At 48.4% G+C, this 105,617-nt stretch overlaps 1 protein-coding gene across 1 annotated transcript; it reads right to left on the bottom strand.

Annotated features, from left to right (window-relative positions):
* Window positions 1-16,072: 16,072 nt before the first annotated feature.
* Window positions 16,073-89,648, bottom strand: LOXHD1 (lipoxygenase homology PLAT domains 1). The gene is made up of 22 exons (XM_075993764.1): window positions 89,515-89,648; window positions 77,790-77,956; window positions 76,866-76,970; window positions 75,122-75,250; window positions 74,166-74,330; window positions 73,119-73,300; window positions 68,296-68,412; window positions 67,427-67,589; window positions 64,840-64,994; window positions 60,535-60,744; window positions 60,242-60,377; window positions 58,037-58,245; window positions 57,097-57,282; window positions 54,214-54,341; window positions 48,554-48,671; window positions 46,502-46,676; window positions 44,728-44,913; window positions 29,307-29,477; window positions 23,743-23,878; window positions 22,377-22,535; window positions 16,806-17,104; window positions 16,073-16,331 (listed from the first exon to the last, which is right to left on the bottom strand). Exons 1-22 carry the CDS (start codon window positions 89,529-89,531, stop codon window positions 16,183-16,185), a joined length of 3,462 nt encoding a protein of 1,153 aa, XP_075849879.1. The 5' UTR covers window positions 89,532-89,648; the 3' UTR covers window positions 16,073-16,182.
* Between the last annotated feature and the right edge of the window lie 15,969 nt (window positions 89,649-105,617).

Below are 105,617 nucleotides of genomic sequence, written 5' to 3'. Positions count from 1 at the left end.
CAGGCCTGGCAGACACTTCCCCCTCGGCAGGGCTCCTGGACGGGCATGCCTTATGCTGCTCTGCAGGGTCAGAGTGGGAAGGGGCCCTTTCCCCTGGCTGGCCTGTGGTCCCCCCTTGAACCCCCTTAACACCCACCCCAACCGCCCCTTCTCCCATCCCCACCTCCCACCCCCACCCCTGGCCTCGGATGCGGCTCATTTCCCAGCTCTGGAGCCAGCCGCACCGGGCCCTCAAGGGGGTAATTTGGTTGCCCCTGGTAAGTGAAAGGATTATCCTCAGTGTTGATTGTCCTTTTTTGTAATCCTCCTGCTGTTCTGTTCTGTTGTGCTGTGCAACATTTTGCTACATAGACTATTTTATAGCAGAAAGCTAGAAGAATATTTATTATGAATATTAAAGCAATAGTGCATCAATGAAAGGCGGAGACATTAGGAATTGTGTAAATGCTTAGATTCACTTTTGGTGGATTTTTTGTACTTTATTTATAACTAATAAAAATGAACTGCATTGCTAACTACACCTTACTTGTGCAGGGTGTTTATTTCTATGCATATATTTATCCAAGATGCGAGGTAATGTCAGTTATGTAGTTCCCCACAACCTGTCTCATCCTCCGTCCCTTTTTCGCTTCTCTTCTTCTCCTACTTCTTTCTCCCTGACCCTTTCCCCACTCTCCTCCTCCTCCTCATCCAACTTGACTTTCAGCAGTCAACACAGTGGGATTTCTGCTCCCTTGGAAGAGCCCGAGCTCACATGTTCTTTGCCTTGTCTAGCATCCGTCCTCAGAAAAGTGTGGGATCATGAAAAACTGCAAACAGAACCCATATTAATGAACTTTAAAAAAAAGTAATAGATTTTATTTTTTTTAGAGCAGTTTTAGGTCAACAGAACAATGAGCGTAAAGTACAGAGATTTCCATCTACCCTCTCATCACCACCCCCAGTTTCCCCTTTAGTTAACATCTTGCATTGATGTGCTATATTTGTTATTTTAATACAATTGATGAGCCAATATTGATACATTATTATTAACTAAAGCCCATTGTTTACATGAAAGTAATGAATGTTTAAATTCCTGTTTTGTTCAAGTGAGAGGAACCGAAATACTGTCTGTAGCTTTCCGTACATTACATTTCTATCTACACATCTTTTTTTTTTTTTTTTTGAGACAGAGTCTTGCTTTGTTGCCCAGGCTAGAGTGAGTGCCTCGGCATCAGCCTAGCTCACAGCAACCTCAAACTCCTGGACTCAAGCAATCCTCCAGCCTCAGCCTCCCGAGTAGCTGGGACTACAGGCATGCACCACCATGCCCGGCTCATTTTTTCTGTATATATTAGTTGGCCAATTAGTTTCTTTCTATTTATGGTAGAGACGGGGTCTCGCTCTTGCTCAGGCTGGTCTCGAACTCTTGACCTCGAGCAATCCACCCTCCTCAGCCTCCCAGAGTGCTAGGATTACAGGCGTGAGCCACTGTGCCCGGCCTTACTCATCTTTTGATTCAAGAACCAGGGCTTCCCAGTCCTTGCCCTACCACCAGCCAGCCGTGTGCACGCAGCAACTTCCCTTCCTTGGTTTTGCCAGTGGGAATGGTAGCCCAGGCTCCTTCCTGCTCTAAAATTCCACAGGTCTCTGTTTATAGGCCCTGCCTCCCTGTGTTATGTTAGTCCATTGAATCTGGTTATTTCAGGGTTCAGTCTGAAAAGTCAGTTCTTGACACGCTCATGGCCGAAGAGTGACCAGAGATAACAAAGTAAGGCAAGCAGGAAAATGAGGTTTATTGAGGAGAGAAAAATAGGATTACAGGGCAAGAGCAAGATACAGGTTTGCAGAGCATGGCACATATGCCAGAAATGACCAGACCCATTGTCGCAGCAAGAAAAAAACTAAAGGAAGGGGCCAAAAAGGGGCCTGGTTATGGTCTGCATCTTGTTTTATAGTGTCCAGATTGGGACCTCCCTAGTGGCTTAGATGTCACATGGAACCACTTTGATCGGACAGTTGGGAGATGCATGACCTTAACTACACACGTGGGTTGTTCTAGTGCAATTTCCAGACTCTATGGTACCTGTACTGCTCGGCCCATGGGCTAGAGAGTCCTCTGCGTTCTTTTGCAGCTAGCATGCTGAGTTATGATTGGCTGATTCATAGGGTGTTCCCTCCTCCCCCAGGTATGGCCATCACTCGGGAGAAAATTAGGGCGGGGCAGGACCAAGATGGGGTCCTGGGCCCACCCTTGTCCTTCTTCCCAGGTGGGGCAGTTGCACCAAGGCAACAGCACCCTCTTTTGTCCCTAGGAGCCCCAGAATCCCTCGCTATCTACCTAACATTTACACTTACAATGGAGGAAAGTCCTCAGCTGCTTTCTGGGTGAGGAGAGAGGGACTCAGGGCAGCAGTTCTCTTTCCTTGGATTTTGTGTCCACTCAACACAAGAAAAAATATTCAGTCTTCCTAATATCTGCCCTCCCCTCCCTTCCCATTGCAGTGTCCAAGAGGAAAGAGGTTTCTCAGAAAACATCTAGGCACAAGTCGGGGACAGAATGTGTCCTCACCTCGCCCACCCGTAGGCCTCCTGGGTGCCTCCCAGCCCTGCTTCCTCTCACAGCCCCCAGCAACACCCAACCTGCCCTGCAACCTCACACCTGGCTTCTAGCTTGGGCTTCACCGCAGCACTCCAGCCCTGGAAGCCGCTCCCCACCCCCACCCCTGGGAAGTGGGACACAAGAGCATTCTCTTGCCAGGCATTTTTCCTGCCCCACTCCATTTGGTCTCAGTTACATGCCCTATTTAGTAGTATTAAACCCTGCAAGTAAGTGTCTTCACTCATACTTGCCCAGCACTGTCCAGTCTTCTGCCCTGGTATCTCCCCCCATCCCCCCACCTGTGAGAGCAGCTGCTCTTTGGTCTATTTTATATTTGGAGCTTCCATCGACATTTCATTTGACAAAAAGCAGAGCTCTTTGGCTTCCTACTTGCTGTGTGACTTTGGGAAAGTTACTTAAACTCTCTGTGCTTCAGGTTTTTTTAATCTATAATATGGGGATAATAATAGGATCTGCCTCATAGACCTTTATGGAGATTAAAGAGCTAACATGTGTTAAGCATTTAACACATATCTGGAACATGGTGAGCACTATAGAACTATTAGCTATTGTTAGGGTGGAAACTCATGGTGCAGGCTGAGAAAGAATTCTCAACACAAAGATTAGAATAGTTATTTTTTATTTCAGCATATTAATGGGGTACAAATGTTAAGGTTACGTATATTGCCCATGCCCCCCCTCCTCCTTTGAGTGAGAACCTCAAGCATGACCATCCCCCAAATGTTGCACATCTCACTCATTATGTTTGTATATACCCATCCTCTCCTCCCCCCTCCCACCTGCCCGACACCCTATAAATGTTATTCCTATATGTCCACTTAGGTGTTGATTCATTAGTACCAATTTGCTAGTGAGTACATGTGGTGCTTGTTTATCCATTCTTGAGATACTTCACTTAGTAGAATGGGTTCCAGCTCTATCCAGGAATATACAAGAGGTGCTATATCACCATTGTTTCTTAAAGTTGAATAGTACTCCATGGTATACATATACCACATTTTATTAATCCACTCATGTATTGATGAGCACTTGGGGTTGTTTCCACAACTTTGCAATTGCAAATTGTGCTGCTATAAACATTCAAGTGCAGGTGTCTTTTTTGTAGAGTGTTATTTGATCTTTTGGGTAGATGCCCAGTAGTGGGATTGCTGGATCAAATGGCAGATCTACTTGTATTGCTTTAAGATATCTCCATATTGCTTTCCATAGAGGTTGAACTAGTTTGCAGTCCCACCAGCAGTGTAGGAGTGTTCCTCTCTCTCCGCATCCATGCCAACATTTATTGTTTGGGAAGCAAAGATTAGAATAGTTTTAAAGAAAGAAAGTTTGTTTTATTTCCCAAAGGAAGGGAAGGAAATGGCACAAGAGAGAGAAAGGAGAAATGTTGGTGGAGAGGGTAAGGGGTTTGAGGTTTTTATTGAAGGTAAAGGGAGAAGAAAAAAAAGTGATTGTTGCCAGCTAATAGCAGAATGCAGCTTTGAAACGGCTGCATCTATTTTTCCTTTTCTTTCTCTCTTCTCTGTGAAGCTGACTTATCAGTCTCCTTGGAATGGTGTCTGGCAGGAACTGGGGGTCTGAGCTCCTTCTATCTCCTGGGTTCTTTTCAAGTGGTGGGAAAACAAACTCTCAGATAAAACAGAAAGTTAATCTTAAAAACAACAAGTTGAGCCACAAGTGGTTAATCAAACAAAGGGGCAGTTGTGCGCTGTGATCTTTCTCTTCAAAGTGGCAATTATGTGCTGTGAGCTTTCTCCTTTTTTTCCTTCCTGTATGATAATTTATTTTTCTCTGTTAGATAGTTTACTGACAAGGCCATCCTTTCAGCTATTATGATGATGACGACATTGTTTTGTTTTCTTTAAATCCTGATCCTCTTGTTTACTCCTTCCTCTCATTTTCTGTAGTGTTTCTCAGTCCCCATCAATGGCTCTTCATCCCTCTGGCCACCTCCTGCCATGGCCAGGCCTCTAGCAGTCACCTGTCCAGCAGGAGGGCTGGTGGCTGAGGAATCAGAATCAAGACTTTGGAAAAAGTGTTTGGTAACTATCTTTTCTGCATTCAGTTGGAAACTGTAGAAGAAAAGTCACACTGAGGCCACTAATCTGGAAGTATAGATCCATCTTCCCTCCAGTTCATAAGTACCTCCTTCCCATACCACTGTTCAGGTGCCCCTACAAAAATTGGCTCTTCTAAGGTTAAGGCTAAAATGTTCCTTCCTCTCCAAACCGCTATCCAAAACCTCCTTTTCTACTGGCTTTCTTTACTCGCTTTAGCTGAGCCTGAGATACCCCCATCTGTTCCCTGGAAAACCCAAATCTTGCCTTTGCTCAGAGCATTTGGGGGTGCCTATGGGCAGTTGATGCCTGGTGCCAGGCTCTGCAAAGAGGCTGGGAGTAATGGGGGTGCCTACTCAGGATGGACACACCAGGAGCCCACAGGAATGGGGCACCCACAGTCCTGTCTGACCTCATCCATTCATACTCCACAAATCAGAATTCAAAGAAGAGGTGTGCCTGGACTGAGCCGAGTTTACTGGTATCAAAATCTTGGCTGAAAAGGGTTGTTCAGCCAAAGAACTGAGAAAATAACATTAGAAGCTTTTGTTTAACCTACTTAAGAGCAAGAGTGTTTTTTAGATTTTGGTGCAACAGTTTGTATGTAAATAGCTTGTGCTAATTGCAAATGAGTCTTATCTTTTCTTTAAAGTAGACCCTCAGGGGTACTTGGAAATACTTTGTTAGCAGTTACTCCAAAGCAATATAATTACCGTTCTCTCCAATATTCTTTAATACAGACTTGTCTCTAAATCAGGCGGGGGAAAGATGGAGCTGATATAAAACCTTGTCACTCACAAAGCCATCCTTATAAGGAAGAGCTTTGGAGCCTTGTGAGCCATCAATACCCAAGGGGGCTTGGGGAGGGAGTGAGCTGCTCTTGCAAGGACTGCAGGGAAAGGAGGGGAGGTGCTGGGGGAAGAAGAGACCCTCCCCTTCTTTTGTCTTCTTCACCCAGAGCCCTAATGAGGGTGTTGGCCATAGGAGGGGTGGCATTCAAGCACCTCTTGCCCATCACGGACTGTGGGCTACGGAATTGGGGTGAGACTGGTTAAGGGGTTTTTACAAGAAAAGATCTGTTCACTCTCACCATGCTGGCTGTGGGGTCTCAGCCTTAGCATGAGAACTGTTGGGGTACAGAGCTCTATGAGGGCTACAGGTAAAAGAGTATCTTTCTGCTGGGTCCCTCATTCCTGCCTCAGGGTAGATGGCAGAGATGGGGCAGCAGCCAGGCCTGGGCATGGCAATCAGCTGAGAATAGAATGCAGTAGAAGGTCAACCTTTCCCACCCTTCTCCCCAGGACCTTGTAAGAGGTTCTCCCCTCTCCTTTGCCACAGCCTTGGCATGGACTGTATGACAGAAGGATGACTACAGGGCCTCAAACAATGTCACTTGCTCCGGCCCTGGGACCTCCTAAGGAAAGTCAGCACCCAGCCCCCAAACGCAGGCTCATCCTATAACATTGTGGAGATGGGACCCGACTGGTGGTCAGTTCTGCAACAGTGCTGTCACCCCTTCCCAGTCCCCTCCCTCACCATACACCTGCTCTCACCTCCTCCATCACTGCCCTCCCCCAAGTCCTGCTCCACGAGGGGTCCCATTCAGGCACTCCATGAAGAGGGCAGAGGGCATCCGTCAGGTGGCCTGGTTCAAGCCCAGCCTTGCCCCTGGGTGACCCTCAGTGAGTCAGAGGCCCTACCTGGTCCTTAGTTCCTGTGCCTATAGAGCAGGAAGGCTGGGCTAATGGGGGGCCTTGTCACACTGTCTGTGTCCACCCCGTGTGCCCATAAACAAGAGAGGGTGCCTTCTGGCTTCAGGAGGTTCCCCTCTAGTGAAGACTAGTCTCTGGTCTCTCACTGGCACCTGTAATTCTTATTAACAGATTCTAATTCTTTTGGATAAATGAATATTACCTGTAATTGTTAAACATGGAAGATGTATTGGAGGTGTGTTTTTATTTATGTTTCTGAACCTGTGGCTGTAAGAATTTGAGGTAGCTTATGATATTACATCAAGTGCTTTTATGCACATATTTATAGTTATTTACTTACCTAAAACCAGGATGTAGAAAATAAAAGTTGGAGATAGCTCCGTTCATATTTGAAGATTAAACTCATTTGTTTTGGAAGCTTCACTTAAAGGACCATGAAAGAATAAGAAACACATAAATCCACTGGGCCTAGGAGACAAGCGATGTCAACAAAATGTTTTAAGATGAAAGAGGATGGATGAGATGAAACTGATTAGCGGAGAGAAGAAAACTGACACCTCTTAGCCCCACGGCTCAAGGAGCTGACGAGAAAAAAGTGTCTGGAGCATCACAGGAATCAGAAATCTCTAAACAGGGGGGTTGTGAGGGTGGGGGACGAAGAAGCTCTTCTGATGAAGACAGGGGCATGGTCGAGAGTCTCAGGAGCAGTTAGATCCTTGGATCCCTTTCCCACCCCCAGTCAGGGCACTACCCACCTAATCCCACATCCCAGACAGTCGAGATGGCATGTACATGCCGTGTACACTGGCAGTCTCATTTGGGATCAAAACCCAGGGGCCCAGGGTGAGCTAGAATGTTCCTTTGCCTGAGCTTAGAGCGTGGCTACTCAGAGTTGTAAGGGCATCATCATGATGTCCTATAAATGTTAAACTATTGACACAGGGTTTTGCCAGAAGAGATGGGCGAAGGGATGCATTCAGCCTCACGGGTTACTAGAAAGAGTCTGCACCCAGGGCTGGAGAGCATCCTGGGGGCCTTGTGCCAAGGGCAGGCTGCATGGGCAGCAGCCCAGAGCTTTGGGAGGGCTGAGGGCATCAGGAAAGACAAGGTCAAGCTATGTTTGTGGGCGGGGAGCAGGGGTACAGCTGGGAATACCGGGGAACAGGAAGCTGGAGGATGCTGGAGTCCGTGTTCATCTCTGTGATTTAGCCCTGGGGCAGCCCTGTTTCATCTGATTACTTCCGAGGCTGAAGTCGTCCTGGCAACAGCCTGGCAAACTCTGCTTCCAGAGTGCTGGGGTGGTTACCAAAGACAGCAGGATCTCTCCAAGAAGAGAAAGTCTCAAGCTTCAGATTCTTGTTCTTGTTGGAGTCACAGTCGGCCAGAGCAAGAAAGAAACTAGGAGAGCATCCAGTCACTAGAGTCACAAGCCTGGGAAGTAGTAGGGCTGAAACTGAGGACAATGAGAGTTAAAATACGTGGTAAACCCTCGCTGCATGCCAGACACCATGCTCAGCTGCTTATGTGACCTGCTTCATTCATCTTTATAATGATCCCTGTGACATTGGGATCATCTTCAGTTTTCAGGGGAAAAGGAAAGTTTTCAGGGCAGTTCCATGACTTGACCAAGGTCACACAACTAAGAAGTAAGGGTGGGATTTGAACTCAGACTCGAGAACCCTCAACTCTTGCCTCCTACTGCTCCCCTATAACCCAGGTCTCTGAGTTACAGTTCTTGGCCCTTGGAATTATTCCAAAAATGTCCAGGGATGCTCAGGGGAAGTAGAAGACTCAGAGAGAGTCCCCTCCTCGGAGTATATCATCAAAGATGCCCCATCTGAAAGGGAAATCTCATACACTGTTGGTGGGAATGTAAATTAGTACAACCATTATGGAAAACAGTATGAAGCCTCCTCAAAATACTAAAAATAGAACTACCATATGACCCAGAAGTCCCACTGCTAGGTATATATCCAAAAGAAAAGAAATCGGTATAACAAAAAGATATCTGCACTCCCATGTTTATTGCAGCACTATTCACAATATCTAATATCTGCAATCAACTTAAGTGTTCACATGGATGGAACTGGAGAACATTATGTTAAGTGAAATAAGCCAAGCTACAAATCTCACAGAAAACAAATCTCGCATGTTCTTACTCATATGTGGGAGCTAAATATTAAAAACAATTGATCTGATGGAGGCAGAGAATAGAATGGTGGTTACCAAAGCCTGGGAAGGGTAGCAGGGAGGGGAGGATAAAGTGGCGATGGTTAATGGGTGCAAAAAATATTGTTATGTAGTTAGAATGAACAATATTTGGTAGCACAACAAAGTGACTATGGCCAAGAATAAGTTGTGGTATACTTTAAAATAACTAAAAGAGTGGAATTGGAATGTTCCTAACACAAAGAAAGGATAAATGCTTGAGGTGATGGGTAGCCCCGACTACCCTGATTTGAATGTGTATTGTTAATACACATTGTATGCCTGTAGCAAAACATCACATGTACCCTATAAATACATACAACTATTTTGGACCGATAATGATTAAAAATAAAACATTTTTTAAAAAGATGCTCTATCTCTCCCCTGGACGTGGGACTCCTATTCAACTGCCTGACCACATCTCTACCTAGATGTCTAAGAGACAGCTTACTATAAACTCCTAGTCTCTCCTCGCCATACAAAATAAAACAAAGCAGTTAAGCAAGACAAGAGCCTCTGCTTCTCCCATAGTCTTCTTTATCTCAAGAAATGACAATCCCATTCTTCCAGGTGCCCAGGTAGAAATATTTTTTGTCAATATTGACTCCTTTCTTGGTCTCACATCTCACATTCAGTCCATCAGCAAATCCTGTGGCTCCGCCTTCAAAATAGATCCAGAATCTGACCATGTTGAACTAAAGTTGACCCTCCATATAATAGGGGATTGGTTCCAGGACCCCTGCAGATACCAAAGTCTGTGGATGAGCAAGTCCTTTAGTCAGCCCTCTGAATCATGGGTTTTGCATACATGGATATAGAGGGCTGACTGCACTTTCACTGCTACCAGCTTAGTCTAAGCCACTGTCATCTCTTGCTTGGACCACTGCAGTAGCCTCTCAGCAGGCTTCCTGCTTCTATTCTTAATGTAGCAGCCCCAGTGGTCCAGTCAAAATGTAAGTTAGATGATGTCATTCTCTACTTACACCCTCCAATAGCTTCCCATTTCTTTCAGAGCACATGCCGGAGAGCTTCAAGTGCCTAGGAGGTCCTCCAGAGCCTATTACTGCTCTGACCTTATCTCCTACTGGTTTGATTTAGTTCATGCTGCTTTGCCACAATGGCCTCCATGAAGTTCCTCCAACATTTCAGGTTTACCCTTGCTTTCCTTTTGCTTAGAGTGCTTTCCTCTCAGATGCCTACATGGCATTGTCTTCTCTTATTTAGGAATTTATTTACTTAATTAACTCAATTTTTTTACCACATGATTTAGAGTTGCAACCACTTCCCAACCCCACCTGTCTCTTTTCCTTACTTTATTTTTCTTCATCATGTATTTCCATCTGACATACCATAAAGGTATTTACTTGTTTACATCTGTTTCTCCCAGTTAGAATGTAAGCTCCATGAGACCAGGATTTTTATCTCTTTTGCTTGCCACTGTACCTCCAGCATTTCCTGGCATACAGTAGATGCTCAGTACATATTTACTGAATGAAAGAATGACCAGGAGTGACCTCTAGTGAATGGCCCTAGGCTGGGCCAGAACTCCTGGTGTTGCCCTCCCCCAGCTCTGACAACATATAGAAGATCCCTGAGGCAAAGAGTTCAATGGGGTCCCCTAAATAATCTTCAAATAGATGCAACCAAAAATGATCTTTTTTTCAAGGCACATTGTAGTCAAACTGTCTAAAAGACAAAGAGTAAACTCTAAAAGCAATAAGAGAAAAGCATCAAGTCACATATAAGGGAATCTCCACCAGACTTACAACAAATTTCTCAGCAGCAACCTTATAGGCCAGGAAAGAATGGAATGATATATTCAAAGTACTTAAAGAAAAAAAAACCTGTCAACCAACACTGCTATAACCAGAAAATCTATCCTTCAAAAATGAGGGAGAAATAGTCTTTTCCACACAAGCAAAAACTGAGGGAATTCATCACCACTGGGCTGGCCCTAAAAGAAATGCTTAAGGGATGTCCACCTGTGAAAGCCAAAGGATAATATCTAACATGAAAACATACAATAGCCTAAAACTCGCTGGTAGAGCAGATACACAAATGAGAAAGAGAAAAAAGTCCAACATTACCACTACAAAAAACCCCACCAAATCCTAAAGGTAAACAACAAAAGAGGAAGAAAGGAACAAAGGATATACAAAACAATCAGAAAACATGTGACAAAATGACAGAAGTAAGCCCTCGTCTATCAATAACAACCTTGAATGTAGACAGGTTAAATTCCCCATACTGACTGAATGGGTTAAAAAAAAGACTCAACTGTATCTTGCCCATAAGAAACCTACTTCACATATAAAGACATACAGAGACAGAAAGTGAAGGGATGAAAAAAATTCCATGCAAATAGAAACTAAAAGCATGCAGGAGTAGCTATACTTATATCAAATAAAATAGAATTTAAGCCAAAACATATAAAAAAGACAAAGTCATTACCCAATGATAAAGGGATCAATTCAATAAGAGGATACGGCAATTCTAAATATATGTGCACTCAACACCAGAGCACCCAGACATATAAAGCAAATATTAGAACTCAAGAGGAAAATAGACCCCATTACAATAATAATTAGGAACTTCGAAAGCCGACTGCCAGCATTGGACAGATTCTCTAGACAGAAGATCAACAAATAAACACTGGACTGGTCACAATAAAATTTTAAAAAATCAAAATCATATCAACTATCTTCTCCATAGTAATGGAAGTTCTAGACAGAGTGGTCAGGCAAGAGGAAGAAAAAAAGAATCCAAATTGGAAAAGACATCAAATTGTCCCTCTTTGCAGAAAACGCAATCTTATATATAGAAAAAAATCTCTGGATCCCATCAAAAAACTTTTAGAATTGATAAATAAATTCAGTAAAGTTACAGAATACAAAATCAACATGCAAAAAGCAGTAGCATTTCTATATACCAATAATGAACTAGCTGAAAAGCAAATCAAGAAGGCAATCCTATTTACAACAGCTAAAAAAATATGTGTAGGAAGAAATTTAACCAAGGAGATGAAAGACCTGTATGAGGAAAACTTCAAAACACTGTGGAAAGAAATTGAAGAAGACATCAAAAAAACAAAAAAACAAACAAAAAAAAAAAGGAAAGACAATCCATGCTCATGTTTTGGAAGAATTAATATTAAAATGACCATACTGTCTAAAGAAATCTACAGATTCAATGAAATTCCTATTGAAATACTAATGACATTCTTCACAAAAATAGAAAATACAATCCTAAAATTCATATGGACTCACAACAGACCTTGAATAGCCAAAGCAATATTAAGCAAAAAGAGCAAAGCTGGAGGCATCACACTATCTGACTTGAAAATATATTACAAATGTATAGTAATATTACTAAATAGCTAATATTACTAATATTACTAAATATTACTAAATAATATTACTAAAACAGCATGGGATTGTTATAAATACAGACACATAGACCAATGGAACAGAATAGAGAACCAAGAAATAAATCCACATATTTACATCCAACTGACATTTGACAAAGGTTTCAAGAACATGCATTGAGGAAAGGATACCCTCTTCAATGAATGGTGCATGGAAAACTGGATATCCATATGCAGAAGAATGAAATGAGACCCCTATATCTCACCATACACAAAAATCAACTCAAAGTGGATTAAACACTTAAACATAAGACCCCAAATTGTAAACCTACTAGAAGAAAACATAACATAGGGGAAACACTTCAGGTCTAGGCAAAGATTTTATGGCTGAGATTTTGAAAGCACAGGCAACAAAAGCAAAATTAGAATAATGGGACTAAATTAAACTAAGGAGCTTCTACACAGCAAAAGAAAAATCAACAGAGTGAAGAGACAACCTGTCGAATGGGAGAAAGCATTTACAAACTGTTCATCCAAAAGGGGCTAATAGCCACCATATAGAGGGAACTCAAACAACTCAACAGCAAAAACCCAAATAATCCCATTAAAAAGTGGGCAAGGGAACTGAATAGACATTTGTCAAAACAAGACATACGAATGGCCAACAAGCTCAACATCACTAATCATCAGAAAAATGAAAGTCAAAACTACAATGAGATATCATCACACCCAGTTAGAATGGCTAGTATCAAAAAGACAAAAACCAAATGCTGGTGAGGATGTGAAGGAAAGGGAACTCTTATACACTGTTGGTGGAAACATAAATTAGTATAGCCATTATGAAAAAATAGTATGGATGTTTCTCAAAAATAAAAATAGAACTACTATATGATCTAGCAATACCACTACTGGGTATTTATTTATCCAAAGGAAAGGAAATCAGTATATCAAAAAGATACCTGTGCCTCCATGTTTATTGCAGCACTATTCACAATAGCCAAAATATGAAATCAAACTAAGTGCCCATAAACAGATGAATGGATAAAGAAAATGTGTTATATATACACAATTGAATACTATTCAGCCATAAAAGTGAATAAAATTCTGTCATTGGCAGCAATTGGCTGGAACTGGAGGCCATTATGTTAAGTGAAATAAGCCAGGCACCAAAAGACAAATATCGCATGTTCTCACTTATATGTGGGAGCCAAAAAAGTTGATCTCATGGAAGTGAAGAATAGAATGATCGATACCAGGGGCTGGGATATGTGTGTGGGTGGGCGGGGGGTATGAAGAGAGATTGGGTAATGGATTAAAAACATACCATTAGAAGGAATACTTTCAAGTGCTTGATAGCACAGTAGGATAACTATAGATAATAATTTATTCTATATTTCAAAATAGAAGACTGGAAGTGTTCCCAACACAAAGCAATGATAAATATTTGAGGTAATGGATATGCCCTGATTTGATCATTACACATTGTATGCCTGTGTCAAAATATCACATGTATCACATAAATATGTACAATTTTTATGTATCAATAAAACAATGTGAAGCACAGTGCCTAGAGAGATGGAGGGGTGGATGGGCGACAGGGAGACTCCGGGAAGAGAGGACAGCCCTACGGAAGCACAGCAGAGGGGACAGTGTGTATGGCATTGCTGGAGGGCACCATGTTGGACACAGAGCTATAGGCAACTTGCTGAGATGGACTTGGCCCAGGTCCCAGGGATTTGGAGAACTGGGTGAGCTTGGGGTCAGAGGCGCCCTGTAAGTAAGCAAGTGCACCTGAATGAGCCAAAGGTAGCAAGAGTTTTGTACGAAGCTTTCACAGCAACAGTCTCATGAGTTCCTGACAAGTCCTCTGGGGAAAGCTGTGCAGACAGTGCAGGAAGGGAGGCAGGAGCGCTGACCAAGTCCATGGGGACATGGCTGTGCCAGGTCTGCCCTGCCCCAACAATAGTGAGCCAACGTCTACAGAGCACATCAGCAACAGGGCAATAACGGGCTCTTCCTGTGCCAGTTCTGGCTGCACCAGCAAGACAACAGATGCCACATTCCACAGTGAGACTGCCATGCAGCACTTGCCAGAGAGACATGGCAGAGAACTGGTTGAGACTCTGGGCAGCACATCATCCTCCAGGTTATGAGGGAGACTGGGGTGGGGGACAGTGGGGATGAGCCCAGGACATTCAGAGAGAGATGAGTGCCTCCTTCCTCTTGGCTACCCTTTAACCCCCTTTAATCCAAGGCCGCCATTGGGGCTTCAACGGAGCTGTTTGCAGAGGGGGTGTATCCACCTCAGTTGAGGTCACACTGGCCTGCCCCTCTGGAGAAGTCGTAGGGGTGACAGACGGGCTGGCTGGCCAGCACAGAGAGATGAGTGGCCCGAATGTCCAGAGTTTCAGAGCAAAGGATGCCAGAGGGCCTCTTCTGGAGTGTTTTATGGCCTAAACAAAAGGCCAGTGTGGAGGGTGAACACAAGTGCTCATAAGAGAAAGCCGAGATACCCGCCAAGTCCAGAAAGAGACACCAACTACAACAGTAGACCTCAGACAGGAAGCTGCCTGCTCCCCTCCCCTCTCCTCCTGCCCTGGAGGAGTCAGAAAGCCAGGGGCACCAAGATGGGGGAGGAGGAGGAACAGGGCAAGGTAGGGGAAAAGAGGCATGGCTGACTCTCACACACACACACACACACACACACCACACACCCCCCACACACACTCATGCATGCTCTTATACACACACATCCACATGCACACACCACACATGCACAGCACATACACACACTCATGCACACAACATATATACACCCCACACATGCTTACACACATGCCCGCACATGCACTTGCACATGCGCACACACACACTCACCTCTCCCTCACTGCACAGCCACCCGCAATAGCACTGAGCTGGGGGATGGGAGGAAGCTGAGTTTTAAGTCTGATGTTTTGACCAATGTATTGGGACTGGACATTTAGATTATAGAATACAGATGGACATTCTGACTTAAAGGATTTGTTGGACTTTTTTATTATCTAATAGAGTTCAGAGGAGTTGTGGGCTTGTCTAAATTTTCATCCAGGTGCAGGGGAAGAAGCATCTCCATAGAAAGAGATGAAAATAAAGCTATTTAATGATTCCTCCTTCCTCCTCCTCCTCCTCCCTCATCAGTCCTGCTTGTTCAGCATGGTGGCTATATTCACCACTTCATGCGGGCGCTGTGCAAATTGACCAAGGCATTGAAAAAATAAAGAAAAAAATTTAATTAAAACCACATACCTATTAATTCATTTAGTACTCATAATAACCTATAATGTAGGCACTGTTGTCATTCTATCTATTTTACAGATGAGGAAACTGAGACCCAGAGAGACGAAATAACATGCCCAAAAACTCAGCTGCTAAGAGGCAGAACTGGGATTCGAACCCAGGCAGGCTGCCCCCGGAACTTGTGTGTTTAACCTCTCTCCAAGAGGTCTCTGAGAGTGCTCGGAACTTGCCGCCGAGTTCTGAAGCCCCACTAAGAGCTTAGACCTATCTGGGATTGAGGGTGTAGGTGACACAACAGGGCAGCAGAAACAGTGGCTCTGGGGTTTCCTCCTGCAGAAAGATTCCTTGGCCTGACTCTCCTTGCTGCCATCCTTCTCTCTGCAGGAAAATCAGAAGTTAGGTGCTGAGCTCTGCTAAGTCTTGTGTGTGTGTTGCCAGACTCCTTTGTGACAGTCAGTCGGGGAGTGTACATGCACTTGTGTGCATCTGTGTGCACACCCCAATGTGCGGTTCTTCTGTGGCCTCTCCATCAAGGCCACGTCCTCCTTGAAGGCAGAGACCATGTCTTCATTTTGCTCCCAATCCCCTCTCCGCTCTCAGTACAAACATTGCCCACAGAGAGTCCAGGCGCTACTCCCCAGATAACCCCACGGTCCCCGCTTTCCCTCCCAGCCTTCTCGTGCAGTGGCGACCAGGCTACCGCAGGAGCCGTCCCATCCTCTTTGGGCCAAGTCCCGACTGTGTCATCACAGGCTGGATAACCAGCAGGCACTTGCCGATGTGCTCTCTGTAAAGTGATGGGAAGAATGATCTACCCTTCACAGTCTCATAAATCCCCCACAAACGCACTTCCTCCTGATGTTTTTCTCCATTTGCCCCTGGATTTATTGAAGCCGGGGAAGAACATACATTTCTTAGCAAGCAGATGCTAAGAGGAGTTCTTTATGGGGTGTGGTTCGTAATAATTTAATTAGCCCAGCTTTTCCGGGGAAAAGTGTTAATTAGTTTTTGCCTAAAATACACCATCTTGCCGGTCTCTCCTTCCCCACTCCTGTCTCCTGGGTGAAGCCCCAATTTCCCAACCACCCTCTGTAGCAAGTCCCAGCCTGGCACCGCTGTGACTACGGGAAAAGGAACTGCAAGAAGTTATTTTTGGGCAGCCACGGATTATGACACACAGTGATTATGAGTCCTGTAGGTCCTAGAGACTGGGAGTGGGGTGGGGAGAAGGATCCCACAAAGAGTCACCCACAAACAGTGGCCTCCAAAGGACCTTGAAGCTCTCAGTGGCCAGCTGGCCCCCAGTGTGCTCCCAGAGGGACAGGGCTGCTGCCCACCAAGGCAGAGGGCAGGAAGGTGTCACTGGGGGCCTCTCCCTGAGAGGGTGGCAAGGGGGCCTCCGGCCGCTCAGGCAGAAGGGAAGAGTTCTCTCCAGGTGAGGCCGTCCCCCCGCTTCTTGTCCAGCCACCTGCCGCAGTTGAAGATGGTAGCCACGCCGGTGCTGGTGTTGGTGACCTCCACCTTGTCCACCAGCCAGCCCGAGCAGTAGCCGCTGCTGTCGTGCTCCAGCCGCACCTTGCGCAGCTCGCCCAGCTCCAGCGTCTCCAGGAAGAAGCGGTCGGTGCTGCCGCGCTCGAACAGGTTGCGCATCTTCTGCTTCAGCTCGCGCTTGCCCGTGTCCCCGTTGGCCCCGAAGATGGTCACGAAGACGTTGGCGTCGGTGCCCGCCCCTGGCTCATAGCCCGTGGTCACGATGACCTCGTATTTGACGGACACCAGGCTCTGGATCTTGCTGGCAAAGCTCTCGGTCGTCTTGGTGACCTCGAATACCTTGAAGTACTTCCTCTTCCTCTTGAGGGGGATCAGGCAGTCGCAGTTGAAGAAATACCTGGCAGGGAGACAGGAGAGAGGCGGGGAGGGGCTCAGCTGACGTTGGCCAAAGTCACACCCTGCCCCTGGAAGCCCCTAGTCATCCACAAATGAGTCCTTCCCCGGGTGACAGGATATTGGAGCTGGAAATGTCTGGGCTAAAATGTGAGTGCGAGGTCTTGTTTAGCTTGAAATTCACAGTAGAAGGGGCATCACCGTCCTTCTGGTTGTTCCTTGATTATTATTTATTTATTTATTTATTTTTTTGAGTCAAGGGTCTCACTCTGTCACATAGGCTAGAGTGCTGTGGCATCATCATAGCTCACTGCAACCTCAAACTCCTGGGCTTGAGACATCCTCCTGCCTCAGCCTCCAAGGTAGCTGGAACTACAGGTGCACACCTCCACACCCAGCTAAAATTTCTATTTATTTATTTATTTATTTATTTTGTAGAGATGGGGTCTCACTCTTTCTCAGGTTGGTCTCAAACTCCTGGCCTCAAGCAATCCTCCCACCTCAGCCTCCCAGAGTGCTAGGATTATAGGTATGAGCCACCGTGGCCAGCTGCTCCTTAATCCTTCTATTTCTTCCTCCAACCCCACCTGTCACACTCCATACCAAATTTACAAGCAAATCCCATTGACTCTATCTTTAAGATATATCCAGGCCCAGCCCACTTGAAAATACTGCCCAGTAACTCACTATCTGCTCTGCTGCTACTCTGGTCCAAGTCACCATCATCGTCTACCCAGAAAATATCAAGGGCTTCCTAACTGGTCTCCCCACTTCTTGCTACCTGTGGCCATATCTCTACACAGCAGTCACATGATCGTGTTGAGATGAAGCCCAACTATGTCATCCCTCTGCTCAGAACCCTTCACTGGCTTCCAGGTAAAGTAAAAACCAAAGACTTTACAATGCCCTGCAAGACCCCTCATGGCCAGACCTCCCCAATCCTATTGCCTGCTTTTCTCCCAGCTCTATCCATTCCACCTGCCAATACCCTTGTTGCCTCAAAGGGACTGATTAATGTTTGCGGCTTAATGTATTGTCACCTTCAGAGGAAACTGAATCTAGAGTGACAATCCTGAACCTGTGCTCCCAAATCCCTCACACTTGGCTGAATTGATCTATGAGAGAGAGAAGGAGAATGTGTGTGTGTGTGTGTGTGTGTGTGTATGTGTGTGTGTGTGTGTGTGTTTTCATGGATTGCAGAGTACAAGGGGCAAGAGAACATCCTCTACTGAAGAAGCCACCATAAGCAGAAGCAAGTCCAGGGCCAAGAGAAATGGTCTTGGACCAAGAAGTACCCCCCCACACACCTTACCTTGCACGTATCCAATTTTAGCCTCTGAGTAATGACAGTGAGTCCAAGACTTAAAAGGAGGAAGTCAGAAAGAAGGCACAGTGGGAAAATGCTGCATCAGGCATAAAAGGGCCTGAGGTCTGCCCCAGTCCTGCCACCTACCACCTATGTGATCTTGGGCAAATCACATCCCTTACCCAGATCTTGATTTTCCCATTGGCAAAGCTAGAAGTTTGGACTGAGCGATTGCTATGGTTTCTTCCCACTCCAGTTTGTTAATATTTTAATAACTTTGGATATAAGCAGTCCTGGCCCTAGCTAATGACTTCAGGAAAGCAGCGCTGAAAGGGTGTGCCCAGTGGTGCAAAATCAAGCCCTATTTTAGATGAAAAATCTTAACATCAAAAAGAACTCAGTTTTCTGCATGATTACTCAATGCCAGGGCTTTGCATTCTTGCATCTCATTAGCTTCCATGACAACCTGATCATCATCCTCCCATTTCACAGAAGGGAGAACTAAGGCTTGGAGTAGAAAAGTCACTGTTCAAGGTGACCCTGAGCCAGGGCCTGCCTGGCCCCTCAAGAGTGAGCCATTTAAAGACATCCCACAGGAAATCCTTATTCTGTTTTGAGATCTTTCTTCCTCTAACTTATCACATGATAAATTTGGATTGTTGTTACATACCACAATTTCTTCGAGGGGGACATACTTGCATTCTTTGTTATGAAAGTCTTTTAAAATGTATTTCTTTATGCATATGCCCACTTATATACATACTTCTATATAAGTACACAAGTCATCTGATCATATGCATGCTTTTTTAAATGCACTTTTTTTTTTGCTTCACTTTTGCTTGGCTCTATCTCCTTCTTTCTCTTTCCTCACTCCTTTAGCATCCCGTTACCTCAGATAACCCATGCAACAGTTGAGGGTGTAGCCTGCCAAATTCCCTCCATTGCACCCAACCCTGCACAGAACCACATATACATAGACATATGGGGATGTCAGTGTTCCCTTTACAAAACGGCATCATATAAGACATGTTTTCTTGTATCTTGCTTTTCTCACCCAACAATACTTCCTGGGAGTTGCTCCAAGTCATCTGGTATGCATTTAATTCATTATTTTTGAGGGTTGAAAAATATTCCCTGGTGTAGTTAGAAGGAAATGTTTTCTAATAGACATAAGATCACCAAAATGTGGGCCTTAAGGACCTCGTAGAGCCCAGGCTCTGGCTGGCGAAGGACACACAGCAGGGTAGCTAGCCAAGAATGAAGGCAAAAACAGAGAATATTGAGCACAAAGAAACGCTCTGTATTTAAAACCACGTATGATATGAACACACTTCTGTGAGCATTGCGTATGCGATATATTAGAAAAATGCTAGAGAGCGTGAGGTCATCAAAATGCTCATGGAGGGGCCATCTCTGATAAGTAAGGCTCTGGGGAATTTTTACTTTTTTTATATACTTTTCTGTATACTTAAATTTTTATAATGATTATGTATTAGAGATGCTGTCGGGTTAAAGCAATACAGGTGTTTGCAGTTTTAAAAATAAAGGCCTTTCCGTGTGTCCCTCCACTGAAATCTTGAGGATATTAGAACAAGTCAGAAAGGCAAAAAGGAAAAGAAGGGTTGGAATTGGAAAAGGTTGGAAGATGGAAATTTGGAGGTTGTTGTGTTCATAAGAGGTTGAGCTCAGATTCACTGTTAATTCATGGGAATCTCGATGTGGCTAACGTGAAGGTTGGAAGCAGCTGCAGATGCACGCGCAGTGTCATTGAGTGGTGATGATGCAGACTGTAGGTGCCTTCCAGGACGAGGACATGTGAGTCGTCACCGAATTAAGCTGCAAAGCTTCCCCCACTGCCCCACCTGGGGATGAAAGCCACATTTCTGGGAGAGACAGGTTTTCACCCATCAGTGACCACAGGCGTGAGACCTACGCAGTCAGGGCTGGGCTGAAGCATGACATCTGAGAACTCCCAGGCTGAACCCCTTGCTGTCCTGCCTCTGCCTCAGACCCTAGAGAGTATCTAGCTCTCCCCCCCACAGGAGTGTGAGGCACAGAGAAGTGAGGGGCAATTGCCTGAGGCCACACAGCTGACCAGGTGGCAACTCTAGTATCCAGGGGCCTTTGCCTCTTCCCTCCTGAGACTAGACGGTGCCAGGTGGGGCTGAGAGCTCTCTCTCACAACCAATATTGTGGGTTTAAAGGTAACTCAAGGGTGACTTTTACTTTATTTTATTTTGGGGGGGTTGCAGAGAAGCTGTATCAGCACCCACAATCTCTATGGATGGGAGGCAGTAGGAGCAGCAGAAGGGGCTGTGACCTAGCCCTGACTTGCTGGGAGAGTCATTCACTCTTCTGGGCTGGTGTCCCAGGTCTCAAGTCCCCATCAGTATTGGTCCTATCAGCCACACTCAGCAACTCCTGCAGGATTTATTGTACCCAGGCTGGGTTTTCTCTGAAAGAACAGCAAATAATGCCACAGCTCAGGAGGGAAGCTGCTATGGACTGAATTGTATTCCCCCTGTCCCCAACTCATACACTGAATTGGTGGGAAGCTGAAACCCCCATGTATTTGGAGATGGGAGCCTTTGAGAAGTACTTAGGTTTGGATGCAGTTGTGAGGGTGGGGCCCTCACGATTCGATTAGTGCTCTTACAAGAAGAGGAAGAAAAACCAGAGCTCTCTCTGCCATGTGAGGACATGGGGGAAGATGGCCGTCTGCAGGCCAGGAAGAGAGCCCTCATCGGAACCCAACCGAGATGGTACCTGGTCTCAGACTTCCAGCCTCCAGACCTGTAAGAAATATATTTCTGTTGTTTAAGCCATCCAGTCTCTGGTATTTTGCTATGGCAGTCTGGGCAGACTAGGACAGAAGTTCAGAGGTCAGAACCTTTTCTTGCTCAATTCCCAAAGGGAAAGCTTTGGAAGTTTGGGGGACCCAAAAATCCAGGGACTCTGCAGGCCACAGCCTGAGCCTGGACAGACATTGCTTTGAGAAGCCTTGGCTCCTAAGAGCCAGAGCAACCAGCTGAGAAAACCACCTGCATCCAGCAGGCCTGCACCTGGCTGCTGCTCCTGTGTGGGCAGTGGCCACTTTCCCTGGAGCAGGAAAGGCTCTGGGGTATGGAATGAGCAAAGCCAGCCCCGGGGAGAGGGCATGCTGGAGTGAGGGGCTGGCAGTGGTTCTGGGTGGGCATCCCAGCAAGCCTGGCCTTGTGAGCTGGGCACTCAGCTCTCACTCAATCTTCTGCAAACATTGACCTTGGCTTCCTCTCGCCACCGCTCCCTGCTTCCCTCTCATTGTCTTTACTGCCTTCCAGAGCCTCAGGGTTCTTTCTGGCTTCCTATGTGGTTACCAAGTGGTTTTAATTAGACAAATTAATGGCTGTGACAGTGTTGCCCAGGTAACTAAGACCCTTAATCCTGCAGAAATGCCTGAGCCTCCAGAAGGCCCTGACAGGACAAATGCAGAGCCCTGTATCTGGGGCACTGGGAGACAGGTGGGCCATTGGATTACCCCAGCTTGTCTTTGGTCTCTACTCTGCCCACATGGATGGTGGGCTTTCACTATGACTGTGTGAACAGCAGGCTTTGAAGCTGGATTTCTTTGTCATTATAGAGCGAGGGAGGGGGAAGGCAAGGAAAGTCTGCTGTCTGGCACTGTTTGAATTTCTCAGCGTCCTTCCAAGGAGGAAGGAGGGAGTGGGAAGAAAGAGTGAGCATCTGAGCAGTTCCAAGGAGGCTCTGATGGAAGGAGGTGAGGTCCCTGGATTCCAAGGCTGGGTACACTCAAGGTCATCTGGTCTAGTCCCCTGCCTCAGGTGGTAGATGCATAGTTCAGAGAGCTTCAGAACAGTACAGCTGCCTCTTCCCTTCCTGCCTTGTAGGCCTTCTGGCTGGGGTGACCTCGGCTCCAAAGGGAGCACCTCCCCACACCCTGTCCTCTTGCACTGCGAGGCTCAAAACATACACATTGCCGTACTCCATCTCGGTGATGGTGATGGTCTTGACGTGCCAGACCAGCTCTCTCTTGGGGATGAACCGGTCCTCCCTGGCGAGGTGGCCCACGCAGAGGGAGGTGATATCCCCCAGGTAGACGCTGTCAAACTCGAATGTGTCTGTGGTCCCCCTGTAAGAAACAAGAGTGGGGAAGGTGAGTTGCCCTTGCCCACTGAAGTCGGCGAGCATTCGCTGAGGGCCCTGCTGCATCCTAGGGCCCAGGGACAGGGACAGGATGGCAACGAGACCTGCTGGCAGTCCTGCGTTCCTTGAGGGATTCTGTCTAGTTTGACTAGACAATCACAAGTCAAAATCTCTACTAGCTGCCTGGTCCCAGCACTAAGGAACGGCGACATCATTAGGCAGGATGGAGTTGGAGGAGGGTGGGGCCCTGAGGTTAAGCTGGGGGTATGGCGAGACCCAGAGAGCAGAGGGGGAGATGGAGGGAGAGTCCCCAGAAGGGGACCTGTCTTAGCAAAGTCCTGGGATGGGAACAGTGGAGTGTGGAAGTGCAGGTATTTCTGAGGGGAATGCCGGCTTAGGTGGGGCTCGGGTCCAGTGAGGGGAGTGGTGATGGAGGAGGGGGTGCAGGCACTCTGTGGTGGTCTGTAAGTGCCTACATGCCCAGATTTTGTCCTGATGTAGAAGGAATGTGAAGAAAAGGTTGCTATAAACTGCATGTTTGTGCTCCCCTCCCAAATCCATGTTGAAACCTAATCCCCGATGTGACAGTATTTGGAAGTGGGGCTTTGGGGAGGTGATTAGGGCACGAGGGTGGAGCCCTCAGGAATGGGATTAGCGCCCTTATAAAGAAGGCTCCAGAGAGCTCCCTTAGTCCTCCTGCCGTGTGAGGACACAGCAAGAAGACGGCCGTCTATGGAAAAGGAGGTGAAACTTCACCTGACACCGAATCTGCTGGTGGCTGGATCTTGGACTCCCAGCCTTCTAAGCCACCACGCCTAAGTTATTCTGTTCTAGCAGCCTGAATAGAGGAAGACAAAGGCTCAGTGGTGCTAAGGGGGAGGGGGAGGTTACGTGGCTCTGATGGAAGGAGGTGAGGTCCTTGTCTAGGTGGCCGGGGGTAATGTCTGCAGTGAGTGGCACTGTCCCACCACAGAGTGAGCTCTCCTTACATGCAGTTCCTCCTTTCCCTCTTAGAAGTCGCCTGTTCCACCCCCAGGAGCTTGCACAGGATTGGCACACAGTAGGTGCTCAATAAGTACTTGCTCGTTAGGCCCATTTGTTTACCTATGGCTCCCACCCAAAGGGGAGATTCTTGGGGTCCCTCTCTTTCCCACCCACCCAGCCCCAATGCCCTGTGGGCACCCGCTTCCTACTTCCTAAAGGCCCGCCGCTGTCCAGAAGCATTTTCCACGAGAAACTCTTTGGATCGGTTCTTCCTGCCTTCCAGAATGAGCCAGACGTTCTCCCTGGTTTCACCTCCGTTGCCAGTTTCTATGACGATCTCGTAGGCTGTAAGGGAGGGGTGGGGCGGGCAGGTCAGCAGAGGGGAAGCAGCGCCCACCAGCAGGGCTGATGCGCCACGGCCATCCCCTCCAGCCTTCACTCGCTCTTAGGCCCCAGCCTGGGTGTGGGGGAGGCAGGTTTAAATTGCCACAATCCCTGGGCCAGAAGCAGAAGCTGCCCCAATTCTGGGCTAGGGTGATCTTCCCACTTTATTTATAGCAGCAACCTCTCTGCGGTGAATCCGGGAGCCAGTGGGAAGGCAGCAGGCGGTGGGGATGAATACTCAGAGAGATGCGGGGTCTGCTCTCAGGAATGGACAGTCCCTGACGTGCAAAACGGAGATCACACACCAAGAAGACAAGAAAGGAGAGTGGGCCCTGCTACCAAAAGCAACGGGGAAAGCCCCAGGCAGACAAGCAGTCCCACTCCCATCTCCGTCTCGGTTGTCACTCTGCCTCTCACTGCCATTCCCTCAATCGTGTCTGCACGGCAGGCACTCATCCAATGTGTTGGGTGGGTGCCAAGTGTCAGGTCTGGACTAGACTCTGGGTGACACTAGAACTCAATCACTAGCCCCAGGCACAAACACGGACTGTGCCAGAAGAAAGAATGCGATAACCTTGCAACCAAGGACCAAAGGACTACGGGGTGAGAGGAAAACGTGGCCAGCAGTGTCCTCTCCCAGCTCACCTTCTAGTACTTTCTCCCTGGCTCACTCCTTGCTGTTCCCAGCACACTCAGGCACACTCCTGCCTTGGAGCTCTGCAATGACGGGTCCCTCTGCCTGGAGCGATTCCCCCCTCCCTCCCCACTCTGCCCTTAGTGGCTTCGCTCACTCCCTCACCACCTTCTCAGGGAGGTCTACACCACAGCTCTAATTAAAATTGCAACCTGATTTCCCCTGCACTCCTGGTCTGTCTTACCTCGCTCTATTGTTTTCTGTTGTCCTTATGACCTTGAGCAAGCTATGTAGTTTATTCAATATTTTACTGCTTATTGTATCCCTCCCCCCAACACTTGAATGTAAGCTCCATGCGGGCAGCAGTCTTTAATTTGCTCATCGACAGGATCTCAAGTGCCCAGAATAGTGGCTGGCACATAGGAGGCCCTCATTAGATAGTTACTGAGTGAATAAATAAACGAGTGGGCTAATCACAGAAAGCTTCACCAAGGAGGTGGCATTTGAGCTTGGTCATGATTACAATCAGCAGAAAATGAAGGGATGCTCTAGGCAGAGGGAAGAGCATGAGCAAAGATACTGGGGGTGGGGGTGTGACATGGGATTCAGCCCCATTACCCAGGGGCCAGGCCCAGGATGGAGCTGGCACCATAGTAGGACACAGTGACTATTTTTCTGGAGTGTCCCCGTGCATGTAGGTCTTACTGCAGGACGTGAACCGTTGAGGGTTTGGGATTCTGGATCCAAAGGGGTAGCTCTGTTTCTATGCCTTTATTTGAGAGGTGGGATAAAGACAATTAAGAAAAGGGATGGCTCTGCCTGCAGCTCATTGTAATGCCCATCCCAGCCCCTCAGCAGCCCTCTGCCCGTGTGACTTCTCTCAAGGAGAATCTCTGCTACCCGGAACATATAGACTGAATCTGGACAAAGACACAGGTAGCCCGTGGAGAGGAAGAGATGCACAGAGAACGCATAGCTTCTGCTGCAGGGAGGGCTCTGCAGGCCCATTTGGATCCCAGCCCCGGGGCTCCAGCAATCCTGGCGAGGGGAGCTGTACCATGGCTGTTCTGTGTTCCCATGGGAAGCTGAGGTCTGGTCCACAAACAGATAATGGTAAATTTGAAGGGGATCCTGGGTGTGGGTAAGGAAATGGTTTGTCAGTGCCAAGGCGGGAGGCAGGGAGCACTAGGAACCTCCATGTCATCGTGATTAACTCAAGTAGGAGGTGCGAGAGACAATGCGGTGTGCATAGACAGTCTATATAGCAATGGGGTGTGCTATATAGACTGTGAGAATTTCTTTCCTGATGGCCCTGAGGATAAGGTAGAGAAGTGAGGATGGTGAGGGCATTTAGGTAGATTAGAAATAAATGCTGCCAGTCACATCAAGAGTCTTTTGAAAGGAAGCTTCAATCAGCATATCTTCACCTTGCCCTCTTTCTCATATGGTCAATGCTTTGATGATAATAACGCGGAAGGTGTGACTCTTAATCTTGTTCACAGGTTGCCAGGAGGAAGTGGAAAGAGGAGGATCAGGGGCCTGAAAGGATGGGGCAGGTCGGAGGGAAGTGCCCAGTCTCCCAGAGGTCAGTGTGTGGCTCAGCGTGGGGCCAGCACAGCCGAGGACAAGCCCTGCTGTAGGGAGACACTCAGCAGCCACGAGGAGGGAGAGGCACATGGGAGCCACCAGTGCAAAGGGGCCACCAGCAGAGCTGCTGTGGGCTTAGCGGGCATGGGTGGGGGTTTCAGCGAAAGGACAGGAGAGGGGGCAGCTGACCACCCTTGAACTCTAGGCTTTGTGCTGGGCAAGGCATCTGCAGAGAGAAGAACGAGCAATGCAGGAGGTGGGGGGATGCAGAGAAGATCTGATAACACATTGTGTGAGGAGCTGCAGAACAAACTGGTGTTCAGTCTCAAGACAAGAACTGCAGGGGCCCATGATGGCTAGGGAGGGATGCCAGGAGGAGGACAGCTGGGCTTCTAGAGGGCATCAGAAATTCACCGCAGCGAGTTTCAGGACCATTCTGTACTCTGGGGAGCTCCTACTGTGTTGCTTGGATGGGCTGAGAGTCCCGGGCCGGCTCAGCCAGAAGCCTCCCTGGGGAAGGCTCTCTGCCCTTCCACTGGGACTGTCACACCGGAAGGGTGTGAGGCTGGGGCTGCCAGCAGCCATCTTCCCACAGAGGCACTGAAAGGAAGGTGACACACTGGGGAAAACAGATCTGTGAAGAAAAGAGAGACAGAGACATACGAAAACCACTGGAGCCTCTGGAGGCAGCCAAGTCTCAGCTAGAGCCACCACAGACTTGCACGTTCTGGGAGCCAGTACATTCCCGTTGTGCTGAGGCCAGCTTAGACTCAGGTTTCAGGCACATGCAACCAAGGGTCCAGACCACTTCTGAAATTTTCTGTTTGACCCCATTGGGACTACCAAAGGATGGAAACTTCAAGAACATAAATATGAAGATGGGTTTTCTAACAGAACTGCCCGGTGAAGCAGTGAGTGCTTCATTCCTGGGGAGTTGGCCAGCAAGCGGGACTGTGTTTGGGCTGGAAGTGTCACAGAGAAGGCTGACCAAGCAGCCCTTAAAGGCTTTAAGAGTGGTGGGTAAGGAAGGGAGAGGGCCATAAAAAGGGAGGCATTGGTCCTGCCAATGGGTGTCCCAACAAGGGAGATGTTTTGGCCTCCCAGGTATGTGTGTGTGCATGTGTGTGTGTGTGTGTGTGTGTGTGTGTGTGTGTGTGTGTGTGCATGTGCACACATGAGCATGTGATCTCACTGCCCAGGACTTACCATGAATCTCTGGCAGCGGGACACAGCTATTAGCATTGTCTACAGATTGCCAACGGTTTTCAGCTTTGGCTGCATGTTGGAATCACTTGCATTGGCAGATGCTTACAGAGGGCTGGGAGCAGCTTCTAGAACTGCTAATGAGAATTAGGGACGAAGGCAGAAAACAAGAGGCTAAACGAGATGGGGAAATCACTCAATCTAAGAGTCCAGTTATGCCCGATAAAGACAAGACATCCTGGGGGAGTGGTGTAGTGGGCCTTAGTTGTGTCACTTAACCTGTCTGGCTTTTGTTTTCCTTACCCACGATACCGAGGTGTGAATCTGCACTTTCCCTCCCTCGCAGTGAAGGATTGGGGCTGTGAGGACACGGGTGTGGAATGCTTTCAGGAATGCTCTGCTCAAATGCAAAAGCGTGTTTGTCCTCATGGCTGAGTGCCCAGAGGCACCCTGGGGTCAGCGACACCAGAATGTAAGTGTCCCAAGGGCAATGCCTCCATCTCATTCATTGGTGTGTCCCCAGAGGTCAGATTAGGGCCTGGCACTTGTGGGTCCCCAATCTGGCTTTGTCGCATGGTTAGATCAAGGTAGCTGAGGGTTGGGATGTTGGCTCAAGCTGGGCCCATGACTCTCCCCAGGGTGAGCCTCCATCTGAGGACACGGCTGTGGCCCCCGGGCCCCTCAGAGGGCACCGCTCTGCCCTCTGCAGTCTCCTAGTAGGGACAGATCGATCCAGGCCCTCTCTGGGCTCTGCGCCCCTGCCCTCCTGTCTCCAGCCTGCACACATCCTTCCAGACCTAACGCGAGTGTCGTTTCCCCTCCACCATCTCAGGCCGACCCACGTCTTGCAGGTCTTAGCAGCTGTTTGGCAGGAACTCTGTGAAGGACGCTCAGTCATTATGTCCCATGCCTTACAAATGGAACAGGGACATAGTGCTCACCACATCTCAAGGCAGCTAATTTCGTCATTGGAGGGTTTAGAGGGCATGGCAGAGAGGAGTGTGGGTGGGTGGCTTTCCACCAAAGATTCACCCGTTCCATCCATGGTCTACATGGTCCTCTGAAGGAGGGCTGCCCATCCAGGGACTACATTTCCCAGGTGCCCTTGCATCTGATGATACCACATGACCAGTTCTCACCAATAGGATGTGAGCTCATGTGTTAAGAAGGTAGGGGTGTGCCTTCTCCATGCTCTCTTTTCCCTTCTGCAAAAAAAAATGTGGAAGCTACATGTTGGAAATGGCAGACACAGATGGAAATAGCTTGGGTCTCTAAATCACCCCACAGATGGCCTCTGACCAAACACCCACACTGGACTGTGTATTAAAGGAGTGAGAAATAAATTTTGTTGTGCTAAGACACTGCAATTTGGGGGTTTGCCTCTTATACAGCTAGTGTTGCTTTAATAACTAAGGTTGGAAAATTCCTTCTTTCCATCAGGCTCTGCCTGTGATAAGCCTTCTCCAATCTGTTGGGCCCACACGCTGGCATCTGTATTAAAGACAGGTCTCCCCAGGATCAGTTACTCTTTCCCTTTAAATATCCCCTGAGGAAGGAACACAGAGAAAGTGGCTGATGGAGATACTGGCTCCCCTGCGTCCTGACTCTAGGAAGGCTTGATTAGGCAGCTGTTGTCACCGGCATCAGTTGGATGGAGTCCATGACACACAAGTAACCCAGAGAGGGCCCCACACCAAACTGCCCAGCCCAGCCTCAGGTCAGGGTGAACTTGTTCCCAGTGGGTTTTCCTGCTGCCTCATCAGTCCCTGTGGTTCAGGGCCATGAGCTGGCACCAGTATCCTAGCAGGTCCAGGTTCACTGAGCAACATTTAGGGTGTTTACTTATGCATCTCTCCCGTATTATTCCCCACCGTGGGCATCTGACACCCCTCCGGCTGTAGCGATGTCTTCTTATCGCAACCCCTTTCCCCACCTCCCTCCTGAGCCGATGTTCTCCCCACGTACTGGTCTCCTCCAGCTCATCGCGGATCTCGTTGTTGGCACAGGCAAAGTCTCGGACTGTCTGTCTGTCGCCCTCGCTCTTGGAGAGCCAGCAGTCACACTGGAAGCGGAAGGTCTCGTCGCGGGAGTTGTCCTTCACGTCGATATAGCTCAGGTGCCAGCCAGGAAATATCCCTGTGGAAAAGCCACCATGAGGACTGGGAGCTAGACACACCCTCCCCCTCGTTTCAGACGGCCACTTTCCCCGGTCCTCTGGCTGTGTGGCCCTGGACAAGTTCTCTGTCCTCTCTGGGCCTTGGTCTCCTTGTTGATGAAATGAGGGTTGGGTTCAGTGGCCTCTGGGGGCTCCTCCAGCCCAGAGGATATAATGATCTTGGCTAAGCCCTTAACTTGGGGTTCACAGACCCTAGAGGGTTTGTGTGTGGGATTTAAGAAGTCTATGAGCCCTGAGAAATTGTGCTATAATTATACATGAACATTTGACCAGGGAGAAGGCTCACAGCTTTTATAAGATCCATAATGGAGATCTCTGACCCAAGAAATAGCCTTTTTTGGAGTTCGCAAAGCTGAAGGATGACCTCTATTATTTCTGACACTGGGACTCACCTAGTTCACACCCAGTATCCTTCCAGAATCAGTTCAGATATCAACTCCTCCAGGAGGCCTTCTCAGATGTACCCTGATCACCCACTAGGCTGACATCAGGTGTCCTGTATGCTCCTGGAGCCCTTGCACCTGCCTTGGCCATACCCTTGCCACTTTGTGTTGTCATTATTTAGTGTCTCATCCTGCAGACTGTGAGCTCTCAAGGGACAGGACTGGGTCTTATTTGTTCTTGTTTCCCTAGTGCCTGGCATTGCGACTGGCAGGTAGTAGTTGCTCAGTGAACGCTGAACAAAGGAATGTATTATGACTTTGGGGACCTCGGCTGAGCGGTTCAGCAATCATAGGAGGAATCAGAAGCTGCTGTTTCTTTAGGGTATGTTTCTAAATTTGACAAGTCTTGGCCTAATATTGAGCAGACAGCTGCCTCTGCGGTAACTGGCAGGGCTTCCCTCAGAAGCGTTCCCACCACAGCATCGCCATCAAGTATGAATCGATGTGCATTTGCTGTGACAGCTGTGTGCTATTTCCAGCATGCACGGGTTCAGTTACTCTCCACTCTTCAAAGTCCTTGAGAACTCTTCAACCCCAAGGGCCCCTTGTAGGAGGAAATCCCAGTGGTTTGGCAGGTTAGGGTGATAATACTTGCTGCCTATAACATGTGTACAAGACAACGCCCCAGGGAATACTAGGATGTGCTCTACTCCCACTCCTTGTCTTCTCATACCACCTGGGGCTGTGGGGACAGCCCCATTGTCCCCACCAAAAAGTCTTCCTCTAGGATCAGATGCTGCCCAAAGCAACAGCTGTAGATAGACCCTGTCTGTGGTTTCAGGGTCCTAAAGCACAAAGAGAGACACAAAAATGGACACAAACTTCAGTCACCCAGATTGTAGGGGGTAGATGTTAAGGCTTGTGGGCAGGGAGTATACATTAGCAGTCCTAGAACAGCATTATTCCATGTCAAAAAAGTACTTATTTTTTGTAAACATACATCTTTACTGAAGTGGAAGAGACAGTGAGTGCCAAAACAAGCTAAATTTTACAGTACTTCTGTTGAGTTAAACAGTGGTGAGGTACATTGTCAATCAACTTGTGTTTTTAACTCAATAAATCATTCTACTTTTCTACATGAGGACCAGTTCTGCCTGTATGTTTGCAGAATGGCTGCTCTCTGAGATGGTTCCTGATAGTATCATGAAAGTGGCTAAACTGTTTAGCAAGCCTCAGTGCATTCTGTCTGGAAATGATGCAGATAAGACCCACCCAAGTGATGCTCAAAGAAACCCAGAGTAGAACATAGAAAAGGGGAGGTGGGTAAAGAGGGAGGCAGAGAAAAGGAACACAAGTTGTTGATCCTTTTGGAAGATGTCCCAGTGGAAGAGATTCTTTGTCTTCCGCATACAATCCACCCCCACCCCGTATGGGTATGTTTGTGTGAGTGTGGGAAAAGAGGGGGGAGAGATTCTAATACCCAGCTGTCATATCCAGCCCTTACCCAGCTCTTACCCAGCTCTTGTCAATTACTACAGACTCTGGCTTGAGACCTAGGCACCAGTACTCGCTGAAGCTGTCCAGGTGATTCCAATGTGTGGCCAAAGCTGGGAACCTAGGCCTCCATCACAATCACATGTAGGGCTTGTTAAAGTACAGATTACCAGGCCTTGCTCCCAGAGTTTCTGATTCAGTAGATTTGTGATGAGGTCTAAGAATTTCCACCTCCAACTAGCTCCCAGGTGATGCTGCTACTACTAGAGAACTACTGGTTTAATGTATCAGGACCAGAGACTAGGGGTCTTTCTACAAAATCATGGCAATAGGAAATCAATGGGAATTTTGAGTTGTGAGTGGGTGCAAGTGTGCTGGTGGAGGAGGATGACCGTATCTGGAGAGGTGGGCCATCACGAGATCATTTCTGTTGCTGGAAAGCACTGTTCATCCTGCTCTAGACCCTAGCTGTTCTCACTCCCGAATCACATGGCTCCTGGGCTGCAGGCAGGGTGGTGACAGAGGAAAGCAGTGAGCTGAAGGGAAATGTAGATTCTGGGATGGCTTTAACTCTATCCACAGATAACGCACTGCCCCTGATGTGTGGATGAAGACAGCCAGAGGAGGATCCTTGTCCTGGTGCCCGATGCAGTGGGAGGCTGAGTCCCCCTGCCCCCCATCCTCTGAAAGGATGGCATTGTCTCACTCCATCCACAACTTTCTTTTCAAGTTAGAATTCTTCAAAGAAGCTCCTTCCATGGTAAATAGCAGGCTAGCCCCAACTCCTTTGACATGAAAGAAGCTTAATCCTCAGCTTCATGCTCACTATGGATCTACTTGCCTTGTTTGGGAAATGTTGGGTGTGATTGGCAGGAGTCTTACTGCAACTTTCTCCCACTAAGAACCTGTCAACCATGAAACCAGGAAAAGGCAGCTCAGCGCAGGAATGTGGCTGGTTTTCGCTGGCGAAGGCAGCAGGACAGTATTAATAGATAGGTAAATAGACCCACCCTTTAGTCAGATGGTGGACACCCTACCAGGCCCTCATGGACCAATAGAAAACCATCTGAAACCAACCATTAGAGAATCAATTTCTTTACAAAGTCTCCTCTTTTAGCGTTCTACTTTATCTTTTTATACAAAGATGGAAAATACTCCACACTATTTGACACCTTACCTTTTTACTCATGGACAACCCATGTCAGAATATAAATACTCTTCATAGGTGCCTGGTATCCCATTGTATGCTCATCGCACAAATTATTTACCTTGTCCTTGTTGATGGGTAATTAGTTGGTCTCCAGACTTTTACCTCTATACACAATTCTCTCATTAATATCCTTCTACATGCACCATAGAGATCTTTTAAAATCATAAATAAGATTCTGTCACTTCTCCATGTAAAGCCCTCTAATGGCTTCCCGTCACTGTCAGAATAAAATACAAACTGCTCACCAAGGACTGCAAGGATTGACATGAGCTGGTGCTTTTTCCATTCCTCTGATTTCATTTCATACTTCTCACAACTTCACTTACTGTATTCCACCCACACTGGCCTTCTTTTTATACCTTAATATATGAAACCCGGTCTTGACTTGGAAACTTTGCATTTACTCTTGTGTCCGTCTGGAACAATATTCTCTAGGCTCTGAGTGCCAGCACTGTTTCATCATTGAGCTGTCAGATCAAATGTCCTGTCTTTGGGAAAGCCTTTGGTAATCACCCTATTTGTAGAAGCTTCCTCATCCCCAATCACTTGCCATCAGTCACCATACGCCCACTTCACAATCTGAAATAATTTTGTTTTTGTTTCCTTGAATATTGTTTTGTCTGTCTTCTTCCACTAGTCTGTAAGCCCTAGGAGAGAAGTCTTATGTGCTCTATCCACCACTATATTCCGGTGCTTGGAAAAATACTTGACATATTATTCAATAAGTGTCTTTTAAATGCGCGAGTGTGCACTGTTATTGAATAGGGAAGAACAAGGAAGAAGATGATGACATTTTAGGAGTGGAGGGGAAAAAGAATTCAAAGCACCTCCCCACCCCCTGGGAGCAATGGCCTGTCTTTGTAGAGTTGATTATTTTATCCCAAATGTTCCAAAGTTTGCTTTAAGGAAAAAGGCTTAGAAACTCTGAACTAGTGTGTTCAGAGTCCCAATCTTTCCGGGCAAGAGACGGGAGACTATGAATGGGAGCGAGGCTGGCAGCTGCTCCCTGGATTTTGTCGTGCTATCTACTGCCTGTGACTTCCCAGTGGCTTTCCACATCTGATGGGACAAAAGAGCCCAACTCTGTGTCTACATATTTAGGGCCTTCTTCAGTCTGACTCCAATCACCTTCTTTCTTACTTCAATAAGGAAGAGGCTTTATGCATATCCCCTATCCCAGTGAGATGGATTTATTAAGCATCCCTTTGGCATTTCCTTGCTCCTGATCATGGCATGAAGCTATTTCCTTACCCTAAATGCCTGCTTATCCTCTGGACAACTTAGGTTTCCCCTCCTCCATGAGGCCCTCCAAAATCTCCAGGCCCACAGTATTCCTTGTCTGTCCATTCTCTTGGCCATAAGCACAGATGTCTTGGAAAATCTTTGCTACTGAGGTCATGAACTGCCCTAACTCTTTTTGTGGCTGTTTTCATTCATGTGTCTGACTTTTCCAGTTGGATTTTAGAGAGTAGGAACCATGTGTTAGGAAGTGTTAGTTGTATCACAGGGATACGAACTTAGCATTCAATAAACATAGAACTGATAAATTATTTTTACTTTCTGAAGTGAACTGTCAGTTCTTTCTTCCAGTGCAAACCACTGAAAATTCTTCTCAAGTGGAAAGATAATTCATTTTACCAGGCTGTGGAAAGATAGTTCATTTTACCAAGCAACTCCTTTCCTTAAAAATAACCTTTGGCAACCTAAAGGTTCATCTGGGTAACTCATATTTCTTCAGCAAGATCAATAAGTTTAAAGTAAGATATGAAACCATTATAGAGCCCCAGCTATGGGAGAATATAAGAATCTAGCCATTATCTTTCCACAAACACTTTCATATATGTGCCATCTAAGAGGATGCCCAGAGTGACACTATGAGATTTGGCAGATCTGGGTCATAGGCTCAGCATATCCACCAAACTGGATAATAATATCTCCATGCCTCAGTTTCCTCCCTTGTACAATGTGGGGGTTAAAATAGATGATTTCTGAGGTCTTTCATATTTCTATGAATTTATAGTACTCAAAAGAAAACATATAAATTCATTTTGTGGTAAAAGAAATTCTTTATCTCACCAGAGTTTTAATTTAACCAGAGAAAGCAAGAAGAGCAAGACAAATTAGAAAATAAACACTCTCATTATAATTTGTTCAGTATTATAAAAGCTATCTGGGTAATGGGAATTAAGGGAAAGAATGAATCATTTATCTTGATTTTCCTCCATGAACTATATTTCATGGTAATCAAATAGCCTGAGGGACATTTTTTTAATATTATAGAAAAATTCCAGCTAGTAAGTGGATAAGAAATGATAGAACTAGAAAATCACCATTTATAACCCTAATTGATCATCACTGGAGGAATCTATTAGATGAAGAGTTACGAGGAAACTTTACAATAGAGCAATCAGGCTAACAGCCCCTGTATCCACTATTCAACATTATTAGCATCAGTAAGAATGTGACTTCTGTGTACTTCATATTACATCAATTCACAGTATTTCCTCACTACATTGTATCCTTCACAAAGTTACTCAATATACAGTACTGAGTAAATTTACATACTTCCCATGTATTCCATACACAATATTGGGAAAATTTCCTATGGAGTAGAAATTGAATGATATAAAGAAGTCATTGTTAAGTGTGATAATGGCAGTGAGATTTTTGTAAGAAAATGTCCATTTTATAGAGAGAAACACACTAAATATGCTTGGAGTCAAATGACACGAAGTTTAGGATTTGATTTTATATCCTCCAGCAATTAAAAAAAGAAAAAGAAAAAATAGTAAAGATGATAAATCATGATAAGTGTTGAACTTTGGTGATGGGTATGTGGAAGTCCATTATACTATTCCCTTAATGTTTATGCATGTTCAAAATTTTTCATAAATAAGAGTAATCAGGTAAACAAAAAATATTGAAAGGTAGATTTGGGGAAGAGAAGATTTCTATACTTTAAATTGATGAAACATTTGTAATCTAGCTTATATGATATTTTTTCAGGAATCCTTACCTTTTATTGTGGAAGACTCTCAAACAAAATATATTTGTCCTCCTAAATTTCTATGCAGGGGAAGCATAATGTAGTTGGAAAAATTTCAAACTAAATATGAAAAAAGTGTGGCATAGAGAAATCTTAAAGATATGTTTAGCTTGTATTGATATTTCAATTTCCATCCCTTGAGAAATTTACCACAAAAAGAAAGCTGGGCACAGAACCTGGACTTCTTTGTCCCTCTCTTGACCCTAGTATCCCAACCACGTGGGCTCAATGAAGATACAGAAATCTCCCTCTCCCTGGTGAGCCTCAAGACCTACCAATGATATGATCTTGCTTTCAGATCCAATGTCTGATTGGAGAGGAGAAGACCCACTGTCTCAAGGGAAAGAGAATCACATCAATGACTCAGGGTTTTGAGTAGAAGAGCTGTTATGGGGCCAAGGCAGTCAAATAGTCTTTGGCTATCCAAGGTAAGGGTGGGGTGTCAAGCTCTTTGGAAAGGCTGACATCTAAATGATAATAACAGCAAGTAGCGACAAGACTGTTGTGGTTTGGAGCTGTCTATGGTGCTGAACCCCCCTCTTCCTTCAGGTTTTGATGGTGATGAGATGGAAGGAAATGGCTAATTGGCTGTCAGGTTTTTCCATAGTAGAAAAATATATCAAAAAAAAAAAAAACTGAGAAAGCCTGGATACATGCACAATAAATATCTGGGAAGAAGGGCAGCTGGTATTGGATAAGTTAGTCCTTTGTTTGCAATTCATGGTTGGACTCACTAAAGCACAAAAGAACACTCTGATTCTGGAGAAAACTAAGTTCCCTATAACCAAAGCATAAAAATACAGGGTCTGAAAGAATGAAACAGGAGTATAATTAAATTATATTAAAATGTATTAAGTCTCTATTATATTACAGGTAATGTGGTAGGCATTCAGGAAAGAACAATGAATAAGACAATGGTACTTGTGGAGCTGATAGTCAAGTACAGGAGACAGAATAAACATGTAATGACAAGTGAGTGCATTGAGTGTTTCGGGAGCGGGTTCAAGTAAGGTAGGGCAATAGGAAGAACTATCATGGAGGAGGTGAGGACATAGGAGAGTTTGTTAACCACAGACAAAGAGGTATAATCATGGCAGGATGCATGGTGGGAGTTAGGTCATAAGGCAGAGGTCCCAGTGGCTGGAATTAAATGACAAGTCCAGAATAGGATCAGAAGCTAGTCTATGATGCCTTTCAGCTCTGGACTTTTCTCTTTTTCATGCCTAGGGGAATAATTGGTTTCTGTGTCCCAGTTAACACTAAGCTAATTTCAGGGTTGTGGAGACTCCAGCTATAAAATTTAAGAGCTAGAAGTTTGCCAAACAGATCACTACTTGACACCAACTTTGGTGTTACGACTCTGGGCCACCTGGCCTTGCTGTGCCTTAAAGCTGATGCAGTTGACCCTGCTGACATTGGGCTCTGTGATGGGACTGCACTCTGATTTGGTGAATTTCATCTTGGTCCAGTGGCCTTCAAAATTTTCACACCCAGCAGCAAGTCCTGAGGCAGATTCTTTACTGCAGAGATAGGACTTGAACTGAGACCTTATGGAAGTCTTTACTACTCCCTAGAAAATTCTCATCTACTGTTTTATTTTCTGAGGACTGCCATAAAAAATGATCACAAACTTGGTGCTTAACACAACAGAAATGTATTCTTTCACAGTTATAGAGACCAGAAATCTGAATTTGAGGTGTTATTAGGGCCATTCTCTCTGAATACTCCAGAGAAGAATCCTTCCTTGCCTCTTCCTAGTGTCAGTGGCTCCTAGCAGTTCCTGGTGTTCCTTAGCTTGTAACTGATATCTCCAGCTCCAATCTCTACCTCCATCTCACATGATCTTATTTCTGCATCTCTCCATGTTCTTTTCTCATAAGGACATAAATCATCATTGGATTTAGGACCCATTCTAAATTCGGGGTGATTTCATCTCAAGACTTTTAGCTAATTCTATCTGCAGAGATCCCATTTCCAAATAAGACCACACTTGGAGGTTCTGAGTGAACAAGAATTTGGGAGTTGGGGAACATTATTCCATCCATGATACCTGCCCTTGGAGACTTGCAAATGCTTTAATAAGATATCTGATATGATGTGCTGCATCTGCAGACCTCTCAAACACCTAGAGGGGAGAAAGAGATCTCCATGAAGTCTGGACAATGATGGAATTATGAAGCCATCCATACAGGACCCAGAAGCTACAAGCTACAAGCTACAACTACAAGCTGATGTTAAGTAGAAATTTATTCATTTATTCATTCACATAAACTATTAAATAACTACTAAGCACAAGGAACTGAGAATAAAAGTGTGAATCAAACAAAGTCTCTACCCTTCAGAAACTCAAAAGTCTACCAATTGTAATTGGCAAGACAATTACAATTCAGCATTGTGAGTTTTACAACTAGAGGTATGAACAGAGAAGTTTAGGAGCACAGAGTAAGGAGCATCTAACTTCATAGAGGGTAATTAAAGAGCTTTATGAAGAATATGATAGTTAATCTGGATTTTTTTTTTGAGACAACGTCTCACTTTGTCACCCCACATACAGTGCAGTGGTGTCATCACAACTCACTGCAACCTCAAACCCCTGGGCTCAAGTGATCCTCCTGCCTCAGCCTCCCAAGTAGCTGGGACTACAGACATGTGCCATGGATGCCCAGCTAATTATTCTATTTTTAGTAGAAATGAGTTCTTGCTCTTGCTAAGGCTGGTCTTGAACTCCTGAGCTCAAGCAATCCTCTCACTTTGGCCTCCCAGAGTGATAGGATTACAGGCGTGGGCCACCACGCCCCGCTGTTAATCTGGATTTTGAAGAATGCCTAAGAATTTAGCAGGGGAAGGTAATTGCAGGTGCAATTACTTCTTGGTTTTCTATGAATGACTTCTAGCTTGGGCAAAAGATGTAACATTTCCTGCAAGGTAAAATTTAAACAAGGGCTGAACTTCAAGTTCAGAGAGATAGGAAAAAAAAAAAAAAGAAATTGAAGAACAGAGAAAACTTTTTGAATGAAAATAGTTAATCTTAGAAGAGTCTCTATTGCTGCAAACTTGTATGTACCATGCCATTCTGTGGATGGATTGAAATAACAGGAGTTAAAAGGCAATTCCACATTACAAAAAGGACCAGAGAGCAGAAGCGGTGAGGCTAGGTAAGAAAGCTTCCCTGACATTTGTGTATGTATGTGGCAGGGGTAGGAGGTAATGAAGAGCATTTCTGTCTAGTAAACATGAATCCATAAATTACAGAAAACTGTTCATCTCCCCTCCTTTCTCCCTTGACACTGACTTAAATATTTGGCTGTATAACAAAATTTCTCAGCAAGGGATTCTGAAAATCTTCTAGGGAGAGATAAACATTTTAACTATTTTAAATTGATTTGCTATTTGAAAACAAATATGAACTCATGTTTCTTCTATTAAATTTATGTCCAGAAAACTATGGAATCAAGAGCCAACACATAACATCTATGGATTTCATGGCCAGTGAATAATCTTGAGCACTACAGAGTTCCCCAAAGAGCCCCCCCCAAGTACATTTTAGTTTGGAAATACAAAATGTGGAGGTAATTCCTTTGTCTATTCTCTTCCTCTCCTCTTCTTCCTTCTTTTCCATTCTTTAACCTTAAGTGGCAGAATCCTTGGAAATCTGCCCTGGGCCATCCCTGCTTTCCTTAAGCTGTACTTCCTACATGGACTCCCATTCATTCTTCATTTATGACTTCACTACTGTCTCTGTACTAACAACTTTTAGATCACTATCTCAGATCAGTCTCTCAACTGCCTTTCCTCCTGAGGTCCAGACTCCACTGTTACTGGACATCACCCCTTGGAAGTATCCCAGGTCTTCAAATAAAACTTATCAAGATGAAGAGTCTTTTCCAGCATCCTCACCATTCTTGTTCAAGTCTTCTCAGGCAAACCTTTAATATATCTTCTGCCTTATGTATTTCTCAAATCTCTTGACATTTTCTCCATCCCCACTCCTACCACCATATTACAAGACATCATCCTTTCCCATCACTCTCTTAACTGTCTTTTGAAGTCCATTTTCTTCTCCATCTAACCTAACTTCCCCAAGGAGTAGGTCTTCCCCAAGGTACTCCTGTTCTTGAGATCTTTGCAAGTTTCTTGGTGTGTTTAGAATAAAGACCCACTCCTTGACAGGGCTCATGATATCATGCATAGCCTGGTTCCTTGTCTACTTTCTAGCTCCCACCCCAATTCCCTACTTTGTAGTCTTTTTGGATTTTTCTTTAGTTTCTGCCACATATCAAGATTTCTTCTATTTCAGGGCTTTGATATGTGCTACTCACTCTGCCTCAGTTGTGTTCCTCCACTTTCAGCAAACACCACACTTCATCTAAAAGCTACTCCCATTCATTCCTCAAGTCTCAGCTGATGTTTACATCACTTCTTCAGAAAGGTCTATGAGTCCTGCGACTGGCATCCGGAGGACCTCCATTTTGGAGACACATCATTATTTAAATTAATTACTTGTTTAATGAATGTATTTTTTTGCTAGAAGGTCATCAAGGTGACAGGAATGTTGCCTGCTGTTTCTTACTCTGTCCCCAGCCCTGAACACCATGCCTGACAGTAAGTGCTCAATAGATGCAGTTGATCCTCATTACTTAAAAGCTTCATCTTTGTGGGTTTGCCTATTTGCTAAAATTTATTTGTAATCATCAAATTAATACTCATGTGGTCATTTGTGAACATACACAGAGTGGTGAAAAAATTTGAGTTGCCCGATGCACACATCCTCAGCTGAGGTTGAACCAGGCAACACCACCTTCTTGCTTCAGTACTTTTTGTGGTCTATTTAGTACCATGTTTTTCACATTTTTGTGATTTTTGTTGGTGAGTTCATTGTTTTAAAATGGCCCCAAATATACTGGTTGGCTCCCAAGTTGAAGTGCTGTGTAGTGTTCCTAAGTACAAGAAGGCTGTGATGCGCATTACAAAGAAAATACATGTTAGATAAGCTTTGCTCAGGTATGAGTTATGGTGCTGCTGGTCATAAGTTCAATGTTAGTCAATAAACAATATATATTAAATAAGGTACCTTTAAACAGAAACACATATAAAACAAGGTTACATATTGATCAGTTGGTAAAAATGTTGTGACCAGAGGCTCACAGGAAACTAACCTGTATTTCCCCTAAGGGCAAGGGTCCAGTATTCACTAATTCAGTGTTTGCAGCAAATTTATAGAGCATAACTACTGTGAATAACGAGAACCAATTATATTTTATTTGTTAGCTGATATCAATATTAAAACTGTGGGGATTGTTGTTGCCACAGTGGTAAAAAATACCTGTATTGCTCATTTTTTCTCAGGAGAGGACATGTCAGGTAGGAGGAGGAAAACAAGAAAGGAGGACACTTAGGTGACACTGAAAACAAACATTATCTCTGACCCCTGAAATGTCACTGTATGGCTTTTTGAACATTTTTCTCAAATATATGGGCCTTTACTTTCCTAGATGGTTTGGAAGGAATGGTACAGCATGGAGGCAGGAATGCCCAAGAGAACTCTGGAAGTTCGTCGTGAGAAACAGGCTGAGGTGGAAGGTGAGGGCAGAAGGCAGACAATGAAGGTGAGGTGGCAGCAGGAATAGCCAGCCAAGAAACAAAGGGTTTAGTCAGCTGGGGTTCGGATTTGGATATGATGGAGTTGGAGATAGTGGCCTTTGTAGCAGGAGACACAGAGATGAGCTCTGAACTTGGATCAGCAACTTTCTACCTTTCATTGCTATGAACTGGGGTGGGGGTGGGGGTGCATGGTAGTCAAGGCCACCTTGACAATGGTCTAGATTACCATGCATCTGGATGTCCTTAGCAGGTCAGGTTGAAAACAGTCAGGCCCCAAGTCAAGAGCCCTGGACCAGGCTATAGAGTCGAGAGTCGAGAGAGGCCAGAGAAGTCAGAACCCTGGACAGCTCCACAGCCCCCAGAGATAGTAGTACAGAAGTGTGGTCGTTAACACCAGCAAACTCAATCTTTCTGGCCCTTCCCTCCATCCTCGCCCCCCTCCATAAATGAAATACTCATACTATAAACGACCCTGGCATTGTCTTCTCTTCTTGGAAAATGAGGGGTCATCACAGCCTACATGAAATTCTTCCCTGCTCATTTTTCCAGCCTGACTGGGTGGGGAGGGAACCCCTTGCTCTCTAGCCTCATAGAACGACTGATCCTGAAGGAATGGCTCAGCCTGCCTGGGAATACCATTTCTTCCTTCTCAGGGTTCTAGTCCCTTCAGTTCTGTACAGGTAGAGGATATGGTTGAACAAGATTGAAGAACCTGCTGTTTCTCATCCCTCTCCTGGTGGTGGGGGTCTTAACTAAACTAATATTTATGGAGTCCCCATCATGCTCCAGGCACTGTTTTAGGAAGTTATGAAGATGAAGATGAACAAGGCATGGTTCCCGCCCTCAAGAGTAATAGTACCTTACCAGTGTGTATTGGTAGGCAGACAGAGAGTTGGAAGCCCACGAATACAATGTGCTCCTTTCTGATTAAGGCAGGGACATTTTTCAGAAACATACTTCCTAAATAGTGGTGTAGGCACTGCCATGGGAGAGACTGCAGGCACACATGTTAGGGTAGACAGACCTCATCCCTGCCCCTCCCACCCCATCCCCACTGCCCCCACTAATCCCATCTGTCAAATTCCTCTAACTAGTCCCGAGGACATACACAGAAGGGGGCTCAGTACTTTTACACATGTCTTGACTGGGTGATTGCTGCTGAGTGTCATGGGCAGAGGTTCCTCCTGACTTTGTGGAGTGTCTAGGGCAGGAGATGTTCCTAACGATTAGAACTATGGACTTTCAACCACCAGGCAACCCACTACCAGTCCCAAGACAATCATGATGGATGATGAAAGGGAAGGAAAAAAGACCTCAGGGGCCTTTGTTTTGTTTCCTTCTTGGGAAAGAGGGGAGGTGCCTTAAGGCTATTTGAACGTGTTTTGCAATTATGTTTTTTTTCCACAGGCTCATTTTGCTACATGAACTGACAGGTAGGAAAGAAAGAAGAGTCCTCCTCCACTGCACCCTTTTCTGAATAAAACTCCCCCCACTACACCCTAATAATAAACATATCGGGGGCATAGAAAACAGAGGTAGAAGAGGATACACCTCATGGCCTCTTCTTTTTTGATCTCCTGGAAAAGTGGCTGGGAGGGTGGAAGAATGGTGGTTGGCAAGATGGGCTGGCAGGCAGTGTGGTGGGTCAGAACAGGCACCAGAAGACCCAGGTCTTCCTTGCTGTCTGGTCCTGAGTAAAACGTTCGAACCTCACTGGGCCTCAATATTCAGTGGTTGTAGAAAAAGGGGCAATGACGTGTTTTTTTTTGTTTGTTTGTTTGTTTTAGACAGAGTCTCGCTCTGTTGCCCAGGCTAGAGTGCCGTGGCGTTAACCTAGCTCACAGCAACCTCAAACTCCTGGGCTCAAGGGATCCTCCTGTCTCAGCCTCCCGAGTTGCTGGGACTACAGGCATACGTCATGATGCCTGGCTAACTATATATATATATTTCATAGTTTATATTATATACTCTTATTTCATAGTTTATATTTAAAAGTGAATTCAACTACTTCGGGGCTTACTATTATATTGATAAATAAACAAGTATAATCCTTTATAGAAAAATCCATGAGAAATGAACTTGGCGATATAGCCTTTATTTTCTGAGTTTTTATGCCTGAAAAAAGTAGAACTAATGCTGCTAAATACTAAAAGTAGAACTAATATATATATACTTTTAGTTGTCCAGCCAATTTCTTTCTATTTTTAGTAGAGATGGGGTCTTACCCTTGCTCAGGCTGGTCTTGAACTTCTGACCTTGAGCAATCATCCCACCTCAGCCTCCCAGAGTACTAGTTTACAGGCGCGAGCCACCGCACCTGGCCAATGAAGTGCTTTTGCTGTGGTAATTCACTAAGTTTTTTTGAGGATCAAATGTTTGTTTTTTGAGGATCAAATCTTTAATACCTAACAGAGCCCCAGACACGTTGTGACCACTTTTAGATGCTTGGTACATGAATGATTCACTGGATGCACTGAAATATGAAAACTGTGGAGCGCCGTGCAAGTATTCATTATTTTATTGCTTTGAAGTCTGGTTGTTTCATATGTGCCTAATCTGAGCTTATTCCACGTTGCAGAAAAAATTCTAACTATTTAACCCAGGTTAGCTCCTTTTACAAGAGAGGTGGCAAACCACCGAGCTGGATTTCATCAGCGGCCACGACAGACAGGCTGGTCCTCAGCAGGCGTTTGAAAGGAGCGAGGAGAAACACAACATTCAGGACAGCTCTGGGCAACTGTTGGAGAGGATGAGGGAAAGGATGAAGAAGGCTTTGAGCAGAGAGTTTTGCAGAGGTGAATTTCAATGGAAGACAAGAGAGGTGAATTTAGAAAGCAGTGCACATTGAGGAGGTGGAATTTAATATATAACAACTCTTTTCTAATTATAATACAAATAGAACTTAAAGGCCCAAAGCCAGAGAAAATAGAATGGCTTGAAGACAGCAAAATGATAACCAAAGAAATGTTGAGAATATCAACTTCAGCACAGATGAAGACATTACAGATGTAACAAAGTATTCCTTAGGTATGTTGAAGTTAAAAATAAATTTCTCACTTGGTTTACCTCTTATTTCATAGTTTATATTTAAAAGTGAATTCAACTACTTCGGGGCTTACTATTATATTGATAAATAAACAAGTATAATCCTTTATAGAAAAATCCATGAGAAATGAACTTGGCGATATAGCCTTTATTTTCTGAGTTTTTATGCCTGAAAAAAGTAGAACTAATGCTGCAACATCACAAACAATGAAGAACCTCACCCAGGGAGAAAGCAAGGGGAACTAAGCTTTTTCTCTAAAATTTGCCCAGAAACGATGGCTCTCTCGTGTTCCTGGATGCATCGCCATGGTGGTGATCAACCATGTAAGCTGCCTGCCACCCTGGGGTGGGCAGAATCGACATGCTGCCGAGGAGGGAGGGAAGGGCTTGGGGGAGACCTGAGGGCTTCCCTCCCATCACCCCAGCCCTACCTTTGTTGTCGTGCCAGACCCTCAGCTTGCAGAGGTGGCCCAGGCTCAGCATGTCGGAGAAGTTGAACGTGTCTGTGTTGTTCCGCTCAAACTTGTTCCAGTTGGCCGACTGCTTCAGGGCCAGTGTCCCGCTGTCCCCATTCTCCCCAAAGATGATGATGAACACGTTGGCATCGGTGCCTGCTCCTGGAGGGTGGGTAAGATGAAGCTCAGGGCGCCAGCTTCTCTGACGCACAGCCCTCGTGCTCTGGCCTTGATCCTGGACTCCTTGGAGGAGCCAGGGGTGCAAGTGGACAGAGTTCAGAGTCGACAAGGCCAGGGATGAACTTGGAAAGGGCCAGTTAGTGTCCTGGGACTCCCAGGCCTCCAATTCTATCCTTTACCTTATCTTTGTGCCTTGAAAAAGCTTTTGATCTAACTGGAGTTGTAGTCGGTAAGTTTGAATGGTTTAGTGTGAAAACTTCCCTATTTCTGGGGAAATACACCCAAATTTAAAAGGCATGTCATGTAGGCTGGCTTTACAGTTTAGAAACACAGGCTGTCTTCTGAACAATGTGGGTTCCGAAGGAAGCAGGGAAATTCTGTGCTCCCCAAATCTACCTCTGATGGGCATTCTACCCTAGGACTTCACATCATTTGCTTAAACAAGGTCAAAATCAAATGCTCTGGAAGAAGGTCATCCTGTGAAGCTTTTACGACACACACCTGCTGTTATCCATGAACTTACCAGTTATGTTCTGAGAGCACACCGAGAAAGGATGGAGGGGTTTGAAAGCATGTGGACACTTGGAACGTTAAGCAATAAGAGTGAAGGTTCCACTGTGAGGAGAATAGGAAGAAGGGAGGTGCCAAAAACAACGTTTACCAGCTTTACTGACTTATGGCTGAGATCCTACCATGAGAGCTTCATTTATTTGGCTAAATGCTTCTCTGTTGAAAAATGTAAGCTACCAAGGCCAACAAGTTAATCCTTTAGTAGTCATTTACAATCAATGTGAATGAGTTTGCCAGGTTCCTTGCAACGGCTCTTGGAGAGCAGGCTAGGTACAGGAGAGGCCAGGAGGGAGGCACTGCCCCATGGCTAGGTAAGAGGGTGTTCTCTTTCATCTCCCAGCCTTCAATGTGCTAGTGCTTTTGCTTGGAAGGCCCTTCCTCTGCATGTCCCTCTGCTTAAGTGGCTTCTGTTTATCTTTCTGGACTTGACTTTGGCATTGCCTCTGGGAAACCCTACAAGACCCTTACCCCTACTTCCCAGGTAGGCAAGGTGCCCTCCTCTGGGTTCCCAGCAGCACCCTGGGCTGACATCTGTTAGAGCCTCACCACACTGCTCTGGGGTTGCCCAACTAGAATGTCAGATCTGCAAAGGTCTGGGGGTCATATGTCTACCCTAATGCCCAAGGCCAAAGCTGGCACACAGCAGACGGCCAGGCACACAGCTGTGAGAGGGGACCCAAGGGTGCCTGACACGCATGGCACTTGGGTGAGGGGCTTCAGGCAGCAGCAGGAAGACAGAAGGGCTCTGAGTTGAGCTTCCAGCCCATTTTCAAAAATGTGACCATGCTCCCTGCCAGTGTTCTCCCCACTTTCCTGATGGAGGGTGGAAGGAGCCAGTTCAGCTACTGGGAGGAAGTTCGTTGTCCAGATAGAAAGTGGCAAGCTGTGGAAGGGACTTAGGAGGACCAGCGTTTGGAAGGCCATCTGAAGAAAATGCCCTGGCCAGAAACCAGGACTTGCGCCAGAATTTGAGGGTGGGGGAAAGGGCAGTGGGACCCACCCAGGATGTCGCTGGTCTTAACCGAGACGGTGTAGGACGTGTACTCCATCATCTCCTCCCCGTCGATGACAGCACACATCTCGCACACCAGCGTCTTCTTGCCCTTCCGCTGGGACAGCCAGTCTCCGTAGTAGAACATGGTCAGGTCTCCGGTGTTCATGTTCTTCAGGAGGATCTGGGGGAGAGGGAGCACTGTGGGGATGTCCCCCCTCACCTCCACCAGCCCCCACCACCAGTGCAGCCCCCTCTGCTGAACCCCAGCCACCCAAGGGCGCAGACTGCAGACATGTGCTCATGACCTTGACTTGAAGAGTGTGGAAAGGGCCCTTTCTAGGACGAAGAGCCTGCCCTGTGTGCCTTGCCCTAGCTTGGAGATTTGGGAATGAACAGCCCATCTAGAACATTTCCTGGGAGCTGCCTATCAGTGTGCATGAGATATGTTTCCTGAACGAGTGGAGGAAAAATGGACCAACCAAGCCACTGTCAGGCACCTGGGAGCAGGGACTGATGTCTGCCAGATGGCCTTTGGTGTGGGCATCCTATTGTTGGCTCAAGAAAAATCTGCTAATGACAGAACAGGGGAGGAGGAGCCTGAGGGGACTCAGGGCAGGTGGCCTTTGGGGGATGAGGGTTGTGTGGACTGACTCGGGCAGGGGAGCAGAGGCTTTGTGTCATGGGTTGAATTTTGTCCTCCTCCCTCCACTCAAATTTATATATTGGAGTCCTAACCCAGTCCCTCAGAATGTGACCTTATTCAGAAATAGGGTAGTAGCAGATGTTTAGTTAAGATGAGGTCATTAGAGTATGCCGCAATCCAATATGACCGGTGTTCTTATACCTCACACCGCACAGACACGCTCACAGGCGAATGTCATGGGGAGACCGGCGTGATGCTGCCACAAGTCAGGGGACTACCAGAAGTTAGGGAGAGGGAGCGTGGCCCTGCCAACACCTTGATCTTGGACTTCTACTCTCTACAACAGCAAGATGATAATAAATGTCTGTTGTCCTAAGCCCCCAGTCTGCGGTGCTTTGTTGTGGCTGCCCGAGAACTCTGGTACACGTCGTACATGGAGGGCCGGCACAACGCCAGCACCACACGTGTTGGAGTGCCCAGGGCCCTGTGTGATACAGAAGCCATGTGCCAGCTTGCAGGGCAGTCACCTTTGTCATCACAGCCATTGCCAGGGACCTCCAGCTTTGGGACCACACTTAGCAAGGGCCTCCCGACATCACACGAGTTCCCATCAAAATGTGTCCCATTTGGCACCTGCTCTGGGAAGCGCCTGTCCGCTCTAGAACAGTAAGTATTAATGGCTCCTGTGAGCAGGCCGGAGGCACGAGGCCCCAAGGGTGGGGACAGTGAGGAAACCACAGAAGAGAGGTCCTGAGAAGGAGCTGCTGCCTTCTTCTCTTGGTGGAAACTGAGCCTGTGGCTGTGTGTGTGCACGTGCACACATGTGCTGAGGACAGGGGCAGGGTGCAGGCAGAGCTGAGAAATCCCCTTCTTCTATTGCTCCTTGAAGAGCCCAGCGTCCCGGCCCCAAGGCTGGTTTCAGCCCAGCTGGGAGCCCAAGGGTCCAGGCCCCCCAGCCAGGGCGCTGAGGCTGGGCTCAGACTCTGCCCGCAGAAAAGGCAGAGACACATGGTGGACAAGAAGGAAGTCACCTGACTGTGCGACCACAGGGGCACCAACAGCTCTCCTGCCAGCCTGCCTGTCCTGCCTGAGGCTCCCTCTGTCCCAGCTCCTGCTGCTCCCCTCTCAATCCTCCCAGCTCAGGTCCTCGAGGAGGCCCACTCCATGCCCCCCCCTTACTCGTTCTCTGTCCCTGTCACATTGCCAGCTCATACTGAGTTCTCTGACAGTTGACTCAGTTCTCTCTGGACACAAATAAATAAAAATTCATGCCAAAGGGCATATTGATTATATGGGCTGCTTTGTAGAATGACCTTCTATAGTGACATCTATACTGTAACAAGGTCCACTGACAAATCAGTGGGGCAGGGAGAAGGGGGTGCAGGCTGGGAGGAAGAGGGGCCCAGGCAGTCTACCCTCTCCAGAAACCACTCGGGCCGGCTGCCCAGGCCATCGATTCGGATCCGCATCTTGGTGAATGGAGCAATGTCCAGGATCTCCATGATGAAGGTGTCGTTCTGCTCCCGCTCAAACCTGGCGGTGGAGAGGAGAGGTGTGAAGAGGGAAGCTGGCCATGGGGACAGCTGGGCCAGGTCAGGCACCAGATCTGGGGTGCGGAGAGAAGGTGAGGACTGTACCCAGCGACTCCCCGACAGCCCATCTCTTGCAGGCACATATGCTCCTGAAAGGCTGGGTTAAGTGAGTTTGGCTGCTAGAAATGGCCCTGAACCAACAGCTACCAGTTTAGGTTCTATTATTATTATTATTATTTATCTTTTATTTTTTGAGACAGAGTCTCGCTCTGTCACCTGGGCTAGAGTACCATGGCATCAGCCTGGCTCACAGCAACTTCAACCAGAGTCCTGGGCTCAAGTGATTCTGCTCCAGCCTCCGGAGTAGCTGGGACTACAGGCGCACGCCACTGAACCCAGCTAATTTTCCTATTTTTAGTAGAGACGGCATCTCACTCTTGCTCAGGCTAGTCTTGAACTCCTGACCTCAAGCAATCTTCCCTCCTAAGCCTCCTAGAGTGCTAGGATTACAGGTGTGAGCCACTGCACCTGGCCCAGTTCTAGGTTTTAATCTCATTCTGCTAAGTTACCTAAAACAGTCCCAACTCCACTATGGAACTTGGTTTTCTCAGTTGTAGTCTGGGGAGAATGACACTGGCCCTGCAGTCTCACAGAACTATCACAAGGACCAAATGGTTGTGAAATCAACTTATAATACATAAGAATTCTATACCTAAAAAGCTTTACGTGAGATTTGATGAGTGACAGGGCCACCATGAAGGTGGGGCAGGTCATGTACCATACAACTCTAGATGCCATTATTCACGTTTTTTATTTGCAATCTGCAAAACTGAACACAGTGGCCTGGATTGGGCAATGCTACTGAGAACTGTAAAGTGGTAAGCAAATAGAAGGTAATGCTGCTTTTGCTGCTATTATTATTTTTCTGTGGAATGACCTCATCATCTCAGAGCTGCTCTATCTTTATTCCTTACTGCTCTTCCCACAGTGCCGCATGCACAATGCGACCTTCAATGCTGACTGATTGCTTGACTGCTGACTGATTCCAGATGATACTGCTGATAAGCCCCTCGGGGTGTTGCAGGTGGCACTGGGATATGGCTGTGCATGGCAATTGTTATGCTTCCTTGAAAGCCAGACATACTTAAAAATAGAGGCCACAGCCAATGGAAGCTGAGGCTGCAAATGCTGCCAACTGAAAACCACGCCTAGTCTTAAAGGTGGAGCAGGGCCTAATCCCTTTCGATAACTTGCTCGCGTGCATTTTATAATGATCAGCAGTGAAAAAGTTCTCCTAGAGTCTGCTCCACGCCCCTCCTGCTCTAAATGAAGCCCTGTCTGTCCCTCTGGTCATGTGGGAACTGCGAGGAGGTGCTCATGTCACTCTCATGTGACACACTCTCAAATCATCTTTCAATTCCTTACTCTTGCCAGGAGCACAGTTTTGCAGATCAAAAGAGCTTTAGAATTCTTTCCTTCGGATGCCTCTTTAATTTTCACCCTTTGAATTTAGCCAAGTATCTTCATTTTATGGAGATTTTATGGTGGGGCAGGTGGATAAAGAAAGGGGGAGGAGAAACAAGCTTTTCTTCTAGAAGACTGAAAAGTAGATTACATTTGCCCCTCACCCTCTCTTGCAGTGTGATCAATCTCTAGTTTACCCGGATGGACAACCTCTCCTTGGGGTAGAACGTCCATATGCAAAGCAAAAGTCTGCACCGGTCTTCAGTCCTCCGTGACTCACTAGCCACACCCTTCCTGCTGCCCCAGACCCCTCCAGACCCCTCAGGGGACAGGCAATAAGACCTCCACAACTGCAGGGCCACCATTGGTACGGTGCCAGTCTTTGATCCAGGTCCCAGCCCCAGCCCAGAGGGACAGAGCAATGGAAGTGGCCCAGGGTTTGCACTGCTCTTCTTCCCAAAGGGGCCTCTGCTCAGCAGCTGAGGGGTGACATCTGGGGAGGGTCCCCTTTGGCGGCCCCTCTCTTCCTCCCTCCTCTGGTTCCATTCTGTTCCCTACCCACTGTGAAAGGCTGTCCTTTGCAAAGGACCCACCGCCCACTGTGGGCATTTACTTCCCTCTACGGGAAAACCGTGTCCCATTGTCTAAATACAGCCCCTACACTCAAAAGACACCAATTGCCTCAAATTCCACTGTTAGAGACTCATTCCTTGAGTTCAAGTATTGCCTTTTTGGACATCATTTTTTTTTAATTCCACATGAATTCATAGCATCTCAGTGTGAACTAGTTTACCAGAACACTTTTCCCTGAAGTGGCAACTTTCCCTGAGAAGTTGGGGGATCCCTAGCTGGGGAGTGGGGTGGGGTGAATTGCTCTTGGCGGTATGAGGCTTGGTCTCTGGGAACAGCATCTGAAGACAGCACGCTGGAGCATCGCAGTGGGAAAGCCCGCAGTGCCTACTGCGTGCATGTCTCAGCCCGCAGTGCCTTCTGCGCGCATGTCTCAGCCCGCAGTGCCTTCTGCGTGCATGTCTCAGCCCGCAGTGCCTACTGCGTGCATGTCTCAGCCCGCAGTGCCTTCTGCGTGCATGTCTCAGCCCACAGTGCCTACTGCGTGCATGTCTCAGCCCGCAGTGCCTTCTGCGTGCATGTCTCAGCCTCATCTCGGCACGCAGTGTCTTGGGGAAAGCATCACCTTGCACAATATCAAACTGCGCCCACGACACACGCCCAGCGGCCATCCCAGTCCCCTAGTCGAGATGCAGGCACCCATAACAAAGGCTCCAGGACACAGGCCAAACATGCAGCCACATGCAAATGAGAAAAGCAAAACATGCCTTGAGTAAGAGCTCTGAGCTTGCAAACCAGAGCAATTAAGAAATGACGGCTCTCTGCACAAAATAAATCTTTACTCAGAAAAACAATCCTTTAACTAACAAGGTGCCTTGAAGCATTTGCAATATGGTTGTGTTTATAACGACGCGATTTTCAAGCAACACTTTCGGAATTTAGATACTCTTAGAAATGAGATGTTTGTCTCTCCCACCAGCAATTAAGCCTTGTGTATCTGGAAAATAAGGTGGAATGTAGGTGCGGGATAAGTTCTCAGAGAAAATCCAGGAATTTGGATTTGGGTGGAGATTAGAGTCAGAGTATAGAGAGGAAGACTATGAGAGACTGAATAAATAATAAATAGTGGACAACAGCAGATCATGTACATAATAGAACTCTGACCCACAATCTCTGCACGACCAGCCCAGGAAACCACAACCTCTACAGCAATTGGCCTAGAACAGTCAGGACTTAAGCAATGACTGCCAGCTTCCCTGTTTTGTCCCTGCTCCCAACTCAGGTCCAACCAAAGAAATGCAAATATGCTGCCCATCCAATCACATGAGATGCCCCGATTCTAGTTAACTCACCTCCCGCTTTACCATTCCAAAAATAATACTCCACTATGAAGCTGTCCTGCTGTCCTGCCAGCCTTCGAGACTCTGCCACACCGGGGATGGTGCCTAACTCCTTTGCTAGAGCAAGCTCTAAATCCATAGCCTCTGTTCTCATTCAGTCCTCCTTTATTTCCACAACTGCCTAAGTTCAAATCCCAGTTCCCTTACTTTCTAGCTGTGTGATCTTGGGAAAGTTACTTCCCCTCTCTGTGTCTTTGGCACTTTATTTGTGTAGTGGGGAGGATAAGAGAGCACACTAACTGGGCGGAATGACTTAATGTATGTTAAGAAGCACTTACTGCAGTGCCCGGCATGGAGTAAGTGTTCAGTGTTAGCCGTTATTGTTATATCACCATGGCTAGTTGATCTGGGAAGAATTCCAGGAGGAAATGGAAGGTGCATAATGAGAGCAGAAGTGCTAAGAGAAGGCGGGCAGAAACTGTGCTCATCAGACCCCCAGGATGAGCTGCATAGGATGGGCAAAGCTCTGGCTCTCATGAGCTGCTCTGGCCATGAAAAGAACCCCCTGCCTGGTCTCCGAGAGCTTCAGTATCCTCATCCCATCATCACCTTCATCCCCATCATCCCCATCACCCCTACCATCGTCACCTTCCATATCTCCATCCTCACCTTGCTGCAAACCACCCTCACCACCACCAGCATCAGAGGTACTCACTGAGTGCCCACTACGTGCAGGGCCAGAGCCAGGAGCTGTGAGGGGCCCAGAGAGGAAGCCACCTGGATCCTGCCCTCCTGCTGGGGGAAGGTGTGCTGGGGGTTCAGAGCAAGTGTCTATTGGATGGGTTGTATTTTATTTTACTTTTGATTTTTTTTGAGAGAGAGTCTCTGTTGCCCTGAGTAGAGTGCCGTGGCATCAGCCTAGCTCACAGCAACCTCAAATTCCTGGGTTCAAGCAATCCTCCTGCCTCAGCCTCCTGAGTAGCTGGGACTACAGGCATGCGCCACCATGCCCAGCTAATTTTTCTACTCTTAGTAGAGATGGGGTCTCTCTCTTGCTCAGGCTGGACTCGAACTCCTGAGCTCAAGAGAGCCTTCCGCCTCAGCCTCCCAGAGTGCTAGGATTACAGGCGTGAGCCACTGTGCCCAGTCTATGCATGGGTTTTAAAGACCCTAAGGTTAGGCTCTGAGTCTCCCCCTCTGTTTCTTAAGATGTCAGGGGCCAAGGATGTTTGGGGGGACAATGGCTGAACATGGAAAACCAGCCAAACCCAGCATTGTCTAAACTGGGGGTGCAATGGAGGTACAGACAGTAAGTATTCCAGGAGAGCTACTTTACTGTCATCACTAATCACTATCGTAGGAGGTGGTAGAACCTAATGCTTAGGTCTGGGGGCCACTGGGTGGCCACAGTGCCACAGTGTACTGGATATGGGACCCCGAGCATCATGACCCTGCCTTGCTGCATCTCATCTTTCTCATCTGTAAAATGGGGATGCTATTAATAATAATAGTCCTCATGGAGCTGTGGAAAGGACTGGGGTATCAATACATGGCTTACGACAATGCTTGGTCAGAGCAAGCCCACAGAAATGTTAGTGTTGCTGCTGTTGTTCTGCTTGGGTGGTAAGCTCTGTGGGTACCTTGTTTTCCAGGTTGCATGATCTCCCCAGTGCCTGAGTCAGTGCCTGGCATACACTAGGTGTTCACTCTCTTTTTTTAATGTTTTGAAAATTGATGGCTTTTTATTTCGCAATCATTTTGGACTTACAGAAAAGTTGTGAAAATTGAACAGAGCTTTCTGTGTGCCCTTCCTCCAGCTTCCCCTAATGTCAATATCTCACATTATGGTAGTGCAATTGACAAAACCAGGAAATTAACAATGGTACAATACCATCAACTACTAATCTACGGACCTTACAGTAAACATTTTCGAGTGACCGAATGAAAGAAAGAAGAAAGGAAGGACTTGCTAGGGGCTGCGGTGATCAAGGAAGGCTTTCTGGAGGAGGTGGATTTGCGTTGGCCCTTGAGAGAGAAGGTATGGAGACAGAAAGGACAAAGGTGCGGAGGCTGGGAGGCCCATGATGCAGGGGTGGCTGCAGGCGGGGGGTGCAGAGGGCAGAAGGTCGCATGTGAGGAGGGGTGAGGGGCGGGGCCGCCCCCAGGTACCTGGCTTTCTTTTTGTCCAGCTGCACCTCCTCTGTGCTCCCGTTGATGCCGTAGAGGGTCATGAAGATGTTGGAGTCAGTGCCCCCGCCAACCACGTCCCCTGTCCACACGGTCATTTCGTAGAGCACCTGCCGAGGGGGGGATGTGGGTCTTTGGCACCACCCTCCGACCCCACGTGGCCTGCCTCAGTCTCCCCAGGGAGAGCAGACACGCCTCCCAGTCCTGTGGCTCTGAAAAGAGCCCTCCCCCATTTAACTGTAAATGTCTGGACAGCAGGTCGGGCCTTGTCATTCTCTTATGTCCCCCACTGTGTCCAGCCGGCGCTGGAGAGGAGTTCAGTTTCTGATGGCGAGCGTGCTGTGCAGTAGAAACACGACCGACAGCCCCGGCATCCTCCGATTCACTCTTTGCCGGTCAAGTCCCAGCCTGAGTCCGGCCATGCCAGCAGTGCGTGGTGGCGAGACAGTGGCTTCTGGAGCCATCCAGAGCTCCGTGTGAATCCCAGATCCGCCGCGTGCTGGCTGATAACCCCAGGCAGACACCCACCCCGCTGCCCTCCACTCCCCTGCAGTGAAATAGGGATGAACTGCGCTGCCCAGCCTGACACTGCAGACAGTCGCATGGGTGCCTGGCGCCCGGCCTGCCACGGCCACGCGTACGGCCCCCAGGAGCAGCAGCAGGTCTGGGTGTCTGTCCCCACAGCCCGCACACGCCGTGAGGTCTGTGAGTGAGGAGTACCCCTGGGGAGACATTAAAGGGAATCGGCCTCAGCCACTTGTGAAGCGGGACAAGCCCCTATTTATGTGATTTTCATTTTAGACTGGGACTTTGCCGTTTCGCCTGAGGTTTGCTACGAAGAGGATGTGTGGCCTTTGTCTCCACTGGAGGGTGAGGGGGCAGCCTGCTCCTCCCCAGGGGGTGTCCCCACTGAGGCCCTGCCTGCAAGAGGCATCGCCTACCCTCATATTCTAGAATGTTCTCTGCTCCTGCATTCTCATTGCATTCCCTCTCTCGCCAGGGGCTGTGGGCTGGTGACAAGATCTAAAGGTTCGGGAGAGGCTGGTACACACGGCGGAAGGAAGGCCAGGCTGGCTGTCTCCTCTGAACATGCCTGGTGCTTCCCTTCCCCGTGGCTGCCACATTCCCTTCGCACTCGTGCTGGGCCTGGTCCCTACTACCTCGGAACTCAGAACCCAAGTTATTCATCGCAGGGGTCGTGCTCCCTGCCATGGTGCCTGGCGGGTGCTGCATGCTCTTCCAGCAGCTTCTAGAATCCTTGCCGTGACACCGCAAGGTTGGAAGTATTATGTGCTGGCCTAGCCCAGGGGAGAAGTTCAGGGTTTGATGAGGGAATGGGTGGAGAGCCTCTTGCTTTACCAGGAAAACCCCCTTAGACCACCCAACAAGGGCATTCGTGATGGGCAGGAAGAGCTGAACGAAAGTCGGAGCCTGACATTTTTTTGCTCTCATCCAGACAGGCATAGAAAATAGAATGATCAAAATGAAAGCTTCGGCGGCCTCATGGAGACCGGCCCCCAAGCACTGGTCCATCCAACTCCTGTGTTCTCTGCATCCCTCTCTCTCCTTTACACAGACACATCCCTTTTTATGTAATAGGTGTGCTTCCAAAAAGAGACAGAAACAGCGTTCTTGTAATTCTGGTCTGATATCAGGTGTCCTGGAGAGATGGCCGATGCAAAGAACCCTGCAGCTCTTTGTAAAGTGACAAACCTGTGTTCTTTTGTACCGTGAATAACAGGGGTGTGGACCTGGACTTTCCTGGACTAAAGGGCTCGGAGGGAGATGCGGCGGCACTGCATGGGGTGCGTGTGTGTGCTGGGGGGTGGCACACACACGCACACACGGGCTGGGAACTGGGTCAGGCGGAGGCCCCTGGATGATTTGTGCATTTACCGGCATCATCCGTCTGGCCGCAGATGGAGATGTCTGGGGCGGGAGAGGGTGTCTGCTGTGTACAGTGCTGCTCTCAGACTCCCCGGCAGGCCCCCCCACTCCACCTGTCAAGGCTTTTAGAGCCCGGAGCCCAGCCCCTCCTTTTGTTTCCTTGTATGATATAGGCAGGCACACCCAGGTCTCTCCAGGTGGTTCCTTCTCACCTTTGTGGGACAGCTTCTGATCTAAGCCGAGTGGCCCTCTGGTTTGGATTCAGGAACAGAGATAAGCGTAGGGGCCTTCTGTTGATTCCACGGCCGTGAGAGAGAAAGACCCCACAGGGTCAGGTGAACTTGAGGCCTCTGGGCCACCAACTACCTGTGTGTCCTTGGGCCGCAGCACCAGGCATCCTGCCTCTTGCCCAGACTGACTTGTGAGTTTCTACAACTTGTCCCAGGTCATGTGGCCAGTTGGAGGTGGAGCCAGGACAGGAGCTCAGAACTCCTGTCTTCCAGGCTTTTGCAGTCCAGGAGGGTCTTGTGTGGACAGCACTGGCTGCGCTGTGAGACCCATATGCCCTCTTTCCCCGTCACCATCCTCCTGCCATTGATGGGGCATCCTCTGTAGAATCACGAGCCTGCATGTCTATGTAGAGCTGTCACCTTGCAAAGCTCTTTATGAACTGCGATCCCAAGAGGTCTCATCAAGAACAAGCCATGAGTAGCTGGGAAGCATTATTTCCATATGCAGTGTATGAGCAGACCAAGGCCCAGAGAAGCCAGGTGACTTGTCCAAGGTCACACAGCAGCAGGCCAGGAGAGAGTTCAGTCTCTGGCCCCTGGCACAGCATATCTAGCCAGCACACCAGGCTGCAGCCACTGACGATGCTCACTTCCTGCTTCCCCCTCTTCCCCCACTTCCGTCTCGCTGCTGCCCCTACCCCAGCCTGCACTGTGCGGCCTTGCAATGCACACTCACAGTGTCCCCTACCTTCACCCCAATGTTCACCACCATGGCATCCAGAAGGTCAAAGACACGGGAGGTGATGCCGTCGCCTCGGTCCTTGGCGAGCCAGCAGTTGCAGCGCAATGTATACTTGGTCCCCTGGGTGGGCACCGCCAAGCACAGCTCCTCCACCAGCCAGCAGCTCTCAGGGGAGGCCCCGTCATGGCCCAGCTGGGAGGGGACACATCAGACCTGTGAGGACCTGGACACAGCCCGGAAGCCCTCCCTGCTCAGCCCCTCCCTCAGTGCCTCCCTGTGTACCCGCTGGCAGAGTCCCTGCCGTGAAGGTGAAGGGGTTTTGCAGATCTCAACAAGCCCTCTTGACTGATTTATCAAAAGACAATCTGAGTGGGTCTGACCTAATCAGGTGAGCCCTTTAAAAGGGTCTAGACATCAGAGATGGAGAAGTCAGAGAGATTCGAAGCAGAAGCAATTGTCTCCCAGTGGCCTTGAACAAGCAAATGGCTGGGTTTTGGAGAGGCCACATGGCAGGGAGTGGTGGGTGAGCTCTGGGAACTGAAGGCCTCAGTCCTACAACCCCAAGAGAAGCGATTCTGCCACAAAGAGGACCCCAAGCCTCAGATAAGCACCTTGATTTCAGCCCCATGAGACTGAAAAGTACAGCAGCTCACTCACACCTTGACTCCTACCCCATGACACTGTGAGATCATACATGGTTTGTGGCAATTAGTCACACAGCAATAGAAAGCTTATACGTAGGGCATCCCCACCGAGCGTGTGCAAGAGGAGACCCAGCGGGGCGGGTGGCTCACCCAGGGTCAGCCAGCTTGCTAACGGTGGACACCCTCCTCTGCTACCTGCTCTGAGGGGGCTCCAGGTGGGTTGTTCTGCCCGCCCTCTGCTTTCCCTGCCACCCACATCCTGGTCAGCTCCTTCCTTCCCTGGGGGTCCCAAGGCCCAGCACCTCTATCTTCTTGATGATGCCCACATCCAAGCCGGCCACGTAGAACTCCTCTACGGAGCCATGGTCGAAGCCCTTCTTCCCCCCGGGGTAGTCCAGCCAGATGCGGTTGCTACGCTCGTCATCCTCCCCAATGAGTACGATGAAGGCTCGGCTGTCAGTGGCCGCATCCTTGTGCTTCCCGGTAGTGACAGACACATAGTAGGGAATAACTGCAAGAGATTATGGGCCAGCTCGCAACGGGCCAGGTGGACGAGGGCACCGCTTAGCGGGCTCGGAGACTTGGAAATAACCCCCAGAGGACGCCGATCTCAGTGGATCTCTGCTCCCTGCTCAGAGATGATGCAATGAGCGGTTCAGACTGGTGAGCCATCTGTGGGGCGGGTCTACTCTCCAAGGAATAAGGGCGTTGGTGACTCCCAACACAAAGATCAGAGAGCGCGTTCTTGTACTCGTTTGGAGTGTCACGCTTCTGAATGCCGTTTGCTCAGTGATCTTACTTGAAGCTAGCGTGGCCACATGAAGAAGGTGAAAACAATAACCTGCCACGAAGTACAGTGGTTATACACCTGAAAACCTTACCCCGGTCAGCAAAAACTAGGTTGGCAAAAGCAAAGTCCTACAGAAAGTAGGAGTTTGGAGAACAATAAAAGTGTCTTATTAATATATATAGAACATAAATCAAACTCCTAGAAGGCATCCATTTCAAAACAAACTAGATGAATCAGCGTTAAAACTCGTTCACATAGTGTCCATAGAGATCTAGTTGCCCACCCAGTATCCACTCTCCTTGCAGCTATGGGTGGTTATGATATGTAAGCAGATACTGTTGGGTGAGTTTCTGGGGAAATCTTTTTTAAAGGGTCTGACTCAGCTTGGAGGAGTACCCTTTTGCCCCTAACCCTTCCACTCATTCTGCTTGGGATATGGATGTGATGGCTGGAGCTCCAGCATGTATCTTGGAACCATGGGCAACCTTTAAGCTATAAGCTACTTATAAGGTTGCCAGAGTGACTAGGTTGAAAGAGCCTAGGTCCTTGACTTCAGTGGAGCTGCTGTATTGGTCCAAGATGGGCCTACCTTTGAACTTTCATGCGAGAAAAAAGAAAAATTTCTATTAAGTCATTATCTCTAGGTCTTTGTCACTTGCAGTTAACGATTGATACAAGTTGGAAACCCTTTTCCTGGCTCATCTTCCTTCACAGCCTGGGGGACACTGCCCTGGTGTAGTGGGTTTTAGGTTATATAATCTTCATCCCTTTGAAAATTTTTAAACCAGCCCTTCCTGGCTGGAGTGACCTGCATGGTTTTCTGCTCCTGCATATGGTCTTGTTTTACCTTTACAAGGAGACTCTTTCTACAAGTGTCCCTGGGGCTTAAGGAGAGGCACTTTCTGGTGGGTCCTATCACTTATTCACAGAGTGAGAAGGTCAAGTGTGAGCAGAATGGCTCTCTCTGCCTGATTCCACAGATCCACCTGGAGGGGGATAGCGTGGTGGTCACACTCTCATGTTTAAGAGAACCGAATAGGAAGGTGGTGCATTTAAACATTCAATAGACAAATCTAGAATTGCCTTATCTCAAAAATCCAGTTGGCAAAATGAACTTGCCGGGCGATTATGATTTTTTTTTTTTTATGGAGGAGGATAAAACTGAAGCCAAGAGACTGACTTGTCCAAGGCCCCATGTTTTATCGTCAGAACCAGAAATGGAACTTCAGTCCCCAAACACCCAGCTCAGGGCTTCTTCCCCTCTCCCTACCATGCACCGTATCATGCCGTGAGTTTGCGTGGCCGAGTGCCATGTGTGGTGCACTACTGACATGCAGGGACATTGCTGTGGCTATCAATTTCTGTCTGGTGGTCCTACGCCCTCTGGGCTGAGTCACTATCCTGAGGGTGTGTGTGGGTGTGTGAGGGCGGAGTTTATGATGTAACTGCCTGGTGGTGGGTCAGTGGAGTGAGGACATCATCATCCTGTGCTCTTTAGCCTTTGTTTCCCGATCTGTAAAGAGGGCTTATCCCTGCCCTCTCACCTGGAGGGTTTGTGGAGACGAAGCAGGCAATACGTGTGAAAACTGTGTACATGGCAAAGCATTAGCTGTAAAGCATCGTTGATGGTGGGGCTAAAAGTTGGCCTGTCCAAGAATAGCTGTCAAACATTTCCAAGTGCCTGCTCCTCCTCGGAAGGGCTCCCTACTCGGCTTACCTGGGCCCTCCTGGACGTAGGCGGCCATGGGCCCCGTCACTGTGTCGATGTCGATGTCAGCCATCTTGGAGCTCAGGGCGATCTCCCAGAAGTCAGCGGGGCTGCTGCAGTTGCTGCTGCGGTCCCCGGTGTACTCCTGTCCAGAGGGGCATGACCCGCCTGTGATAGCTCCAGCACCTCTGCCCCTTGGGACCTCCCCCAGATATAAGGACAGTGACAGGCCGTGGCCGAGCCTCCTCCAGGTATAAGGGAGGTGACAGGCCGTGGCTGAGCCTGACAGCCCCTCACCGCACCTTCTCGTAGAAGAGCCTCTCGAGCCGCCCGTCTTCCTTCTTGAGGGACAGCCAGCGCCCGCACAGGAACAGGAACTCATCCTCGTTGGTGTCATTCCAGATCTCCACCTTCTCCACGTACCAGTCCGCACACCACTTGGTGTTGTCATGGCGGAGCTTGATCTTGTAGATGACACCCAGGTCAGCGGCCTCGATGATGAAGGTGTCGGCCTGGGGAGTCCAGATGGGGGAACTCGGGTGGGGGCCACACTCCCCATTGACCTGCTCCAGCCCCACCCTTCCAGGACCTTCCATCCCCCTCAACTGCTGAGCTGAGCAGGCCTTCCTAGCTGGGACCCTCTGCGCCCATCCCTCACTCTGGCCATGGAGTCCAAGCCTCACCTCCACGACGGCCCCTCGCACAGTTCACCCATGTGTGGCTCCGTGGGGAGAACTGCCTTCACCAAACTCCTTCTCTTGGGAGAAGCCGTGGGTATTTGGGAATGGACCCTGACAGCTGTGTGAGGGGGTGGGACCCAAAGGCCACGGCCAGTGGCAGAGGAGGACAGGTGACAGTCTTGCTTGTCGGACGCCCTTAGCTATGTTCAGTATTGGGATGAGCTCATGTGTGGCAGCTAAAGGCGCTTCTAGAAGTGACATTCTGCATAACAGGAGGGGGCTTCGAATTGCCGGGGAGAAGCCAGGAGGGAGTCGGAGGAGCCAGCAGAGCAGGTGCAGGGGAGGAGGTGGGAGGGGCACAGGGAACAAGCGGCTGTGGGCTGTGATATAAGACCCTCCCTCCTCTGTGTCCCTGACTCTGTCCTCAGTCAAGCGGACCCTCTACTCTGTGTGCTTGATTCCTCAAGGAGAGCGAGGCGAGGTGTGAATTCTAGGCCTTGGGTGAGGTGGAGCCAAGACAGAGGTTGAATGTGGGAGGCAGGAGCCCAAGGCTGGGGCTCAGGGAGGGGGACAGGTGACCCTGAGTGACACCCATTTTCCTTCTGAAAGACTGGCTGAGTGTGGGCACTGTGCTGAGCCCTGGGAATGCAGAGATGAATATAACGACGCTCTCTGCCCCGGGGACCTCACAGTCCAGTGCAGGGAGTGGAGCGGATGGGTAATCACAGCCCGGGTGGTGGGAAAAACCACTTGTGCCAGGACTAGAGCCAGGCCTGGGAAGGTGTCTCCAGGTGGCATTACTACACTGCACATGGGGGACTGGGCTTTCCAGGCAGCCCAGGGCAGGGACAGCCCATAGCTGAGGCAACTGCAGGTGAACAGCAGCTGTGGTGGTGTGTGGCCGACAGCAGGTGTGGATCCTGCAGTCCTGGGGCGTTGGCAATCCACTGAGTCCATTAGAGTAGAAAGTGCCCACCCAGAGACACTGCAGTTCCACTGCTTTGCATCTGTCCTGGGGGAAGACCTTCCTATGTGCACAAGTGTGCACATATGTGCAATGTATGTAACATGTAATGTGCAATGTGTTCCTTGCAGGATAATTTTTACAGTGGAAAATTAGAAGCCACCTGGGGTTCACCACTTGGGGAACAGTTAAATAACTCTGGCAAAGCCTTTCCTGTGGAATGTGACGTGTGTAGGGAGTACAGAGAATCGCCAGTTCTGCATTCACACCATCTCTGCATGAATATCCTGACAGAGGGATTTCCAGGGCATCCATGAATGCAAAAGCCAGGTTGAAGAAGTGTTTATATAGCATGATGCCTTTTATGTAAAAAATTAAAAGCACAAAACAGCTTGCCTATTTTCTATAGGCACATGTACATGCAGGCAGAGAAAATGGATGGCAAGATGCTAAGGATAGCATGTGGGGCATTCTGGATACTGGGTCCAGTGGTCTGTAGGGGACATTCCAGGCAGGCCAGTGGGTCAGGCCATGAAGGTCTGCAAATCCCAGGAAAGATTCAAGTCAGATCTGGGATCGGTGGGGAGCCCCAAAAGGTTGACGTGAGGGGGTGACTCATTGGCTTTGGGTAGGTTCACTGAGGAAGCTGAGGATGGGCCTGGGGCCGGGAGACCAGGCTGGCTCAGCGAGTGAGGTGAGATGAGGATATTTAGAAGGAGGGTCTCTGAGGCCTGGTCAGACATGGGTCAGACATGGGATCCTGACAGGGAGAGAGGTGTCCAGGATGATTCCTGGATTCCAGAGCAAAAGATCAGAGAAATGGAAGTTTCTAGATGCTCAGCAGTGAACTTAAGGTCACATAATTAGTAACTGAGCCAGGAGAGGTTCCAGCTCCCTTGATGGTGCATCGAAACTGTAGAAAAGGAGGAGACACAGATGGGGCAGAACCAGGCAGAGATTTTTTTCTTGAGAGGTAACAAAGAGAGAAAAGAGAGCTAAGGAGAAAAGAAAAACCTGAACACAAAGGAGGCTGGATTCCATCACCTTCACTGACACCGGCATTCATTTATTCACTCAGTAAATGGTTATCGACTGCCTATTCTATGCCGACTGCCTCTACATACAGCCAAGCACAAAAGTTGACCTATCCACTGTGTGCGGCACATTGCTGTTTTCACAATGCATTCGCCAGGTATCAACACCTATCAACAGGCATCGATGAAGACAGGGCACAGGTGAGCTCTCCCAAGGCTCGACAACACCCAGCACAGACGAAGAGCTACCCATGTGCCAGGCACCGTTCTAGGCACTTCACGTATATTAACGTAGTTGACTTTCACAATAACTACAAAATTAACTCTTTTTCAAGTGGAGGATGCTGAGGCACAGAGATGTTGAGTAACTTGCCCAAGATCACACACAGCTAGGAAGTGTCAGAGCCAGGATCTGAACTCAGCCCCAGCATCTGGGCCCCTGATAATGTCCCCAGTATAGCGTCAGGGACATCACATGAATCACTCGACCTCTTTAGCATTCCATTATTCCAAAATAAAAACAGGAGGCTAGGCCTCCTTCTGGCTACCTTATAAGGGCAGTGAGCAATTATATCTCGTGTGTGTGTGTGTGTGTGTGTGTGTGTGTGTGTGTGTGTGTAATTAATTCTCCCTGACACAAAGTGCTCTAACATCGTGTCCTGTTTTTCAGCCCACAGGTCTAATTGGCAATTGCATTACTATTATTCCTGCTCCAGAAGTGGTAAACTCAAGTTGAAGGTGAACAGTTTGTGTCTGGATGATGAAGCAGATGAGTGGGAGTGCTGGGGCCTGGCTCCCTGGGACCTGGCAGCCCGGCTGGGCCTCCTTCCACGCTCCCTGACTAACACACACGGCCACCAACCGGCTGCAGACCCACTTAGATGACACCCTCTTTTCTTGTCCCAGGCCTGATATCCTCCCCACCAATAGCAAGTGGTTACATGCTAAGTGTCGTCCCTGGCTGAGGGCCAGGCCCTTGATAAGTACCCATTGGTGGATGCGCGAACTCCCCCCACACACCGCCGTGGGCAAGGCCACAGATTGGGCTGGGAGCCAGTCCCCTTTATCTGACCTCCCTGTGGCCATGGTCTGGCCTGTGGACATGTCTGGCAGTCAGGTGATTGGAGAGGAGAAGTGAGAATGCAGAGAGGGCAGGGAGAGGGAAGCAGGGCTGGCAGGAAGGGAGTTTGACAAAGCCCACCCTAGTGGCCCCTGTGGACAGACTTCTTCCTTTTCATAAAGTCATAGTCTATCAGAGCTGGAAGGGCCTTAGACACCATTCGGTCACTTTCCAAGCCCTTTTATAGCCATAGAACTCTTTGCTTAGCAGAGGGCCTGCTCGGCACCCCGATCCATAGGCTGGGTCGGAGTGGAGCCGCCTAGACGGGAGTGGGTGCCCGTCTAACCCCGTCCCACCACCCCCACGGGTCCCAAGGGCCATCGTGCCACCCAGGACTCTGCACGACACAATTCAGCCAGTCCATATCTGACCCCTCGCTGTACAGACGAGGAAGCTGAGGCCAGAGAAGTGGAATCAGGTGAGGAGTTGATGCAGAAGCAGGTTCGAGCCTCCGTGGGCATAGCCCTCCCCACGCTGCGGCGCTCACCCCCACATTTGTGGGCCCCACCAGGAACTGGGTTTTCTGAAGATGGCCCAGTCCCCTGCGGCCCAGCCTGCAGCTCAAGCAGGCTTCCTGCTCACCATGGCCTGCTCCACCACCCCCAACCCCACCCAGGCAGGACCCAGGGCTGCATCGGCTGGGAGCCGGGGACAAGTGTGCTTGCAGGGAAGGGCAAAGGCAAAAGCCCAAGTGAGGACACCCAACATTCCACAGAGGTCTTGGACGTCCCTGGGGACCACGAAGAGCTGGCGCCCAGATCCCTGGACCTGGGGAGGAAAAGAGGGTAAACTCTGAGTGTCCCGCATACCGTTCCTCTCTCGAACTTGTTGGTGCGGTTCTCCGACTTGCCGAGGTAGCGCTCTCCGGTGTCCCCCAGGTCGCCGTAGATGGTGATGTACACCTTGGCGTCTGTCCCCGCCCCTGGAACATTCCCCGTGAAGATCTGAACGGAGTACAGCACAACTGGGCAGGCAGGTGGACAGATGGACAGACAAAGGGAAGAAAAGGGTGAGGGCTCTTCAGGATTTGGGGAACCGGATTTGTAGGAGGCATCAAGGTTCCATCCCAGCCCTCTAGCAGTTAGTGCCGTCCTGTCATTTGCTCGGTTATGTACATTTGGTTTCAAATCCACACAGATTCTCCAGTGGGAAGTTTGATCATCTGATGTGGACTCAGGTGGGCTCGAAGAGACCCAACGGGTGGGATGGAAACTTTCCAAACCATCTGCCCAGACAGCCTATAGTGTCTGGGGAGAAAGAACTGGAAACTACCTATAATGCATCCTCATCCGGGTCACCAAATCTACCTGCTATGACACACTGACAATAATAGGCCTTCCCTTTTGAGGGTGACTGGTATCAACAACGCCAGGTCTGTGTAACCAGCTTATGGGAAAAATAACATATTTTTGATAGAATAGTTTCCTTCAGTGTCCATTTCCTTATTTTCACTTATTCTCCAGCTCACTGCAGCCCAGCCCAACCCAGCCATCCAGACCGACAATGACCAAAGCCACTGTGACTGCCACCCTCCCCTTGCCCTCCCATGCCCATGGGAAGTGCTCAATAAATCCTGGTGTAACAATTATTAAAAATTATTAAGGAAAATAAAAACTATTAGTGTCTCGATTTTGTTTTGCTGTTGTGGACTTATCAAGGAAGGATAAAAGATCTTTTTCAATCTCCATCACTGCAGGGAGAGGCAAGTCTTGCCTTTATTTGATTTTATTTTTTTCAGAGATGGGGGCTCGCTCTGTCCCCAGGCTGGAATGCAGTGTCGTGATCATCACCGGTGACCTTCCTACCCCCCGCTTCCTCCCCGCTGCTTTCTCAGATCCTTTGGGAATTACAAAAACTGATTCAGCTTCTGGGTGCTGAGCAATGCGGTTGTGCAGTCAGAGGCAGCTATTTCTGGATCCTCCTCCCTCCCCGGCCCACCCAGGCCACACGGCTCATCGCGGAGAGACGTCTCCCTAGAAACATCACCCAGCTCCAAGTCAGTGTTGTGGCACGGAACAGCCCGAGTGCCCCGCCGGGACAGCTTTCCAGGCGTCCTCTGGGGTCCATGTAGGGAAGGGGATTGTCCTCTGGATTTCACAGCAAAGGAAATTTGGAGAAAGGGAGAGCAGTAGGGAAAGGTACACAGTTGAGGCAACACTTGCTTTTATTTCTAAATGGGAGGCAACTCAGGTTAAAGGAAGGTTAGAAGAGCTATAGCTATTTTACTTACGGTGATAAAAAAGGAAACCAATGTTTTTGTCTTTTGTCTTTTGACTGTCTTATCAGCGTGGTGGGCAGAAAGACCTGCCCCTCTGCCTCCACATGGGGCCTGAAATTTGGGTTTTACTCCAGTTTTTCCGAGAAGGCGACACAACAGAGTTAAGCTGGATTTCCAAGCTCTTGGAGCTTCTCTGATCACGTAGCCTGCCCCGCTAGAGAGACCCATAGTGTGCTTTTGCATAGCATCAGTGGCAGAAAGTCTCTCTTTTGCAAGTAAATTTGATTCTTGAAATAGCTAAAGATTACTCAGAGCGGAATGGCTGGCGAACAGGGGGATTGACATGGACAATGCCATTGCAGGTCAGAACAGAGGTGTGGCCCTGTCCGTGTGGTCCGGGAAGAAGGCCTGAGTACACACACACATGCAATGCAGAAAGAGAAGGCAGGCAAGGCTGAGGGTTGGGCCCTGAGGACTGCTATCTGGCATGAGAAACAAAACCAGCACCCACTGGACCATCCAGAGAGGTGGGGGGAGACCCAGAATAGGGTGGTGTCACCAAAAGCAAAGGAGGAGGAAGCACAAGAAGGTTGTTGGTCAAGTTGCTGCAAATCCTGCAGAAAGAACTGCATCGACGAAGAATGGACAAAGATAACTGGCCCGTACAGAAAGCAAAACCATGACCTTGGACATTCTGAAGCTGCACCCAGCCACTGAGCACAAATACAGAATGGCTTCAGAGTCCATAATGTTCCTCAATTCATACTAAGTTGGGGCAGCTGGAACTGGCAAGAGCAGAGAGGACCAAGCCATAGAGAAACTGGCAGCCCAATGAATGAACAGTAGGGAGGAAACAAAGACCAGGATAATCCAGGCACCAGATACACCATAGTTAGATGTTATTAACACGATGTCAGACCAGAAAAGGATTCAAGCACAAACTTTGGAGAGAGACAGCTGAGACTTTGAAAGCTAGCTGGGCCATTTATGAGCTGTGTGAACTTGGGCAGGTCGTGCCACCTCAGTAAGCCTCAGTGGGCCTCTCTCCAGAATGGAGATAACAGTGGACCCTCCTCCTGGGTGAAGAGGCTCAGCCTGGCACAGGGCAGGTGCTCTTCAAGGGACGGCCGTGGTCCCAGAACTGCCCATGGCAATGAAGGTGACCACATCACACTTACTGTCCAGAGGCTCCTCCACTTCCTTGTAGACTTGCCTTAAGGACCCATCTTTCATGTATTTCTCAGTGAAGATGTCATAAGGAACCAGTTCTCGAATGGTCTTCTTGTCATCCTCAGAGGTGGCGAGCCATCGATCACAGGGGAAAGTTAAGGTCTCCGCACCCTGGGGTGAGGAGGAAAGAGGAGAAACAGCCCTCAGTGTGGAAACGGCCAGCTTCAGTGACTCATCAGCATGCCAGTACTCATGGAGACCAAGGACAAGGGTCCTAGGGCCCCACAAATAATGCAAAAGCCACAGGGACCCCATGCCACAATTTCTTACTTAAAGACTTGTACAACCATATCAGAGGTTGGCTCTCAAAGGCCAGGATTCCCAGGGTCACTTAGATATCTGGACCCTACCCCAGAGACTCAGGTTCGGCAGGCAAGGGAAGGGGACTCTATATTTTGTAATCATTCTCAAGTCATTCATATCCACAGCTATGACTGGGAGCTATCTCTTCGGTTTAGAACTTTGTGGTTTCAGGGTATTTTCCAGATTGTTCGGGGGGGAGGTTTCTTCTGTGAGTTGACCTTGAGTAGCAGGAAGGGCACTTTGGCCACTTGCCAGTGATATGGCATGGGGGATGGGAAGCAGAGACACGGCTGCCCATATCGTCCTCCTTGACCACTAAACCAGGTTCTAGAAAATTCTGCCTTGGACCAGAGCTAGTCCCTGCACCCTGAGTGAACTAACTGGATGAATTTTTATCATGATCTTCTATCTCAACAAGGCTGAAGTAGCCAGCAGGTTCTTACAGGGACTCTGCCTTGAATCTGTTCTGGAAAGGGGCAAAAGAAATAGCAGAGCAGACCAGTCCAAAACTCACGTCCTTGTCTGGGAGGAGCCTGCGGATGTCCACGTGGGAGCAGTGCCACCCGGGATTCATGCCCGTGTTAGTGTGGCCAATCCGGATTTTTTCAATGATTTCTCCCACGTCTTCCAACTTTGGAAAGGAGAACAGGCAGCAGACGTTAAGAGAAAGGACCAGAGAAGTACACTCTTGGCAATATCCTGCCTCCCGAGGGCATCCACCCTCGAGTCCCTTTGAACTCCAGGGTTACTTTCTCCCAATATGTCCCCACTGCCCAGTCGGGCCAGCCCCCACGATCCTCCACACACACGACACCTGCCTCACTTCTCCTCCCACTTTTAAGTTAGCCTAGACTCCAAAACTCCATTCCATCCACCTGCTCTGGGAGGGTGTCCCAGTCTTCAGTCCAGCTGTCTACCTTCTATCACTTGCTGTTGTAGCAGCCTGTCTCCTACGTGAGAACTGAGCTGGATATCAGAAGATGACTCTGGTCCTGCCATGCTCCTGCCATGGCCCTAAGAGCCCCTTCCTCCCAGCCACTCCCTCACTATGCTCCCACAAATGCCAGTTCTCAGACTTCATTCTCTCACCACAGGCCCTTTGCACACGCCCTGCCTGCCCCTCCCCTTTCCTCTTCTTTACCTAATCCGATGCCTGCTCAGAGGAAGGTCTACTTCCTCTCACTTCCTCAGGAAAATCCCTTTGATGGCTCCAAGAAAATGAAATCTCTTCATGATAGGCTCTCGGACCGTAGCGTAGCTGCCCTCAGAGCACTCCTCATGGTCATAGCGTGCATTTATTTGTGTGGTGTCTGCCATTTCCCCGCCAGTGAACAACACAAGGGCAGGTGCCATCTTACTCCCCACTGTTCACCCCAAAGCCTAGAACAGCGCCCTGACCTAGATGCTCCGTGAGCACTGGTTGAAAGGGTCAAAGAGTGAGGGTTTCCATGTCGGCAAAATGGGTTTGATAGAGTCAGCCAGGCCCTCTCACACCGCCGCAGTATGAGAACCTTAACCTCGTGGCGTGCGTGGTCGGCCCATTGGATGGAGAAGCTGACACACGTGTGCCGTGGCGAGCCCTGGACTGGGGGCGGCAGCCTCTTCTCTCTCCTGCCTGGAGCCTTTGACTATAGGGGAGCGGCCCAGTCAGGACCGACTGATCCTGACCCCCTGGGAGCCCCTCTTAGGAAGCAGTGGGGTGGCCAGACACAGGCAAGGCTGCCCACGCAGCCTGGCACCTGCTTTCCGGCTCTTTCTCCCCCAGGCTGCCCTTGATCATCCCACCGGTCCCTACTCAAGGGCCCCCAAGAGCTCCTTGGGTCTCTCCTGGTTCTCATGTGTCACATTCTTCTCTGAGAATATTCTGCTCTACACATACCTATTGATAACATGCCTCGCCTCATTCCTAAGAGGATCCAGGGCAATATGAGAATACGGGATGGAGGAGAAGGTCAGGGAAGAGGGAAAGAAGGGCAAGGAGACACTATGGCTCCGATGCCCTGGCTCAGGGTTGGTCCACAGAATTCATGCATGAGGTTTGGTATAATAGGTGGGGGTTGGGGCTGTCTGTAGACTGGAGTCTCCTGACAATTTCCCTGTGGAGCTGGCTGCCCAGCCCACTCCATTAAGCCCTCAGGTGCTACGGGGAGGCAGCGTAGCCAGCTCCCATTGAATAGCAAACTCCTGATGAGTGAATGGTGTCTGAAGGATTGATTGAGTCATTCATCAAACACAAAGCCTCCATGAGCACAGGTGGAAGAGGCCTCTGAATGAACTGGAGCAGCTTCCACCTGGTGGCTTCCTCCCTCCCCACATCCCTACCTGCTGTTGGCAGCCAAGGGGAGCCCACCAGCATTGCTTGGGGAACATTGTCCCACCCCCCTCCTGCTACCTGTGTGACCTTAGGCAAGCCACCCGACCCTCCAGGCCTTAACTTCCTCATCTACAAAATAGGGTGGGGAGCGGTGTCTTACTCAGCCAAAGGCAGGGGAATGGATGGGGTAACACCTTGAGGTCACTCCCAGGTCTAAGATCACAGACATGGTTCTTTCTGTCCACTGTTTTCTAGTTCTAAGTGGCCAGTGCAGTGCCCACCGCTGCAAAGCCTGGGAATTAACACGGACGCTACCGCAGCAGCTGCTGCTGTTAGCCTGCAGGACCCCCCAACTCCCCACTGCCCAGCCACCAAGTCCTCATCAGAAACCTGACAGTAATGGCCCTTTGGGGTCTTCTGAGCCCCTGAAGGCTCTGACTCATTGCACAAAGATCATTGAATAGATGATTTCAGGCTGACATCAGTGCCATGGACCTTCTTCCTTCACACCCAGGGCAGCCCAGAAGCTATGGGGAAGGGACATCCTTGGTCCACAGGGGCTCCACCTGAGGACACGGGCTGTCCAGCAGAACCAGGGAGTGAGAGTAGCCTGCCTCTCCCTGCATCCAGGTGCCTCTTTCCGGTCCCAGCTCTTTGAGGGTCGAGATGTGTGGGCCTCCAGCTCCACTAGTGCTTCCGTGACCTTAATCCTCCCATCGCTCAGTTGCGTGTGCCAGGGTAGCTGTCTCAGCACTAACCCCGCAGAGAATGAGGAGGCCGTTAGGGGCCTGCTAGCCATGGATGGGGAGCCTCAGACATGGAGTCAGAAGACGTTAGCCTCCGAAGGGACCCAAGTGTTCTCCCCGGAAGCAAAAGAATTGAGCAGAGAAAACTCTGGAACTAAACCGTCCAGATCCTGGATCTGCTGTTTCGTGATACTTTGAGTGAATGACTTAACTTTCGTGTGCTGTTTCCTCAATGGGGTAATCATACCACGTATGTCTCGGATGTGTTACGAGGATTCAATGAGTTGATAGACATCAGGTCCTTAGACCCGGGCTGGTGCATGAGCAGTGCTCAATAGCTCTTAGCTATTATTGCTCTGGCCACCCCCTCTGTCTCGGGAAGGAGCCACAGAGAGAAGAGTGGCCTGCCCCTGAGTTAGCACCTAAGCCAGCGTCAGACCTTGGGTTATGGCCTCGCACTCCAGCGAGCACTGTCCCTCTGGGGGACAATCTACCACAATATACTTCTTGCCTGAAGATGAATCAGGAAAGAGAAGTGGAGAGAGAGGGACATGGGTGAGCAGAAGGACAGAGGCCAGGAGACAAAGCCTTTTCATTTGTTTCCAAACTTCACACACCCGCAAGACCCAGAAAGATTTGAAAAGAAAAAAATAGCAACAAAATTACCAGCAAATTATAGCAGCTATTCGTGGGGACTTCATTGATAAAGCCCCCGGAAGTCCTGCTGAGGTGTCATCACAGCCTCAGCCACTGACGGCATCTGCTTGGATGACTCACGCACCGTGACATCTTGGCTGGATGAGACGTTTAGTGTTGTGTGGATTAATGAATCACCCTTGAATTGTCCTCTTAAAAGACTCAACAAAGGTGACAGACCTTCCTATAAGCACCGACTGCTCTGGTGAAGGTGGGAAGAGAGCAGGGGTGGTCCCCAGGGACAGAAACTGGCTAAGGAAGAAGGAAGGTGTTCTGGACTTTGTTTCACCCCAGAAAATAAAGGGCACATCTTCAGAGGCCCCCACTGCCCGGGGAGTCCAGGGTCCTGAGGCTCCCACACTTCTCCTTTAAGTCCTGCCTCATTCCTGCCCTCCACCCACGTCACATCACTCTCCTCCTGTGCCCCCGCCATCTGGCTGAACCTCAAACCATATGCTTTTTTCCACCTCTGGGCTGTTGGCCATGCTGTTCCCCTCACTAGGAATGCCTTTTCTTCTTGTCCCTGCTGAGGCTCCCTTTCAGGTCCAGCTCAACTCTACCTCTTCCAGGAACCCTTCTTCCTTCTCTCAACACCTACGGCAAAGCCCAGCCCATTGGCTCATCTGCTGCAGTGGCTAAGAGCACAGATTCCAGAGCCAATCCTCCTGGGTTTACATCCTGATTCCATTATGTCCTAGCTGTGTGGTTTTAGGTAAGCTGCTAAACTCTCTGTGCCCCAGTTTCCCCAGATTTACACAGGAACAATTACAGCACAGAGTGGTTGTGAGGGTTAAGTGAGTTCATATACATAAACTCCTCATGACAGTGCCCCACGGGGTCAGTTAGGATGATGATCACTGTCACTCTCATTTCTTTGTGTGGAGGTCTGGGGTCCCCAGTAGACTGTAAGCCCCTTGTAGGCAGGGTCTGAGCCCTGCCCTCCTCTTGTGTCTCCCACCCAACCCAGCCACAGCTGGGCACACAGAGAGGCACAGTGAGTGTGCACTGAATTGAAGTGTATGAGATTCCAAGGTGCTAAGACCTGCATCCCTTGTAAACACTGAACAATACCGCTCCCATTGCCCAGACCTGAAGGGTAGCCATGGAGCACATGGGTTGTTCCTCTGTATTGCATGTTTGGCTATAGCTTGAGAGCTGAGCAAGAGATCCTAGCCCCACGTGACCACTGGTGGTGAGATTGCCACCCACCCCTGGCCAACAGAACCAAGAGACCTCCAGAACCAGCAAGTCTGGCAGCCACACCCCACCTGTAGGTACGTGTCTGTTGTTGGAAGCACTGGACATGCCCGTTGGCTTTGTGCTTCTAGTTTTCCCAAGCCCTGTCCACTCATCATCACCTTTGATCCCGATACCAGTCCTGGAGGGACAGGGCTAGCTTCACCGTCCTCCTGGTTACTTGGTGGGCTGAGGCCTGGAGAGGCTGGATGAGCTGCCCACCTTCCTGCCTAGTAGCAGCTCCCCAAGATGAAGGGCCTGTGTCCTGCCTTGAACACAGGGCTCCCTCTCCCTCCCCTCTCTCTGACCCGCCCCATCCCTGGGCAGCCCACTGAGCCCAAGTACCTCCACGATGAAGCGGGAGGCAGACTTCCTCTCAAAGAACAGCTTCTGCTCCCTCTTGTTGGTGCACAGGTACTTCTCTTGGGTGCACACAGCATCACAGCCGTAGATCACGATGAAGATGTTGGCATCTGTCCCAGCGGCAAAGACATCACTGGTATAGAGGGTGATCTCATAAGGAACAACTGGGGGTGGTGACCAGAGGGGACGAAAGGACAGAAAATAAGCATGGGTGAGGACAAGTTCTTCCCCAGCACCACCTGCCTGGGTCCTTGCACTGGAGAGCTGCTGCCCAAGGACCTGGACTGTCACGTGGTTGCCTAGCAACCACAGGTGGGGCCCATCCTGCCCGGTGCCCATGAAAAGCCCCGGTCCCCTCAGACCAGGGTCTATGAGCCTCTCACATCCCAGAGCTAGTGCACCAGAGTGATTGAAGCACAGACTCCTGAATTTGACAAGCCTATGCTCAAATCCCAGGGCCATCTCTACCATCTGTGTGACCAGGGCAAGTTACTCACAAGCCTCGGTTTCCACTATCTGTAAAGTGCACTTGACATGGTGTTTCGCTAAAGATGCTCCATAAACAGGAGCTTTAGATTTCAGGGGCAACTCACCAAGTGGATCAGCCAGTGGTGAGAATTTTTTCTCTTCTCCCCCATCTCCTGCTCCGAGCCCCTCACTCCCTAGTCTGCCCTCCCCAACCCACCTGTGCCACACCTGACCCCTCATGCAGGTTCCTTCACTTTACAGAGTCTCTCATAGAGGAAGGGACAGCAAGAGGTGAGGGTTGCTCCAGGGTTTACTCTGCCCTACCAGGGACTCTCTGTCCTTGAATAGAGTTGACCCATCAGCGCTGCTAGCAAGCAGCGTGTGGGGCCAGGGCTTTGCCCACAGACCTCCACAGGGAGTTTGGGAAAAGGACAAGAGACCCAACTCTCCAACATGGACCTGGCACAGAGTCAATACTAGAGGAGGAGGAACTGGGGCCAAGCTGGGGTTGCCAGGGATGGGGACCTGGAGAGGGCCAGCCCTGTCACATGTGGTCCTTACATGGTGTGTACAGCCTCGTCTGAAGCTCTGCGTGGAAGAGGTCCCTAACGATGGTCCCATCGTCTTCATTCTTGGCCAGCCAGCGGCCACAGGGAAATGTCATGCACTTTCCAAGAGATGGGGCATCCACCTCAACCCAGTCTACAAACCAGCCTGGGCCTTTGCCTGGAGAGAGAGGAGACACAGAACCCATCAAGCACCTGTGCAGAGATGGATTGCTGTGGGTGACATCAGGGACTCCCAGCATCCTTCCCTACTCGACGGCTGGTACCTATAGCCCACCATTGGTGTGCCATCCCTTCTGCTTGCAGCATTGCTAAAACGACTCCTGTTACTGCATGCACCCAGCTGAAGCTAAACCACGCTCCAAGCTGCTGTCAGTGAAATTGGCAAGAATGAAGGACCATTGGGAGGAGATGACAGGACGGCAGGGGGGATTTGGGGGGACTGGCGAGTGTGGGTAGGAAAAAGCAAGAATGCTGTCCAGGGTGGAGGGGGCTCCAAACAGGGACCTCAGAGATGCTGAAAAGAGCTTGTATTCACCAAAATTTTATAATTTCACCCAATGGCAGGGATGACACAACTGAATCAAAGACTCTGGGGGTGGGGCTGAGAAATCTGTTTTAATAAACCCCCACCCCCATCCCGGTGGTTCCGATGCACACTCAAGTTAGAGAACAACTGAGCTAGATCAGGGGTTTTCAAATCTGGCTCCACATTAAGATTACCAAAGTTAGGGAATGGGAAATGTTTTAAAAATCACCAGTATCCAGGACAGCCCAGAATCTTTAGGTCTGAGCTGTGGGTTCACCAAGCTAAAGGATTGAAGAGGCTGTGTCATTAGGGAAGGCAGATGGCATTCAGATTTCCAGAGTCTTCCCCAGCTGCCCACAGAAACCTGTCCCCGGAACTTACGGCCTCAGCAGAGAACGATCGGGAAGAAGAGGCAGCCAAACCTGTGTTGTCGTGGCCGATCCGGACTTTCCACAGGTCTCCCAGATCCAGAGTTTCCACCGTGAAGATTTCAATGCTGTCCCTCTCAAACTTATCGCTGTTGGTCTTGGAGGACTTCAGGAGGGTCATTCCTGCCAACCGGATGACCCCAACATGACCGGCTGCACCTGAGACCCTTTAAACCTAGTCTGACCTAAATGTTTTAGTCCCTCCTTAGAGTGACTGTATTTCTGACCTTCTGCCAAATTTAGACTATGCAATTATCATCCACTAGGCACCTTTGCACCTGGTCCAATGCCTTTTTTGGGTGTGTGTCCTTTATTGAGCTTTATGATAACTCTTTGAGGTGTGCATTTGATTTCCAGTTTATGTCTAAAGAAAGTCCTTATCCAAGAACACCCAGGAGAAAGTGGTGGGACCCTAATTCCATGTCTGCTCTTTTTCCCTACCGCTCACAGTTCTTTATGTGGGCAGGGAGCCAGTGACAAAGCCACCTTCGTCATGCTTGCTTGGGAAACAGGGAGTCCTTTCCGGGGATAGGACAGGTGGGGATCTCTGCAGACTCCTTTCCAAATGACAGATGAGGTTGGTTTCAACTGCCTTGCACCAAATCTCACGTATGTAATCCATCCTGGGACTCTGGCTCTGGTGTCAGTCTGAAACTAGAGGTGGTCTCAGAGTCCTGGCCATCTCCTCCTGCCTCAGCACATGCCACATAGCCTTTAAGTCCCAGCTCTGGGCTCACCTCATGCAGGAAGTCTTCTGATATTCATAGACTCATTGCAGAAGGGTATAAATGCACAGAGAGACAGACAGACCTTGGTCCAATGCCTGGCTCTGCTACTTACCATGTGAGTGGCCTTGGGAAAATTACTTAATGTCTCTGAGACTTGGTTTACTCGAATGTCACAAAGGAGAGGGCTTGGTGCCTTTGCTGAAGGGTCGTTGTTAGGATTTAATAGTATGATGACTTTAGAGTGCTCGGGAATGTGTCTAACACATAGAAAGCCCTCCGTGAACAAAAGCAGTTGTTAGGGACCATCGATTCCTTTGATCATGGTTCAGGAACTGTTGCAATCACATGCGTTTGTAAGTTATGACCTAATTCTTTCATTATATGTTATCTGCTTTATCTAACCTATTAAATAATAATAATAATAATTGACATTTATTGAGTTCCACTTTGTCCCAAATATTTCACATATTCAATTCATAAATCCCACACCTATATGTGGTACATACTAGTTTTATCCCCATTTTATAAATGCAAGGAAATAAGGCACAGAAAGTGTAAGTAAGTTGCCCAAGGTCACACCGCTAATAAATGGTGGAATGGAAATTTGAACCAATCAGCCAAAATCCAGAGTCAGTGTTCTTTCCAGCACACTGTTGTATTAGCATATAAGCACCCCATGGTCAGGGAATAGGTCCTTTTAGTTCTTTTTTTTTTTTTGAGACAGAGTCTCACTTTGTTGCCCAGGTTAGAGTGAGTGCCGTGGCGTCAGCCTAGCTCACAGCAACCTCAAACTCCTGGGCTCAAGCGATCCTCCTGCCTCAGCCTCCCGAGTAGCTGGGACTACAGGCATGCACCACATGCCCGGCTAATTTTTTCTATATATTTTTAGTTGGCCAATTAATTTCTGGACACAGAGGCATGCCCAGGGTTTCCTTGGGAACTGCTGTTGAGTCTGCCCATCTCCCCGGGGAGGAATGTGGGTGAACCTCAGCCCTGTGTGGCTTTCTTACCGGTGTCATCTTGCGTGCCAAAGAGTGTGATGAAGACATTGGCATCTGTGCCTGCATTCTTCTTGTCCCCAGTCTTTATGGTCACTGAGAATGTGGTAGATTTATCTGCCAGGAGAAGCAGGTAGAGCAGTGAGCTGTAGACTGCTCCTCCCACGAAGGGAGGAGGGAGGACAGCCGCCTCCTCTAGCAGGGCTTCCTAGATGTGCACCACCAGCTCCATCGCTCCAGTTCTCCCCCCGCCCCTTCCATCCTACACCTGTGAGCCTGTGATTAGTAATAAGTACGCTTCTGTGCTCATGCTGGCCATTTCTATGGATCATTTTACCTGCAGCATGTGTTGTTCTGCAGTCATCATTAGTCTGGATATTTCCAGAGGGCAGAGATGAGGTTTCTCTGCCTTTAGCTCACACAGTAAGTCCTCAATCAATAGAGTTGATAGGATGGTTCAGAAAGACTTGGGGTGACTTCAAGGGACAGAGGCTCACCAGCCAAGAGCCCCAACCTGACTCCTCTAGGCTGGGAAGAGTTTTAGGGATGCAAGCTTCCGGGGAGGAGCTCCAGCATTATAGAACTCTCGAAGGCTACTGTTCATTCTTTCCTTTGTCGAAAATGCATTGAGCGCCTATAATGTGCTAGAAGGGAGGGCACAAGTTGAATCGGACCTGGATTCTATTCCTGACAATAACTCCGTCCTAAGCCATGTGCTTTGTACCCAGCCCTTCGCTAGACATATGGGAATATGCCCTCCTCACCTCCCCATTCTTACCATGGAGGAATGAGAGGGGGGGACAGACAGACAGATAGACTGTCAGAGGAGGAGGTGCCCAGAGCCCACAGGGGAGGGAGGGAAAATGGAGACCTAGGGTGGAAGGAGGCAGAGGGGAAGGATGCTGGAGAGAAGAAATCAGCCCCAGTGTAGGAAACCTTTCTGCTCCAGGGCCAGGTTGTCGAGGGGGTTGTTGTCACCACCACCACCACCCTCCTCATCCTCGCTTGGCAGCACGTAGGACTCGTCCACTGGCAACAGCTCCCGGGACAGCTGGCCGTCATCCTCCTCCACGGCCAGCCAGCGTTGGCATGGAAAGTAGTACCTGCGGGAGGCGCGGTAAGAAAGGTTGGGGATGGTGTCCTGCAGGAGCAGTCACAGGCTGCGAGTGAGAGGCCCTCCACGGGGCCCCACGCTCTCCCCCGTCTGCACTCACGGTGTCATCCTCTTACCCTACCCCGCCTGGGAATCGCCTCATTAGTCACTGGCCTGGGGCAGAGAACAAACAAGAGGACATGTCTCCAGACACTCCATTGAAAATGGCTGTGTGACATGCCTGGAGCATAGCAGACCCTCAGTCAAGGTCATATTAGATGGAAATATCTAGAAGGAGAGGGACTTATGAGGATTGTTCCATCCCTTTCTGGAATTAACCTGTTCACCGGAGCTACTTCAGCAGAGAGGGTTGTACACAGCAGGTGTTGATACCCAAGTGTTGAGTCAATAAATTTTAATGCAATGAGCCACCCATGCTTTTGGGGGTACAAAGAGTGTGGCTGAGGAGCTGGTGCGGAGACAGCCACGGCCACCTAGGGAGGGAGGTCACAGCCAGACCCCTCAGTGTGGAGGCAGGCCCAGCACAACTCCCCCGGGGCAGACTGTCCGGGTGTAAACCCTGGCTCCGCCACTAACAGCTGCAAATCTTGAGCAAGTTCCTTACCTCTCTGTGCCAGGGCTGTCGGATTGAGCCAATAAAAAAACAGAACCCAAGTTAAGTTTGAATTTTAGGTAAAAAAACGAACAAAGTTTTAAGTATGTTCTAGCCAATATTTGGGATGTGCTTACACAAAAACATTATTATTCATTGCTTATCTGAGATTCTAATTTAACTGGCCATTCTGTATTTTATCTGGCTAACCCTGTCCTGGTGACTCAGGTTACTATTTTGTAAAATAAGCATAGTATTGCCTATTGCATATGTTGTTGCAAGGATTATGTGAAATTAAACTTTTAAAGTACTTATTAAAAATGTCTGGCCCAAGGTAGGCTCTTGGTAGGAATTTGCTACTACCATGGTTGTTGTTTCCCTCCCCTTTCTTTCTCCCCAGCCCATGCCTGGGCTCTCCGGAGGCTGTGGCCTGGGCAGCTCCTCTCTGGCCCCTAAGCTCCCAGAACAACTCGAAGGGTTCGAGAATGTAGCATATTTCTAGGTTGAGGCCATTCCTCCCCATGTGTCCCTCTTCCCCATCCATGCCCTGATATGTAAGGGCCACTCAGGAAAAGGTCCAAATCTGTATAGGTGGGGGCAGTGCTCCGCCAAGGGTCTCGTCTCTGCCTGAGCCCCACATTCCCCTACAGTCCTCATTGCCTCCGAGTGCTAAAGTGTCAGAGAAGCAGAACCAGAGAGCAAGACCTCTGTCCCCAGGCTCAGATGGGGTCCGGAGGGGGGACTTTTATATTGATGGGCATTGCTTTAAAGGGCAGGAGAAGTCTAACCTGGGGCGACATAAGTTAAATTGCCATTAAATTAGTGTTTAAGTGAAAAATACATACTGTTCTGCTTCTCAGCCTTTAAATGTATGAATGGGAAAGTTAAAATTTTATTCAATCGAATAACTTAGGAATAATAGGCTATAGTTCTAAATTATGGCCAATTAAGGAAAAGAGACAGAAATAAAGAAAGAGGTGGGGTCAGGGCAGAGGCGGAGACAAATGAGTGTAGGAAGTTGGCAGAAGACAAGGACACAGGGAGAGAGACACACAAAGAAAGAGCCAGGGAGATTATTTAGGGAGAGAGAGAGAGAGAGAGAAAAGTCAGAGAGACAGAAAGGAAAAGGCATGAGCCCTCCCACATGCACTAAGAGCAAATGCACACAGACAGAGTCTGGCTTTCCTGGAACACGATCTCCATTGTCCCTGAGACACCTGCATCAAGACTTTAAAGTCCCTCAGCATGCTCCCTACTGCAGTGACAGCAGGCAGATCTCATCTCAGAATCTACTTCTCAGACAGACAGACCAGAGCAGGAGCTGGGCCTGGCCTGAGTGCTAGAAATTTAGCCCCTATCCTCACAGTACCAACAAGCATACTTGAAGGTTTAGAAGGACATTCGTCCTGCTGACCCCGCCCCTTCCTCCAGGAAAAAATCCTGCTTAACCAGGTCCCTGGGTACTGGAGAGGGGAGTAGGCAGGGGATTTTTAAGGAACAAAGGAGAAGAGTCACATGCAGGGGTTCTGGGCCAAGCACGCCCACCACATTGCTAAACAAGGGCAGTGCAAAGAAAGAGCAAGGGCTCAAGTGAGCAGGAAGTTTAAACTGAGTATTGAAACAAAGTTTAGGCTGTTAAAATTACCGATTTCACTGGAAATAAAAATTGAATGAGGCCTGGCTCACGCCTGTAATCCTAGCGCTCTGGGAGGCCGAGGCGGGAGGATCGCTTGAGGTCACAAGTTCAAGACCAGCCTGAGTAAGAGCTAGACCCCGTCACTACTAAAAATAGAAAGAAATTAGCCAGACAACTAAAAATATATAGAAAACAATAGCCGGGCATGGTGTCACATGCCTGTAGTCTCAGCTACTTGGGAGGCTGAAGCAGAAGGATCGCTTGAGCCCAGGAGTTTTAGGTTGCATTGCAGTGAGCTAGGCTGATGCCATGGCACTCTAGCCTGGGCAACAGAGTGAGACAGAGTAAAAAAAAAAAAAAAAGAATTTAATGAGGAGATTGCAAAATTGAGTATTATACAATATAAATAATTCCATATGGAATTTCCCATCCCATTTCTGTTTTGTTTTTTTTTGTTTTTTTTTTTTTTTTTTTTTTTTTTTTTGAGACAGAGTCTCACTTTGTTGTCCAGGCTAGAGTGAGTGCCGTGGCGTCAGCCTAGCTCACAGCAACCTCAAACTCCTGGGCTCGAGTGATCCTTCTGCCTCAGCCTCCCGACTGGCTGGGACTACAGGCATGTGCCACTATGCCCGGCTAATTTTTTATATATATATATCAGTTGGCCAATTAATTTCTTTCTGTTTATAGTAGAGACGGGGTCTCGCTCTTGCTCAGGCTGGTTTTGAACTCCTGACCTTGAGCAATCCGCCCGCCTCGGCCTCCCAAGAGCTAGGATTACAGGCGTGAGCCACAGCGCCCGGCCCCATTTCTGAATATAAGCTAAAGGCTTATATATACATCAAGTGTAAATAAACTTGTGATTCTAGTAGAGTGATATAATGACAACAGCATGGGTCTGGAACTCAAGAACTCTGGATTTGTGTCCCTTTTCTGCCCTTAATATGCTGCAGGACCCTAGGGGCCAATTTCTTCACTAAGAAGGCTGGATGACATGATCTGTAAAGTCTTTTCTGTCTCAACATTCTAGGATCCCCAAGATCCCTGGAGGAATGGGGTGCTCCAGAGAGTATCTTCTTATTAGGTAAAATTTAAGGGAAAAAAATTCAACAACTTTTTGTTCAACCCTTTCTGGAAAGCCCACCCAACGTGTTTGCCAAATGTAATGGAATTCAAGAATAGTATCTGTCTTTAATTATTAGAGATCTCATGGAACCTTCCAGGGCATCAATCAGAACAGAAATTATTATGGCTCAGGGCTGAGAACAGAGATAGAAAAAGTATAGACTATCAGGTTGAATACAGATGGAACCCAGGACACTAACTACATTTCTAGCTTTGTTGACATTTGGCTCTTTGTCTTTGAAATTGAGTGCATTAGGCTTTATTGCAGATTTAAAAATACACAGCTAGTTAGGGTATTAAAGGAAAAAGTGGCAGATAGTATGTGCCTCTTCCACAGACAGGAACCATAATAGTAAGTAGATACTCACATTCTGAACAGATTATCCAGGAAAGAATGCCAGGATTTACCAGAGAAGTGATAAGAAGCACCAAAAGTAAGTAAGGAGAGGGTTTAAGGTAGTTTGCCGGGCCAGGGACTGGCTGAGAGCTGGGAGAATCTCCTGGATGCAGGGAAACAGTAAGAGAAACTCCCAGTGCCCCACACTCTGAAATAGGCTTTTACAATCTTGACCACAGGAGAATCTCTCAACCCACATAGGCCTCGGACCTGACGTATGGAGCTACCTAGAGATTGTACAGACATGCTGCTCCAGAAAGGGAACCCACATAGAATCCCACAGACAAGAATGGAAAAACAAACACCATATGTACTCTCTAATAAATCAGAACTAACCAATGGGCACACAAGTGCATAGAGGGAAGTACAAGTCATTGGAAATCAAGCAGGGGGCAGGGGAAGAGGGGAGGAAGGAAGGGGCAAAAACTCACCTAATGGGTACAATGAACATTATTCGGGTAATGGGCACATTTATAGCCCTGACTCAAGCCATGTAACAAAAACATTTGTACCTCCTTAGTATTTTGAAATAAAAAGAAAGAAAGAAAGAAAGAAAGAAAAGAAAGAAAACTACAAGCCAATATCCCTGAAGAACATAGATGCAAAAATCCTCAACAAAATACTAGCCAATCAAATCTGACAGCACATTAAAAAGATAATACACCACGATTTAGTGGGTTTTATACCAGGGATGCAAGGATGGTTTAGCATACACAAATCAATAAATGTAACACATCACATAAACAGAATTAAAGACAAAAACCATATGATCATCTCAATAGATGGAGAACAGCATTTGATAAAATTCAGCATCCCTTCATGATAAAAATCCTCAACAATCTAGGCATAGAAAAACATACCACAAAATAATAAAGGCCATATACAACAAGCCACCATCACACCTAATCAGAAAAGTTGAAAGTGTTCACCCTAAGAACTGGAAGAAGATAAGGATGCCTACTTTCACCACTCTTTTTTTTTTAAATAATAATCATATTAGTTTTATTTTTTATTTCAGCATATTATGGGGATACAAATGTTTAGGTTACATATATTGCTCTTGCCTCACCCAAGTCAGAGCTTCAAGCATGTCCATCCCCCAGATGATGCACACTGCACCCATTATGTATGTATACACCCGTCCCCTCCTCCCCCTCATCTGCCCAACACCCGATGAATGTTATTACTATATATGCACTTAAGTGTTGATCAGTTAATACCAATTTGATGGTGAGTACATGTGGTGCTTGTTTTTCCATTCTTGGGATACTTCACTTAGTAGAATGAGTTCTAGCTTTATCCAGGATAATCCAAGAGGTGCTATCACCATTCATTTTTGTGGATGAGTAGAACTCCATGGTATACATATACCATATTTTATTAATCCACCTTTATTCAACATAGTACTGGAAGTCCTCACCAGAGCAAGCAGGCAAGAGAAAAAATAAAAAGCATCCTTACTGGAAAAGAAGTCAATTTATCCCTGTTCACTGATGATATGATCTTAAATCTAGAAAACTCTAAAGCTTACACCAAAAATCTCTTAGATTCAATAAATAAATTCAGTAAAATTTCAGGATAAAAAATCAATATACAGAAACCAGTAGCATTTCTATAACCAGTAATGATCTAGCTGAGGATCAAATCAAGAGGATAATATATATATATATATATATATATATATATATATATATATATATATATATAATAGCAACAAAAATAAAATAAAATACCTAGGAGTACATTTAACTGAGAAAGTGAAAGATCTCTACAAGGAAAACTACAAAGTACTGATGAAAGAAATTGAAGAGGACACAAACAAATGGAAAAACATCCCATGCTCATGGATTGGGAGAGTTAATATCATTAAAATGACCATACTTCCCCGAACAATCTACAGGTTCAATGCAATCCCTATCAAAATACCAATATCATTTTTCACAGATTAGAAAAAACAATTTTAAAATTCATATGAAACCAAGAAAGAGTTCGAATAGCCAAAGCAATCCTGAGCAAGAAGAATAAAGCTAGACACATCATACTACCTGACTTCAAAATATAAGGCTATAGTAACCAAAACAGAATAAAATAGTATAATAGGGGACATACAGATCAGTGGAACAGAATAGAGAACCAGAAATAAAGCCATATACTTACAGCTAACTGATTGATCTTTGATGAAGTTGATAAGAACATACAGCAGGGAAAGGATACCCTTTTCAATAAATGGTTCTGGGAAAATTGGGATGCCATATGTAGACAGATGAAACTGGACCCCTATCTCTCAACATATACAAAAATCAACTCAATATGGATTAAAGACTTAAATGTAAGACCTGAAACTATAAAAATACTAGTAGAAAACCTGGGGAAAACTCTTACGGACATTGATTGATCTAAGCAATGAATTCTCATAACAAAGACCTGAAAAGCACAGGGAACAAAAGTAAAAATAGACAAAAGCGATTTAATTAAGCTAAAAAGCTTCTGCACAGCAAAAGAAATAATCAACAGAGTGAACAGATGACCTGTGTATTGGGAGAAAATATTTGCAAACTATGCATCTGATAGGGAACTAATATCCAGAATTTACAAGGAACTCAAACAACTCAACAACAACAAAATATAGCCCCATTAAACAGTGGGCTAAGGACATGAATAGACATTTTTCAAAAGAAGATAAACAAATGACCAATGGGCATGTGAAAAAATGTTCAACATCACTAATCATCAGAGAAATGAAAATTAAAACCACAATGAGATATCATCTTACACCAATCAGAATGGATATTATTAAAAAGACAAAAAAATTACAGGCCGGGCGCGGTGGCTCACGCCTGTAATCCTAGCTCTCTGGGAGGCCGAGGCGGGCGGATTGCTCAAGGTCAGGAGTTCGAAACCAGCCTGAGCAAGAGCGAGACCCCGTCTCTACTATAAAAATAGAAAGAAATTAATTGGCCAACTAATATATACAAAAAAAAGAAATTAGCCGGGCATGGTGGCGAATGCCTGTAGTCCCAGCTACATGGGAGGCTGAGGCAGGAGGATTGCTTGAGCCAGGAGTTTGAGGTTGCTGTGAGCTAGGCTGACGCCACGGCACTCACTCTAGCCTGGGCAACAAAGCGAGACGCTGTCTCAAAAAAAAAAAAAAAAAAAAAAAAAAAAAAAAAAAAAAAAAAAAAAAAATTACAGATGCTGACAAAGATGTGGAAAAAAGGGAACTCTTATACACTGTTGGTGAGAATGTAAATTGATGCAACCTCTATGGAAAACAGCATGGAGATTTCTCAAAGAACTAAAAATAAAACTGCCACATAATCCAGCAATCTCACTACTAGGTATCCACCCAAAGGAAAATAAAATAATATATAAAAAAGATACATGCACTTGTATGTTTATGACAGTATTATTCACAGTAGCAAAGATATGGAATCAACTTAAGTGTCCACCATATTACTTAGCATATTTGTTAAGTAATTCAGTCATTGGATCTGCTACTTTCTATCCTGTTACACATCCATTGGCTTATTGATTAAATGAAATTGTGCCTTTCTGTTTCCTTTATTTTTTAAATTTTTATTTTTCCATTTATTTTTTATTTGTATGTATTTATGGGGTACGAGTGTAATTTTGCTACATTGATATATTGATATATATATCCTCCTCTGGAGGATTAGATAAATAAAATTTGGTGAATATACCCAGTGGTATACTATGCAACCATAAAAAAAAATGAAATCAGGCCTTTTGCAGCAACATGGATGGAACTGGAGGCCATTATCTTAAGTGAAACAACTCAAACACAGAAAGATAAGTACTGCATGCTCTCAGTTATAAGTGGGAGATAAATAATGTGTACACATGGAAGCAGAGTGTAGAATGGTGGATAATGGAGACTCGGAGGGGTGGGAGGTGTATGATGGGAGGTTGCTTGGTGGATACAATGTGCATTGCTCTAGAGATGGATGCACTGAAGGCCCTGACTGCACCACAATGCAATATATCAGGATAGAAAGTAGCATATCCAATGACTGAATTACTTAACAAATATGCTCAAATTAAAGACAATATACCCCCTAAATATTGTACCATTTCTGTCACGTGTTCTGAAACCCAAACATTACAGGCTCAGAGTCTTGGATGCTGAAGGACTCTGAATTTTTAAGTCCCTAGTTAATATACATAAAATCCCTCAGCTCTAAGGGATCTTTAACAGCAAGTGCATGACTTGTCACATCCCTTTTCCATGACAACTCTGACCATGGAAGCATATGTTTAGGAAAAGTCTCCATTAGCTGTGGTCCCTGAGTGAGCATGTTGAGCAAAAGTCCTCTGATACCCTGCATTGGGCATACAGCAGACATATATTGGACATAAGTAAGAAATAAGTTTTTGTTGTGTTAGGCCACTGACATTTTAGGGCTGTTTGTTGCTTAGCAGAACCTAGCCTATTCTGACTTATACCATTTGAGATATGGATCTGTAATATTAATATTAAAGCCCCAGTACTTAGCAGGGCATGCCTTTGTCAAATTAACAAATGAATCAATACAGCAACCATCCTTTTTATGTTTTAGCTTATTTAATAAGTATTCATGGTATGCCCCGGGCATTCTCCTAGGTTCAGAGGAGAACACGGCAACAAACAAAACAGAGTCGTTACCTACACGGAATTTAGCATGTTCCTTCAGGGAGATGAATAAGGACTAAATATGCCAGCTTATTGTAGTCAGAGGACAAGTGATACAGAGGAAAATGAAGACAGAAAGAGGCATAAGGGGGAGGGGGCGTATGCTAGGTCCCACTGAGTTGTTGACAACTGAGCAGACCTGTCTCAAGAAGGTGTGAGAGTGAGCCCCTGGGGTAGGGACTGCTGGGGAGCAGGGACAGCAAATGCAAAGGCCCCGAGCTGGGACAAGGTCCACTGGGCTCAAGGAACAGCAAGGAGTGAGCAAGGGGGACCAGGATAGAGAGATGCGGAGGGGCAGGGGGGCATAGCCTGCAGGTGGAGCCGACCACCGGAAGTGCTTTAGCTTTTCCCCATAGTGAAGAAAAGGCTTCTGAGCAGAAGAGTGATGTGATCCTGGTCACTGGGCTGCTGTAGACCACAGGAGGGCCTGGGTGACACAGGGGACCAATCAGGAGGCTTTGGCCAGGGGTGGAGCCGGTGAAGTAGGGAGATGGGGAGGGACTCAAGCCCTGCTGGGTGAAGGGCCAACAGGCTCTGCAGATGGTCGAGGGGGTGGGCATGAGTGGCAGGAAGTGCCACGACACCCAGTGGCTTGGAGGCTGTTGACATACTGCAGTGAGGGACGCTGTCCGTGTTCTCGCATCCTATTGACTGCAAGGGCCTCAATCCTGAGCTAACAAAGGGCATGCAGGGCCCAGGGAAGGCCCTAGGTACTGCCGGGGAAGGGGGTGTCTCTCCGAGAGAGGGGGCATCCGCTATTCTGATTCTGTTTCTTCTGCACTTCTATAATTTGCCGTCCATCTCCCAAAGCAGGCTTTGTTCAGAGTTGCCCTTGCCTGAAGGTTATCGAAGCCGGCTCATCGCAGAGCCCTTCCTGACTTCTGCCTCGACAGCAAAGGAGACAGAGTAGGGTAAACTAGCAGCACCAACAGAGCAGGATGGGGAGGGAAGAGGGGCTGAGGGAAGGATGGAAGAAGAAAGGAAAAAGAGAAAGGGAGGGGAGAGAGAGAACAGCAATGAGAAGATTCCATTCACAAAAGCAATAAAAGACAATATACCTGGGCATAAACTTAACAAGAACATGCAGCAGTTATATGTAGAAAATTATAAAGCATTACTGCGATACATAAAGGAACAGTGGGATAAACGGAAAAGTGCACCAGGGTAGCACTTATTCTAAACATGCAATTCTCCATGCATACAATCAGGGCATAACAATCAAAATTCCAAGAGAACTTTTTTTTTTTTTCAAATCACTTAATGTCTTGATTTGAAAACAGCAAGAATAGCTAATATTTTTAAAGAATAATGTAGGAAGACAAGTACTGACAGACAGTAAAATAGATTAGAAAGCTACAGTAATTTCTAAATTGGTGGGCTGGCCCCGAAACGCCAAATCAATGGCACGGAATAGCTCTTCCTGACCAGCCACAGGGAGACTGGGGGTGTTCACGGTTTGTGTCTGTCCTTACGGCTCTCCGGCACTTTTTCCTTTCAAAGTTTAAATGCCTTAGATTTTCAGAACATCTTGAGAAGGAAGCTGGGCTGTATTTCTTCAGCCCGTTCACCAGGAGAAGAAACAAAAGGCCATAAGGACGGGGTGGTTTGTCCAGGGTGACCTGGTGAGTTTCTGGCACAGGACAGACCCCAGGTCAGGACCCCGGTTCCCAGATATGGGGTTGTCCCACAGCCCTTATGTGCCGTCACAATAACCTCGAAGGAAAACATGGCATTGGCCATCTGTAAGCTGTGCCTCAGTGTCCCTTTGGGCCAATGAGGCAGGGTGGGATGGGAGATGGGTATGCCCTGTCACTCCCTGCTCTGCACAGAGGAAAGCCCAAGAAGAGGGCATGCTCCAAGAAACATCAGGCTGTGGGCCAAGATGATTCAATTCAACAAATCTTTATTTATGGGGTGCCCACTGAACCCCAGGGGCTGGCAGGCCCTCAGCAGCCAGAGCCACTCAGGGTCTTCGGGCTCCCCTCTCTGCTCCACTCCACTCCACACAGAGGGGCCTCTGTCCTCTCTATGACCCTGAGCCCCTTGCACCCAAGGGACAATGTGGCCGAATGGTGGAAAACACAGCAGATTCAACGCAGATGGGCTGGAGTTCCAGTCCTGGCTATAGCAGCACTGCCTGGCTCTGGGGCACTGGCTTCACCTCCCTGGGGCACGCTTCCTTCCCCTGGTGCACGCTTCCTTCCCCTGGGGCATGCTTCCTTCCCCTGGTGCACGCTTCCTTCCCCTGGGGCACGCTTCCTTCCCCTGGGGCATGCTTCCTTCCCCTGGGGCATGCTTCCTTCCTCTGGAGGAAGACATAGCACTCTCCTCCTAGCTCTGTGAGCCTCCGGCAGGGGCCAACAAACCATGGCCTCCCGGCCCGATCTGGCCAACCACCTGCGTATGTACATCCTGGAAGTTTTATATTTTTTAATTTTTGGAAAAAAATCTAAAGAAAAATAATATTTTATGATGTGAAAATTACATGAAATTTAAATTTCAGTGTCCATAAACGAAGCTTTATCGGGACATAGCCGTGCCCAATCATTAAGGTATCATCTATGGCTGCTTGTGTGCTACACCAGCAAAGCCGTGGATATAGACACCAAATGCCTGAAAACCCTAAAATATTTACTATGTGACCTTTATAGAAAAAATTTTTCTGATCCCTGGTATAGAACATTAAAATAATGTCCTGGAAGTTGCTTTACACATGGAAAGGGTAAGCTAAGCCTGGGTGTGGAGACTGGGCCACGGAAGGTCCGGCAGGGATTGAAAACCCCGTTTCTCTGAATTCACAGGCCTCAAGAACTCCCAGATTGGATGATCTGCCAGTCAGTCATCTCTCAGGGCAAGCAGCTCCAGGGGCTGCCCAGCAAGAGAAGAGAGAGAAAAGCAATGCCCACCCGTGCCCTGCTACATGGGTCAAACCCAGCATGCTGGCCAAGAGAGATGACACACAGCCACCCACCATCACCCTCCAGTGTCACCCAGCCCACCCTCACCCTCAGACGTCAGCCACCCACCCTCAGTCCTCTTCCAGGACTAGCTTGGTGGCAGCACAGCCTACCTCGGAGCAGACCCCCCACCCCCCCCTCCGGCCCGCTCACGTGATCTCGTTGTTCATGTCGGTGATGTCTATTCTGTCCAGGAACCAGCCTGCTCTGTTGCCTGAGTTGTCGTGGCGAATCCGAATCTTGGTCAGGGACCCCAGGTCGATGGCGTAGATGGTGAAGGTGTCTGTCTGGGAAGGGCCAGGGTAGCACTCAGCGAGGGGAGACCTATAAGCGAATGGGGTCTTCTTGGCTATAACTTTTTTGACTCTTAATTATGAAAAGGATTTCAAAGCTACCAAAGACTTGCAGAAAGAGTACAATGAAAGCTCGTGCACCTTCACTGATATTCTGCACCGATTTGCAACGTGTGCTTTTTCACTCTCTGTCCTCTCTATCTCTTGCACGCTCTCTCTTGGTCTTCTCTCTATTTTTTTTCAAATCATTTGAAAGTAAGTGGCAGATACTATGCCCCTAAATGCTTCATCTTGGATTTCCTGAGAATGAGGACATTCTCATATAATCACAGTACAATGGTTCAATTCGGGAAACTTAACATCAACACAATACTATTGTATTATCTAACAGTCTGTATTCAGATTTCATCAGTTGTACCAGCTATGTCGTCTTCTAGAAATTTCTTTCTAATCTAGGAATATAGTGGCTATACTTTTTAATGGAAAGCACTGAAATGCAGAAATAAACCCTGATCCTCAAGTCATGGGAGGGAATGTTTAAAGAAAAAGCAGGGGGCTCCTGAGATGATCAAGCAGTGAGCCCAAAAATAAGTCTCACTCTTGCCCTGCGTAGAATGCTGTGGCATCAGCCTACCCCACAGCAACCTCAAACTCCTGGGTTCAAGTGATCCTCCTGCTTCGCCTCCTGAGTAACTGGGACTACAGGCGCTTGCCACAATGCCTGGCTAATTCTTCTATTTAGTAGAGACGGGTCCTCGATCTTACTCAGGCTAATCTCAAACTCCTGAGCTCAAGGAATCCTCCTACCTCAGCCTCCCAGAATGCTAGGATTACAGGTGTGAGCCACCGTGCCCAGCCCAATTCATTTTTTGTTTCTCTGTGTTAATGAGAGAGCCTGGCTTTGGGAAGGGGCAGGAATGAGAAGGATGAGGTATGGAATAGTCTTCTAGACAGGGGATATTGTAAAATCTTAAAGGACAAGAAGGACAAAAATGACAGCTTTATTTTTCACACTTTTCCCGCTGTACCTGGAAGAAAGAGTGTGGTACATGCATTTCTTTCATGGCTGAGAGAGTTTGAGATCAACCTGAGCAAGATCGAGACCCCGTCTCTACTAAATAGAAGAATTAGCCGGGCACTGTGGCACGTGCCTGTAGTCCCAGCTACTCAGGAGGCTGAGACAGGAGGATCGCTTGAAACCAGGAGTTTGAGGCTGGATGCAGTTGGGGCTCCTCAGCCCGCCTTTCAATACTCTCAGGGCCCCACCCACCCTGTACACTAAATTGGTCTTATCCACTAAATTACCCATGGGGATCACCCTTCCACATTTCCACCTCCATGTCTTAGCTCATGTGGTCCCGTCTTCTGAGAACATCTTCTACTGTGATCTTTATACTTCTACACCATACTCATCTGCCAAGGCCAGTTTAAGTCACTCCTTCCCCCTAGTTGTCCCCAAGGTGCCATCTCATGGTGAGCACTTCTACAGCCCCTGCTCCCCTGCTCGGCGCCTGAGCGTGGGCTGTCGCCACTGTTCTCTGGTTGTTCCTGTGGGTCACTAGCCTGTGGCTTCCGTGCACTGGAGCCTGCCTATACTTTGCCCCTAACCCCACTGCAGAGCACTGGTGCTTACAGAAGAGGTGCTGAGTGAAACCTGGTGGGATCCGACAAAGCACACTGCCGGGCATCACGCCCCATGGCACCCGCCCAGGGGCCGGAGACCCGAACTCTACCTGCCCCTGCTCAAACTTGTTGGAATTGTCTGACTTCTTCAGGGGCCGTTCACCCGTGTCCCCGTACTCCTCGCCGTAGATGGTCAGGTAGACGTTGGCATCAGTGCCGGCCTTGGGCACGTTCCCTGTGATCACCTGGACCTCGTAGGTGTTGGCTGGAGACAGAAAGACACAGCGCTCAGAGCTCCAGGGCCATGGGGTGGACCTGAGGCACAGCCTCTCAGACCCAGCCAGACCCTGGGAGCAGGATGGATGTATGGACACACGTTTGCACTAACCCGGGACTGAAACTGCCCCCCTCCCCACCTGAGACACCTTCACCATGAAGCCAAGGGCAACATTCGGCCTCAGTGTGGCCTCATGCCCCCATGGTTAGTCCTGTTGCGTTCTGCCAGGGCTGTTCCCAATGTCATTGATTCCTTCAGAGAGCCTGAGGTCAAGCGCTGTGCTTAACCCCAAACGGAGCTGTCCATGGTGGCATTCTGGACGCAGGTCAGGAGAGCTGTTTGGAACCACGAGGGTGCCCGCCTATTTGGCCTCCATGTGAGGGGGATCTAGGCGCCCATGCCCCCCACCAGCCCCTCAGGGGAACTGTCTGACCCCTCCATGGGCTTACGCTCAGGACCCGGCTGGCCAGCCGGCACCAGCTCCACGACGAGCTCATTGTCCTCCTTGCCCCGCGCCAGCCAGCGGTGGGCCTCAAACTTGTACTGCTCAATCACCTCCTGCATCCCCGGCCCAAACTCCTCCTCTTCCTCCTCCTCCTCGCTCTCCTCCTCCTCCTCCTCTTCCGATGAGGACTCTTCCGACGAGGACTCCTCCTCCTCCCCTTCATCCTCCTCATCACTGCCCTTCCTTTTCTTCTTCTTCTTCCTCTGCAGCTTGGCCTTCAGCCGCTCCTTCTTGAGCAGCTGCCGCAGCTTGTCCTTCTCCTTCTTCTTTCGGGCCTCCTCCTCGGGCGTGAGGTTCGCCTCCCGCACCACCAGGTGCCGCAGCCACAGCGTGTCCACGAACCAGCTGGGCCCGAAGCCCTCGCCCGTGTGCCCAAGCCGGATCTTGTAGATCTCGCCCACGTCGGCCGCCTCCAGCTGTGCAAAGTGCAGGGCAGAGGCTGGGGCAGAGCCGGGCGCAGGACGCACAAGCCGAGCTGCACTCACTCGTGTCCACGGCTCCCTTTCTCCTGCCACGCCCGGCCTGCTTCCCCTGGCCTGGCCTGCTGTCCACCCAGATTCATTTCCTTCCAACCCTTCTGGTGATCCAGGTGGTCTCCCCGTTTCTCTCTTTCTCTCAAACACAGACACGCACACTCGTTCTTCCTATTTCTATTTCCACATCTCTGCTCCTGCAGCTCCTTTCCTGGCCTGCCTTTATTCCCTCCTCTGCCCCTAACCAAGACCTATTCATTCAGAGCCCTGTGGTTTAATGCTTTTTTTTTTCCCTTTTGTGCCTTTCTGTGTCCTTTTTCCAAAATTTGTCAGTATTACGCATAAATAACTTTTGTAATAAGCAAACAAAAAAAGGGTTCTTTTTCAAAAACAAAAATGTCACCCACGCCCCCAGAAGCCTGAGCCCCTCTGGAGCACACAGCCTCAGCCTGCCCGGCTATCCCTTCCCCAAGAGCTCTGGGGGGGCCAGGGCTCAGCTCTGGTCCTGGTCTGGCCTACATGCCCTCTTTCTCCTTGCAAGCTGGTCTCTGCCCACTCGACTGTGAGCTTCCTAAGGGTGGGGTCCATCATTTTTTGTCTCTGCCAAATTGGGCACAGCACATGCCTGGCTCAGGGGACAGTACTGATGGATTCCTCAGCGTCAGATGGTGTGGCCACTCTGTCCTGAGCCCCAAGCTCTGAGGAATGACCTGCATTAAGGTAAGGCCTGGCCCGGCCCCTGCAGACCCCAGAGGAGGGCTCCCTTAGGCTCCCCAGTGCAGATGAAGTGCAGTCTGAGTATTGACACTTCTCCAAGCCTGGCCCCACTACTTCTCTTTCATGAGCGCCAGGGCTACCCCATGAGTTGCACAGTATCCCACAATTCAAGTCCAGACCTAGGTGAGAACTCAGGCCTTCTGACCTCCTGTTCATGAAACCACAATGCAACCAATCCACTGGCGAGCAAACTACCAGCCAGGGTGGAGCCCAGGGCCCCCTGGAAAGCAGAATCCATTTTTCTCAGCTATTTAAGGGGCAGGTGCTGGACCTGGTAGGTAACTTCTTCAGCACAGCAGCTCTCCTCTCCAACATTCCCATGTCACGGCACCCCTGCAACCAATCTCTCCAGGGAGGCCTGCTTGCCACCCTCACCTCCTCACACCTGTCTGCCTGGCCAGGCCTGTGTCCCTACCCCATCCCACCAGGTGGCATCCAGAAGATGTCCTGCTCAGTCCCATATCCGTAACTGGTCACAATTTCCCTAGTGCATTCCCTGACAATGACTCTTTTGATCGTTGCAGGGACTGTGAAGCCAGCCAGGAAGGTGTTATATAGCTAGGTTTTAACAGATGAGGAAGCAGGGCCTTCGCCTACCAAGCAGTGCATGAGGGCATTTGACTCAATGAGGCTCGCTCCAGCTCTGATGTCCCCAACACCTATGACCATGGCCCAGGTCCCAGTTCAGCAAAGACCTTCTCCTTGGACACTGGTAAGGACCCTTTGCTGAGGGTCAAGGTACTACAAGGTATTTGTGGTGCACAAACACACATTGAGCACCCAGCATGAACATGCTGCCTGCACACACATAACTGCAGGTGCACACACATGCATACACACACACACATACACACTTGTGTCCACCACAAAACATTCACGTGTCCCCCAATGGGCACCACCCTTGCCTCCTCCTCTCCTGCCAACAACATGCTCATATTCTCATCTCTTTTTTCCTCCTATTCAAAGATTTACAAAGGAAGAGGAGGCCTGGGACACTTGGAACACAACCATGAAACCCCAAAGTCTCCCGGTGTCCTGCCTGAGAAGCACGGCCCTGTCATCAGGCCTGCGGGCACTACAGAATCAGGGCCACAGGCTGGCATGGGTGGAGAAACCAGTGCCATCTTTCGCTGAATCCAAATCAGTCACTCCAGTGGTTCTCAGGGTTGGCAGCATGTCAAGTATCACTGGAAGAGCTTTTAAAAGTATACCTCGAAAATACATCCCACCTCTAGAGATTCTGATTTGACTGGCCTGGGGTGTGGACCAGGCAGCACATTTTTTTTAAAGCTTCTCAGGTGATTCTAATAAGAGGCCATGGGTGAGAACCACTGATCTAGTCCAATCCCTTCATTTCAGGCCAAAAACTCCCGTCTAGAGAGAGGAAGCATTTCCCACCCAGCTGGAGGGAGGCAGCCTATTGAGTGGGTGTTGGCAGAGGGAATAAAGACACCCAGGGAAGCACCTTTGAGCCCCTGGGCTCTCTGTTGGCCCCCCAATACCATACCCCACACACCTGGAACGTGTCCTTAGACGCCCGGTCGAACACTTTGGAGCGGCTGGAGAGGAAGAGCACTTCTGTCTTGCCCTTCTCGCCGTAGATCTGCATGTAGACTCGGGCAGTGGTGCCTGCACCGCCCACATCCCCTGTCCAAATCTCAACCTCATAGTGGACCACTGGGTGGGCACATGTGGGAGAAATGGGACATTTAGTGATAAGAACAGTAGCAATGACAGTAACAAAAACAGACATTTCCTGTCCCACGTGCCTGGTGCTTCACAGGCATTATCTTGTCTAATCCTCCCCCAACACTTGAATAAGTATGATCATTCCCATTTTGCAGGGGGACAAACTGAGGCTTAGAGGAATTGAGTAGGTGGTAGCAATGGCAAACCCAAGCAAGCAGACTCCAATGCCCAGTCCTCCACTTCACCGCATGTGTGTGTCCTTGGGTATCAGGAATGAGGAGTAGTGAATACATCAGCTGGCATTCTCTGCTGTGTGCTACCTGCTATGGTTTGAATGTCTGTCCCCTTCAAAACTCTGCTGAGATTTAATTGCCATTGCAACGGTATTAAGAGGTGTGACCTTTAAGAGGCAGTTAGGCCTTGAGGGCTCCAGCCTCCTGGGTGCGACAAGTGCCATCATGAAGGGGGGAGTTCTGCTCCCTCCTGTCCTCTCTCACCCTCTCACCTTCACCATGTTATAACACAGCAAGAAGGCCCTTGCCAGATGCCAGCACCTTGATATTAGAGTCCCTGGCCTCCAGAACTGGGGGTCAATGAATTTCTGTCTTTATAAATTACCTAGTCTATGGTATGCTCTTATTGCATCACAAAACACACCAAGATACTACCCCTGAGCAGACCCCGTGGGGCAAGAAAGCAGCAAAGGCTGTGTGTTTGTTTCTTTTCCTTACTTTCCATAAAGGATGAGGAGTTGGAACTATACTATTTATTTAAAATATAGGCACCTTTCAGATGATACCAACAGAGACATGACACAGACAGAGTTGTCTGCATTTCAAAGTAATACTTCATCGAGATGTTAGCGGGTGGAAATGTGTCACACGCATGCACATGCCAGCAGAAGCCACTTCCCAGCGGAGAGCAAATGTCTCCCCACAGAACGATTGTAACATATTCTTTTCGTGTGACCATTACAAGACTTGCGCTCTCAGCTATGCTATAAAACAGCATGTTTTCTTTTTTTTTTTCAAGTAAAGACTGTTACTTTCAACAAGATGATCTTTCATTACCATGACAATGGGAGGAACTGGGGGCTGAAAATAAGAGGATTGGCTGGGAGACTGAAGAGGCTGAGCTGGAGATAGGACAGGCTCAGCCAGGAATGAGGGTGGGGCGGAGCCGGCCAGCTGGGGTGTGGTGACAGCTGGCACCCTAACTGAGGGAGTCTCACTCCCTTGTTTCCCTTAGTTTTCAGAAAAAGAAGCAGTCAAGATTATACAAAGGCTAATATACAAAGGCTAAGCTTGCAAAGGCTAATAATGAGCATTCAGAGAACAAGAACAAGTTTAATAGGAAATTAATTAAATATGGTGGCCTGAAATAAAATATTTGACAGCAAGGATAAAGTCAAGGACATCTAGGCCGGGCGCGGTGGCTCACACATGTAATCCTAACACTTTGGGAGGCTGAGGCGGGCGAATCACTCAAGGTCAAGAGTTTGAAACCAGCCTGAGCAAGAGCGAGACGCTGTCTCTACTAAAAAAAATAGAAAGAAATTAATTGGCCAACTAAAAATGTATAGAAAAAATTAGCCAGGCATGGTGGTGCATGCCTGTAGTCCCATCTACTAGGGAGGCTGAGGCAGTAGGATTGCTTGAGCCCAGGAGTCTGAGGTTGCTGTGAGCTATGATGACACCATGGCACTCTAGCCTGGGCAACAAAAGTGAGACTCTGTCTCAACAAAAAGGACATCTAAAAACAAAAATTCTCCAACAAGAATGTCTAGGGGAAAAACTAGTATTTAATACAACTTCTATGGAAAGTGGTGCGGAGACAGCCCGAAGAACTAAAAGTTAACAAAAAGGAAATTCCCCAAGAACAAAAAGACAAATGATAGAGAAAGGTAAGAAAATCAGAGGAAATTCAATATCTAATTAAGAGTTCAGTTCTAGAAAGAACAGAAGAAATACAGAGTCGGAAATCATCAGAGAAATAATATCTAAAAAAAAACAAAACCCACAAAAGCTTCTAGACTGTGGAAGCACACGAGCTTCCAGAACAATGGATGGAGATAAAATCACAACAGGCAGTGAGAGCATCCAGAAATTTCACAACTTCAGGGGTAAGGACAGGAACCTAGAAGATTTCAGAGAGAAAGAAACCAGCATTGGGTGGCAGGACAACATTGGATTGCTCAGCAGCAATGCTGGGGGCAAGAAGATGGTAGAATAATTCTTTCTAGACCCTAAGGGGAAATGAGCTCTAACTTGGAATTCTGTCACAAGCCAAACTGTGAATCAGTCGTGAGAGTCAGCTAAAGACACTTGCACACATGCAAGGTCTCAGCACTGATCTTCTGTGCATCTTTTCTCAGGAAGCTTCTAGTGGAGAATGTGCTCCAGGAAAATGAGGGGATGAGCCAAAGGAGAAGACATGAAGTCCAGGGACAGGAGATCCAACCCAGGAGAAAGAAAGGAATTTCCAAAAAGACGATAAAAAGGAAGTTCCAAAAGGATAGCTATACAGCAGCCTAGAGAACAGGACGGAAGGCTCCACCAAGAATGTTTAAGCAGGAAACCAGTACAACTTCTAGGGAAAGTGGTGTGGAGATGCCTCAAAGAACTAAAAGTAGACCTGTCATTTGATCCAGCAATCCCACTACTGAGTATTTACCCAAAGGGAAAAAAAAGACATTTTATAAAAAAAGACACTTGCACTCAAATGTTTATAGTGGCACAATTCGCAATCACAAAGATGTGGAAACAACCCAAGTACATGAGTGGATTAATAAAATGTGGTATTTGTATACAATGGAGTTTTCTACTCAGCCACAAAAAAATGGTGATCTAGTATCTTTTGTAACAACCTGGATGGAACTGGAGACCATTCTTCTAAGTGAAGCATCACAAGAATGGAAAAACAAACAACACTTAGTACTACATTGGCACTAATTGATCAGCACTCATGTGCACATATGGAAGTAAAACGCAACAAAAATCAAGCAGGTGGGAGGGAGGAGGAGGGGATGGGTAAATGCACACCTAATGAGCACAATGCATACTGTCTGGGTGAAGGTAACACTTATACCTTTGACTCAAACTGTACAAAAGTAATTCATGCAACCAAAATGTGTGTATCCCCATAATATTCTGAAATTTAAAAAAAGAATGTTTAAAGGGGAAGGGGGATAATGCTCATTTGCTGTCCTTATCCAAGAAAAAAAATGTTTCATGCATTGAGCCCTCAGTTTTCCCATCTGTAAAATGAGTCCTTCTCCCCTCCCAGCACCATGGTACAAGACAGTTGGCAGTCCCTATTCCCCTCCCCCAGGATCCCCACCACCACCACTTGGAGACAAGACTCAAATTGCCCCAGAGTCCCCCCCCTTCCCTGGGCCCCGCCCCATGGGGAAAGCAATGCCAACAGTCCCCCACCGCCTCCTCCATACATTTCTGGATCTCCACGACCTCGCTGGGATAGAGCTCCACCTCCAGGCGCCCATCGGCCTGGTTCTTGTCCAACCAGCGGTTGGCAGGGAAGGTGTACTGCTTGCCTTGGCGGGGCACGCGGATCTGGACGCTGCCCAGGAACCAGCTTGCGTGCAAGCCCGTGCTGTCGTGCCCGATCACCAGCCGGTTGATCTGAAGGAAACCCAAGTGAGCGAGAACAAGGAGCTGGCTGTGTAGAAACCTCCGTGTCCCCATCCCTACCTCCCTAAACCCCAGTGTAAACAACTGTCCTCAACCCTGGTCCCCGGTTCCTTGGGAGAGGCTGGGTCCCAGTCCTCTCCCTGCTACCAGCCAGCTGGGGACTAGGAAGTCCCCTCTCCTTCCCGGAGCCTCCCTACCCTCCTCCTAAGTCCAGTGCACTCCTCCCCTCCTGGGGCCACGGTGAGAAGGGAGCAGGAAGCAGGTGTGGCATGAACGTTGAAAGCTCCACTAGTCCTTACTGACGTTAAATTGTGGTCGCACGAGAAAGCAAATGCTCAAGATGCTGGCCGTCACCTTCTGATAACTGTGTCATCCATTTGGTTTGGTTTTGTTTTAAACAATACGTTAATTGTACATATTTCTGCATTTTGTCTTTGACAGAGCCATCCTGTATGTGACAGGATATGCAGACACCTCTCAGGGCTCTGTGGTTCTGTGTCCAATTCCTCCTCCCACTCTTGAACCTAGAGAACATTATTGTTTTTCCAGGAACACTCTATGGTTGCCTCGCTACTTTACACTTTAACATCTCTGCCCGCAGGCGACATAGATGAGAGTGTAGCCGATCGCATCACCATCCTTATATACAAGGGCGGTCCAGAAAGTATCCAGCCACGTAAGTATGTTTTCATTACATTAACAAGGTCTAGATACTTTCCAGACAGCCCTCATCTGCTTGCCTTTTCAATGTTTGCACTGCTTTTATGCTTTTTCAAATGCTATATTCAGGGTAATTTTAACATCAGATGGAATTTTCAGATGACCTTCAAGAGCCCTTACAGCCCCGAGATTCTCTCTGTGAATGTCTGGAGAGGTGACACAGCTTTGCATCTGGTGCCAAAAGGCCAGTTTAGAAAATTGTCCACTCGAGCCCAGCTCTCACTTTCCCAGCGCTAAGTGCCTCTTTGCGGTTAGTAATGGCAACACTGTCACAGCTGAGTGCATGTAGCCGGGTCCCCTGGAATGGTCGGAAGGGAACAAGCTACGTTGGCAAAGCCTGAGAGCCCTCTGGGTGCATGCCAAGGAGCAGGGGAGAGTTTTGTTGTCTTTCCATGACGACAGGACTGAGACAGTCCCAGGAAGGGATCAGCTGAAAGCGTGAAGACAGGGGCAGGTGTCTTCTACCTGCTAAGACTGGAAGCTCCCTAGGGCAGGTGCTGTCTTAGCTCCACAACACTTCACAATTGACATGGAGCGATGGCTCAGTAGCTTTTACTAAGCACTTAGTGTGAGCATGTGGGTGTTATTCACATAGTTAAAGCTGGTAACAGCCCCATGAGGGTCCCCGGTTGTTGTGAATGAGAAAACCGATGAAACAGAGGTTGAGTAACTTACACTCAGAACAGGTGCCTGGCAGCCAGAGCCACGCCCCCAACTTCCGGCCACACTGGCCCAGCATTGCTCAATGAGGGAGTTTTAGAAACTCAAGGAGGGGCCCAAACACCCTCCCACCACCACCCGCTCTTTGCAGACGTCTCATTTATCTGCTGGCTGCTGCCAGAAACCGTTTAGTAAGGGGACCATCATTTCCACTCTGCAATGATTAATTCAGCTTAAAATGTAAATACATTCAGATCAAAGGAAGCTTTGATTTAAGTTCATTAACCTCAAGGTATCAATGACTGACATGAGATTTTTTTTTTCCTGAGAATGAATGTTGATGGGAGAAGAGAGCTCAGGGCCCAAAGCAGGGTGGGGCTTAGGGAGAGGGGACAGGCAGGAAAGATGAGGCGCAGGCAGAGGGCTTGTCACCATCTCAATTTCCACCAAGCCACACCCTGAAAGGGGCCGGTGATAACACAAATCCCAGCTCAGACATTTCTAGACACCCCCAGTGCTCACGTCCAGGATTTAGACCTGTGTTTCTCCAGGTAGAGTCAAGAAAGATTCTCACCTTGACCAAACTCCCAGACCCCCTGAGCCCTTTCTCAACTAAGCCTCAACCTTGGCATACAAAGACCTGAACAAAACACTAACATAGTAGCTAACAACTCAAGGCCACATTCCTAGGTTGAGCCTAATCCCCCTTAAAGTGCCTGCCTGAGAAAACTCAAGGTTGTCAAAAGGACTTACTGTTGGTTCCAGCCAACACCCGAGGACAGGTGTCTCCCAGATGCTGGGAGGGTAGGAGGCTAACGCCAGTAAGCAGCAGGTAGCAAACCGGGTGGATTTCACATGGACCAACCTCTCCCTTGCCACCTCGTGTGCGTGTACACACGTGTGCAGACACATGTGTGAACGCATGTAGGGGAATGGGTGGCGTGATGTCACATGATCTCAGGAAGGAAACTTACAGTTCCAATGTTCAGGGTCTCAAGGGTGAACTCGTCCACTCGGCCACGTTCAAAATAGTCTTTAAGGTTGTTGTCAGAGACGAGAAGCACTTGCTTGATGGTGTCAGATTTGTCCCCATACAGCTTGATGTAGACTCTAGAATCCGTACTGGCCCCAGGGACATCCCCGGTCTTCAAGCTGATGTGGTATCGAAAGTCTGGGTGGCCCAAGGCAGAGGGAGGAAGGGAGGGTTAGTGCAGGAGTTGGTTGCAGGGCTCCCTCCATCTGTATGGAGCTCCCACATCCACAAAATCGAAATTCTAGTAGGTTCCCTGCCTCCTCCAGAAGGTGTGAGAACAGGAAAGTGTGCAAACTACAGGCAAGAGCCGCAACATTTAAGACATTGAAAGGGGCTTAGCGATACCCTGTCCAGCTTCTCCATGACAGATGAGGAAACTGAGGTAAGAGGAGCATGGCCTCTCCAGACGGCATGTAGCTCATCTTATTGTTAAGTGTTCTGACCCCGGTTTACAGCGAGGAGTCTTAGCCTCAGAAGGTCGTGTGTTTGGTGCAGGATGGCAACAGTGAGTAAGTCACCAGCTGGGAGTGAAATCCTAATGGGGACCTGAAGCTCCTGCTTGTCCCTGGGCCGCCAGGTGGGTGTCAGTGCATTTTATCATCCAGGAAGGTCTGCGTCATCTGTGTGCAAGACTGAGAACACCTGAGGCAAAGGTGAGCCCTGGGATAGCATGAGCAGAGACCCAAAGTCCTCCGGGCTTGCTCCAGGGGCTGCGTCTTGGGGAAAGAAGAGGAAGCACTGAGAAGACAGTGATCATTCCCAAGCCCAACACCGCTGCTGCCTTAGGATCTTCCCACTGGGTAGAAAGATCTGAAGAGCTGGGGAGAAAGATCTGGAGAGAGAAAGCTGAGCACACCTTGCCCGGGGGGCAGCCCTGCAGACCAGCTAGGCCCTGGGAAAGGCCAGCCCTGTGGTCTGGTCCAGATCAGCCCCATAAGGGACATCCAAAGGCACTCAAGGAAATGGCTTCTGTCCTGCTTGCTGAAAGATGTAGCAGGAACTGAGAAGACCCCTTCCTCACCCCATTTTCCACTTGCACCCTTTCAAAGGCTCTGACTTGGGAAGCAAGGATTCAGAGGCCATGTCCACATGGTGAAGCGGATGCTGGCGGGGGTGGAAGAGCAGTGATATAGGACAGAGACACCCTGGGTACCAGTCCCACCCCCACACTGACTACAAACCCTCGCCACAGATGTGGGCATCTCGCCCCCTAAGTCCTTCTCGACTCCTAAATTCTGTATTCTGAGCCCAAAGACTGGACACTGTAGCTCCAGCTCTGCAATCTGACCCTAGGAAAGGTCAGATATAAATATCTTCAGTCCCTCCAGATCTCAGTCTCCCCATCTGATGAATGGACATCACCTCTGCCCATATTCTCAGGCTATTGTGGAGCTCAGGTGAGTAATAAATGATTAAAATGGGGTGTTGGTATCGGTGACCATTCTGGAGACAAGTTTGTTTTAAGCTTTGTCTAAAGCTCATGGGCAAACCAAGGCACCTGAAGAAACATCACCAGTAAAAAAGACAATAAGGCCCCCCATATAATATGCAGCATGTTTTGTAAATCCTCATTTTATATTCCCTTCAAAATGTGTTATCCTCCCAAGGCCTGAATGACAGGTACCCCCAGTGCTTGGCACCACTAGCCAGTGTTATTTTTCTTGTCATTCTGTTGACCCGTGTGCATTCAGGGACTCACATCCGAGGCCACAAAGAGACCGTGTACACAGCACAGACGCCCGCCCCTGTACTCCTCCTCTGCAATGTGACGAGCACATGCTTTCTCCAAGGGCTGAGGGAAGGCGCCTGTCTCACCACGGCACACCCAGCACCTGGTCGTCAGGACAACTCACTCTTCAGTGTCGCGTTGCTATCGCTGGGCAGCAACTCTCGGACCAGCTGCCCATCGTCCTTGTCCTTGTCCAGCCACCTGCGGGGCAATGGGGGGGAGGTTAGCGTTCTGCGTGGGGCGGACAGAGAGTCAAACCAGCGTGCCATTTGTGCCTGCACCAGGGAGACCAGAGTTTTGAAGTCAGCAAAGGAAAATGATTCCATGGAAGCCCCTAACAGAGCACCCCACCCCAGGCTGGGAAGGAGGACTTCCTGGGAGGTGGTATTTGGCTGAGATTGGAAGGATGACAGGAGTTAAGCAGGAGGAGAGGGAGGAGCATTCCAGAGGCAACGGCAGACTGTGGCATGGACTGGAGCCTCAGGAGCTGACAGAGGGCCCACATGGATGGAATGAGGTGGGTGAAGGGCAGAGACCTGGCAGAGGAGGCCAGAGAGGGGACAGGTTGCAGGAGATGGATGTTGGCCCAAAGTAAGTGCTACAGGAGTTTGGAGATGTGAGAAGGGCTCTCAGGGACTTGGCTTTGATCTGAGTCCTCAAGGATGGATGAGATTTGCATTCAAACAGAAGCCAAGTCTGTGCCCTGTGGGCTGGGGTTTGACAGCTGTGACTCAATATGTCAGAGTGAGCCTCGGTCCCAGCTTTCCACTGGCCAACCTCCAGGGAGAGGCATTGGGTCATTCACCTGAAAAGCACTTTTCCCTCTGAGCACAGAGACCAGCCTGAGAAATACCACAATTGAGCAAGCAGGAGTTGCTGAGCCCCACACTGGAGATGGCTTGTGATGGGGACAATGACAGCAGAGCAGACGCCATTGGTGTCTTCCAGCGTATTGGGGAAACTGAGACATTGTCTCTTGGCCAGAGCATTTCATTTGTCTGTGTCTTGGCACTTGGCTTTGAAGCCCACCCAATTGCATTCTTGGGACAGAGGCTCTCCCTGGCCACAGAGCCCATAAAGGAAGCCAGGGCACCAATTTCTCCACAGCCCTCCTGGCGTGGAGCTCAGGCCTCCCTACGCGGCAGTTCTCTCTGCTAATAGACCACCCCCGCCCCAGGGCCAACAGAGGCAACATGTGATTTCCTTAAACCCTTCTCTCTCGCCCTCCTTCCCCAAACAATCTTACACTCCCACGAGGCCATGCTGTGAGCTGGCTGTTAGCGAATGCTAAGATGTTAGCCGCCGGCGAAGCCGTTACACTTCCCATGGGCTCTGGGGCTGTGAGTCTCGAACACCAGAAGAGTGTTTGAGATTCCAAGACATGAAGATACAATGGAGAATTCTAGGCATGAATGGCAGGGGAATTTGGGAACAGGGGTCTGCTAGACTGGAGTCCCTCAAATCAACCCATTAGGACGCTATCCATCTGTCTGTCCTGCTGAGGTCACGCTGCCACCCCTCAACCATTGGGAGTGTGGGGGAGGAGGCTTTGGTGGCACCCTGGCCGGGGACCCACAGGGCGGGGAGTTGGAAAATCCCATCTGGGCACCCTCACTCCCTCCCGCACTCTCCAGCCCCTGCCCCTCCCCAGCAGTACAAGGAAACCATGACTTGTCATTTTGTTTCCACCTAAATACTTGCAGGGTATTAATAGAGATTTCCAAATATAGCCGTTTTCTTTCAGCTTCAAACACTTCAGCCCAGTTTCAGAGTGAGATGATGCTAAAAGGATAAGTTTGTCTGCTGGTGATTTCATTACTCTTTCCCTGGGCTTGCAGGAATGTGCTTGTATGCACACACACACACACACACACACACACACACACACACACACCTGCTAGAGCTAAGATGCTTGGCACTGCTTGATCCTGGCAGAAGAGGAGTTCTGATAAACAGGCCTGGTCTGCCGTCCTCTCCAAGAGAGTTAAAGTAACAGCTCAGGTGAGGAAAGCAGCAGTGTGCAAACACAGGCTCTAGCCCTGGGTTCTCCAAAGCCCTCTGGGGTCCTGAGTTGGCAAATGCCATCTCCACGTGCCTCAGCAAGATGTAGGAACTCATTTTCTTAAAAATATGCATGATCACAAGTGTTGGAGGGCGGTGGAGGGGGCTCTGGGGTGTCTGGGGGCCTCAGCTCCTATTGTGCCATCTGCATCTCCATATGTGTGTCTTTAGTGGGCTTGGCTCCTTTCAAAGTGCAAGACCCTCACCCTCGCTATGCCCCTTATGCTGGTTAGGAGGGTGCAGAAGACCAGAGACGTTGAGAGATTGGGCCAAAGTAACACTTCAGGTGGGTGGCTAGCCTCCTGAGGTTCTGAGCTCCCCGGGGCACCATGCCTGTGACAGTGCAGTGTGCACATGCCAACCTCTTCCTTATCCCTTTCCAGGATTGCGGTCCTCTTCCTGCCCCGCCCTAGGCCTCCATCCACACCATTTTCTTAATCCACACTTTCCCTAAAGATGCCATGAATTCCCCTGGCTTTAAATTCTCTCTGTCTCTCTCTGCTCTTACTCCCTGCATCTGTTTCTCAAGGCCTCACTCTGCATCTCAAACATAACATGTCCCAGCTAGACCTCCAGAATCCAGCCTCATCCTCACCCCTCAATCTTCCCCGCCAGGCATGACCTTTGACCCACCTACCAAAGGTGGAAACCTGGGGTCTTCAGTTCTGGCCTCTCTCTTGTCGTCCAATCTCACCTCGACTCTACCTCCAGCGTCACTTCTGGTGTAGTCAGTCCCTTCTCACCCCCTTCACTGCCACCACCCAGG

Source organism: Microcebus murinus, chromosome 17 (genome assembly GCF_040939455.1).
Source record: "Microcebus murinus isolate Inina chromosome 17, M.murinus_Inina_mat1.0, whole genome shotgun sequence".
NCBI classification, from domain to species: domain Eukaryota; kingdom Metazoa; phylum Chordata; class Mammalia; order Primates; family Cheirogaleidae; genus Microcebus; species Microcebus murinus.
Note: the sequence above shows the minus strand (reverse complement) of the source record. Positions and strands in the feature narration are given on the sequence as shown.

Bases quoted from the DNA above. Each gene is read 5' to 3' on its own strand.
- LOXHD1 (XM_075993764.1), bottom strand. The intron at 60,745-64,839 runs GTATGCGGGACA...TGGACTCCCCAG, and splicing joins ACAAGTTCGAGAGAGGAACG to GCCGACACCTTCATCATCGA. The intron at 23,879-29,306 runs GTACGTGGGGAG...CCTCCCTTACAG, and splicing joins CGATGAGCTGGAGGAGACCA to CCTACGAGATCGTCATAGAA.